The sequence below is a fragment of the Eutrigla gurnardus genome (assembly GCF_963514095.1).
Source record: "Eutrigla gurnardus genome assembly, chromosome: 20".
NCBI classification, from domain to species: Eukaryota; Metazoa; Chordata; class Actinopteri; order Perciformes; family Triglidae; genus Eutrigla; species Eutrigla gurnardus.
Genome location: NC_139931.1, coordinates 15,292,742 through 15,393,669, shown reverse-complemented (window position 1 = coordinate 15,393,669; position 100,928 = coordinate 15,292,742). Strand labels below are relative to the sequence as shown.

Genomic DNA, 100,928 nt, shown 5'->3' with positions numbered 1-100,928 from the left:
GAAATAAAGTAGTACATGTGAAGAGTGGCTGAGCTCCCATTTTTTTGCAGATAAAAGACTTCTATCACTTCTGCCTCTATCGCTGGTGTTAGCTTAAACATTCTACAAAATATGGTTTCTCTCAGATGATTAGTTTCACAGATATTAAGGCTCAAAAATGGAAGTCAAAACATCTTTGCACAACTTCAGAGCCATATTCCAAAAAACTGACAACAAGTATCAGGTCCAAACTTACTTTTTTTGAAAGATCATATTCTTGTTAAAATCATATAAAAAAATCGGGAGGGTGTTTTGCCTCATTTTGTCGCAGTGATTTTTTAAAATCCTGATATTGGTGGGGTTTTTGTGGCTGGTTTTGGTACTGCATGTCCTAAAAGCCTACCAGTAAACATCACAGCAGGGCAATTCAATTGTGTTTTTTACCATTTACCAAAGACTTACATGTGACTAAATGCTACTGATAAATTTAGCCTTACAAAAACATTAAAATGTAGCACAGTTGTAGTTACAGAGGCAATAAGTCCTTGGATGTGAGTTAAACATGGTGAAAGCAGCTTTTAATGTCTTAAACCATGAACAAACATAGCATAATATTGAAGACTGTACATTTGGTCATACTTTAAGTACATACATTACACAACCAAATCAAATAATAATCTTAATTTGAGCATAAAGATTTTACATTACAGTAGAAAAGTCTCCAAAGTTTGATATTGAATAACAGTTTGTCTCTATGCTCACTATGAGACAATATGTGAGTTGTGTGTATGATCAGAAATGGTGGATAGGAAGTATCAGAGATGTTTCAGATGAAGATGAAGATGTACTGGTTCAGTTCATGCACCCACATGGCCCTGCCAAGAGTTTCTACTGGCCAAGGAGAGAAGACATGTGCAATGTCCCACTGCAGCATAGAATTGCAAGATTTGACGTTCCCTCTACAGAAACTGGACGCATGTATGCCATCAAAAAAGATGAGCACAACAGAGCAGAGATGTACATTAGACAATTTCTAAACTGACTGACAAATTAATGAATGTGACTAAGGAATTGGATCTAAAAGATGAAAAATGTGTGATCCCTCACAGTGAGCATAGAGACAAACTGTTATTCAATATCAAACTTTGGAGACTTTTCTACTGTAATGTAAAATCTTTATGCTCAAATTAAGATTATTATTTGATTTGGTTGTGTAATTTATATACTTAAAGTATGACAAAATGTACAGTCTTCAATATTATGCTGTTTGTTCATGGTTTAAGACATTAAAAGCTGCTTTCAGCATGTTTAACTCATTCAAGGACTTATTGCCTCTGTAACTACAACTGTGCTATATTTTAATGTTTTTGTAAGGCTAAATTTATCAGTAGCATTTAGTCACATGTAAGTCTTTGGTAAATGGTAAAAAACACATTTGAATTGCCCTGCTGTGATGTTTACTGGTAGGCTGTTAGGACATGCAGTACCAAAACCGGCCACAAAAACCCCACCAATATCAGGATTTTAAAAAATCACTGCGACAAATTGAGGCAAAACACCCTCCCGATTTTTAAATATGATTTTAACAAGAATATGATCTTTCAAAAAAAGTAAGTTTGGACCTGATACTTGTCAGTTTTTTGGAATATGGCTCTGAAGTTGGGCAAAGATGTGTTGACTTCCATTTTTGAGCCTTAATATCTGTGAAACTAATCATCTGAGAGAAACCATATTTTGTAGAATATTTAAGCTAACACCAGAGATAGAGGCAGAAGTGATAGAAGTCTTTTATCTGCAAAAATGGGAGCTCAGCCACTCTTCAAATGTACTACTTTATTTCAACAAGCCTCATTTTAAGTACCTACCATACTAGGTTATCATTGAGCTACACCCCTGATATTTCATGTCTGGAGGCTATTAGTAACAGATATACACTGTAGAAATTTTGAAGGCCACAGGTGAGATAGTTTTCCAGATATTGCCGTTTAAAAATGGCTTTTCAGAGTATGATGCCAAAAACCGTCTAAACTACCCTTCATTCAATGATGTTTCATGAGAAAACTATTGACAGTAGAGACCTAATATTTTGGATTTGTCCTATTAACAAGTGTCTTTGTACTCAATTTTTTTCAGGACATTCTGAGATGGTCAGGTGGGAGGTATTTGATGAAATGACACGGAATGACCCGACTGATAGTTTTCATCTAAATGTTTTCCATTGATCCATAATGAAAGTAATCATTAATGGTTCAAAACGGGCTCTCCTGCACACTAATGAATGAGTCACAGGGGGACATTTTTGTACTTTTAATAACATTGGATTTCTGTGAATTTACTTCCTTCACTGCTCCTCAGTTGGTAGTTCCACAAGGGCCAACATCATATTAATTAGAAATACTGATATATATATATATATATATATATATATATATATATATATATATATATATATATATATATATATATATATTGTTATTTTGAAGTTTTTATTTAACAATTTAAACGGGGCTGTAAGGACAGATTAGTCGGCCTGATGACGTTTTGTAGTCTTATTTAGCCACTTTTAAAGACACGGAGGAGCTTCACGCTTCACAAGAGAGGCCTGTCCTGGTGTATTTTATGTGGTAACCAAACGTTATAATATCTTAAGTCTGTTTTAGACACAGACCGTGTTTCAGGCATCTAAACAAAAACAAACATTCAAAAGTCCCATTGCTCCGAGACGGAAGAAACCTCCAGTAATAATTAGAAACACGAGTTTATGGTCTCAGTTGTTCCTTCGGAGTCAAAGCAGCACGACGTTCATTTAGTAAATATCTGTTTCTTTCGGAGTAAAGTTTAATATAAACGTGGATGTGGTTCGTGTGTTACCTTGTGTTGCCTGACAGGTCGCTACCACGCTGTTGTCCGGTCTGGAAGCAGGTGTTTTCAACTTTAACCCTTTCACTACGGAAGGCGATTAGGGCCATATTCGCAGTCTTTTAACGTCCGAATTCAGATTTTAATCTCATAATTCTGATTTTCCCCCTCAGAATTCTGCAGAGGTGTCAAAACTACAGACGGTTAGTAGTAGTAGGCTACTGTAGCACTGATTCAACTATTTCACTCAAGTAAAAGTAAAAAGTACAGGCTCTCAAATGTATTGAAAGTATAAAGTATCTGCTTGAAGGACATTTTACTGGCTGTTTTTTATGTTTTTGCAAGGCTAACCAACTGTTGCATCATTAATAATAACAACAATAATCCATAATTCACCTCAATGCATTAAAAGTAACAAGTCTGTTTTGAAAATGTGAGTAGAAAGCACAGATATTTGTTTTAAAATGTAGGGAGTAAAAGTAAAAAGTTGTCTGAAAAATAAAGTACAGATACCTGACATTTCTACTGAGGTACAGTAACTCCTGGTAAACAGGGACATCTAGTGGTCACACCTTGTCAGAGCAGTTCTCAGAGAGCGTCATCCAGGTCAATAGGTCATAAAAGAGCACACACAGCAGAGTTTCATTGTGTAAAACAACAAGCAAGGAAAATCATCTGTCGTGGTTTGGTATCTAATGGGGGATTGGTTCCTAGTCAGCGGTGTAGGCGGCAATGATACCAGCCGTGTCCATCGGGTCCACACACTTCTCTCAGGCTGAGAGAGAGAGAGAGAGAGAGAGAGAGAGAGAGAGAGAGAGAGAGAGAGAGAGAGAGAGAGAGAGAGACTCACAGTGCATGTTAGATTAAAAAACCCAAACTTAGATGATGTGAAAGCAGAGGAGGTGTGAAATACCTCTCCAGCTGGTTCAGGGTTAACTCTTCTGCCTCTCCACAGCGGAGACCTGCTCCCTACAAACAAACCTGCACATCATGCACATTAGACATAACTGTTATTACTGGATTCATGGCATCTGGTAAATTAACGGAAATCTAATGCATGGCGAAGATTCAACGTGTAAACTGCAACTCAGCAGAAATCACGTTTTGTGTTAAACCACATGGAAAAAAATACTCTGCCACTAAATCTTACCCTCCTGAGTAGAGTTGTCAGCGGGCTGGGAGCCAGCGGAGGCATCTGTCAGACGTGAGAGGGGGAATATGAATATTAACAACATATTCTCTTGGATTTGTATTATTTGCAATTCAGGAAATGTGGCTCTTTCAAGTCGTTGTCTTTAGTGAAGCCAGTAAAAATAAATCCGTTGATCATGACCTTTATTTGTTTGCATATATGGAGGCACAAGAGAAATAAGCATCTGTTAAAAGGTTGTTTTGAACACATTGTTTAAGTCATTTTAGCTGCTTGGAAACCCGATTTCTTCTTCTATATCTTGAAATAGATTTTTTTTTTTTAGAAATATAAAAAGAAACTATAAATAAATGAGAGATATGTAATGGTGTGAAATCACATCACTGGACTGCTAAAATGTGTGGGATGCAACGCCAGCTGGCAGCCTGCAGAGGTCACAGTTTCACTGCTCAGCCACACGTTTACATGCCAGGTCATTAAGTGCACACAGCAGAGAAAAGTGTGTATCACCAAACCCAGAAGGGAAAAACCCCCGTCCCACATCATGTGTCATGACCGCGGTGATTTCCAAGAGCGAGAAAGCGACATTTAGAAACAAACCCAGCGTGTTTGAAGATTTGTGGGAGGGAAATTTGAAACGTGGAAAGATTATTCTTGCCAAAAACAAGTGCGTGGTTTGCCAATAAAATGGTGGTGGGGAAGCTACACACAGTGGAGTGGGACATGTTAATTTAATTTAATTAAACACAGCTTCGCCACTTAAAGGCTGTTTTTGTCATCTTTTTTTTCATAAAAACATGTAATTATTTATATTTTAATTAGAAAGGGAACATTACAGCTAAAGTTGATGCTTAAGAACTTCCCTAATTTACGATGAGAATATTTTTTATTTTGTTTTTCTTGTTGTTTTTTACTGACTTCTGGATTGGTCCTTGACAGTCGTCTACGAGATGTAATTTGACCGTCTGGGTCGATGTTGGTGCCTTAACAGACCTCAAGGATTCAACCCCAGGACAGCTTTAACTGTGCAATCATGAATTACACGGATTCCTCCTGAGACGACAAGAAACCAGATCACTTCAGATCCTCCTCGGCATGTGACTGTGCTGCTTGGAGCTCTTTGTCACGTCTTCGAGGTCTAGTGGTTCCACCAAACACACATTTCCTCACAAAACTTCTCAGAAAGCCTAATAATGATTAACAAGAAAGAACACAGCATTTCACAGCAGAATGTTTTTCTCCTTTCCAAACCCATTAATCATCTCACAAACCATTGGCCTCGACTAAATAATGGCATATGAAGCAGAACGTATATCTAACAAAATGTTGCTGAAGTTCTTTTTTTTTATATTTTCCTGGCTGTTCTCAAAAGTTCCACAAATAAGGAAAATATATTATATATTGGCTCATATGTTAAAATATTACATCTAACATTAAACATATGCAAACACTGCTCACACGCCCACGTGGCAAAGAAATTGCATAAACAGGATTAAGACAAAACTTTATTTATATATTTCATTTCAAAGCAATGTAAATAATCAGTGACAGCAGTGCTGGCCTGGGTAAATAGGTGGATAATGTGAGAAACGCTTAATGGATAGCGAGCAGAACACTTCACTCGTGCATATATATATATATCACATAAAGCTCATAACTGCTGTGAAGGTGTGATAATAGTGGATAACAGTTATCCTGAGATTACACAACGGCCATGGATTTCTACATGTGTAATGACGGGTTGTGAGATGCCTCTGGGTTTATAAAATGTGGGCTTTTTTATTTTCTAGGATTCATTTCACATCCAGAAGAGGCCACAAAAAAACAACCACGTTAATTATAGAAAAGTCGTGATATGTGGAACGAGGGAATCCATTCCCAGACGATGAAGATGAGGATTCTTAGTGCCGACGGGTCCCGGCTGGTCTCTGGGGTTGACTTTGGGCGCCAAAGAACTTCTGGTAGGCCTGCTGGAAGCCGTGGCTGTAGGCGTAGAAGCGGCAGCGAGAGTGGTCCTCGCAGATCTCTGCACGCCTCTCCGCTGGAGACTTTATCGACCTGGACACGAGGCAGAGCAGGGCAGATGTAATACAGAGGTGGACAAAGTTAAAGGTTGAGTCGGCCATTTGTAAAAAAACACTTTGAACGCATCGCCGAACTGATAAAGTCCCGCCCCCTTTGTTTAGACTCTGTTCAACATCGTTCAAGATCAGGAAGTAAGCATTGACAGACATTTCTCTGGCTGACTTAATGGATTCATTGCTATCAATGTGACGAGGATTTCATGGAATCCAACAGAAAGTCTGAATACAATCACCGACTCCACCTTTAAAGGGTTTAAATGCTGAAGCAGCTTCGCTTTGTTGACTTTGTTCTCACCTTCCAGCACATGTGGACGTTTAACAGCGTAATGAGGCTTAATGACTTCCTATAATGTGTGCATATGTACAATATAAAGGGCTATGTGCTGCGTGTGCACGTCTGTGGCTGCGTCTCCTACCTCATGAAGCTGTAATAGCTCGGGCCGTTGCCTCGGGGCGGGTGGAGCGCGTTCCCCCTCTGCGGCGTGATGAAGGAGTTGGCTTGGTTCGGAGGCACAAACAGATCTGGAGGCACACAGCTTTACTAGACAAACATCTCAACGGGGGCGAGGCTCGCCCGCGGTACAACTGACCTGCCTAAGAGGGTTGGGGACGTGTTAGTGAGGGGGCATCGCTGCGGAGCTTTGTTAGAATCGCATGCATGTTTTTCCAGGAACGAGAGACAACATTTAATCACCTTCAAGGGATTCTGAGCTTTCATGAGAGTCTACGGGAAAAACATGGAACAGGGTTAATCATAACTGATGATAAATGGGATGTTTTACACGTTATGAATGTGAATATATATCTAATGGCTGCTGAGTGAGTGAGGGTGTGGAGGAGCATCTGTACCGTAGCAGACGCAGAAAGAGACGGCGGCACAGAGTGCCAGAAAGTGAAGGAGGCTCCTCATCCTGGGGTTGTTTATCTGTGGAGGGGGAGGAAGGTGATTAATGCCAGCACCCAAAGAAGAGCTATTGGATAAGAAGGAGAAAATAAAGGGGGGGGCACAGATTTTGAAACTGCGGGTAAACAGGCATGAACCACAAGCAGGGAGAGGAGGCTGAGAGAGGCGGCGTTTCTAAATCTGCGCCCGTGGTTTCGTGTATATGACCTGCTGCAATGGATGGACAAAAAAAGATGATAAATATTCATGAGAGCAGATCATCACTGATCATCCAAAGCTCTCTTCGTTTTTTTCACCGCGCTTTAATCAAGGCCGGTACACAAACACCGCTCTGGAGCTGGAACCGCAGTTTGTCAGAGAAAAGCAGAACAAACTGTCGACTAAGAGCGTCCACACAGACTCAACGCAGGGAGATACGTGGTCATCATAGAGAGGTGGGGCTGCAGTACACACACACACACACTCCATTCACACATCTGCACTCGCATGCATAAGTGACCTAAGGTAAGGTGTGTGACACCTGTATAAACAGTAATGCTAAAAGCTCAACACACACACACACACACACACACACACACACACACACACACACACACACACACACACACACACACACACACACACACACACACACACACACACACACACACACACACACACATTATGTGCATGCCTGCCCTGCAGAAAAGCTTTCATCCCCATCTTCTGTTTGTGGGATTTGGACGAGATTCTGCTTCTGCAGCCCTCCTTTACCGTCAATAGCAGCTTTCATTATACACACCTGCACACACAAACACACACACACACACACACACTCGCACACTCACACACACTCACACACTCACACACTCACACACACACACACACACACACACACACACACACACACACACACACACACACACACACACACACACACACACACACACACAGCCCCTCAGGCATATCTTGGCTTACAGTCAGACTCACAGAAACAGAGCCTCGGGCCCAAAGTTCACAAAGACATCTAGTTGAGAGTGTGTGTGTGTGTGTGTGTGCGTGTGTGTGTGTGTGTGTGTGTGTGTGTGTGTCTACAGAGTTTTATGTGCGTCTGAGTCTTAGTGGGGGTCCTGGTGGGCCCAGCTCACTGGAAAAAGCCACAGGCATGATGCTGGGCACCAACCTGAGGCTACACAAGTTCTCTTTACACCGACAACTACTGTAGGCCTATTGTATTATATACTGGATGTTGAAGCAATATATACATACATAAATATATATATATTTTAAAAATACAAAAGTTCATCAGCTAATAAATAAATAAAATGAGCAGTTTTGTTTAAAAGATGCAAACTACTTCTACTTTCCGCCTGCCTTCATGATGACTTGTTTTAATGTACTTACCGTAAAGGATAACTGTGCAGTCTTGGAAATATCTCTCTGTGTGTGTATTTTCTCCCGAGGAATATTCCCTAATTCCTCACAGCGAGGCTTTTTATACTCACCTCTCTTCCCCCCACCCCTTCATTTCCACCCACTGCCTCCCCCTTATAGCCCTCGCCCTCTCTCTCCTTCCCTCCTCACACTATCAACCCTCTTTTCCAGCATTTAATCAGATTAGTATTAGCTCACTCTCTCCCACGCCTTCCCCGAAAAAAAACAAAAAAACAGGAGGTGACGGAAAGGCGAGGAGAAAAAACAAACAGGGGGTGAAGGGGGGAGACAGAGAGGTGGGTGAGGGAAGTCTGGCACGGGGACGGGGGGACATCCAACCTGCCTCATAGCAGGTACATGATAATATTCACTGCTGTTTGCCACCATGATACGAAAACACCGTACAACATGGACTGACTCTACTTTCTAAACCCCATATGTCTCACAAGGGAACACGATTGTTCAAAGGCAGATTTCAGAGGGAAATGTCCCTTTAACATTCAGGAATGAGAAGCTGTGACCTCACGTTGGTTCTGTTTGTGAGGATAAAAACACGTCACAACGTAACACAGTCACTTTACTCTCTGGCATGTTTTAACCGTTTCATGACTCAGCGATCAGCAGTGCACCGACGCTGAAGTCACTGTCAGACACAACAACATCCCCGTGGTGTATCTGAGGGTTACGTAACGCCACATCACGTTCGGCTGAGCCAGAACATCTGTGAATAGCTGTGTGAAAGCAGACCCTCGCCAACGGTAAACAAACCGGAATAAGGAGGACGGGCCATGCCAGGAATCAGCTGGAGTCAGACAGACAGATAAACATGGAGATGGAGATAACCCTCCGTCTGCAGATAAGAGAGAGAGAGAGATCCAGATGGAGCAGGGAGAGAGAGAGAGAGAGAAAGCACATGCTGGTGCAGTCTGGGATGTTTTTGGCACTGGGGCTGCAGACATATTCAGTCATATTGTTAACTCTGGAACCCCTGAGCAGATATTAAGTGTATGAATTTCCACAGGCCGATACCAGAAAGATGAAGCAGAGGGATTTTTTTTCTCCTTCAGAATTTGTTGCCAAACTTGAGAGGAGAGGTTGATGAGGAACGGTGGAGCGGGCGAGTGATTGCATGGAAATAACTAGAGATGTTTCACCCTCCCAATGTTCTCTCATGTTTGTGTTCTTTCTAAAGCTGCATGTCTGCTCTTCTCCTCGTGTACACCCCCCCCCCCCCCTCTCCTCTTTACCTCCACGCTACTTCAGTACTTTTCCCTTTCCTCACCCCCTCTTATGAAGTCCTGTTCTGACCAGCCGCCCCCTCAGCCTTTCCATGTCTACGCGGTGCAACAAAATATCCTGCTCTTGAGAAATGTCATGAATGCACGTAAGATGGTCTTGTTTTTTTTTGTAAGCACTGAAGTGTGCCGGAGGTGCAGATAAATGATAAATGAAAAACAGGAGGAAATGGAAAAACAGGATGGGAAGGGCCCGGCGGTGACTAACAAAGGGCACCTGTGCAGCACGTCTGGGCTGAGGAGAGAGGGAGGGGGGGTCACTATGGGAGCAGCAGCTGATAACAGGCCAAGGCAAGTAAGACGCTCTGTGACCTTAGAGGGGGGAAATGGCCGGATCAGACCCCGTTAAAGGCTGAGCATTGTGGTCGTCTGTGGGTGAAGGGCAGGATGGGGGGAAAGAATGAGAGTTTGGCGGGAAGCTTTACGCAGAAGTGAAGGAAAGTATGCGGATTTCATAACGAGGGCACAACCACAAATGTGTAAACCGCCCAAATAATGTCTGCGAAAACACAGATTCTAACCAGTCTGGACGGGCTGGTGTTTCCTCGGCGGTGGAGCAGGTGGACCGGCGGCTGCTGTGGCTGTCGGTTACTAAACAGACAACAACAACTCCCAAACAACGGTTATTTTATTTCTTAATGGTCATTGCTGTGAGTCACTTGATAAAAATTCAACTTGAAAACAGCAGATCAGTGACTGAGATAGAAAACATGATGTGAGGAGAGCTCTGTCTGTGTGATGAAGGACTGTCCTCCTCCTCCTCCTCCTCCTCCTCCTCTGATGGCCCTGCTGCTGTCCTGCGGCTGTGAATTTTGCCGTGTGAATGTCAACATGTCATCGTGCAGATTTATGGGTGTTGTATAACACCGGAGTCCTGCAGGACACACGGAAGTCTGTTTTTTGTTCCGCTCGGCCGATTTGATCTAAATCTGAGGGATTTGCATGCACACGGACTCATTCTATTATTATCTTCATTTTTGGGAAGTCAGTCGATTCGGAAGGCGGAGAAGGTTTTTCCTTCTTCATTTGTTTCATCAGGCCCAGCTCTCAGCTCCGTCCCCAAGAAAGATGATGAAGAAAACTCACAATGCTCTTATAATAAACATGAATTCGGCGCTGACATGTTTTCGGCAGGTTGTCCTCATGTTGAAGGGGAGAAGAACCCGAAGCATGAATCACTGTGTGAAAACACAAGGCATCAACAGACCCTTTGAACTTGGAGTTGCTGCGGGGTTGCATCGGCTTGCATAATGGTTCTTTTAACAAAGTTTCTTCAAGAAAAGAGGCAAAGACTTAAAGGAATAGTTCACCATTTTGTGAGATACATTTCCTACCCTGCTGGTAGGTGAGAGATCATGTTCCTTTGAACAGATTCATGTTAGCTGGCTCCCCCGTTTGCAGTCTTTACGCTAAGCTAAGCTAAGCTAAGCTAAGCTAACAAGCATGTTTCCCAAAATGTTGAACTGTTCCTTTAAATGTCTTTCATTCATACATCGTTGCAACTTGCAATCCATTAGCACAAAAATCAACCATATCTTCCTCCTTAAACATAACTAACCAACCAGTGCATGTTGTTTCCACTTCTATTAAGTTACTGCAACTCCTGCTCTTACGCGACTACGTAGAAATATCTTTGGATTGCTAATTCTGGCTGAATCAATGTTTAGGGGTGGATCTCAGATCCCGATCCACTAATGCCTCATGATATTTATACGCTCCCTTCATCCAGAGTGTCGTTCTCTCTAACAAATCCTCGAACTGCCTCGCTGATTGGTGGCGGGGTTGTGTGAGCGAGCTGGCTGAGCGCCGCGAACCGTCTCACCTCCTTTAAAGTCTCACCGCTGCAGCCAACCTGTCATTACAGAGAGATCACATAAGTCTGTATAATTCCAAAAAATATTGCAGTAATCTTGGGTTTAATCTCCAGTGAGGGAGAGGTTTCACAAGATGGTATACGTTCATCTGCAGCCCACGCAGGAATCACACCGATGCTGCAGGGAGGCACGCTTCTGTAGGAGAAGCAGGAGTTTTCTATTGGATTTTAGATTATTGAGGAAAATAAAGTCATCTGTTTAACCTTCACCACTTTTATGTCTTTTGTAGAATGAATACAATCGGCAGCCGTAAAAGAAAGAGCTAACGTTGGGCCATAAAGCATCTAGACCACGGTCGGGCGTGTGGGTGCGATCATGAACACAGCGAGGCTGTAAAAGCAGACTCGTTGCCGTGGTGATGTTTTGCAGACTCATTTAGCAACCGCATTTTTTAAAAAGACACTTAAAGCTTCAAAAATGCCCGAGGGGTATTTACTGACTATAAACTCTGATGCATAGCTGCTTCTAACTTATTTCATGTCGATCGAGAATTCTCGATATAAAAACCCGCAACGACCGGGATTTAGATGTTGTTGCTTTGGCATGTGAGCTGTTAAATTCTAAACGCAAACTCAATTCATTAACCAGTCAATGATCGGGGTCAATTCAGGAGATGTTGCACATGTGTGTGTGTGTGTGTGTGAGAGAGTGTGTGTGTGTTTCTGCACAGCTCCTTATAATCTGCTTCTATTTCTCATAAGAACACTATCCAACTTTTTCCTTTTTCTGCTGTTTGCTTTGGTGGCCCGCTGCTCTTCTGTGGTGCCAACTCTAACAAACTGACCTGCAGGGCATGTGACCAGCACCCACCCACTCCTGTCAGGAATCTCACACTCACACACACACACACACACAGACACACACACACACACACACACACACACACACACACACACACACACACACACACACACACACACACACACACACACAGCATCAGATAGCATCCACAAACAGACAGCACAAACAAGCGGATCACGGCCGGCGGCTCCGTTTATGAAAGCCACACGAGTGCAGGAATATGAGAAGCTCCGTCTGCCGTGAAGGAATTTCCTCGAATCGAGTTTCCTCCCAATGATTGTTATGCTCGACCACAAACACACAAACGACCCGCAGCAATCTGTTCATCTCTAAAAACGAAGCAACTCCATCTTTTCATCTATGCTCTGCCTTTTTAGCTATGTCTCTCGTTCCTTTTCAATTTTACCTTTCTTATCATCTCAGAAACGTCCCCTCCCTCCACCTCTCCGTTTAAAAGGAAACAAAACTCTGCCTCCACTATTGCTCTGCATACTTTGCTCTTGGCCATGCATCCCTGCTAAATGTTACAGCTGGGCTTCTAGCAGATTAAGTATGGGAGAATGTAAAAGTAAGAATATAACTCAACTCAACTAGAAGTTTCATGTGCCTTTTGACCAATAGGAAGCTGTCTAGACAGTGCCGACCTCTGAGGGCCCAAAAGGGAGGATGCTATCATAGCTTATTAGTTATGTTGCAATATTCACTTTTATTTAACCTTCTCTGTGGGATTGTGAAGTAATGAGCATAGGAGGAATGGTTAGTTGTTAAAAATACGCCTTTTAAATTAACTGTGTGAACATTTCGGTTGCTCGTTGCACCAATCAAGCAAATTGGTGCAACGAGCAAACGGCACAGAGGGAGAGATGGCATCAAACCAAACAGCTCATTTTGCAAAATGCAAATCCTCCTCACACATAATCAAAAATGTAATTTAGTCGTCACCATAAAATGTGTGCACATGTTGGCAACGGAAGTGCTGTTTTGGCCTCTCTGGGTGAGTTAGCGAGCTTTAAACATTACATTAAAACAGTTTATTCTACACAATCCCAAATCACACACACACACACACACACACACACACACACACACACACACACACACAGACACACACACACACAGACACACACACACACACACACACACAGACACACACACACACACACAGACACACACACACATCATTATCATCATGTTTACAAACTGTGAAAGGGTCCATATACGCCTTCACATCACACACACATGACATCACACTCACCAACATTAGCAACATGTGCATATTAATGACTGTTTACCTAATTAACATACGTTACCATGGCAGCAGCTTCCACAATAACATCAGTTGGCACGGCGGCCGTAAAAGCTAAATTATAACTGAAGACTTTTTAAGTGATGATGATGAAGTTTAAGGTTCTCTACTCTCTATTGTGCCTCTTGACCAATGGGTGGTTGAGGTAGGCTGTGAGGTCCAATGAGGTTAAGGTAAAGGTGAGAGACAGGAAGTCACCATGAAGCCACCAGACTTTCGACTTTCTGATGTGAGGGGTCCTTTAAACAGCCACACTTACAATAACTCTCCTCAACCATTTGTACTTTTCACCTTTTTTTCTGTCATATTTCCAATATTCTGTAAATTCCAGCTTGTCATCCACATTTGACGGCATTTCATCTCTTTGTCCGTTTCTTCTCTCCCTCTATGGTTCTTCTCCGTTTGCGGTTGTCAGAAGCGTTCAGTGTAATCACGTGTGTGCAGCCACTAACACGACCGGCCGAGAGATGAACCGACACGTCGCCTCCGACTGAGCGTTGACACGCAGGCAGCCGGAGTCCGGGGTGACAGGGAGCCACGGGGCCGCCGATGTACCCAACAACCCCTTCAGCTCCGTTCAGACTCACGTTCCCTCAGCTGTCATCTTATTTTAGCGTAGCGCTGTCGTGGAATCCAGTACAAGAGCTTTATCCCCGAATGACCACGACGTTCCATCATCTCGAGTCCTCGGTTCCTTAGAGAGTTCATTTTCAAGTTCATTTTCAGAACTTACAAACGCAAGTTTTTCTGATTTCAAGTCGTGACTTGAACTGTCGCTCTCCTGGGTTGAATTTAAAGCTATGGTCTACGATTTGGAATAAAAAAAATCCATTCAGTCTATCAGCCGTAGGCCTGCATAGAAATTGACCAATGGGAGCCATTGCTCCGGAAGGCTCCCATTGGCTCGTACCCTCCAACCAATCTCCTCGTCATCCCGTCTCGTCGAATCGTGGAACACTGAGGGGAGGGGTTTGGTTGGGGGGGGCGGGATGCTTTTTTCAAATCTGTCTCAGAGGCTCAACTGATTTTCAGGATGTAGACCATAGCTTTAATATGTAGCTAATGTTAATCCAACCTGATTTTTAAAGCCTGGCATTATTTTAAAAGTTGATTCAACACTTTCACAATGAATAATTCAACTTTGAGATTAAGTTTAGTTAAGTTGCATATATGGAGCATATATATATTTTTTTAACCATGCTGTTAGCGATGCTGAGATTTAGCTCAGGCACAGACACACAGAGCTCTGTGCATGTTTTAGTGTGATATTGTGAGTTGAAACATTGATAAATATTGGACTTACATGTGTCAGGAACATGACACAGCACATGAGAAGTTGATGAACTGATTGTATATAAAGGTTCTGCTGCTTTGAGTTTGTGTGTCTGCCCCCTTGTGGTCAAAGAAAGAAGCTAGACATCACAGATACACAAATCATGGACTGTATGCCAAAAACCAAATCAATTAGAGGTTTTCATGGTGGAATATAACATGTCACGGTCTGCACCGACCTGTATTGGTATATTATAACGAAAGCTATTATGCATAAGCTGAGGCCTTAGAGGAGCCTCTATCCATACCTGTAGCTAAAGCCCACATCTTATTATTACGACGATGGCGAGGATTAGAAGTCCACGCTGAGAGCTCTAACCACTAAAAGCACAAACTTTATTCAAAGGCTCTGGTATGCGTGTAGTGAGGGTGTGGGCGTGAAACCATAGTGATCCGTCCTCGTTCACCCTCTCAGCCACAGTGACAGGCTGAGGAGGCAAGAAGAGGCTTTCACCTGCAACACTGCTCTGCTGAGCAACACTCATCTGCCCTCTACAGGTGTAAAAGAGTGCCTGCAGTATCCTGCAGTCTTTACTCTACTGTTTGTGTTTGCACTAGATGGATGGATGGACAGATTTGTCTTTTCCCATTGCTTCTGGTCTAATGGCTGCTTAAGTTCCTGTATTATTGCATCCTCTCCTTCCTCAGCAAATTAAAGAAGTAAGTAAGAACCTCGTGAGCAGGGGAGGTCTCGCGTTTTGCCATATTTCGGGTCCTCCACTCATTTGAAACCAACATATGAATGGATGTATTCATGCGAGTGCTACGTACACTTCAGTTCCCACAATTAGCTACATGAAAGCGTCTCCTCATGAATCCTCTTCGGAGACCATTCCTCAGAGCGTTTCCGTTTGTCTCTGGACTTCCAAGCTATTAAGCTCTACGAGAGCCTCGCTGTTAGTCCGTCTCTCTGGAGCTTCCGTGACCTCTCCCTGACTGCCTGAGAGCAGCTAAGACTGGTAATGAGATATTAGCCCTGACAGCGGGACAGGGGCGGAGGCAGAAAGTGCACTTCCCTCATCTCTTCTCCCGGCTTCTCTCTGAACATTTACCTCCCGTCACTGTCTTCGTTTTTCCCTTTCGTTGTTCTCCCTTCCCCTCGTATAGCTCCGTGTCTCTTCGTGTCTCGTCCTGACACCGTCGGTCTTTCTTCCACCATCCTTCGCTGCTGATGCCGTGTGTCGGACTCAAGTGAAGCCTCCACCTCGGCTCCACATGCCTGCAGCTCGAGGAGGCTGTCTAACTTTACTTTGGTGTGTTAGGAGACAAAATACACCGAAGTAGAGTTGTGTCAGAGATGTGGTACATAACGGAGGGCATCATTCATTTTTTGGAGCCATATTTTTCTTGCGTTTTTGGTAATTTCACACCTCTCTGTTTTGTGTGTGTTTGTGGTTGTTTTGTGTCTCTATTTGCATAATAATACAGAAATATTATTGGCAACCCCCAAAATAGACAGGAAGGCATATTCTACTTTATACAGCAGCACACTCTGATTTACATTGATTTACTGATTTTACTGTATTTAAGTGAAATATTAGTGTTGTGCAGCTGTAATATGAAGGACAAAAATGTGCAACATATCATATATTGGGTTGGAATTAGACGGCACAAAGTCCTGATTAAAAGGATCTATATCATATCTGGCCCCGACTCCCAGTGTGCTCTGAGGTCACACGGTTCATTCTCTGCTTTAAAAACTTCTCGGCGTGTCGCATCGAGGTTATTATCTCGCAGCCTCTCACAACGTATAGGATCTATAATGTGCATTCTTCGGCTTCCTGGGCTTTAATGACTGCCTGAGAGGCCGTCATGGCATCGCATTGTTACAGATGCTGTTAAGTATTAATGAGTACATTACTACTCTGTGGACTGGAAATGGGAAGCTTAGCTAGCCACGGGCGTATCCTGCCTTGTACAAAACAAAAACACACACACAGACACACACACACACACACACACACACACACACACACACACACACACACACACACACACACACACACACTGAATAATGAAGCTGAACAGATTGGGAATTTATGGGCTGCGACTGAAGACATAAACATATAAATAAGCATTAATCCTGTTCATTAACAGTATATCAAGTAGTGCGGCAAAAACAGGCAATGCGGGACACGGAAACGTGTGTGTGTGTGTGTGTGTGTGTGTGTGTGTGTGTTAAGATTGAGAGTCTTTTTTTTTTTAAACAAACACTAATTCAAACAGATGTTCCCATTAAAAGCTCTCAGGATGTTTAGGCAGTAAAGTAAGTCATTACTGCTTTTATTGATGATGCTAAACATAAATAGCGTCGACAGATCAGCTGACTCTTATTTCTCTCTATCATTTTAAAAATGATTATCATACAGTCAATATGTGGGTGTTCAGTCTTTTTCCTATTCATGTAACGTTTCTTTTCATTCCAGTCCAGAAATGAATGCAGCATTTATTAGGTGTGCAGGCAAAGAGCAAGGACAGACGTGCACAAAGAAGCATAAAAGAAGGAGAGAGTGAAACATGGCCGCGTGACACTGCAGCATGTAAGCTCACATCCTAATTTCCCCCCAGTGTGCAGAACCAGAGAGGGATGCCTCCACTCTGAATCACCTTTCGCTCCCTCATTTCTCCTCCATTCACCCCGCTTCCTTTTTCCTTTTATCGCTCCTTTCTGCACCCAAATCCATCCTCTATCTGCCCCTCTGCCCCCTCCTCTCCTGCCGGTTGCCTCACAGCTTTCTGCAGCACTATAGTGGACTGATTTGCACGCAACGCTTGAGATTGAGGTGATACGCAGGCGGCGAGGAATCTAATTACAGCACAAGCATCCATTCCTCCGACGTGTTACGCATGCCAACACACCGGGAGAGGCACACTGATCCCAGAGCAGGTTCCTCCTGTGTGCGTCGACATCAAAGCTGCATGTGCCTGCATTTGCATGTGTGTGATTAAATGATACGCCTGTGCTGCTGTGTGCCTGCATGTCAGTGCGTACTTCGCTTCCTGGCTTGCCTCAGCGTCTATTAACTGCGATTAATGCCACTGCTTCCAAGCTTGTGCGAGCGTCATCCACCTCCTCCATGCTGCCCTGTGTCACGTCAACGTCAGACTCTCTGATTTAGTGATATCCAATTAGTCTCTCCCTCGGAGGAGAAAGCGCCCGCCGCTCCAATCTAATAAGTGTCCTCCTTTAATACCAATGGAAGCCTCTAAAACCCAGATTACAGCCACTCCGCCGCTATCAAATGTGCTGCACCTCACTTTCACTGTTCAGGCTCCTCTGAACGCGGGCACCTCAAAGTGGTTTTTAAAAATGTTTTTATCTCTGAACACATCTTTGAGTCTGATCTCCTCCTCAGCATTATGTATCTATGTGTTTGTGTTTCTCCCCACGCCCCTCAGGGAGAAATCAATAAGGAGGAGAGCAGATTAAATATCCTTCATCTGTCACGGGGTCATGGTCAGGAAAAGGTTTAGAGGAAGACAAATAATGATGCTGCTATGTGTTCGGGCTGGATAAGAACTCTCCTCCTCTCTGCTCTTCATCATCATTCCTGATGAGACTCTCTCTCCGTTGTTTTGCCGTGTCAGGAATTTGATGAGGCACAATCATGTGCAGAAAGATATGTTTCTGTCTGTTGTCGGGCTGAATTCTTCTTTTCACTTCATTTTCCAGCGTTGTGTTTTCAGTTGTAGTGGGCTACTTTAAAAAAATGATAATAGTGGTTATGTGTAGTTATAACTTGCCTCACTTCTGCCTTTAATTTAGATTTATTTCACTTCTCCTAATGTGACTGCAGCTAATGTCCACTGTGAACAAGTTGTAACAGTATTGAAAAGACTATTTAGGGAGCTAATTTAGCATCATGCATCTATTGTAACACTCATGATCAGGATCAAATTCCAAATTGTTTTTTATTCCATCCGTACTTTTCCCCTGATCAAAACTCTGGTTACTCTGCTAGCAGCGGATAATGTCGCCTCGAGCTGCTGGCCTCAAGCAGAGATCAGAGGTCCGCTAACTCATTTCTTTCTGAAAGATTGTTTTCATTTCCAAATGCGACTGTTTGAAACGCAAGATTATACGTGTCGACGGTGCATGATTGAATAGAAAACGTTCAAACATCCACTTCACATCTAGCGTCAAAACCAAGGTCACGTCTGCTCCCCTGCACGCCGTCTGCATTCAACTCCAGCCAATGATATTCTCTCTCTCTCACAGAGATCAAGACCAATCGTCCTACATGTCGGACCACAAATCAGTTCCACCTACGCATACGGCGTTTCAACGCAACATTGTACAACCAGTGAGGAGAAGAAATTCGTCCTTGCTTTCATTATTTCTGATTCATACAACATCAAAGCCAAGGTCGGTGTTCAACACACAGTATTCAGCAGCAACATGGATCTCAATGTTTATTCTGCTGTTTTATATTCTGACTTTGCTTTTTATGGCTGCAGGGTAGAGAAGTTGTCCGCTGCCTACTTCCTTTCCCTGAGCACAATGTTTTCATTCCTGCCTCGGATGAAATATGGCATATTAATAATTGCACACCCACACGCTTGCTGCTGCACATGAAGCTCACAGCTCTCGGTCTGCCAGGCGTAAAATAACAGGATTTTATGGCAGACGGGCCCTCGCTGCGACACTTCTGTGACAAGTTCTGCATTTCTGCAGCGCAATCCCAATTTTAAGAGACTCACTTCAGAGTTCCAGAAGAACATGGGGATGGCAAAGTGCCAGCCAGGGTCCAGCACTCTCACTGTTTGGACAATGAGCTCTCCTTGCCTACAAGGATCAGAAGGTAAGGTATATATAAAGATAAATAGACGTCTTCTCTACAGATTTGCTGTATTCTATGGACAGAAATGATATAAAAGGAATAAATAAAAGTGTCATTGTCATTCAGCAACTCTGCAGGAAGAAGAAGAGACTTAAACAGTCTCAAATGTTTGGAGAAAATACTCGTGACGACAAACAACGTAAGCCTATGAGACAAGATTCAGGTCAATCTGTCCTTTGCAGAATTCTTCCCAGTGTCCAATTAGTTCGGCACGCCGGCTTCTTAAAGTCTTACATAACGCCGACACACAAAGGAAAATGCCCAGCATCCCTGGAAAGAGACCAAAACCAGAAATAGATACATGCAGTAACAATAAAAAGGTCCATGTATTACTGCGGTCAAATATGTGTCTATATTGGAAGGTGAAACTGGGCAAATAAAACCACCAGTTACTGAAAGCAGCACACAGATAAGACCAGCAGCTTCATTCAAATGCAGAGAAATGTGAAGGAATTATACTGCAATAATTAAAAAAGAACAAAATCATATTAATCAAACAGAAAATGAATATATTTACTAAAGGCAAATCCGTATATATAAAAAGACATTGGCAAGTTGCTATGAAAGTAAAAGATTTAGGCTAAAACTGAAGGGATTTTGCACTTCAAAGCCTGAAGAAGCGTGGCAGATAGGAAATGGAAATGCATAATGTGTTTGCATGAATGAGTAAAATCATTAGTTGCATTTGAAGTGAATTTCTGGAAACCATGCTGGGGGATTTCAATGGAGAGGGAGAGGGGAGGCCTGTGAATATGGACCGTACTGGAATTAAAATGACTTATGTAAAATACAAAGCAGGGTTGTTGAGATTCTAATATCTAATATTAATGCGACAGAAACAGCCATGATCTCTTCGTGAATAATGCATGCAGCCCATCTGAAAGCAGCTTCAGAGCGGCCTGATTTAGAGAGGTGGCGGATGAACCAGATAGGTACAAATATAAAATAATAAAATAGAATAAAGAAGATTGTGTCATCAAGAACGTAACAAACATCACAGCTCTGTCGGGTCTCAAGATGATAGGAGTGGCTCTTTGTTTCAGAGTTGCACAACCAACCAAAGACGAAGTGTGGCCTCACTGTTTAGTCTGCAGCATCAGGAGGAGATCCAGTCTCATGTGGTTCAGGTGGCGACGGTGTCCATGGTGTGCAACAGGAGCCTCATCTGAATCCCATGCAGTGTTACATACTCTAACTGTTTATGTAGTGTGCATGCATGTGGCCACAAGTCGGATAGAAAAGTGTGCACAATGGTTCCCAAGCAGGGGGCAGCCTACTCCTTCTATTGTCAGCAGTAGAGCTCAGAGGAACGATGATTTAAGTGGCTTTGAAGAAGAACAAATACAGATTGAGAGTGTGAAAATGAGTACGCTTGAGAAAGTGAAACAGTTGCTAAAAGGTAATGGATACATGTTTGAAATGAAGCTAAAAGTAATGGATGAATGATTCAAATATTTGTTAAAAGGGATTAAACTGTTGAAAAAGTTATGAATAAACAGACTATGACATACCGGTACATGTAAATAATATTAGCTGAAGTTTAAATATTAGCTAAAAGTAATGAATAAACAGTTGAACTAGTTAGCTAAAACTAAGCTAATGGATAAACAGTTGAACTAGTTAGCTAAAACTAAGCTAATGGATAAACAGTTGAACTAGTTAGCTAAAACTAAGCTAATGGATAAACAGTTGAACTAGTTAGCTAAAGCTAAGCTAATAGATAAACAGTTGAACTAGTTAGCTAAAGCTAAGCTAATAGATAAACAGTTGAACTAGTTAGCTAAAACTAAGCTAATGAATAAACAGTTGGACTATTAACTAAACGAGATTATTATACCGGTAGCCTACTCTTAAAATAGTTAGCTAAAATGATAGCTAATAGCTGAATAAATTGTCAGGCTAATCACTAAAAGAAATGGATACATGGTTGAAATTTAAGCTAAAAGTAAACAGTTGAAATAGTTAGCCCAAATGATTAAATATATTAACGGTTGAAAGATTAGCTAAAAGAAATGGATGGCTGAAACTTCTGCCAGTAGTAGGATGAAATTGAACTGAATGCAACCTGAACCCTGACAGCTCAACTTTATGACATTTTTGAATGAAGTTAAAAGAACACATCGGGAACATGAATGGTGGTGTGAGGTGAGGGGCTACTTGAGAATCTGTGGGCGAACATCTGAAGAAAAAGACAAAAAAGGAGCCGCTGATTGGTGTACGTGCAGCGTTGAAGTCAGAGGTCAGCAATGCCGTCAAAGCCCCGTCAGCGTTGGGATTAGGAAGAGTCAAAGCAGGCTCAATGTGATCTGCTGCACATCGCTCTCTGGATGGACCGACATGTCAAAACCACAAGACCTCGTATTTACCAGCAAAGCAGACAGTCTGAGCTCATTGCCCCACATGGAGCAGACGTGTTAGGATACATGTGGTTCATGCACAAGACTATTATTACACATGTGCTGATTATAGAAACTGATATTTGAACACTCACCCCTTGAAGACGTGAAAGGTTGTAGTTCCAACGGTGACACCTTTTCATGTTAAAGATCTTGAATCCAGCAGGAGCCTATGCTGCTGTATTTTCTCCAATATGGCTAAATACTTGCAGAAATATGAGTGTGTGGAACGTACAGTCTCTCTCCACTTATAATGTCGGACAGTTAACCTTATTAAAAGCAAATTTATTCAATCCTACTGAAACCACAAGCCAGGCTCACACGATAGATGGGTCATTATTTAGCCATATAAAGCGGCAGCAATTTATTTCACCCTCAGTGGGAGAAGAGAAGACTGGCAGCTGAGTGAATGTTTGTGTTTCTGGTGTCTTTTCTCTAATCTTCAATAACCTAAATACTATCTTAAAAAAAAACCCCCAGCTGACAAACAGTTTGTGCTGCTCGTCATGTTTTCCTATTTTTGGGAAGATGGCTGGACACAAAGCATCTGAGTCTAAAGTGACAGTAGAGACTGTGGTTCAGTCCTGTCTAGACCATTTTTGATATATATATAAAACATTAAAAAAGGTGCATTCATATGCCGAGAATAGTCGCTCCTGGTCTCTTTGAGCTTTTTTTGCTGAGTGGGGAGCAAAGCAAAACCTCCATACATCACATGTAGCCTAGTGTATGGCTGCACTGTATATGGTGGAGCTCATACAGGCCAGAGGGCCGGGACGTAAAAAGAGTATGGTTTCCTCAGAACACACACACACACACACACACACACACACACACACACACACACACACACACACACACACACACACACACACACACACACACACACACACACACACACACACACACACACACAAATTCATAAGCTTCATGAAAGACCAGATTTGTCAGTTGAAATACTTTGCTGATGTTTGACAAGCTTTAAAATGCTAACGTATACACACCTAAACACACACACACACACACAGCGTCTTATTGTTGCCCCAGTGCTATTTTCCAGTAGTGAGCCCCTTCGTTAGTCTAATTAGTAAGTATTAGCCTGTTCCAGGCAGACATAAGAAGGATGGGGCCCAAAGATTGACATATTGACCACAGACAAGTCAACATCACACAGGGTCGCAGTTCAGTTCATCGTTATTACTAAGGAGCGTTTTGCTAATTATCTGACGTGTGTTGACTGTCACTGACAGCAGCATTCCTGGGGACATTTTTCAGGCAAATACAATATGTGTGATGTGATTATGTTGATTACCAAACAGGCCTGGTGTGCACTGTGGTTGCCCTACCAACAGACTGGTAATCCATAGTTTACGTTACATCTTGCAGACCATGTCCTCAAAGAGGCCGACTTCCTCCTCGCTCCAGCCCACATAGCCTTCTGTTAAATAGGCTTAGTCATCGTGTTGTCCTGCTTTAGGAGCAGGTGCCAATGTTGCCCTCAATACCTCAGGAGATTAAAGTGCAGCATATGATTGACCTCGCGTGTAGCTTTCATTCTATATTCATCTCTGAAAACTACTTGATTTTCATCATTATTCTAAAAACCCAGATACTCTCTAATTGTCATTTAGTGGCTTCCATTTCCAGTTGAGTTCATCGCCCAATCATCCACAACTCCCTGCTCACTATCTATGTAGAGGAATAGCTATATAATGAGCTCAGCAATATGAAAAAACACCAAGCACACAAAGCACACATTTAAAATGTACCAGATCAGTGGCGGCTGCAGGACCAGCCATAATAAAAACATGTATGTTTGTAATAAATTCATATTGTAAGCTAATTTGTTGTGATTTAAGTTGCCATGATAAGTGTAATTTCATAATTTCATCTAAGATGAATTGTGGGATATTGTGAGTATAATAATTCTCACTAAACACGGTGAAGTAGTGAGTGATTTCGGAGGCAGCCTTTCATGTTCCCCAGAGGATGAAACCTAATGACTTCTGTGATCTTATGAATTTTCAGTTAGCAATTGAGCATGCTAATATGCTAAAAACACACACGGTCAGCATTTTAGAAATTAAGAAAAGACACGAGGAACAGAAATCTGTAATGTCTGAAAAACGATAACAATGTCCCCTTACGTAACTTCCCATCAGCCCCCTGTGGTTGTGTTATGGCTTCTTCTCAGTACTTGTACCGCTTCCAAACCAGCTAATCTGGGCTCCTCCCTATAGATCAACATTTCCACACACACGGGCCAAGTCATCCTTTCGATCAGTGCTTCATAACAGCTTCGATGTCCTGCACTGAACAGGGAGGAACGTTTTAGTTTTACATCTGAAACCCTAAAGTCTACTGGTCTATGAAAGTCTCCAGGACCAAACCAGGTCCAGTAGAGTTGGACACTGGAGGAGGGAGAGGGGAGGGAGAGGGAGGTTGGGCGAGCAAAATGGAGGTTGGAGGAGTGAGAGGGAGGTTGAAGGAGGGAGAGGGAGTTTGGGGGAGGTTGGAGGGGGGAGAGGGAGGTTGGAGGATGGAGAGGGGAGGGAGGTTTGGGGAGCGAGAGGGAAGTTGGAGGAGGGAGAGGGAGTTTGGAGGAGGGAGAGGGAGTTTGGGGGAGGGAGAGGGAGGTTGGAGGATGGAGAGGGGAGGGAGGTTGGGGGAGAGAGAGGGAGGTTGGAGGAGGGAGAGGGAGTTTGGGGGAGGGAGAGGGAGGATGGAGAGGGGAGGGAGGTTGGGGGAGCGAGAGGGAGGTTGGGGGAGGGAGAGGGAGGATGGAGAGGGGAGGGAAGTTGGGGGAGGGAGAGGGAGGTTGGAGGAGGGAGAGGGAGGTCACCTGCAATTGTTGATACAACAATAACAACACTTTAAGGCGTCACTGGCTCAGCGACAAAACCTGATGAAGGCAATCATTTATCACTTTTCAAGCATTTAAAATGTCAAACATAGAACTTATATTAAAGATAAAAGAAGCTCGTTGATATAAGCTCCTTTTTAAAAATTGAATTCAAAGCCACAAGAAATTATGTTTTTGTATAAAATAATTGTAATGTGATAAGTTTGGCCACACGTGAAAACAGCCGCTCACATGGACCTGAAGCGTAAGCAGGCGTGCTAAGGGATAAGCCTGATCCTTCCAGACTGATCTTTGACACTGACCCAGCAGCTTGCACCGCCTCACAGGTAGGGAGGGCAGCGGGGTGAGGGTGGGAGGATGGGAACAAGGACAATTAGGAGTCAGGGGGGGAGGAGGAGGAGGAGGAGGCTGGCTTTGGTGGAGAAGTTTGACCTTTTCTGGTGCCCATGTGACTGGAAAGAGGAGGACGTGGGGATTAGAGATGAAGATATATAAAAGCAGGACACGGACGACACACACTTCACAAACTCTAGGACGAAGGTGGAGGCCTCTTGGGATATCTGTGACAACAGGTGAGGAGGACTGACGCACTACTTTGATTGAACAGCTTGTACGATGTCTCCGTGGTAACAGTAGCTATGTGTGGACTTCTCATAGATCAAATAAGTGGGGGATGTCTTTGATGGAGATATGCATTTCTGCACATTTCTGGATCTTCTACTTTGATGTTGCACTGTTAATAGCTATAAAAGGTGGATAAAAATGTAAGAAAGCGTAAGTTGAGGTTCAGAAATGCAACAGAAAGTAAGGCTCTAAAAAGGTCAAGTAGAGACTTGGTGTGTGTGTGTGTGTGTGTGTGTGTGTGTGTGTGTGTGTGTGTGTGTGTGTGTGTGTGTGTGTGTGTGTGTGTGTGTGTGTGTGTTTTCTAATGCGCCGTGCAAAGAGGATTGACTTGAGGGGCAACAGTCACAGCGACAGATGGCTGATAGCATGTCGGGCAGCGTCTCGGCGTACGACAGAGGGACATGAGTCGGCTCTGGGGAGACTTTACAACCCTCTCCACAGGAAATCTAGACCTGCTGCTGCTGCTGCTGCTGCAGGTGGCACAAAGGTTCGAGTCCCATAGCGTGCCGAAGCAGAGTGTTCTCCACTTTGTCAGATCGCCTTAACGTCATTAGCAGTGTCGGCAGGCAGAGGAAGTGGGGGTGAGAACAGCAGCTCAGACAGGATACTGAGATCAGGTTGGAGATGAGGATGAAGCAGGGATTTGTGTTTATGTAGGCGCATGCACAGAAAACCCAGAATAAATTCACTGATGATGCGAGGGCAATAGTTAATAATTCAGTCATCAGTATCTCCACATCGGCAGATGAACGTCTATGTTGAAGAGCTGATGGAAAAGTCTGTCCTGTTGTTCAAGAAGGGCAATTAGTGGGCTGGGGATCAGAGTGGGATTAGAGCTAATCCGGTTGTTTAAACTAATCTGCGTAATGTCCAGTGATTGGCATTGAGTGCAGGAGGGATTAGCGGAGGAGAAACAGACTGCGATCTCCACACTTTCTCAAAAACGTCCCCCGTTTTTCAGAGACCCTCAGCAGAAATGAACGCCAACCCCCCTGCAGGAAGCGCCCTGGCCCCTGGTGGAGCGGCGGGCCCCACCACACCCAAGAAGGGCCCGCCCAAGTTCAAGCAGAGGCAGACCCGTACATTCAAGAGCAAGGCCCCAAAGCCAGGACAGAAGGGGTAAACAAGACACAAACATTTCTACATTTTCTATCTATTTCTATCACGTGTGTTGAATCCAAACTGACCCGTTTGTTCTCTCTCCTCCAGCTTTGGCGACGACATCCCCGGCATGGAGGGCCTCGGCACAGACATCACAGTGGTGTGTCCATGGGAAGCCTTCGGCGACATGGAGCTCAGCGACTTGGCCAAATACGGCATCATCTAAACCTGCTGCCTCCTGCCTTCCTCGCCTGCCTGCACCTCCCCTCCGTCTGATCCTCTCCGCCCGAGCTCGGCACGCCACGATAAGACTGCCGGCGACCCCCCTAATGCCCTCTCGTCTATCTACCTCAGGCTTCCCTCCACTGAGTGGACGGGAAGCATAATAAGGTTGCTATTTTTATATGATTATATGATACTGTTTATAGTATATATATACTTGAAATGAGAAGACGAGAGAAAGAAGTCCACATACCTTGTCCCCATCATCCATCTATAATAGTCTTCTCCTATCTTGTCCTCCCTCCGTGTCGGGACTCCCCCCTCTCTCCCCCCTGCCACTCCTTACCCGCGGCAATGGACGCGAGCAAAACACTAGCATGGATTTGCTTCTAGCTGTCTATTAAAATGTAAATATTTTGTTCTCAGCGTTGAACCTTTTTGACCTCGTCTCCCGTCCTACCTTTTGTACTTCCTCCCGCTTTCATTATTACGCGTTGTATTTTCGACTCCTCGGGCACACACGTCACTGTGAACACCAAGGGATGCAAGGAGAGCGTGCGATATGGTGACGGCAAAAACCACAATGCACGTTCACGAGATCGTGGAGGATCAACTCCCTTCTATCCCATCTCTTTCTACTCGCTGCTTTGTGAACCCACGTCCCTGCGTAGACAACACAAAGACCTGTACTGTATGCTTTGTGTGGCCACGAACACCACAGCAGATGACCTGTCAACCGCTGCAGTAAAATGTGCATATTTTTAGTACTCATGTTGTCTCTTTTCTATTTTTTCTTCTGGAACACCTAATAAAAGATGAAAGACGCACAGCGGGCTTGAAATGAATCACGAGCAAAAAATATGTCAAACACAGGGAAACCAAAATAAGTAATAAGGACCTCCTGAGAAACAAAATCTCTCTAATGTTTCCCGGCAACCTCCTCACTCAAATCGATGACATTTCCTTCTGGCTATAACTTCAACGCTGTCTGAGTACATCTAATAATAATTACCGCTCATTTTAAGGCTTCCTGAAATCATCACACCGTGAGTAACTGAAAACAAAAAACGACTGTATATTAACATGAATATACCTACATAGCACATAGCTATTGTATATTAACACGAATATACCTACATAGCTACTGTATATTAACATGAATATACAGAGCTACTGTATATTAACAAGTGTGTACAGACATTTTATCAGCTCTCTGCGGCTGCATTTAAAAATAGACAAACATCAGCTTGCTAGCACTGAATTTTGAAGCTTTTACGGGTTTTAAAAAGGGGGCTGCTAACGTCTTCACAGCCTCGTTGTGTTTAAATACTTGCGTTCACGTGACCATGGTATAGTTTGTTTATAGCCTAATCTTTTTTACTTCTGGCAATTGCATACATGCTTCAAAAATCGGTTTATTTCCTGCAGTAATCCCAAATCTAACGGTAAAATGAATCCCATTGAAGGAGCGAGATGCTAACTTCCTGGTCTGTCAACAAAAATCCGTCTGCAGATCTCTGTTTGGTTGTGACCCAAAGAAATGGCTACCACATGTCATGGTGTTCGAGGTATTTTTCTTAAATTGTCAACTTCATGGTGCCAGAGGAAACGTCAGAGGGTCACATAAGTCAGTAGGATTCATCATGTGGGGACCATGAATGTCCATACAAGAACATTTCCCAGACACTCAGGTTGCCATGGTATTCCCCTTTGAAAAATAACGATCTGCTATCAGCAGTGACTTATAATCAGTATCGGTACGTTCCCCGTCTCCACCCGCCCTAATGACGGCTACGAGGCGTTATGTGGGAGAACTAAACCCATGATGTCATGTTTGAATTCCTCTGGCAGTAGACGACCCCTCAGGGAGACTTCAGGTCTGAAATGTTCAGTAGAGACATTAACGTCGTTACACACTCAGGCAGATGTACTGTACGTGAATACATTCTGCTGCTGCAGCAAACAAGGATAGCATGGCGTGGGTTTGTGGCTTAACAGTTGAAGATTTACTTAGAATTGGAGCCGGACACACCCTGCTAACGCCGTGCCTGTACGGGCACGAGTCGAGGCGTTACGTATGGACTTGTGTGAAAGGCAACAGTCGAAAGTCTTGACGCAACTCCCCCCGCGGCTAACTCACAGCTTCCAAATGTTGTTGCTGTGATTTACCAGTAACCAAGGCGACCGCCGGCCCTGTTCTGTATGGGATGCGTCAGTCGGACTCACCTGAACTCCCTTACACACACACACACACACACACGAGAGGAGGGATGCAAATTGTTATGGGAAACGGATCCATGAGGAGGGAGGCGTGGACGCTCCCTCCTCCTCGTCATCATCACCTCCAGGTGTGTGAGCCCCTCCTTCAGTGTGAGGGAGCGACACGGAGACACAGGAGGGGTCTGACAGGAAGGTATGTGCAGGGGTGTGGGTTTCTACCGCTCTCACCATACCTGTTGCTTGGAGGTGAAATCCATCTGGTGTCTTCAGACCTCAGCGAGCGCTCCTCCTGTTCCCCCGGGCTGGCAGAGGTATGGGAACGTCATCGGGATAGGAGGCGCGTTTATTGCAGCAGCTACATTTGAAATCAAGACTTCTTTGGGAGTGTTCTCTCGCATCCTGAAGGATTAAAAAAGGTAAGTTCCACTGTTTTTTACGAAAAGGCTTGTTCCAGGTTTGGAGATGAGGTGTGGCTTTGATGGTTTGACTCATAGTCATCAAACATCTACAGCGTTATGATCCTTAAAAAAATGGCATCAATAGGTGGATTCCTTTGTGTTAAAATGGAAGTGGTGTGCTTTCACTGTATGATCTGACCAATCATACAAACGTTGAGCGTCTGGCTCGTATTTATTGAGTGATGATCCTCATAAAGGTCATTTGAGTCACTGAAACAATGGCTCTGTTGCAGGCAGGAGGAAGTAGCACTCAGCTATCAGGGGTGAAGATCTCTCGCCTCTAATCTGTTCCGCATAGAACCCCTGTGGTTAGCGTGTATCCCTGCCTGCCGCTGGCAGCTTTATGAGCTGATCCAGCATACTTACCTTTCCTGCCTCACCTCTGTGCTGCAGTTGTTTTTCCTCCTCGATTTAACACACTCCTCGGCCTTGTTCTGGCATGTTGATGCACTCCCTCCTCCCTCCTCCCGCACTCTCGCTGTCAAACCTGCTCTCCCCTTTTTTCCTTTCCACGCCGTGACCCCTGTGTCACCCCGTCTGCCATTACATCCTGCTCGTTTTTGCACCTGAGGAAACGTCCCACTCGATGTCGCTGAAAGATTTTGTGCTTTTTGTCTCAGGAGGAAAGAGTTTCCATATCAACGAAGAGTGGGTTAGTAACGTGAACATGGCCTTGCTGTTCCCCCTCCTCCTCGTCCTCGTCGTCCCTCTCACCTGTCTATGCCAGTCAACCAACAGCAGCTCAGTCAACACCACCACCACCACGTCCTCTCCTCCTTCAAATGGTACCACCCTGAGAGGCGTGCCCGGCTGTGGCAGAGCCCTGGACCCCATCTACAGGTACCTGTGTGACCGGCGGGCAGCGTGGGGGATTGTCCTGGAGACCCTGGCCTCTTCAGGCTTCCTGTTCAGCATGGGTCTCCTCCTGGGCCTGCTGCTCTGGTCCCTGTGGATCTGCGTTAAGTCAAGGAACCAGCGCAGCAGCATCGGCGGCACGTTGGCTTGCATGTCCATGTTCTTGTTGGCCACAGCTGGGATCTTTGCCATCACCTTCTCCTTCATCATCCGCCTCACCCCTCAGAGCTGCCCCACCAGGCTCTTCCTCTTCAGCGTGCTCTTCGCCCTGGCCTTCTCCTGCCTGCTGGCCCGCTGTCTCGCTCTGCTGGGCTTCGCAGCGGCCCGGGGCTGGGGAGAGCCCGCCCTGGCCCTGGGGCTCGCCGCCGTGCAGGTCATCATCTCCACCCAGTGGCTGATCGTCGTGCTGGTCCGGGACAAGAAGCCCTGCGAGTACAGCGCCGAGGAATTTGTCATGCTGCAGATCTACGTGCTGTGCCTGCTGGCAATCAGCTTGATCCTGTCGCTGCACTTCCTGTACCGCTGCTGCTTCACATACAGCTACAGCTACACGGGGGCCGTCCGCCAGCAGAGCCAAGCACAGGCCGCGCTGCTCTTCATCACGCTGCTGCTCACCGCCTGCATCTGGGTGGTGTGGATCACCATGCTCGTCAGGGGGAACCCCGAGGTGGGCCGCCGGCCGCAATGGGACGACCCGGTGCTCTGCATCGCCTTGGTGTCAAATGGCTGGGTGTTACTGATGGGGCACGGGCTGTCCCAGATCGCCTTCTTCTGCAGGGGCGAGGCCAAGTCCAAGGATATCCCTCTGAGCTTCGCAGGCTGGACCAGCCACAACGCTGATATCCCAGGACTGGCCAGCCCGAAGGAAGGGAAAGAAAACGGGAGCTTTGAAAGCGACGTCGGTGACACCAGAAGAGGTGAGACGCTGTCCTTGTTGCTTAGCAGCCAACCGAGACGCAGGGTTTAAAGGATTACAGGCTGCAACTAACGATTATATTCTCAGTCGATGAATCAATTCATTTTAATTTAGTGTATAAAATGTAAGAACACAGGATAAAATCTGATGGACAAATAACTGATTTTTGATCATTATGATAATAAAGAGTTTGGGATTAATTTAGACTGATTTATTTTTATTATTATTATAAATAATAATAATAATAATAATAATATCACCTCATGGAATAAAGTTACTTTATCACTCATGATACAAAAAATTGGCAAAATTATGACAAACAGACACGTATCTTGATACAATTATAAACCAACTTGTAGCCATTTTTCCATTGAGTTAATGACTATAAAACAAGACAAAATGTTGCCACTATTATGGATAAACAGTAAATATACTGACTAATGTCAGTTACACAGCAATATCTAGTTTTCTGACATTATTGGTCATACCAGACCAAGAAGGGCTGCAGCAACAAAACCCTCCAGTGTATTAAATCCAGACCTCTTGCTCTGTTTTACTTATGAATGTAATTTTTCTTACGGTCTTCAACATGAACATTAATAGCTAACTGTATCACGGGTCTCCCTCCAGGCAGGAGGACCAAACAGTCGCTGCGATCCCCCTACGAGTCTGGATTCTCCGTGACCGTGAGTAATGACCATTAGGATTCACAATCGGACTCAATTAAGCACCGTGACCTTTCACTACTCGAGGCCCTCACAGCCCGATCCCACCATGAGGTTAATGAAAGCAGCTTATCACGCGTATTAACATCACTGGCATGACCAATGTGTGATTTCCGTGTGTTTCAGGAAATCGATCCTGACAAAGATTACACCATCCCTCGCCCTCAGACCACCAACTACCTGGAGCCTTATGACGAATACTGATTAACGTCTCTTTAACTGATCCACGACACCAACCAACACTGTGGGGGATCCAACCCGTGCACTCATCTTTCCTCACGTTCTTGTGTAAAAATGTAAATATTTCCACGTTAAGTGTTATAAGAGTTGTTATTGCATTTGTGCCAGAAGGATGTGAAAGCCTGGGCAGAATGACTCATCTGCTGGAGTTTCACCACGGAGGCTGGACGGGTCCAGAGAGTCCAGCTCTCCTTCTGGTGGGAAATCCACATCACAAATGCTTAGTAGTGTTGTGTCTTTATGATGCTGTATGTGTGTGTGTGTGAGATGGTATATAATAAGCCTGAGGCGATGGAGGAGGCGTGAAACGGTCTCTGTGATGATGCCAATCTGCTGAGCAGAGCCTCTGAGCGGTAGAGAGGAGGGAGGGAGGGAGATTAGACCAGACGGGAGGACAGGATACCCATCAGCACCGCGGTCCACGGCTGATCAACGTCAAGTTGCTTCTCGGTTCTGTTGGTGCTGCTGCACCCAAAACAATGGACTCCAGCAACACAAACACATGCCGGCGTTCCCAATAAAAAGGTCCATCTATAAATGAGCCGTTCTGTCATATTCTCCACCCTTTGTGTCTCCCACTCACAAGCTGCACAGATGGCACACACCAAACACTCAGCCAGCTCCACCACGCTTCAACCACCAGGGGGCACTGTCTAGACACGCCAAAACAATACCAGGAAGCAGTGACTGAAACAGTGTCTGAAAGGAAAGGCTTTTAGCATTGGCAGCAGCACTATACCACGTCATAATATCTGCCTATGATGTCATTTACACCACAAAGAATACATAGATATATTTAAATCAGACGACAGCAATAGTTCCAGTCTGTTATGCGGCCTGTATAGTGACTGCAGACCACAAAAAGGTCATTCCTCACTTCAGCAGATGCTTCACACACTCCCTCCCTCTTATCACACGGCCTTCAGTCTATTCTTCCAACTGGCACAACTTCAATTACTCAGAGCGCACACGCCATCAAATTGGCAATTGGCCTCTTGTGCATTAGAGCAATTAGCAGGGATATGAGGCTTCCCGCCACATCCAGCCCATTTACGGACATTAACTCCAGATGCAATTAAAGATTGTTCCAGATTGTCCCTCCCGGCAGCAATGAGAAAGTTGGAGGTGACGGCAGAGCTTATCACGCAGTAGATTTTGGTCAGCAACAGCCGAGCGGCTTTAATCGCTCCATCAATCATCAGACTCACGTTGGCTGCGGAGGAAAAGTTCGCACACAGTTGGAGAAGTGATTTCGTGGTTAGCCTCCAATCAAAAGGTTGCAACTTGCCTCGCGACTTGCTGCACGGTGTTTAATCCCAAACAGCTCTATCTCCTCTGGGTGCCCATTCAGAGCCGCCTCTCCAGCTGATTGGATAACCTCCTCCCAGCCAAACAACGATAAATAACACCACCTGATAATAATAAGCATTCACAGACCAGGATAAAAACCAAACAGTTTATTTATTATATACATTCAATAATAATGAAGAGAATAAACAGAAGGCAGACACAAGAATGGCAAAACAAAAACATCGTGAGAAAATACATGTCACTGAAAAAAAAATCACTTGGATAAATGAGGTTTTAAGAGCATGTGACATAAAAAAAAAATCCATGCAATTCAAACTCATTTATGAAATCCCTGTACAAAAAAAAAAAAAAACTCCCACTGGGTTGACTTGAGCACAGTGCAGGGGAGTCGGCGGCCGAGGAGAACGTATATTTCTGCAGCCTCCCGAAAAAGATTTACTCCCGTTAGACAAAACGAGCGAAGGCAACCGGTAGGAGGCGCTGCAGCTGCGGCGCTCAGTAAGGACGGCGACGCTCTGTAGCAGCTGATGCCGGATCACCAGCCTCATCTCTGCCAGCAACTTCCCATCTTAAAGCAGAATCATCACCGGGTGGAGCCCATGTACGTTTTGAATATTTATTTTACTTTCATTATAAAAGCAAAACCTGCAGGGGTTCCAGACCTCCCAAATCAAACACATCCGATATGGCTGATGATTACCACAGCAACTACAGAGACACCTCCTCCTCCCTCCTCTACCGACCTTTACTGGGATCACTCCTGTCACCCAGCATCACATAACATCCCAGTTCTTTCCTCCTGCTGCTATGTAAACACCCCCATCCTCCTCCTCCTCATCTTCCTCCTCCAGCACTATGATTTGAATTCATGCACGAATAAAAAAACTGACTGACACCCTTCCTCTCTCACAAAAGCATGCATAGCAACACTTCTGCTAATACTTGTAAGGAATAATAAGACAAAAAAAAAAAAAAAAAAAAAGGAGGTAATGCGCGTCAAAAATACTCATTGGACCTACTGCACACAGTTTCCACAATCATACAAAACAACATGACCCCCACCTGGCAGCGTCCGCTCCGCCCTGAGCGCACTGTGCCCCCTGAAAACATTAAAAAAAAGAAAAGACAGCAGGGGATGTTGTTATCCTGTCAGCTAATGATTAATGGCTCAGCGTCTCACCTTCACCATCACAGCCACAAAGTCCCTCCACTAACCGCCCACTCACTTCATTGTTCAGGGAAGGTGACCCGCTGGGCCCACATCGCGTGGCTGTTTCCCTCCCGTTACCTTGCCTGGAATTTGGCCATAACGGCAAATGTAATTCAAAATCTCCGCTCCTTTCGTTCTGCATATCCCTCATGACTCCATCTGCTCTGATGTCCCTGGTCTGCAGCAGCCACAGCGTTTCATGTGTTGACTTACAATTCAATGGCGTATGGATTGAATTCTTTTCAACCTTTTTTTTTTTATATATATATTTGTGGGACAGAATCCCCCAAATTGCTGCTCTCTGTCTTTCTGTAGATGTTGCTTCAATGGCATTTCCCAGGGTGCCGTTTCTGTACTGAAAAATACAGCTTCAACCCACAGATTCAAAAAAAAAAATATAACAAAAGAAAAAAAAAGGCACAAAAGAAAAACAAAAATCAACCACATAACTAAGAAATACATCAGGACCAAAAAAATGTGCTTTCTTCAGAAAATCTTTGGAACCAAAAAGGCAACAAAAAATAGCAATAACAACATAGTGCGAGTATATGGAGATGTGGTACATGCGGGACAGAGGCCTGGTCTGGATATCATCTGTCTGCCAGTCTCATGAGGCCTTCACACGGACCGGTACGTGGAACTTTAAAACCATTCAGACCCAACAATCCATGGAGCAGAATGAAGGATTTAAAATTACAAAATGTTGTGGACATTTTCTAAAAATGAGGAATATAAATAGAAAGGGGATAAATTCTCATTACTTCGAGACTCCATTACATGATTGGATCTCTTTCTGTTTCCAATGTGTTCTAATCTGGGCTGCTCTGTCGGGATCTGCCGGGTTTCAGCGCACAGAGCAGCTCCGCCTGAAGCCTGGAGGCAGAAGCATCTCTATTGGCCAGGAGGGGATTCCCATTTGGCTGACTGGCATATGATTAGTTTCCCCCGAGTGGGTGTTCCTACTTCCGATCTGCTGAATCTAGATCGTTTGTGTTCTGTCCGACCCGTTCGTTCGCCGCATCGCTGCTGCAGCCCGAACGTCTGGCGGTTTAGGAGACGGGGAGGTTTTTTGAGGAACCGTGAGCAGGTCGAGGATTAGATGCACTGAATTCTCAGGACATTTATAGTATAGGGTCAGTTCAAACCGAGTCCACATCCATCTTAGTGTTGCAGGTACAGTAATACATGGAATATGTGTATGTCAGCAATACGGACAAATGACTCGACAGCCTCCACGTTATAAAGAGTGACATTTCTATGCAACTTCTTACCAATGGCAGCAAAACTAAATACAGTGAAGAAAAAAACTGAGGTAACGCAGAAAAGAAGTAACTTGTTTTCCTTGTCATTTGCACGCTAGTATTTCTTTAAACGTTTTTGTATTCTTGTGTTTCCTTTTAAATTCGTAGTGAAATGCTGGAAAATAACAAAAAAACATTTTTTTTTTCCATGCCGTGTTTGTCGTTACCAGGACAACAGTGGTTTGTCGGCCAGATGCTCCCAATTCCCTCCGGCTGAGCGTTCGGTATTCCAGCTTTACAAAACAACAAGAAGAATCCCGATGTCTTGTGTGTTGAGCGGCCCGAGCTTCATCATTATACCATGATGCTCAACCAGAGGGACGTCTCTTTACCTCAATGTAGTGTTTAAAAACAGAAGTACCTTGTATAAGTAATGCTGTGGTGTCATTCTGTGCAGGATAACGTAGAGGAAACCGTATATTGGTGTTGTTTGAAAGAGTGTATGTCTGATAAGGTTAGTGGATATACTCTAAGCTCAGAGACATACAGAAAAAAAACAAAAAACAGGAACAGCAGTCTCTCTCTCCTTCCAGATCCCGTAGTGTTTTAAAAACCGTCCTAAATTGTGCCCCGTAGTCCAAAGCAGCCGGCTCCAGCTTTCTACATGGGAGACACTCCGGCAGTTTTGTCATTTTGTTTCCGTGTCAGCGACAGACAGAGGAGCACAGAAACGGAGTTTGAGTTGATGATGTGGCAAATGACCTCCCTCGCCACGAAGAGAAAGAAAAACAAAAACACATGAGTTGTCACTATAGTCCGCCTGCAGAAAAGATGGAGGGGAGCTGCTGCCAAACAAAGGGCTTGAAAAAAAGGGTTTTGGAGCGATGTGAAATTCCTCGGGTGCGATTTGTGGTTTTAGTAAGGAGCAAACCTACTGTATCCTGCCCGGTATAAACTGGCCTGCAAGAGACAGAAGGGACAACACACACACACGCGCACACACACACACACGCACAAACGCACAAAATCAATACAGTCTGATGTACTATAAATCCACAAATTAAACATTTACTTAGGCTCTACATGTATTTTATCCATTTCTTCTCGAGACACTTGACAGAGCAAACAGTTGAGCAAGAAAGTAGTCCCGCCTGGTGGATCCAGAGAAGAGAACATGTACAGAGCAGAGTTAGTGTCAGTTCACTCACCATGGCTCCCACTCCGTACGCAGCAGCAGCCGGGCTTAAAGCGTGGTAGGGGTCTGTAGTGTACACCCGGCCGTAGCTGGAGAAACAAACACAAGAGATCACATACTTGAAACAAAACACCATTTTTGTGTGTGACGATGTGTTCGCGTACGCAGACGATGCACATTTCTACAGCATTCCTCTCATCTCGGTGGCGGGAACGGCAGAGAAACTCAAGAAAGACGGCCGGCGAGTAAACATGGACGTAACCGAACACAGTTTCCTCTTCACCTCCTGCGTATCCGCCGTGTGTAACCCATAACGCTCGGGTATCAGTGGGGAGCTTTTGTGTCACATGACCTCACAAACTCGCTCCGCTGAGCTTTCTGTCACAGTCTTTACCAGACATCAGCTGTCGTCCCGAAGAAGACGGCGTTTTCAATTAATCATCGGAGTTTATGTAGTTTCATACATTCATTTAATCACACAGACGTAATGATTCATTTGGCTGCATTACATTCCATGATTAAAGTCCTGCTAGCTTTCACTCTGATCTTATCCATTCATTAGTACGTTGAACATGTCCTTATACATCCCATAATTCTTTTACCAGGATTCTCTGTTATCAAAGAACCACGACATAATGTATTAATCCCGTGGTTCTGAATTCTTTTTTAGATTATCCTCAGCCAATCAGTTCTGCTAAAGAAAAGCACTGAGGATTTCTGACACCAGAGATTATCTTTTACAGTCAGCAGTTCTGTTGCACACTCAGGTGTGTGTGTGTGTGTGTGTGTGTGTGTGTGTGTGTGTGTGTGTGTGTGTGTGTGTGTGTGTGTGTGTGCGCGTGCGTGCGTGTCCCGGGATGACCTCACCTGTCGCTGTAGGCTGCAGCTGCAGCGGTTGCTCCGGTTACAGCCGTTGGCTGGGCGTAGCGGTAAGCGGCGGCAGCAGCGGCGGCAGCAGCAGGGTAGCCTCCCTAGAGACGCACACACACAGAGAGCAGAACTAAGTCATCGGCCTCGGAGGAGGGAGACACCTGTGTTAAGGTGAGTCGATGAGAGGGGAGAGGGCGCCATATAGAGACAGAATATACTGACATCTCATTCGAAGGAATACTATATATGCAAATATCTATTATACCTGACAAAATGTGTCCTTTTTTTAATAAAGCCTGTAAGTATTTGTATTTTTACTGTATGTAATATTTAATGCACAACTCAAAGGCAAGATTAGAAAATAATGCATTAAAATCATATATTAATTTAACTGTTTATTTTCTTGTATATTTCAAAACAAATAGTAATAACATTTCCATAACATATACTGTATGTTTCCCGAAGCTGTTTATCACAAACACATATATGTGAAAATACAATATGTGTCAGTATATTGTATTTCTGTACGGGAGGAGGTGGAGGTGGAACAGGAGTGCTTTATCAGTGAGACAGAGAGGAAATTGGACTGTCCAGGATGAGTTAGATCATATTATTACCACTAGGGGAGACGGGGAGGTAAAACAGTGGAAGACAAAATGTTCACGCGGTCGAGGCCGCACAGAAAGCTCATTGTCTCGTCAGGACGGAGGATTCGAGTCATGATCATGTGAGTCTAGAGAAGTCGTACGGCTTAAGGACGCTAAAGGAGTCAGACGTTCTAGTGGAGACACATTTATGACGACATTTGTTATTATTTGTGTTCTTTCACGTGGATTCAGGAGACAGAAAAAAAGAGAGGAAGATGGTGAAAGAAAAAAAAAAAAAGGAGTCACACACAAACACACCCACACAAGCCTATGCTGACTAAAAATCATCTCCTCGCACTGAGACTGCATGCATGACCCAAATTAAAAGTTCAACCTACACACACAAAAAAACACAACACCACTGCATTTGGACCTGATCAGAGCACAGCAAAGCACAACGGAGACGCCCCGGCATTCTCCGAGACGCCTGCAGGACACCGGCGGAGGGGCGGGGCGGGGCGGAGGGGCAGAGCGGGTTATTAGGGGGGGAGCGAGGCTTTCTGGGTGAGTGGAGGGAAAGGAGGACAGTATGTCTGCATGCAGCAGCTGATCAGCACATGCCTCAGTAATCATCCTGGGCGGGGTCGGGGGGCTCATTCAGGAAGTTCTCCGTTTCAACTTGAAGAATTTCAGAGTATCTCACGTCCCAACATTGACTGGGGCCTCCAATTTTACAGGAAGGATGCAAGGAACCTTCAGTTTGGTGTAAACCATCAGAGTTGCATCCAATTTGTATTTTCCAAGAGAACAAAATAAGGAGTTTCTCCGAAACTAGCCGACCAGACAAAAGAGACCAGGTTCTCTTTTGAACAAACTGGTAGGAAACAAAAACCACCACACACTCAATACGATTTAGTAGTTTAGTAAACAAACAAAGCCTTTCCCGCCAATCGGGGGGGAAAAAGAGTGCACGTTTCAGTGAGTTAGTAGAAAAACTAAAAAAAATTCAAAGCAGTGGTAATTTTGTTTTAAACAACCAAAAGATATGTTCCAGATCGGATCAGAGGATGATTCATAAGACCAGAGGAGGTAGTACAGTAAAACAATGCACACTGTGGGTTTGGTGTTGAGTTGACCCTACCTGAGGCAATCTGGGACTAAGGACTGAGTCCTGAAACACTAGTCTATAGAGAGAACAGAAACAACCGTCGTCAACCTGGATGCACACACACACACACACACACACACACACACACTCGTGTACATACGCTCAGACACTCGTTCACTGACGCACGCTGCTGCATCCGCCCACAGAGCGGCCTTCATGGTGGTGTTCGAGACCCTCCGTCCACTCGTCAAGATTCCACAGCTACTTTTAGATCAGTGCAAACTTTGACCCGAGCGGCATTCAGATCGTATAATAAGAGACGTTTGTGTCACAGCTTTTATCATTCACCTTTATGCAGGCAGCTCTGTGCAACGCATGACTGGACGCACATGCAGAATCACCCCGAGAGGGGAAAAAAAAAACAGAGCAGGAGAAAGCCGTGAGGGGAGGCAAAGAGAGGGTGTGTCGGCGGGAGGTGAGTTTACTTACATATAAGTCTGCGGCTCCGTAAAACCCATCCTGATACACCACACTGAGAGAGGAAGGAGAACATGGGAGAGAGGGAGAAGAGGGGGGAAGTGTAGTGGAGGGGGTGCAAACGGAGTGGTGCACAGTCCCAAAACCAGAGTGGATGAGGGTCACGACACAGCAAAAAACAACAGAGGGAGGAAAGAGAGAGAGAGAGAGAGAGAGAATAGTTATTTCACACCCATGCAGCATGCAGAGGAAATACAACTTCCATTTAAGCTCCACAACTGAAACCAAAACCATTAAACGATGGACTCGTGGGGCTCATAGATTGAGTTCATTGAACTGAAATGAGACCATTAAGGGCTCTCGTTGCCCGGCTTGGGAGAAAACCAGAGCAAAGTTTGCTCCGAGTGAGCTGCGTGGTTGTCGGTGGAGCAGATATGGAGAGGGTATTTCCTGTGGCCCCCAATTTCATCTTGTTTAGCTTCATTTGATCATCATCGTAGTAAGCAGCCGCGTTGGCCATTAACCAATCAACTCTGCTTTGATCTGAAAATCGTAGCAGTCGCAACCCCCATTAGCCAATCATCACAGCAGAGCGATGGCATGCACAGTACACATACTGAGGGGACCAAAAAAAAAAAAACACACATCGCAGTAAACGTGAATAATTGCTAGCAAATGTGGGAGCGGGGTGACTGCTTCTGCATAATGACATAATGAGCGGGGTTTGCGCGTGTCTATGCAAATCTGCTGATGGTGGTATCAGAGAGTTTATTCAAATGAACCTTCAATGGTGCAATCCCATCAGTGCGTCATACTCGACTGAATAGCTCGTGAACTGACTGACAAAGTGCCAGTTGGACTGCCGAGGAGAGTGAATAATGTGCGAGCATGGCAAGTGTATAGAGCTAGTCAAATAGGATGTGGAAAACGATTCTGCAAATGGTATTCATGAGGTGTTCCTCCGTAGATTTACTCGGCACTAAAGAAAACTATTCATCCCGACTTTTTAGCATTTCTAAAATGTTCCCGGGTGGCAACTAAATTCGAGTCAAGAGCTCTGCAAGCTTACCCGGGGTAGGTGGGGATGGCGGGCTGGGGCACGGCAGCGCGCACGGCGCTGTAGACGGGCCGGCCCCGACCCCGGAGGTGGGCGCCCCGGAACGCCGCTGCTGTAGTGGCGGCCGCTGCTGCTGAAGGGTAGGGGAACCCTGGGACTGGAGGAGGAGGGAGGGTGAAGGACGAAGAGACGGCAGGTGATTTAGGGAGGAAAGACAACAATGCAGGCGGGGAAAAAAGGGGGGAGAACCAAAACAAATTAAGAGGGAAGAAAGAGCAAAGGGGAATAATCCCACTGCAGCCTCAAGGGCTTGGTATCAATAAAAGTGTGTCGAAGAAATGCCAGGCAGGCAGTGCATTAATATGAATTAAACATTGCAATGTGATTAAAATGTAAAGTAGGCTGTAGAGACATAGAAACGGGGCCTACCTGCGTAGATCTCTGGTCCGTACATGGCCCCCATCATAGGACTCAACTTCCACCCTGCTGATAGTCACACAGACGGTATTATTAAATACAGATCACACGGATCACAGGATCCTACAGACACGGTGGTTTTACATATATATATAAGAAACACATTTCACTGCAGATGTACCAAACGCTTGCTGAATGTTTTGTACCCTGCTATGATGCTAAAAAGGGGGGCTGGGGTTAAGCTAACAACACCTCCTTCAGTCCGCGGACATCATGGCTGGTAGGTGGTGGTAAAAATAACGAGGCTGATAATAAACAGCGTGAAATTGGTTCGCTGACGGCCTCCCATAATGTGTCCCTGCAGGGAGGGGGACCACTGAGGCTGGGTTGTGTGTTTTACCCCTCCTCTGCCTGTGTGTACCTATGCTGTTTGGATTGTGAGGCGGGCCACGCTTCAGTGTGAGCGTGCGCCAGTGCGGTCGTTACCATAAGGCAGCGTGCTGAGAGCCTCTCCGTTAGGGTAGGGGCTGACCATTTTCTTGTTGGTCATCACCCTGGCGGTGGCGTTATTCACCTGGGGACGGAGGAGCGGACGGTCAGAGACGGGGGACAAAAGTACACAACACAGGAAACACCAAAGTGATCTATGTGTGTGTGTTATTGTTTTTAACAGTAGTCTGCGGTTATGTGCTGGTGTTGTGCTTGCCTCCATTTTTTTGTACTTCTTGGTTCATCTCTGAGGTTGACGATGCTTTTATCCGTGTACACTTACTACTACTACTGGGTTATTAAAAGTGAATACTGGTGTCATTTTATTGTTGTCGTCATGTGTTAAATAAGAATAAAATGGAACATAATAAACCTATGCCTAACGTGTAGCGCCGTGTCCAACGTGAACATCTCCTGACATGGCCGCCAACTCGTTTGTGTCCTATGTTTGTGTGTTAAAGTGGGGGGGAGGGGGAGGGGGGGCTGTTAAGGGAGATTTTTAGTCATCATGCAATTAAAAGCGAGTTGCCCAGTAGAGATTCGGTGATTCATTGTGGAGATATAATTGGCTGCCTTGGGTGACATTGTTATGTTGCAGCTGTGCCTGCACATACAACAGCAAAAGAACCGGAGCTGTACTTTCTTTTGTTGGCATGCACCGGTGAGAGTACTGTGGATTTTTTTTTAGCTGTGTGTGCATGATCCACGCATGCTGACTGACATTTCAGTCTAATGCTTCGGCTTTCAATCCAAGATGGACGATAATCTCCTCTCTGAGCTTCAAAGGCTCACACTCCGGTCCCTTGATCTATCCTCATCTTCCTTTGATGGGTTTTAAGAGAAGGAGATCGTAGCTCTCCGTAATAACGCGTAGCGTCCCAGCGAGATGTGGAAGTGCTGCGTCTGACGGTGTGGCGAGCTAAAGATTAATGACCTTCTGGCTAAATGAGGGGAGAGTGTGTGTGTGAGAGAGAGACAAAGGGGGAGAGAATGAGTGAGATTGCTTGTGTGCGTGCACACGTTCGCACTCCCATTCAGCCGACCATTAGGGCCGACGCTGCCGTTTGCACCGCCTTTCTCTCAGTGAGTCGTGTTCTTTATCTGCAGAGCTTCATTCAAATGGAAGTTTACCTCATTTTTCCCTCATTGTAAATGACAAGGTCAGCGGCGAATGATTAAAGTGTCCGAGCTATCGGACGCAAATGTCCACGGGCGCTTGACTGGAGACGCTTTGGAACGTTAATGAATCACGTGACTTTACTCTTCGCTGTGATTTTATCCAGACTTGTAAGACGTTTTATGGTGACGAGTCAATGATGATGGAGAGCTTAGCCTGTGTTAATGGTGTGTGTGCAGTGTTTGTGTCATGTGTAATCAATGAATCGGGTTGACAGTAACATGCAAATCAACAGAATATGGAGGCAAATCTCAAAAGTGTTAAGAATTAATAAAACATTCAGTCTTTCTCATCGCATGTTTGCCCTCCCAGTCCAGCCTGAACAATAAACCGGGACAAAATGAAGTCACATTTCCATATGAAACCAAACTTGTGGGGTTTACATACCTAAAAAGAAATATTCAAAACAACCAAAAAAATACAAGGGAGAGAAAGAGGGGGTGCAAAAACATTTGTTTGACAAAATTAATAATCATATAACAAAGAAATTACACGCAGCCAAATATGGGCGCAACACATGACCAAGAGTGAGTAACAAACCAAAAAAAGTAATAAAAGAAATTCAGCCAATCAGCAAGCGTCGGATGCAGCATAGAGACCAATCAAAACGACCGCAGCACTCCCACATCGAACACGTACGAGACAAAGATGGGACGGATAAGTCAAGAGGAAGGGATGCAGGTGAGAGGAAGAGAGACAGAGCCAGTCATATACAAAAACAAAACACAGGAGAACAGAAAGATGGAGTGAAGAGAAAGAGAAAAAGGGGAGAAACATGAGCAACACACACAGAAATAAACTGATTACAATTAAACTGTTTAAAACAAAAACATGTATCCCAAGGTGCATCATTCAAATAAAGCAATTAGATTTGGTGACCATTCTCCTGAAAATCTCATATGTGGTGGGTTGAGAAACAGAGCACCAAAGGATGGAGAGAGAGAGAGAGAGAGAGAGAGAGAGAGAGAGAGAGAGAGAGAGAGAGAGAGAGAGAGAGAGAGAGAGTGAGAGAGAGACAGAGAGAGGGAGAGAGAGAGAGAGAGAGAGAGAGAGCAATCCTCATTCCCAAAAAAGGAGAGAAATCAAATAAACATGAGACACTATGCCAGGCATTAGAACTGTGTGTCACAAACTAAGACCAGGACACTACGACTACGACTACGACTACTGGTACACAGACAATCCACTAGAAGAAAACCAAACCAAAAAGAGAAAAACAAAATGGCAGCATAATAGAGACCCAAAACACAGTACGGTAAACCCCATATCGGTTTTGAAATGCATATGGTTACACAACACCAGCGACACGCATTGGGATAAGGGACCACATCTGAAACAGCTGGGTTTCTAAACTGATTTGGATTTTATTTTATTATTTACGTACATTTAGAAACAGTTCCACTTTAATGTTAATGGGACTGAAAAGACGTCTAGGTGTGTAGGTTTGGAAAGTCTTTGTCTAGGCAGTCAAGACAAGCGCCGTGGCATCCTTTAAAGGGGAACGCCACCTAAATGAACAATTCCCACATGTTATTCCCATGGCAACCACATGTGGGATGTCATCAAGTATTAAGTCTGGAGCTGCTCCAAAGACAATAACGGAGAGACTCCGAATGTTTGTCGAAAGCAATAACTGACAATTCCTGCTCCTGTGGCGCCCGGCGGGCATCAGATAGGAAACGCTACCGTTTCGACTGTTTCCTTAGTCCTGAACGTGTCCTGAAAATTATTGTCTATAGAGCAGTTCAGCTTTATACGTGATGACATCACACGTTCTACCCCTTTGGGAGAGTGGTTGGTGTTTACTTCTATTCTCAGGAATAATGTGCATGATCTTTGAAAAGGGGTAGTTCCCCTTTAACTGCAATACAGTGCTGGCAACATGCTGGACATTTCTACTTTAGCTTTAAAACCCAGATAAATTCCTTTCCAACACCTGTCTTGTCTTAATTCACATGTTTCCAAATGCACATTTAGTCCAATTGGCTCATATCTGACAGATGTACACTTAGCTAAAAGCAGGCGGGTCGATAAAATAAAGAACTTCCAAACCAGAGCGGCGTTATTAGCCCTGCAGCTCGGGGGGGGAGGGGCCTGCATTCAGTCAAAGCAATCACAGGCAGCAACGGGGAGCAAAGCGTCATATCACCGCTGGTGCTTTATTATTATTAATCACGTAAATGAATACGATATACATGGAGTCCAAATGGAGAATTAATCAGATGGATTGTGGATAGCCGTGTCATTGCATAGAGGAGGGTGATTACATTCAGTCATTCCCAGTGAGGTGTTAATGACATGGTGGGGGACGGGCATGTGGAGGAAATATTACTACTCAAAGACTAATCTGTAGAAAGATGTGTCTGTCTGTGTGCCTTTGATACTGTGTTAAAAAAAGAAATGACATAACAGGAATGGGGTTCTGGGGCGTTACGCCGCGTGGGCCTGTCGACTAGAATCAGACTAACACTGTACTCTACATCACTACTGTACCAAATGCCCATTTCAGGGGTGGGGTGGGAAGGGGATCAGTTCAGTGATAGATGTTTGTACACAACTTACCGTTGCCGTAGAAACAGCGAGTGGTTACCGTGGAGACTGACAACAACACACAGAAGTCGTCAGGGAAACAGAAAAAATATAATAAATAAAGGAACAAATAATCCTAGTAACAAAAGAAACCTAAATGCCCCCCGCCCTCCTCCTCCTCCTCCTCCTCGCACCATGTGAAATAAAAACCTGATAGCAGCAGTGTTACAGCTCAGAACAGAAGAGAAAGGAGAAAGAGGAAGAAAAGGGAGAGAGGATGCGAGCTCTCGATGCCTAGCGGAGGTCAGAGCATCGTGACAACGATCAGACCAGTGACAGGAAGTTAATCGGCGGTCGAGAGGACAAAAAGAGAATGGAAATATGGAGCAACTTTGCCATAACCCCAAAAACTCGCCTGACACCCTCCTTTCTAAGAGCAGTTAAAAGGCTGGTTTAACGCTGACTAACAATCAAAAGGACGTATGCCGGCTATGACTCATTCCTGTGTGGTGAGGTTAGGCCACAAGAAAAGAGAGCGTTTTGGAAATTGGTCCTGGCCGCAATTTCTAGTTGTCACCACAAAATAACATACCGAAGGTTGTTGATAGTGAAACAATAATAAAAACATAAGACAGGAAATTGAAATCAAAACAGAGGACAATAAGTGGCAACAGAGTAAGGCAGACAGAGATGATACAAAGAAGAAAAAAAAGTATGAGTTAGAAAAACAGCTAAAGGTTACTTTCAAACATAAAGACAAACTTGACTGGCAACGAGAGAATGAAGTGATGAGGAAGAGAGAGACAAAGAGTGGAGGCGACACAAAGAAGGTTGGAAAGGGCAAAGTGCAAACTCTCTTTCCCCTTTTCTCTCAACCTTTTTCCACATTTTCACTCACAACACACATGGATACTCAACCGTTTCATTACTCGTTTCAAACCATGCAGTAACAGAAAGCTCCCAGAACAAAACAGGACCGGTCAAATCCCAAGCTGAGGAGAGGGAGGGAGGGGGGGTCATCTATGAAACTGGGACACAAGGAGATGGTAAGCCTTCACCTCGGGCTCCACGCACAATCATACCAATTCAAACAATAGATAATAATGCTGCTGCACACGATCATCCACAAGGCTCAGGATGGTGATGGAAATGATTTAAGGCCAAGGCCGAAGAGAGCTGAAGGCCAACTGTGTCCCGCTGAGGAATGTGTGGCTGGTGATGATCACGCATGCAGAACCACAGGCACAACGTCCTCTCATCCTCTCCACCGCACACATCCATGCACTGAGGAGGACACTCTTTGCTCAACTATCCTCCACACACACACACTGACACACACACACACAGCAGCTATTCTGCTCTATTGTGTTCAAATGTCTGACTAAAACTCTGCGCTGCGGAGGAGCATTCACTTCCTGTCTCACTCAGACCACACAGATCAAACACACAACCGTAGAGCAGGAGTTTGTGAATGGGAGTCTATAGGGTTTAGCATGGTCTCTGTGTAGATACTGCTGGGCTTTTGTCCTTGCCGGGCCCTCCCACACTGTACTTTGCACTGCGGACTAATCTACAGCAACCAGACCAGGCAGTTGCTGTAAAACGAGGTAAGCCTTTATGTTCATTGCTGACTGTTTGATGCAGATACAATGAAACTATTATGCTTATAATTAATTTGAATTCTAATAGCCGGCAGGGATGTCACGAGTCGAACGAGCAAACACATGTTGCTCTTTTTCTTAGTACCTAGTCCTGCAGTACTGGGGGTCAGGACTCAAAACGACCTGTGTCCTGTCATCTCAGGGACAATGGGAAATGTCACTGACAATGCAACACTGTGAACTACAAATGTGTGTTCAAATTGGCAGGAGGAAAGCTGTTAACTTTAGCCGACGGGCAGCGAAGTCACGCGTGGCGTAACGTACCAAATGCGTCAAATTACATTATGATGCATTCAAGCTCTATTCAGTAAAAATCATCATTTGGGGAAGGTTCTCTTGATGTGCTCAAATGTTATTTTGTAAAATGTTATTTTTGCAGAGAAACTTGAGGCGTAACATCGGGGAATAATAATATACCTCAGAAAGCAGTAAGCGGACGGTTTTTTGCTGAAGTAATTGGGATTTATTGTTTTGTTTTATACCCTGGTATTAAATACTAGCAAACATTTTTGACCAATTATTGTAAAGAAAGGTTAAAAGTGTGTTACCTGTACAAAGGGATATTGCTGTGTGGCCACCAGCTGATCAGAGCTGTTGGTCACACGAAGCAGGACTCAATCATCAGCAAGAAGCACAGTTGGCCCAATCGCAGACTGCATTATTTGGCATTTCATCAAGTTGAAGCAGCACAAAGGTCTGCAGCTATGAAAATAAGACCATGCATGGACCCTAATGCACTTCCTGTACAGCCAGTCGTTGCAGCGTAAGAATCACACATGTGACTACGCATGTGACTAAATGGTTTGGAGAGATTCTCCGCCATTCGCTTTGTAGAGTGTCCTACAGTCAAAGTAACACAAGTCAATGACAGCCAAAGAGTTACCGCTCCAGGCCGAGCGAGGGAGAACTGCTCAACCATTAATGTTAGAGCATACGCACAATCACAGGGACGGCCTGAGAGGGTGGAGATGCAATGAGATGTGAATGTTTGTGAGTGCATATTAAGATACACACACATATATAGGTCTATAGGACTCCATAGTCTATATATTTAATGGATGGTGATGAAATGGGATCACAGAGAAGCAGGAAGAGAGACAAAGTGAATCGTAGTTGGGCCACTTACATGGATACATTGGAAGCACACAGGAAACTGACTTCTTCAAAGCGCAGAGTTTTATTCCAGACAAAGAGAAGTACAGTATAACTTTAGCACAACAGTTCTCTTTCCGTTTCCTACAGGCTACACACATGCACACTGTGGGGGAGCTGAGCTACGAGAAGAACTACTGACCGACTCCCGATGGCATGCACAAAGAAAGAGAAACCACAGCACTGGAGTTAAGTTCAGCACACCTGGACAAATATTCAATCAGAACGGACTCTGGAATCTAATAATTCCGCTTTATTTTTAGTAAGTGGAGCAAGACCACGAGGCACCCAGGTGCAACTGATGTCATGCCAACTGAACAAGTAAATTAACAGCCGCACTACCAAAACTAATTCAACAAATGGCCGTACAGAATAAACATGCAAGGGAGAAAACATCCAGCTGTCTGCGGTACTGCCCCGGCTACACATGTCCATGTTAAAATACCACCCATGCAGCCTACATCCACTAAACTCATGCCAGTGGAGAGCACAGTCACACACAACAATAGTTAGGTATTTAGGTGTATACGGTAGACCTATATTTCAGAGTTTCTGAATTATAATCCAAATTGCTAGTTACTTTTACACCATCTTCATCTCTAAAAGCATAATTCAACCAACTCTGAAATGATATGACCAATTAAAGCGAAAGAAACGCAGCGACATCTGCAAGAAAGGAGATCTGCCAGATGGCACTGCCTCAAACGGAAAAGTCCGGCCCTTTCTCCTCAGCTGAAAGAATGTGTAAACACAAATCTACGATTTGTCTTGCGCCAGCCTTTTGTCTCTCCAAAGCCCATGCACCATAAACAGACAGAAAGTGACGCGCTGTAACAGACTCCCGCCGCTGGCCCACCATGCAGCCGGTGCACGACTCGCTACGGCCCGACACCACTACCGGAGCACAACAGGAGTACATGCAGAGTGGCAACCGGAGACACAGACAGACTGCTGGCCCATTAATACAAGTGACTGATATATCATGCAAAAACGTGGGGAGAGAAACAGAGAATCAGGTTACAGCGATGCCAGGGACAACACGGGGGCCTGATGCAGGGTAAACTGGCTCCATCAGTATCCATTCAGCTTGCTGATTGACTGAAGGTGGAGGTGGCTGAGGGAGTATGTTGTACCGGTGGATGCAGGTGACTGCCTTTCATTCTCCACCACACTGCAGCACAACTGAGAGTACAGCACTAAAAAAATTAAAAAAGGATCCAGCCAGCCTCATCCATCATGCAGGAACTGAGTCGCACACACCCACACACACACCCCCACACACACACCACAGGAAATCACCAACAGTAAAGCCCATGCAGAAATCCTGGCTTACGGCGTCGTGGGTCAAAGATCCAATACAGACAACTGGCTGATTGACACCCCAATTAAAATAAGGAAGAAATGCTGCTTTCAAAATATCACATGCTTCAGTTAAAAAAAAGCAAAACAATAATAATGTTTAATTCAATCAAACAGAAATAACCTGAACACACAAATACTTTACATACATCAAAACTCAAGTGCACAGATCTTTGTGAGAATCCAGACGTCCATAAAGTGAACATGCGTCAGTGTTGCTGTGATTTCCCAGCATGCTGCTGTTGCACCAGGAGCCATAAGCTTGTCACAACCACTTAGCCACAGCACCGGGAGAGGGGAACACAGAAGGATTTCTACACTAGGGAAGAAAATAAGAGCATCTGACAGCAATCTGCCATGCATCATCCTTTCGCTGCGTTCCTCTCGTGCCCTCAGGTGCCAACTACACAAACATCATTCCAATGTTGCGGAAAAGGTTGTAACATCAGTGTGGCTATGAGTCGAGCATCAGTGGGGAGGGGGGGAGAAAGGTGAAGAGGCAACAACTTAATGTGAACAAAAAAAAAAAATGCTTCAGAGGAAAAGTACCCAGCATGCCATATGTAGTGTTCTTGCACCCCCAATCATTCCCACCACAAAAACAACAAATAAAAGAAGGAAACAAGTCTATTGGAATTTAAAAATGAACATACTGCAGAGGACCAGGGAGTGGGATATCAGTGGGCTGCATCAGAGCATATCACTACAGGGAGGATGGGAGCTAGCTAGCAGTCAGTGATCAAGCAGAATTATGAGTACAGAAAGAAACAGACGAGAAGACAGGAGAGAAAGAGAGGAAAATTACCTCAATCTTACGACCTTCCACCAATGTGCCGTGCAGCTTTTCCCTGGCTTTCTCTGCGTCTGCGCTGGTCTCAAAAGTCACAAAGCCAAAACCCTGTGGTACACAGCAGAGGTTAAAGAGGTTGGTGGTGAGCGAGCGAGGGGCCACATCATGAGGGAATGTCGGGAGGGAGGGAGGAGAATCTGTGAATCCGCAGACCTTGGGGTGCACTTTGACATTGCTAGAGATAATTGGCGTTTCATAACAAAAGGTGTCCCGTGTGGCGTGCTGATACCATGTCACATTGTCACAAATGTCACGTTCACAGAGAAAAGGCGTGCAAAGAGGGAATTACTGTAATCATTAGGCAAGAACTGCAGTGTCGTTTCTGTGAATCAAAGAGAAGTCGGTGCACTTACCTTTGAACCTCTCTCATTGAAAATAATCTCTACATCCAGAATCTTCCCATATTGCTGCAAATAAATTTGAGGGAAGAAATTAGTAAAAACATGTAAGCAAAGAAGGCGGTCGATGACATCTTTGAGTCTTTTCAGGATCCTTACAACTCTTTTAGAAGCTGCTGACTTCTATATGTTGTGAATAACAACTGCTTAGCACTAGGTGTCACTATTACACAAAAAACAACATTTGAATGCGTTGTACTACTTTACTTAAACTCTGCTCTGTCCTTCTTCCTCTCACTTCGTCACTCATGCTAACACACTGACACACAATCGCTCCCTCAAGCACCGAGAGAACACCCATGAGTTTATTTCTTTTGTGGTAGCGTGACTATTTCTCCAACTAAACCCCACCCATCCTAAGCCGGCCCCTCTGCGGAGGTCCCGGGGCGTCTAGACTGATTTATTGATCCCGTTAAAAATGAGGCCCACCGCATTCCCAGCTCTTACCCCAAACATCTGCCTGAGGTCCGGGTCCCGGAAACGGAAGGGGATGTTTGAGACGTGAAGGCGTTTGGGGGTCCCTTTGGCCTCTGAGGGGTCTCCTACAGAGCCTCCTCCTCCTGTGCCGACTGAACCGCACTGTACACCCGCCTCACCCTGCGACGCCTCCTCTGCCTTTGCCTGTGGGGGGAGAGAAAGGAATAGGTTGGACAGATGGAGCTAAAGGTAATCGTGGCTCGTGATATTTATTTTAAGTTCAAGCTTTGCTGTTAATCTTTTAAATGTAACCCTGATGAAAACAATGCAGAGTTTAAAAACAAAGAATGCAGTAAGCTATTTATATACAGTCTTGATAGCATCATGAAATTAACATTATGACCTTAACTGCATATACAAGGAAATATGATTATCATGCCAGCAACGTGATCAGCTCTGTGAGGCTGTATTTAGCAGCAATGGTTTGAGCTAAATGCTGTGCTAAACGGTGCTTATATGCTCATAATGACAATGCTAACATGCTTGCGTTTAGCAGGTATAATATTCATTGTGTTCCCCATCTTAGTTTAGCTTGTTAGCATGCTAACAATTACTAATAAGCAATATGATGGGAATGTTTTTTAGGATTTAATCATGAACAGTTTTGCCCAACATTTCCATCCTTCAAGTGAAGGATCAGCAAAGTGGATCCTGAGTGGATCATGTGGTACCAAATGTAATGCAAATGCAGTCAAACGTATTTGAGATATTTCACTGAAATGCTGACGTAGAATAAACGAAAGCCAAAGTCAATATAATTCACCCTCTGGGGACCCAGAACGCCTGTGCAACATCTGACGCCTATCCATCTTAGAGCAGTTCAGATGTTTCACTATGAAATAAAAATGTCAACCTGCTAGAGGCGCTACAGGTTAAGTGAGGGGGATCACCAAAATCATCCCTATTCATCCTCTGAGGACCCTGAATGCCTGTAAAAATAATGTACGGCAATCCATCTGGTCCCTTGAGATGATAGCAGTCCTATGTCAGATTTTATGACTGTTATCATTAGCGTACCTGCACTTGTGTTACATAAATAGAAGAAACTATAATGGAACTCATCCCACTAATCTGACAGATAAGTAAACTACATCTTAAGGCTTCATAAAGCTTACGATGATGTTGATGGGGGAGGTGGCAGTGCTGATGGCTCCGTTAGCACCAGCCCCTACGTCCACGGTGCCTTGGCCCCCAGCAACAAACATGGCCCCGGGGCCAAACTCTGTCCCTGCTAGCCCGTTTTGAGGAGGGGGCGGAGGGGGGAACGCTGAAAAGGGTGGGGCCACCAATCCCTCCTGTCCTCCTGTCGAATCCTGAGAGCCCTGTGGGATCAGGGGAAGGGAGGGGGAGGGGAGGGAGGAAGAGGAGGAGACAATTTAACATATGTACTCCGTAGGCAGTGCTGGTAGCGTCCTGAGGAAGGCAGATAGAGGGGGTTAAAATCCTGCCTATTAAATTTCACTCTCTCCCTCCCTCCCTCACCACTCTGTCACTCCCCCGCTCCCTCCCCGCCTCCTCTTCCCCTCCCTCTACCTCCATATCTCTGACAGGCATGAGTTTTCAGTCAGCCAACCATGAAATATTTACAGCAAACACATCAATTATTAAGAGTAAGAAGATTCGATACACGGGTGGAGATACAAAGATGCTTACGGGATGGGTGGACACACTGGGAGATAAACACCAACCGTGACATGTTAACCGTGACATGTTTACAGCCACTGCCGCATTGTGCGATTACTTGTTTCTGTATTCTTGGATTTCTTTAAGGCGCCATCCATAATTCACATTAACTGTGTATCAGCTGGGACTTCAGCCTCAGGATCTGATTCTCTGCACTGCTGCGACTCCATCAGCAGCGGGATCATCAACAGGTTCTTTATAGCTGCTGCTGTGTGTGTGTGTGTGTGTGTGTGTGTGTGTGTGTGTGTGTGTGTGTTGGACTAAGTTTCACTTAAAAAGGGAGACACAGTGGATGAGACTGAGCTGTAAAAGAAAGAAGGCCTTAAAAAAGAAAATGCGAGTGAGACTGCTCCTTCCACACCGGACAGCATGACACAAAGCATCCAACACCATTCACCACTGCTCTGGTCTCTGCTCTGGGCTGGATCTGGGCTGGATCTGGGCTGGGTGACGCCTGAGACACTTGGTCTCCTGACAGCCTTTTTAATTAGACAAAGTAACTAAGATGCCGCAAAGCAAAAACAGCTCTCTCCCTTTCCCTAATCCCATAGCCTGACTGCACACCATTCTTCTGCAGCGGCTACCGCATTGGCTGTCAACAGCCAGCTGAGGCTAAAAGGTCCATCTGCAAGACAGACAGCTTCTGGGGTCTGACCCAAAAGATAGAGGCAGCATCAGAAAGGGCTGAGCAATCCAAAAACAGGATGGAAAAATCTGGGAAACTCATCCACTGCCACTCGCACTGTGGTCAGCTGAATATATGCTCGGGGAGAACGTGTGAAAACCAAATGTGTTTCACATCTGCCACTGTATCTTATGATATCAGAGGAAAAACCTGTTCAAAAAGAGAGGATATTAAAATTCATTGGTTAGACCGTAGCCTACCCAGGCTAGGCCAAATCAAAGCCTACGTGTACATGTTAGGGCATGCGGGCTCATGAACATGCGGTAGCCTGTATTCAGCCACTAAAGGGTGTGTCCTTTAGGCATATCCTAGCCCAGGGCTCAGTCACACACTGAAAATAGCAGGCAGATGGAAAGAAGAGAGTAAAAGAATTACAGAAAAGAGGGACAACAGACAAAGAAGGTTCAAACTTGCACAAGAGTGCTCATCATATTTCAAGTGTCAGAAAGAGAGAGTCAAGCAGAGCTGGTTTCCTTGAGGCAAATTTGTGATTTTCGGGCTACAATAATAAAATGTATTTGACTTGTAAGTTCTCCCTGAACTGAGATGCCATATCATAAACACTGATACATCACATGCTTCTCAGAAGCAGCTCTCAGTCCATAAAAACAACTTTTACCATCCTAGCTGAATAAAGCACTGCCCAACATGAACCAACTGGACGAGATGTCACAACACAACGCTCCAACTAGAGATGCACCGATGAGTCGATCAGCTGCGGATGGAAACCTGCCAGTTTTCAGCTGGTCGGCCACCCGTTCTTTTGCAGGTCATGTGGCTGCACAATGACAGGTTAACGTCGGCACACAGCAGCACACAGTAACATCACAGCCACAAACAAACTACAAATAAGATGTGGAACTAAAACCTTAAAACCATTTGGAACAACCTACTTAAATCAGACAGTTATTACTTGTCATGCATGCTGCTCGTCAGTGATTGGCTCATCTGTCCCTCGCACTGTCCTCCTTATAAAGCAACTTTAACAGAGGTTGCATTGACTTGACTAAGATGTGTTCAAGCTGTAAAGTGATGTGATCTTGTAAAATGTAGTTTTTGGCAAGAAACTTGAATAAATACAGTTTCCTGCCTGATAGCTGACGCTCATAAACTGATCATTAACCGACAATATTAGTGCCGTGTGTGCAGGGTGCTGTGGATGAGGTGCCCAGCAAGCTGCCCAGCTGCAAAGATAACCAATGCACAAAGTGTGTGCACAGTTTATTTGCCAGCGAATAAATGTGACAACTCCTCAAATCTGACTAAATATGACAATAACAAAGTGAAAGGATAATATTTCAAATATTTTACAGATTACACTGACTTCAGCTGAAATGGTTTTTCCATTCTAGAATGTTGGTCAAATAAAAAGTGAGTCTGAATCCATCCTGTCCCTTGTAGTTGTTGGAAAGAAAATAGGCAGAGGCAAATGTTGGAAAAGGCAGACATGCAATAGAACATTTGAAATTGGAGATCTCCAGCTACCACATGATGAGTCATGTGAAAAAGTGTTATTTTCATTTGAAGATTTGTTTAGTTTACTTGATATAAACAATAACGAAGTGGACTAATTGATGATCTCATAAACAGGCAGACGAATGGAAGCTGTCAGTGGATTAAGAGTGGAGAACAGTACCTCCTCAAGTCTACACAGGCATTCCTGACCCGCCGACGAAGGAGCAGCACTGCCCTACATGGCAGCATCATATAGTCAAAAGGAGAAGGGGGGGTAGGAAAAAAGAAATAATGGAAAAAGAAACAGGGGGGCTTAACAGGAGGGGGAAGGGGATTATGGGAAATAATGACATGCTCTATTAAGAGTTATTTTTCTGGTTGCTAAACGTTCCAGACTGAATTTTGCTGACTCTCAAAAGATGCAGGACTGGATGAATCAGTGACACATTTAAAACAAGCTAGGCTTCGCATTCAACTGACAAGAAACGCGATCTGAGCAGAGACAAAAACAGAGATCAAGTATCGCCTGAAATGTTTCTGATATTACAAACAAAAAGCAATAGGACCCATCCGTCCATACCGTTTCACTCTCACCTCATGCATGCAGACACACACACAAACACCCAGCGGTCGTGTTACCTGAGACACCATATGTTTTTCCATAGACGGAGAGGATGAGGGGAGGGGGGTGGGGCCTTTCCACGGCAAACCTTTCAAGCGTGCATCTACTGTCTGTCTGCTGACTTCAGCCTCTAACCAACCAAGTGAAGCACACAGCAGCTACAGAAACACTGAACAGCCAAGTGATGATGCGACTTAAACTCATTAATCATGCACATTATTTACAATGTGTCTATTGGAACTATCTAGCGCCGGTAAAGTTGCCTGGAAGAAGAGAGAAATTCTCTTTACGGCTTCTTCTCCCTCTGCAATCCGTCTCTTTTCTTTTCCTCTGGTTGGAGAACCAAGTATGATTGCGTTCAGCCCCCCACAACCCCCGCCCCTGCTCTTTCCCCTTCCTTCTTCATGCTTGCCTGCCACGCTTGATGAAAGCCAGAGGGAGGTTTTTTTCTCCCCCCCTTTTAAAACCAGTACCCGCCCCTCAAGTCACTCAAAGCGCATACTGCACCGTGTTGTCCATCACAGCGCAGGCCACAGCCCATCTCCTTATATGGTTGCCTCTGTGCAGGAGCTCCCTTCTCTCCTTCCTGACTGTGGGCCAATCAGATTACAGAAAGGTTGCTCCTTAGAGATACATCATAGTTCAGTGAAAGTCAAAGATAAATGTTATGATGTAACAAAGGGGATCTGAAAAGCTTTGAGTCCCATTTAAAAGTGCTTTTTACAAGATTGGGAGCTCAGCCGGCGGCTTGCAGCTAACGGTGCTGACGGCACAAATATTGAGAGCAATGCACAGCAGTGTCTCTGAACGAACACACAACATGCACTAAAAGCAGTGGTTGCCGGCCTGGCAATGTAAACTCAGAGCTCAGATAACAACACATACAGAGGGAGTGTGACATCATCTTCTAAGGTAGACATTACTCTACTTTATCTTTACATAATAAATATACTGATAAATCAATGCTCCTAATGCCGTATATCGCACCTTGAAGAAGACTAAAAGCCACTCTGAGTCTGAGATCCGTGACATACAGCTTGTCTGTTTTTGACAGCTCGGATCATCATCACCATCAGCATCATTGTCATAATCACACTGACGGCCCTTTATCCAACACTCTGATTCACCTTGGGCAGGCCAACTGGATCTAAAAATAAAATCCCCTATGCACAACTCAGATTTTTGTTCAACTGATAAAACACAACAGACCAAAACACAAGTAAAAATTTTAACAGTAAAAACAAAACAAAGAACAGTTTGTGTTTTCAGTAGAAACACAGCATTAACAGACGAACAAAAGCACTGCTGTCTTAATTTTTCTGGCTTTACCAGACAGCTGGTAAAAAGAGTGACAGGGCAGGGATGGGTGGAGACTCTCAACCATGCCAGATGTTTTGGGGAACCATTGCAGAGCATATTAATGATTGTGTGAAATTTTGGCAGCTAACGTGAATACAGGGGAAATACTGGCTTTGGATCACATGCTGAAACGTTGCTTGCAGGTGAATGCATATCTCGTGTTCTCTGCGTCTAAGTCGATGGCACAACTCCCGTAAAGGAGCGCCATTTGCACTGTTTTCCTCGTTCCTCGTTTTTTGATGTGGAACCAACATGATTTGAGTCCCAACAATGTAATAATTGGGCAAAAACACTTTTAGATTCTATTAGATTGATAATCTGCAGATTAATCAAGAATTAAAATGATTGTTAGCTGGAGCCCTGACTGAAGAATGCTAAAATTAAAAAATAAAGCTAATTAAAAATAAAAAACATTTAAAAGTGCATCGCAATAAAAATAAAAATAACAATTATGATGGGCTAAAACAGAATATTGTTCCCTCCATTATTGGCCTTAATTCAGCAGGTGCCCTGAGCCCTCAGCCAAAACATGATGAACAAAAAAAGTAATTACAAACTCATCTCAAACACACTGACTTATCCTCCCTCTAGTTCTCAGCCTGACCTCGTGCAGAGGCACGTTTCATGTTTCACAGGCATGACCACCACTGTAACACCGACATCCTCACTATCGCTCATACCTCATCACTGATTGACATTTACACTTTTTACCCCACCTTTAATCCAGACTGATTAACAGAGAGACCAGCAGGATGGGCTTTTCCCTGTTTATGACCGAGAATCCTTATATCTAATACTAAGCACAACAAAGCGTTGTTCAGTAAAAGCCTGCATTGCTAATCCGGAGATGCAGCAAGATGGGGAAAAAAAAACTGTACACTGCTGTCACGACTCCTGCATAAGATGTTTAAATTTAAGAACCCGACGGCACTGACTTGCTGCTGCAGTGTGAGATGGGGTACAGTGTGTGCAGAGATACGTTACAGTGCTGCTTGTCATGCAGGAGTAGGCATCCTGCAGACACTGCATACAGCGAGGGCTCTACTGTACCACGGCTGTGCGTCGCAATGTGCCTTTCTGTGTGCATGCATGCGTGGCGTGTTGTGGTGCAACATACGTATTGTTTTCACACCTTGACCCGCTGCATATAGCCCCGGGCAGCAGCAGCTAGGGGTGGAGTAGTGACACACAGCGCATTGGACCACCAACTCCCTATGTGCACTTTGGTTTAGTGCTAAATCTCTGATAACAGGTGAGACTGTGTTCCTGTGAGATGGGAAATCAGTATTATTTTAATGTGACAGCTGTCACAAACACCGAGAGAAACACCCACAATCCCACAGGATAATTATAAAGACTAAAGATAAATAGGGTGTCGGTTAAACGGAGTGTAGTTTGTGTTTAACATGACACTTAACAGCAAAATACGCAGGTACCTGTCAATAAGTTATGAGAGCGCAGCTGTTCCTACGTCCATATCTCATGTGTGTGCGGCTCCACTCCCAAACGAGGGCGCGCGCACACACACACACACACACACACACACACACACACACACACACACACACACACACACACACACACACACACACACACACACACACACACACACACACACACACACACACACACACACACACACACACACACACACACAGAACCCTGAGGGTAACACACTTGGGCGTGGATAGCTTGCAAATTCCTTTAAGGTTGGTTGTCGTGTTGTCACTGGCTCACTGAGCCGTCCTGCGGAGATAATATGGGAGATGAAAAAGCCTAAAGCCACTCGCTGCCTTGCAAATGGCTCAGCGGCTTGGTTTGACACCTATCCTGCCGGGCTCAGGGCTAAGTAGGTGGTTATGATGTAACACATGTGGACATCTACAAACACACACAGACATGGGGATAAATGTTTTCAAACTAAAAAGTCACGCTGACATGATTTTGTCGTACTGCAGGGCTGTGTGCTCCATTCATAACATTGACATTCTAATTCTAAATCAATAATCGACTGGCGCACAGCTCGAGTCTATTCATCGTGTTCGAAGACAGTATTTCTGCAGTGGCAGATAAAGATCAGGCTACACTAATATTATTAGTATAATACTATTTGTAGGAGTTGATTCCAGTGCTGGCTGCGTAGGATTGTTTCCGACAAACATTTCCAACAACTCCAGAGTATTGTCAAGAGCCAAAGATAGGTCATTTCAACATTTTTTTTTATCTATCTTTTCAATCCATATTTGTTGGTATTTAGCCGTTGAAAAACAACATGCAGCCAAAAGGCTGTTTGCTGTCCCACTCGCTACACACGATGGGAATCACGTACCTCTATTAACGGGGGGTTTAGAATCAATTTAACAGCAATAATTACATTTATGCAACCGCAATACATACAAATCTTCATTCAAAAACGTTTGAATGTAAAAAGTAATTACATTTAGAGTGAAATGAAGAAAGTAATGTAAATCGGCAGGATCAATCTTTGTGTGCTGCAGTGATGGTGCAGGCTAGATCAGAATGAGCACATCAGCAGGCTGACTATGGAGTCCACCCCGAACCCAGCGAGAGGGCGTCCACTGTCTGGAACATCCCAGTCGTTATTAACCATATTTGAGTCAATGCAGCGACGTAGTTAACTATGTTTCTTTTCGACTAAAAAGAAAAACAACCTTTCGCACACATTGTAATTACTTGATTTTTGAACCAACCAGAAAATGCCCCAGTAGGGGACGGTGAGCTGTCCTGGACTGAAGTCACACTAAGGGCGTAACGGCCCCTCTTATGCACACTGTAAACTACAATACAGAGCTGTGCCGCCCAAAATAGAGGACGGGGACGTAAAAGTTTACGGAGGACAGTGTGACTGGTGGTGGGTCACCTTTAAAGTGCATTCCCACATGCAACTAACGCCCCCACCCCCTTCCAGTTACTACCACCATCCTCCATTTGGGGGTCATTCTCTTTGAAGAGGAATAACATGTTTAGCTTACAGCTGCCCCCTGCAGGGGGGTGGGGGGGTGGGTGGTGGGAAACAGGGGAGAGTAAAAAGACTGACAACCTACACCTACGCCACCATGTTGTAGTAAAAGGTGTAGGTTGTTGTAACAAATCTACAAATTAACACCAACGCCTACCCTTTGAATCTTCAGTCATAACTGAATTAGCTGTAACGTGGTGAACTGCAGGTGATAGGTCAACGCTGATGACCAGGGATTAACCAACGGGATCCTTCGAGTAGGTCAAAGATATGTAGAGTGTCTGTGTGCAAAACACGTGGTTGTTGCTGTGTGGGTTCAGTTAGAGCAACTACTGCATGTGTCTGAGTCTGTTGTGTCGTACAGAGGGGGTAGTCAAATAGTCCTGGCAACAACTGGTGATTGTGTGTGTGTGTGTGTGTGTGTGTGTGTGTGTGTGTGTGTGTGTGTGTGTGTGTGTGTGTGCGGAAACAACTGTGCCTTAACACCTGTCTCCTTCAATCTGGAGACCGATGAAGTTTAAGCTGCATGGACAGCTTGGATGACAACGTTGAACTGCTCGACAAAATCTCAGCCTCCGTCCCTCGCCCTCATGACACGACATGACACGCGCGCATGCATGCGAAATGTAACATGACGTGTGTGTAGTCAGCATGGCGAGAGCATGTCGACTGCAGGCGAGCGAGCAGCGGTCGCTACCTGATGTCTGCATGTACCTCCCTGCCACCTCGCTCAATCCCAACACCCCCGCTGAGGCCCAATAGGAACCAAAGACCAGCGAGCAGGACGTGCTAGAACAGAGCCAGAGAACAGCTCTCATCCTCAGGCTGTCTCTCAGCTAAAGTAGCACAGACACGCCCACCGTATGCTAAGAGCAGCCTAGCACACATCAACCATAAACATTATATGCTGCAGTGTTAAGCAGCCGTCTTACTATGTCGCCATTCAGCAACGTACGGCTCGGCTGATGCCTCTCTGTGTATCGTCTCCACTCCAGTGACACAAGGACCCAATGTTGCATGACTACAGAGTAAAAAGCCACTGATATGATTTCTTCCAAAAAAATATTTAAGATAATTGAGTGCAAAGGGTTAAAAAGTGAAAGAAGCAGAGCTGCAGGGACAAGCCCTGCTGTTACTGTGATGCCCTGCCAACTATCTGACAAAGGCCTCACCTGGGCCAAGACGTATCAAATCAAAAACAGGCCATACCATGAACGGCACCAATTACAGTTTCATCAAGCCAAACTACACGAATGGAAAATAAATCATTAATAACCTCCTGCTCGTCTAGATCTTGCAGTTCTCGGCATGTGGGCAAAGTTGCTTATAGAAAGTGAACTTACCGGTAGCATTGCTTGGTAGTACAGCCCCATCATTGTCTGATCTAGAGGAACAACTGCTGACCAGCTCTCCCCTTCCCTGTGTGTCTGTATCTCTCCTCCTGTTCCTCCTCTCCCCTGCCTGTGCTCCAAGACCATGAGCCGACGATGGCTTCAGTCCACGTCTGTCTCACACTTTCAAATTCTCCCTCGTTCACTCCCTCTTCCTCTTCCTTGCCTTCGCCGGTGTCCCTTCTCCCACTTCTCCAGCACGCCAGCCTCGCCTCGCCTGCCTGTCACTCTCTGCCTCTCTTCTATTCCGTCTCTGCGGCCCTGCTGCTCTGATCTCCCTCGGGCCTTTCTGTCTCTCTCCTCTCCTGACAGCCTGAGTCTCTTCTCTTCTGTTTCTCTCTTCTCGTTGCTCTGCGTCTGTCATTCACACGCTCGCGTTACACGTCCCGCTGCTCCCCCTGCTCCCTCTTGTTCCCGCCCCCCTTTTTAAAACTTTCCCTCCCTCTCGGCCTCAGTCCCTCCTATCCATCAAAGCATCCATCCTTCCATGTAGCCATCTAACCCTGCTTCTGGATGGAGTCAAAAAGCTGCTGTTGCCTTCTCCTCGAAGCCCCTGGAGAGAGAAAAGGAACAGGAAGGAAGGAGATGCTGTCTTCTATCCACGCACTGGCTGCCTGAGAGTACAGAACACGAATGCGACCCCCACTGCATTGCAGCTTTTTTTTTTTTTTTTTTTGATGATTTATTTATTGCGTGGCAGCCAGTCAGCTCCAAAAAGCAGCGGTAGGAAGGCCAGTCGGTAGACAGCTAGGTAGCTAGCTGCGTGGGTAGGCTCCTAGATCTCCAGCTCTCTGCTGCAGCTGCCTTCATCACACAGATGGAAGTCTCACAAAACTGAGGGAGCGCCAGCCCCGACTCCAGGATCTAAACCTCAACCTGCACATGAATCTGTATTTCGCTGCATTGCGCCTTTTTCTTCTGGCTCTGGCTCAGTTCCCCCACTACCCACCACTATATTGTTAGGAGGCGCTTAATTTGCAGAGATGAGAGTGCAGTTCCTTACACCGCATTTTCATATGGGAGGGACTGAACTCTGCGGGAAAAAAAAGCCATGATGCCAAGCTTTTAGATATGTGCTGAGGCTGGCTAGAACTGGGTCCAGAGGGATGCAGCGAGGGCAAGATATGTGATTGGAGGTGGTGGTAGTGGGGGAAAGGGGCTAAAGAAGGGAGCCCGGCTGGAGTGGGGGACAGGGACACAGAGGCAGTGGATGCGAGCGAGAGATAACGGGATAGAGGGATAAATGGATAAAGGGCTGGGTGAAAAAAAAGAGCCAGGGATGACAGGATTAGGGGCTGTAAGTGAGGAGGATGAGAGGATGAATAGGGGATGATCTGAGGATTAAGCACACAGACTGAACACTGCGATAAACACACGCAGCCACGCACACAAACACATGCACATTATGTACACAGAGATGTGCTGTGATCTGCTGCACTGGCTGGCATGCACACATGGCTGTATCCACCGCGCACTAATCAGCTAATTCAAACACATCATCTACAGATAATCAATAGCCCAGACTTAACGTTTCTATAAGAAAAGTGACCCGTTTGGATGTGTGTTTTCTAATAACCCTGATCATCTCTGTAACCGAAACAAGCAGGACACACACACACACTCACACTCACACACACACTAGATATACTAGACAGGCGCATTACCAAGACAAATGCACTGCAGCAATGAACACACCAATCCGGCAGCTAAGCAAGGCAGGGCTAGCGACATTTGCATGCTAACCAGCAGCTAGTGTGCAGGAGTCTACTAATATGTGTGCACTAGGGTAGAATATAGAGGCGTGAATCTTTGGCTTCACTTCGATTTGATTAACGATACAGTAGTTGGCGATTCGAGGAGGACAATTATTTAATTCTTTTTGGAAACTATTTGATTCAATTCTGTAAACCACGATTCGATTCAGTAACTTGTAACCAAAATTCTATATCCATGAATTAAACATGCATTAATGTGAGTGAGACTATCTGTATTCTTCTGAAAGGTGAAAAAATAAACAGACCACAGAATTACTTAATTAACATATTTATTCTATAAAAAAAGTAGTCCTGCATAATATTTTATGCTTAATACAAAATGTAATGCTGAGTTATTTTTAACATTTTTCAATAGACTACATGCTGGCAGGGGAGAGAGTGTCTTAAACGTATTAAAACATCAATCATAAGTAAGAATCCTAATTCCGCATTTATATCGATTATTGGTGAAGCCAAAACGATTCATTCTATTTATTTATTTAACAGATCGATTTAGTTGAATCAGTAGGACTGACAATCGATGCATCGATGCATCGAATGAATCCTTACACCTCTAGTAGAATATATTGTCGGGGAGCACCTTTAAATAATTTATTTAACAAATGCAGTCTGGCTTTGAATTCAACGGCAGACATGGGGAGTTTGGGTGTACTGCAGATCATAAGTGTTCTCTGCCCAGGTGTTCGTCTTACAAGCAGATGAACCTGGGCAGGGCCACGGCTGCAATATAAGTCTGCTCTAACCGTGCAACTGACTATTGTATAATTCTGTGCCCTGCAGGCAAGCCATCTTAAATAACTGCTTCCTTTTCTGTTTCACCTCTGCTCTACTTCTCTGCATCATCCTCTCATTCCTACATTCCCCCACCTGTAATCTGGCTCACAATCTTTATTTTTAATGTAAGATCAACACCCAAAACAAAACACAGGACACAAGGGAAGGGCAAATTTACATCTACATCAAATTAACTTTAAACCCAGAAATTTTCTCACACGCTCAGACAGCCGTATTTCAAAGAAAGTAGATACCACTGGAGAGGCAAAAAAAAAAAAAAAAAGACTACATGAGAGATGAGGCCTGTGAGAATCTCCCATGTTGTGATTTGGGGAGGGAGGCAGGGGCGAACAGGCACACAGACCAACACTCCCCTCCTGTGGCACTGCCAGAGAGCTGCACATCCCAAACACCACCTAGAGACGCACGTGCACGTGCACACCGGCACACAAACGGAGACAAAAGGTGCACGAATGCAAACTGTCAGATAAACACACTCAGATAGGCTTCAACACACACGCGTACTGAGCTGGTCTGAGCCACTCAATGTGCTCTGCTGCTTGGAGGTAGATAAGAAAATAGTCGGCTACCCTGCCACTACGCTGCACACATAAGGTACTCATTACTGAGAGCAATATGCATGGAGAGACACTTAGAATGAGAGAGAGACAGAGAGAGAGAACGTGTGAGAGATAGGAACAGTATCGGGAAACAGTGCTGCAGCAGCATACAGAGATACTTAAAAGGAGGCGATAGCCTAATTTCTCTTTCGGAGGGTCAAGCCTTCGACAGAGAAGCTCAATTGCTACCAGTTCTCCTTCATCAATTATTCTCCCAGCCGTCATTTATACGCTCCCATCGAGGGGAAATAAAAGAGCCCTGCAGAACATGAGAACTGTCTCAATAATGATGTTGGTGGTGTAACAGAGCCGCCTATAGGACTAGATAGAAAAGATGTACATTATACTGTATTAGGGCTGTACCAAACGTCATTATTTTGTTAAATCAACTTTCTTTAATGAAAATAACTCGTCAATGCGTGCTTCCCTTTGTGTGCGACGAGCAGGGAAGCAAAGGGTTTGTCGAAACGCCAGCAAATATGGATTGCAGAAGAAAAGTTTGTTAGATAAAAACAGACTTGGACTTTTGGACCCAACAACACTCTGGAGTTATTGGAAATGTTTGGCTCACGAGGCAGAAACAATCCCACTGGAATCAAATTCTACAAATAGTATAATACTAATAATATTAGTGCATTTACCTGAAACTGCGCAGGAACAAGAAAGCTTTGAGCTATTCAGGACACAACTATACTGGATACAAAAAGTGTCACTTTTGTAAAAGCGACCAGACTATGCCACGTTATGTTGAACCCCGTTTCTTTGGATATTTTTGACAGATATTTACTTTAACATTCCTTGTGATAAAAACTCAATGAGAATTTGCTTTGTGGTTGTTCAACTGGGTCTGGGTGGCTGAAATCTCAGCAGACTCAAGGATTCTGTGTAAAATCCTTTTTATATTTATTAATACAGAGGTTTTGCAAGCCATCACCAATCTCTTACCTGACTGTGAGGTGGGTATCCATGGAAACCAGGGTTTAAAGGTTCATTGTTCTGCAAGAGACAACAGGAGGGAAGAGAGTGGTGTAAGTGGCTGTGGTTTTGAAAAAGGAATGGATGCAGCGAGACCGTCCAAAATGGGCAAAATGCACACTTATTTTCAAAGTAACTGGAGAAAAAGTGAGAGGTATGCTTGTCACAACCCCTCTCTATAATCTAAAGCACAGCTCACTACCAGGACTGGGAAGCAGCACAGGCCACCCGCCAAATGATGGTGAAATATTCAAGTGGCTGCTGGATTTGTTTCACTCAGCAGCAAAAAGAAACAATGGGAATCTATTGAGTGGCTGGTGGATTTAGGAATCCAACAATAACAGTGGCAGGTGGACATAAAAGTTAATTTCCAATTACTGCTCACTACTATGCAAACCATTTTAAAAACCTTAAACAATCTCAGTGCTATTGTTTTTTAATACCCATGCTTATGAAAAGCTAAAATGTTTGGTAACAGGACAAACTTCAAACAAAGACACTGAAGGAAAAAGACTTGAATTAAGTTAACAGCAGTCTGTGTGGATGCCATGACTGGTGAACCACTACGGCAGAGGGTTCATATGCAGCCATAACCAATCAAAATGCTCGAGCAGAGCACCCCATCCCTCATCGACCCTGCCCCAGAAACCAGTGTTGTGGTTAATTGCCCTGTAATTACTTTTAATTAGATTATTTCTGTCTCTCTATCTCTTTTCTCTCCAAGTATTATTTTCCCCTCCGTGTCACTTTTGCCCCAGCGAGAGCAGCCATTGTTTGCGGCAGCGCTAGGTGAGGAGGAGGAGGAGGAGGCAAAAGAAAAGAAAAACGAGGGGGAGCAGGAACAATGGAGAAAGTTAAACAAACCATGATATTTTGACAGAGAGAGAGGGAAATGACAACGGCACAGTCTAATCTGCTGGCATGCCTCGCAGAGAAAACATGACCGCCTAGTGAGACTCATGCCTTTGCTCTCCTTGAGGCATGAGTCTGACTAGGCGAGAATGGGGGAGGGGAGGAGGAGAGGACGAGAGGAGGTCTGAGGGGGAGAGAGAAAGAGAGATGTGCATATGTGTGTTGGGGGATGGGGGGTGGAGGTCCCATATAACTGCTGATGTTTTTGTTACATTTAATCTGCAGGACTGAGGAGCAGACAAATGTCTAAATCCACGTGCTGCCCCTCGGCCTGAACCTACTTGTCCATTCAGTAAACAGCTTGAGCGTGGGCCGTGTAAAGCGACTGCAGTGAGGAGGGCACATTTGGCTCCTGAAGAGTGTCAACAGAGTTAACCTTCTGGCCCTGACCTCCAGCTGCCTCCTGCAGAAATCACTTCCTGATAGCATTCATCCAGCCAATCGAGGGCTAGCGTCTGAGACGGCCGGCCACGCTGACGGCAGAATGACACCAGTTTGTCTAGACGTACAAAAGAAACAGATCTCAAAGCTGATCGCGAAGAGCTCACCGACGCATTGCAACTCTTTCAGAGACTAGGACCTGGGAGATGTGGTGGCTAAGAGCAAAAACAGATGTGGCGATGGCGTATGGATGAATGAAGGAGTGTCTAGACGGAGAGTGGGACAGAGGGAAGCCAAGGGGGGACGAGAGCATGTGCTTAAAGAAAGGCCCAGATGTAAACAACAGGTATGAAGGAGAGAGAAAGCTTTTTCTTTTGATGCAGTAAACTCTTGACTCTGTGTGTAATTGTGCCCAGACTCGGGGGTCCGTCCTCCTTTTACCCAGTCTGAAACAGCCCTTTCTTTGTCTTCATTCTCCACTTCCTGTTTCATCTGGAACCAATTTCCCCCTCGTGCCTCATCCCCAGGGGGAACACTCTCCTTGGTGCGCCGCAATTACAGGGAATGGACAGGCTTATATTCAGCAAAATACTGACTGTGTGAATGGCTGCTGGTGCTCACCACGGCACAGATGGAAAGGCAGTATAACCAGGTCACAGAGCAGAGTGTCGAGTCTACAAAGTCTTGGGCAATGTCAATGAAACTCTTCCTATTCTATTTTTTTTTTTTTTTTTTTTTAAAGATGCATGTTGGGAGTTACTAACACTGCATTTCAGATGGGATTGAACCTGCATTCTGGTTTCAGTGCAGCAAAAACTAGCTAAACACTGTGGTGGTAATGTGATAAATCAGCTGTACTTCTACAAAATAGGTACGATTGCAGCAGGTGGTAAAATAAACAATGTTTCTATCCCATTTGCAGTCAAAGTACGGGGGAAGGCGCTGCACTAGCTATAACAACTGGGAGGAGAAGAAACACTGGAATGACAGTGAAATCTAAACCAAAATTACACCCAGCCATCAAATTACAGAGTCACTGCTGGTTCTGCCGCGGACAGAGTGGAAAGAAGAAAGAGAAAGAGGAGGAGGAGGAGGGAGAGTAGGGTAGAGTTTAGCAACATCTGGAATCAATCTGTCCACAAGAAGGAGGGAGCAGGTTGGATGGATGGGGGTTGGAGAAAAGAAAGGAGAAAAAAGAAAAGAAAGAACAGAAAGAAAATAAGGGCAGAGACAGACACACAGGAGGAATGTGGGGGAATAAGACGGCCAAAGCCAAGAAGCGGAGAGAAATATAAAGCAGTAAAACATTTGCGAAATGGAGACAATGAGTCATAAGTGAGGAATGCCATGTGATTTATATTTTCTTAAGGGGTGGGGGAGGGGAGTTGGGGGTCTGAACTTGATACCTAGTATTCAGAGACTCGTGTTTACTCGCACTAAAGCACACACACACACACACACTTCCTTTGCTCTGTGGCTTTTTAAGTATATTACATGCCTGTGAGTCTTGAAAAGTATACAACAGGCGCCCTCATTGATGCCTGCCGCGCTTTTTAAAATAAATAAATGAAAACACGGCACGCTGCGCTAAGCCTGTCCACGTTGAGAGCTGGGCTTTCCTACTGCATTTCTGCAACTTTCCATGAAGTTAATTCCATATAGTTTGCGAGCAAGGAGGAGCCTTTTGAGGGCGCCGGCTGGCTGACCGAGGGCTTCTGACGGCACTGGCAGCGATCGGCAAAAGCACAGAAAAGCAGTCACACTCACACATAAACACTCTCCCTCCCTCCCTCCCTCCCTCTCTGTCCCCCTCTGAGTGCAGGGCAAAACTAAAGGGCGTCTCTCTTATTTATTTTCACTCACTCCAACTTGCTATTTTAAGAGAAGGAAAGAAGTTGGGGAGTTGCTGGAGCAAACGGGCAAGAGCAGGGCAAGAAAAAAGGAGCGAGCAGTGGTGAAGGAAGGCAAAATGACATGAGGTCAACAGATGGAGGGAGGGAAGGGAGAGAGCGGGAGGAGGGGGGCGGGAGGAGGGGGGCGGGTTAATTAAGCAGGCTGCTGCAGGCATCCAATGCTCCCCAACAGAACAGCCTGAGGAGGTGGACTGTGGCGAGGTTTGGCTTTATTATGGTCGCAATCATAACACCTAATGTACGAAAGAAATCCCACCTGCTACCACCAACAAATCACTACCCACGAGTCCAAACTCCCGACACTTTAGACTGCAGAGGACTGCAGCTTTGAGCCGGCCTCCAACCTCAACAGAATGCGTGATGGAAATCTGAATCGGGTCAAATTACTTTTAACAGCCTCGCGAACATCACAGCATCTGAGACGCGGCAAACCGACCGCTCGTGTGATCGTCAGGAGATTCTTGGCATATCTTCGGCCCGATGACGTCAGCAACCGCTTAAACTCTATGAAGTCAACAAATCGCAAGTGAGTTGGGGCGGGAAAAAATGTAGATCAACACTGTTTGAGAGGATCAAACAGAAGCTCCATAAAACGCAGAAGCCGAAGTAGAAGGAATTAATAGAACAGGCCGAAGGGCATCAGACAGAAAGTGATGATTGTGATACGCCCCAAAAAAGGTATCAAAGTCAAATGAAGAGGTTGGGAATGACAAATGCAACGGGATAGGCGATGTGTGGAGATGTGAAGACAGAGGAAGACAACCTGGAGGGACGAAAGCCATGATGAGTAGCAGTGCTTCCATATGGACTGAGGGCTTATTTCTTAAGAATGGGAAAGCAACAGCTATCCATTTTCTATTTTAGTTGTCCCATTATGTCCATGACACCGCATGGCAACGCAGCACGGCTCACTGTCTGGAGCTGGACTTTTCTCAGACTTCCTGTTTCCATTCATTTAGCTATCCATATGATAGATAAATAAACCTCCTCATGTCACTGCAAACACTTCGCTGGCTGGAGGGAGATCGTCTGAAGGGTTTCCTACCAACTGTTGGCTAAATTGTCATGTGTCATATGTGTCATTTCAAGCAAATATCACAATCCAGCCGGAGCGTACAGTTTAATTAAGCAAAGTGACGTCATCTCATACTGTGCAATCAGTGTGACAGCTGCAGGAGTGCTGCCCCCCCCCCCACACACACACACACACACACACACACAGTTTGTTGATGGCTACATGCAGGGTCATATTGTTTCTTTTCATAAAAGGTTTCTGAAAAAACATCTTTGTAAGGGCTAATTAATTTGTCTGCTTCAGAAAATGACAGTTAGTTTGAATCACTTCTTTTGTGGAATAAACATTGTTTTACGTGCTTAAGAACACATCAATTACGTCTATGCCAGTAATTAATCACCGACTACAATTCTGGCAGTGGGGTGTATTTTTTCATTTTAAAAGTGGGAAGCTGTCTGTGCCGTGTTTTGCCCTGTAAGCGCGCGTGCTGCTTCATTGTTGTCAGATCTAATTATTTCCGTTCGTCGTGTAGTGCGCCGCGGGTGTGCATTATGTTACAGTGAAACTAGAACACACACATCTACGGGAGGTTTCCGTTTCAGGCTCGGACAGATCGTCAGAAGTATACTTATTGGAGAGTGTGTCACATCAGAGTGCTCAGCATCAGCTGATCCTCTTAATGAAGTACTCGGTGGACAGATTTGGACTCGCTATTAGACATGGCTGATGGATGGCTGACCTTAAAGAGGACAAAGCATCACACACACAACTTAGTCAGTCCAGGTATATTAACGGAGTGGCCATTATTTGTGACCCTGTGGCAGCTGTGACGACGCCGTGCCAGTGTTTCACAGACGACCCCATGTAAGGGAAACACCGAATTGACATTTCCCTCTGTGTGGGTGGAGATGGGAACACATGTGACAGTTTGGGGGCAGCCGTGGGGAGGAGGCATGGAGGGGGGGGGGAGTGGTGACATGATGACCATAAAGGGAGAGTTCACATACGAGTGTCATCTTAAGGAGCTGAAAGCAGTAAAGAGAGAGAGAGCGAGAGACCTCTGCTCTATTTTCTTATTTCCGTGAATGTTTGTTCTTCCATCTGATTATTCCTTTATGCTTCGGCTGTTGCTCAATAAAGACCCGTGAAAAGAACAGAACGCACACACGTGCACAGAAAGAGAGAGAGTGGGGATGTGAGAGAGGGAAAATAGGAGTTGAGCAACTTTGCACAGAGAATTTTTAGCTTATCGTTGCCGGTTCAAAAGTCAAGGGTGACTAGCGCTTTGGTCCGGCTCAAAGTTTAACAGCAATCATTAAACAGCAGAGCGTAATGTGAGACTGGGTAGGATCGCCTACGACCCTCTGTAACAAATATTAACCCACATAAGTACGGGCTTGGCCCCTCTGCCTCTCTGCAATACTGTTCCCCTTCTGAGGATTGTTCTTCTTTGCTGTGAATAATTCAGGCGGCTGACTTCTGAAGGGCTCGCAGACTTTTAGGCTACAGCTACACAAAAGGCTCTCTGGGCACAGGCAGGTTGCTATCTGTGCTTATTGGCAACAGCAGCATTTTATCTGCCATTTACAGCTACGCTAGGCAGCCATTTGTTTTCATTATTTTGTAACGTTGCAACATCTCGATAACAAGTCAAAAATAATGACATCAAAAAGGCCAAACTGATGTCTGATGGAGACTCATCAAACTTAATAATAATAATATGTTTATATGTTGTGTATGTTTTATATTTATAATACTAATATGTTAACTTCATGCATTATTTTAGTTATCAATCAATTGTAAATAAAAAAAAAATCACTCATCTAACTCATAAAATGTATTGTAAAAAATTAGAAAAAAAATGTACTTAATTTCTCATTGGGCTCCTGCACGGAGAAAAAAAAGTTTACACAAGCGTTCTACATGCAACACGCAACACAGGCCGTGATGATGGCGAGCATGCTGAAACCACCACTCACTACTGCTCCGGTAATAACTCATCTCAGTGATCAACCCAGCCCTTGCCTGGCCCCCTCCCTTTGCTCTGGACCGTTAAAGCGATCAGTCCGGTTTAATGCCCTCTCCTAAATGAGCTTTGATCTCGTTAGCGCGACACAAAGCCTCTTTACTGCCAACGATAGGACAAATCGGCTCTCCGAAACAGAGAGAGAGAGACGGGCCGGAGAGCGAGTTATAAACTGTACTCCCACTGCATCCGAGTGGACCACAGCACTGCCTCAAGGAGAAGCATCATACTACAGAGAGTGGGATAAAAATAAAAATAGATAGAGGAGGGAACGAGTCAAAGGAAACGAGGAGGAAAACAGACGAGACGGATGTGGTGGAGAAAAGAATAAAGAGGTAGATGTAGCATAGATTTGAGTGATGGAGTGAAAAAGAGAGATAATCAACGATGGCAGGCTCCAGCCCTTCCCCCCCTTCATCTTTGATGGGACAGTAGAGAGAGAGAGGGGGGGGGGGGGGGGGGGGGGGTCACCTCATTGGCACACTGAAAGCCTGTGAACCAGGAGTCAATTAGCAATCTGGAAATATGCTTGGGGGAGAAATCAGAGGACAGCTAGAGGGGAGCAGGGGGTGTGAGGGGGGGTCTGTAGTTGGGTTTGTAAAAGGCAGAGCGGGGGAGGAGAGCAGGACACCAAAAGGGAGAGAGGAGGCTGCACTCTCATTTATTATTACAGTCCTGATTTACAGTCAGCAATCTACCATCTCTAGAGCTCAACGGGAATACTATAGTAATTGCTGGATGCATTCAGTTATATAGGAGCATCCTCACCCTGAGCACGCACGCCGCCATAGTGCGAGTCTGCCACACAACTCACTACCATGACTGCATTAACCCTCAATGTCATTTTCTTTTTTATTTACCCGTCGTATAAAGTGCCACCGCTCAGCAATTCATCATTCAGAGCCTCTCTTCCTGCTTATCTCCCCTCCTACTGACGGTGTCATTCCTGCCATCCATCACCCTCCTCTCATCCGTTCTCATGGTCCCTGATGGGTGCAAACTAATGGCTCTGATTTCCTTTCTGCCCGCTCTCTCCTTGCTTCCATCCTTTATTTCTCCAAACACCCATCCATCAAGGACGCATCTGTCCGAGTCGCACCTCCAAATATTGTGTCGGTTCAAACCCCACTCTTTATCGCCCTTTGTCCTCCAACTCCATGGCCGCTCACTATTCCTATGCATCTACCATCCACAACCCCCCCCCCCCCCCCGAGTGCCCAGCGATCAATACAACCGATGGGGAGCGAGAATCCTCCCCATGCCACGCTGCTCATTGTCACATCATCTTTGCCGGCGGGCTATAACCGTTCCCAATCATCAGCCTGCATCCTCTTTGAAGCTCGCCGAGCATCACAGCATTACGCAGGACCTATTTGTCATCGGATTGTATTATTACCGATTCCCCTAGATTCAGTTACCTGCAGATGACCTCAAACATGTCCAACCTGCCCTTCGAATACTGTTAGTGCCATCTCCCTGGAGAAACACCAGGCGTCAGGTACAATTTTCCCTTGTGCTGCCGGATTACGGACACTTCAAAAGCGAATGTGTGGAGGTGTAAGAATGATGTGCAGTGAATGCATTCATGAGAGAGAGAGGACATGAATAGTAATGGATCAAGGGAGAGCAAGCGAGAGGTGCACCCTGTGCCTCAGCAGTCCCCCCTGGTTTACTGTAATATACACAGATTAGAGAACGGCTGCTGATGCTGCCTCAGCAGCCGAGTCATGTAAGCAGGGAAGACCGGCGTTAAGGAGGGCCCCCCTTGAGCCCCCTTGCTCCTTCAGCCGCCACCAAAAGGCTCTGTTCTTTGTCTTTCGCTGTGGTGACCCCTCCCCCAATCCCTGTCTGCCTCTCTCTTTTAACACCTAGCGACAATCAGGGGTGGAAGAAGGGGGGGGGGGCATGGAGCGATAAATGGCACATGCGGCGTGTATCAGGATTTGATGCCGTGACTCACTGTAAATTATCATCATCGCTACGAGGGATTTCATCCACCAGAATAAAATTCAGTGAGACAAAGCACTGGTTTACTTTCTGTGAGCCAGGCGTGATGAATGGGTCTGATCTTTGCTGTGCTGCTGCCTGTCATAGCAATGGAGCCTGTATCATATTACCTTTGTCTGGCTTGGTCATGCTCCCTCGCGGAGAGCACAGCCACAGTATTTCACCAAGACACATTTGAACTATCTTCAAATATTCAGAAACCTCTTATTGTGGTTTCCATTAAAATTATTATTTGCTGCAATGATGCATGATTACATTGTAGATGAGGGGAGAAGGGGAAAAGGGGGCTGTCAAAACATGATCATCATTCCTTGCTGATGCTTGGGAACAAAAGCTTTTACTGAGAAAGAAGAAGAAGAAGAAGAAGAAGAAGAAGAAGAAGAAGAAGAAGGGCATATGATACACGGTTACAACGTCGCACACATTAAACAGATAGCCTATATAACGTTGTGTTTGTATTCTCACCTGTCCAATGTCACCGACAACACTCCCGGTCCCGTCTATCCTCGGTCTTTTGCACTCCGCCCCGGTTAAGTCAGTCAGAGCAGCGGCTGTCTGAGCGTCGGGCTCCGGGTCTCCTCGCTTCATCGGCCGGACAGCTGCCGGACCCCCGGCCGCGTTCGCGAGGGGTCCAGCTGTCGTATCGATGTCCCTTTCCATTATTCCCCGACTAACGGGTAGCATTATGGACGCAACGTCGGTCGACATTAACATCGGACGGCGGACAGTCACCAGTCAAAAGTCTTGTTTTCACCTTCGCCTTCTCCGGTCGACTCGTCCACGGCTCGATGTTCACAATGGATTCGGGCTTTTTCCAACAAAAAAAAAAAAAAAACAGCGAACTGGTTTACATCAATACAGGCAGCTGGTACTGTTTATTGTCTAACTTGGCGTTAGCTATTCGAGGCAGAACATTGTGCCAGAAATCTGAACAAAGCACGTTAAATACAGTACTTTTTTCCTTCTCCCCCTTAAAAAAAAGAAGAGGTAAAACGACGCCAAACGGTGACCTATTTCACTAAAGATCACACGTCCGACTCTTGGATGGCTGACGAGCTAATTAGCTAGCTAACGTTAGCTAGCCTGCTAGCATTACATTCCGCTAGCTCCCTTAATAAATGTGGCTCGGAGAGAGCGCTCTCGCTTCCAATAATAGAAAATGTTGGAAATTAGCTTCGCGTTATACTTCTCCTCGAGCGGGGCCGCGCGGTCCTCTCTCTCCGCTAAATGCGTGTGTTTGTTTGCGTTAAACGTCTCGGTTGTTCCCTACCAGCCTTCCCCTGGATCTCGGTGCCTTCTTATCACACCGTCCGTCCCCTCGCCGCGGTCTGCTATGGATGTGTCCTGGCGTGCGGACTTGGCTGCCGACGAACACGATTTCCTCTGGTCTGAGTCCCGGTTGGTGTGTACTCGTAGCGTGGAGGGAGCCCGAGCACGCTGATCCGCGGTCAGATTTTTCCAGGGACACCAGTAGGAGAGCGAGAGGACGGTGAGGTGAGGTGGGCTGGTCTGAGGTCTGCGTTTCCTTCTGTCTCCTTCTTCTCCTTAATTCCCAGCAGCAGCACCAGAGCTCCCCCTCCTCCTTTATCCTCACGTATTTCAACCAACTTAGAATGAAGATGTTGGTATTTGTGCTGCTTTTACACCGCAGCCAAATATATAAATAATAATAATAATAATAATATATAATAAAAAAGAATAATGAAATATATATAGATTTTTTTTTTTTTTTTTTTTTTTTACCAATAATACATTTTATCATAGAACTCAAAAATATTTTCTTTCAGATGTGTGTGTGTGTGTGTGTGTGTGTGTGTGTGTGTGTGTGTGTGTTTGTGTATTTGTATATATATATATATATATATATATATATATATATATATATATATATATATATATATGCCTTCATAAGCAGACGAGTTATACATTTATATTTCACAACCAAGGTCTGCAATGCAGCACTACATGTCTCCGGTGTGTGTTCACATTCACAAAATCAGAACGGCTTTGATACATTTAATAAATAAATTAGAATCATATTTGTAATTTTTATGTGTACTACTGGAGCATGGCCAAGTTTACTTTTTTTAGTTATGTATCGTTTGGTTGGATTAAAAATAAGGACAAAAGTTTCAAGGACGGAAATTAAATTAAAAAAAAAAAAAAAAAAAAAAAGAGCAGCTCCTGACGACTCCTGCGGTCTCCAGGTTTATTATTTCTGAACGAATGAAATACAGCACAGTAATGTTTTTTAATGTTTTTGCGCCCCCTGGTGGGTATTATGTGACAGAGCGTCTGATGGGAGGGACATTTACATCTTGGAAGAAAGAAAAATAATTGCTCTCTTGTGAAGCTGTTGTCATATAATTCACACAAAAGCTACACTAATCAACTGCGGCAGCTGTTGTGTAGAAAGGTTTATAGTGGCTAAGCTGCAATAACTGAGACGGGGGTGATCCATCAAAGAGAGAACAAACATACACACACACACACACACACACACCTGTGTGAGAAAATCTGCACTGAATCCTCAATTCACCTGCTTGCCTCTCAACAAATGATTGCTGTCATTTTAGGCCAACTGCCAGTGTGTAAGTGTGTGTGTGTGTGTGTGTTGAGCAGCAGTGTGCCCCCCCCCCCTGAGTCACTCTATCAACCTCTGTCTCTCCAGCTACCTGTCCCTCCACCACCCACTGAACCTGCAATGATGGACGGCAGAGAGGTCGCATCACTCCACACAGCCAGCCGCCTGTTTCACGGACGGAGGCTGTGAGAGCCGGCAGAGGCCATTACTCTCTTTCATACAGCCACAGACCTCACGGGTGTCTGTAGACACATCTGTATTTTAGTGCATCTCTTCTACAGTTGCTGTAGTCTTCGCATTGCAAACTTCAATCGTATACTAGTAGCACTTTAGTCTCATTTTTTCATAATTAATTAGTGCATGTTTGTGCACAAGGATACCTTCACTTGTCACAGGTCAGTTTAATGCCTCCGCTTTCATACATTGTTAGTTGAGAGCTGAAACACTTAGTTGATCAACTTAAAAATGTCAAACTATTGAATATTCTATTAATTATTTCCATCATTTGTCATGCGGAAAGTCAAAACATCTGATTTCAGGTTCTCAAATGTGTGAGTAAATGTATTATCGTTGGGTATTAGACAGTTAAAAGAAGGAATGTATCGATGCTACCGTAGGAAACGTTTGAATCAAGGAAATAATCATCAGATTGTTCTAAAGAGTTGCAGCCTGAGACGAAGCCACACTATTGTTGATGACTTTGAAGACAAAGGAGTGTTTTGGAAGTATGTCATTTCACCTCCCATACGTCTTGCTTATAGATCTGTTGAAGATCGCTGTTTTACAGTTTTACAGGGTCGCAAGATGATATTCATTACTTCCACTGAGATGTTCTTATGGTAACATGGAAATTAAAGTATTGTGTCAAAATTGAGTTTGCACATGACAGCAACGACGTTCACTCATAAGTTACATGGAGTAACTTTGACTGAAATGTTCTGCTTTTATCTTATAGTAAATTGTTTCCTGCCTATTTCTTTAACCCTTTTATGTCCAGCCTTGTTGTCTTTATCCCTAGCGTTTATTTCTATTTCTATGTAAGTACATTGTGAGTGATGCAAAAAAAACAAAATAAAAAATTAATGTTGCTTTGAGCACCACAAGCAGAGGGCCACAATGTCCTATTATATCAGAGAGAAGGCAGACATATCTACTGCAGGTATCTCTAAGACATTTAGACCAATAATAGCTACAGGTAATATGGATTTTGGGGGGAACTGTCCCTTTAACTTCTCAACACAAATGTCCTTTATTTCATTGAACGTTTTAATATCTGCCTCGAAATGAGAAATACAGAGTTAGTGGGATTGCATAAGTTGGAACACAGCAGATTTATATCATGTGCATAAACATTGAATGAGCTGACACTGGTGAAAATGTACATAAACAAAGCCATGAGTGAGGCCTTGTAGGTCTGATAAACAATCAGGGTTTTTTTACACAAATGTGGTCTGCTTTGGAAGGTTGCAGTGCTTCCTGTTGAATTGCGTACTTAGTTCTTATGTGCGTGCATGGGCGAGAGAGATGGCACAGTACATTTCCTGTCCTTTTTTTTCCTTTCTTCGCTCTCAGCTGGGGTTTAACTTACATAAACATTGACTCTACTTTACAATAATAATAGTAGTACTATATATATATATATATATATATATATATATATATATATATATATATATATATAGCCTATATATATATATAGCAGAGTCAAATAGTAATACACATGTAATAATACACACATAATGCAATAAGGAATTGCAAAAGGTAATCAAAGATAAAGTTATAAGTGAACTTCTGTCGCTTTCGTTTCCTGAAGTTTCGTTCTACCTTTCATGTTTTGCTGCTCCCCCCCATCTCCCCCACACCACCGCCTGCTCATTGGTGTTAACTCGTGACGGCCACGCCTCTCAGCCAATGAAACGACGGAGCGAGGCCAAGGGGCGGGATGTGACGCACAACGAGGCGCTGTAAAAAGGAGCACGCAGCAACAACATACGGAGTTTAACGAGTAGGCGTCTGCACCTCAGTGACCACGACACCGCGGAGTACGTCCAACAAACCCTGGTAATTTCATGTGGGGTTAGCTGAGCTGCCGCCTAGTTATTATCGTGTTATTGACCATTTATATATATATATATATATATATATATATATATATATATATATTTTTTTTTTTTTTTTTTTTTTAAGGGGGGGTTAACGCATTCCTACTAATAAGTTAGAAAACCGTTAGCATGTGAATGTAACCCTGAGGGGATGTATGCTAATGTGTCTGCTATTAACATTAACACTCCACAGACTTTACTGGCGCAGCAGAACGACCGCCGGTCACCATGGCAGTTTCTGGATGTGGTCTCGTCTGCAAATTTATCCTCATCCTTTTCAACATAATCTTTGCGGTAAGTCTGTCCAATCACGACACTGCGTTGTTTCTCGTATTTAATCAAGCTTTGGTTTTTTTTTTTTCCATTCTGTAATATCTCTTTGGGGTTGGAAAAAAAAGCCATGTTTTATTTGTAGGTTGTTTTGTCTAGCCCAGTACCTGGCACGCACTAGGTTTCGTTTCTGCTGAACACACCTCAACTGCCAGTTACTTCCCTTTCTTGCTTCACGGTGTTCTAGCTGCCTCTGCTGTCTAATGCCCACCAAGATGAAAGGAAACCAAACCACACACACCACCCTATTTTAACCCGCTCCTTTCTGCTCTTTTCGTGTGACGTCACGTCAACTGTTGCATCGTGTTTAAGTTTATTTCTGTTTGCTGGTGTTTATCTAGCTGTCCCTTTCTGCACTCTGTTCACCCACAATGCCACCTGTTATTTCCCACGACGTGACTGAAACGAGTCTTCTTCACCACACTTGGACTCAGCCATCTGCACAACTTTGCAGATTTGAAGATGTGAAACCAGGAACCATGGCGAGTTTGGTGGTTTTATTGTCACGTCTTTGGTTTGGCAGGTGGTGGGCTCCGCGTTTCTGGCTATCGGCCTGTGGCTGAGGTTCAGCGAGAGCACCAGGACCATCTTCCAGATAGAGGAATTCAACTCAAGTACATTTGTTACAGGTAAGTACCTGTGTTACGTAAATTAGACACATGCATATATTATGCTTCTGATGCATATTCAACCACAGATCTCTATTTTTGTTATCAGCTGTGATCACACTGATCGCTCTCGGCTCAGTGATGATAATTGTGTCGGCGTTCGGAGACTACGGCGCCTGCAATGAGAAAAGATGCTCTCTGCATGTGGTGAGACGTCTTCACACACAAACTTCCATGTCAAGTTTTTTTTTCATGTGTATTTACAGAATAAGTTTTACATCATCAACCGACTGGTTAAAAGTCACTGAAAAGTGACATATTCTCCCAAACTTCTTGAAACCCATATATATCCACTAATTCACATTAATTCACATATTTCACGAAGGAGGACAAACAGTTTAATGCAAGAAGTTTTACAATCAAGTCAAATTTAACTTGCTGTATCTACATCATAAGTTTAATTTCAGTCAAAAAAACGTAATTTTTCATACTTCAAAATGTGTTTATGGTTGAGGTGACGTGATCTTGCTCCTTTTCCACGGGCGCAGGGAGAATCTTACTGAGCATGTGCAAAGTAAGTGTCGTCGCTAGCTTATTTCTAGGAAGTGAATTTGTTACAATTCCCCCCCGGCCCCCTCCTATATATATATATATATATATATATGTATATATGTATATATGTCTTACACAGAACGGATGCAGGTTTACTGACAACACAACACACATTTCTGGTGTCTGTGTTGTCTCCTGATTTCCTGAAAGTTATTTTCTGCAGATAAGTATCGGAACCGTTTCGGTTTCACGTTGAGAACCCCCCACCTCTTTGCCTCTTGATTTGACAACCAACAATGTGGTAAACAAGTCATTCAACTTATTTAACGTGGGGTTAATATAAAATATGTGGTAAAATCAAGTGTTTTATCTATGATTTCCCGTATAGTGGATGTTTTCCGTTTTTATCTCGTAGTCCCGTCTCAGTGTCCTTGTGGACAGAGTTCAGGCATTCCTCGACCGTTAACAGCACAGAGGCGGAGACTGAGAGGGCTCGTGTGCTGCAGAAAGGAACATGCTGCAACGCTGTAGACGACTTGCAACATAGAACTGTAACACAGCAAAGACGACGAAGTTGCAACACTTCATTTCTAATTATGATTATGAATACAACTTTATTTTATATAAAATGATTTTTAAAACTTCCTGCTTCGTTGGACATCTTTTATGAAGTGAAAACTTGGACTAATAGACAGAATTGCCAACTGGAACTCGGTGAGTTTTCAGAGTTATGTGGCTCAGTGAAATTAATTCTTTATATTAACCACCAACCTTTTCATGATGCTCTATGAAAGATGTGGAAATAGGATTTTAAAATATTGTTTATGAAGTGCGATGTTAAGCTCTCTCCCTACCTGTTACAACAAATACACGCATACATATGCACATCCTTTCCATCATTGACTCGCATAGTAGTGGGAGAAACAAGTGTCACGTTGTTGGTTTGTTCCTGTTCCTTGTTCCTGTTTGTTTCTCAAGGTAATTCGGTTTATTTACCTCTTCCTCTTCTTTCAGTTCTCCGTCCTTGTGGCCATTCTGGCGATAGTCGAAGTTGCTGTCGGAGTGATCGCTTATACCAACTGGGATACGGTAAGAGGGGAAATGGGAAAGGAAACACAGTCAAAAATAAAATCATGTTTGATCCTGATATTGTGCTTTTATGTTTGATTATGAAGGTTGGACTAAGACTTGTGGATTTCTACACTAGCATATATACGCTGTATGCGTCCAGTGGAGACCCCGTCCTCGCTATCAGTCTACGTTTCATCCACGAGACGGTAAGCACAAACTCCATCTCCTCCTTTACTGTCTGCTTAAAAAAAACAGTTCACCTCGGACTCATCTGTGTAATGTGTTTTGAATTTGATGCTTTTGCAACTTGTGTACTGAATCCTCTTTTCAAAAGTCTTTCTGTAAAGAACAGCTTCACTGTTAACCAGCTGACGCATCGTTGTACTGTTTATTTACAGCAGGAATTGTTGTTTTAGCTAACAGGTGCTAACTCGCTAAATCTGGTAGCAGTTGTTGAGCTTGTTTATTAACATAATTAGGTTGCAAAAAACATGTCATGACCTGCTAAAAAATATTACTAAAATACGTTTATTGTTTTTTTATTTCTTAAATAATTGCTTCATTTATATATTTTAGACAATGTACTCCTTTGTTTAGGAATAACTAATATTTTCAAAGTTCATAAACGTCATAATGATGCATGTCTTTATTTCATATTCAACAATTTGGGGCTCCATATTGATGATCTAAAGTGAACTAAATGATTATTAATGTGGAGTGTCCTTCGTCTTCCTCGCCTGCAGCTTCACTGCTGTGGAATCACAGGGATCACGCTGGTGGAGCTGGTTCAAGCCACCTGCCCCGACCCAGCCACTTTTTTTGAGCACATCAAGATGGACGTAAGTTGGACTTGGTTTCACATCGTTGTCATATCCGTGTTGACTTAGACACTTAGATGAATGAGGCCCTTTCTGGTTGGCTCCACTGGAACGGTAGATGCTGGGATGCTAACGGTTTCTCCCGTCTTGTTCTTCCTACAGAGCTGTCCCATGATCATGTTAACTGCCATTGAAAGTAAAGCACCACTGGTGTTGGGCACCTTTATTGGTACTGCAGTTCTTCTGGTAAGAAAATGTGTTGCATGCTGTGCTATATTTCTACATTATTTCCAAACAAAAGAATACAGTTGCATTTAATTTTTTTTACAATCACTCTACAAAATGAAATGAGAACAGAGATGTACTGTAGATGCCAGCATGGCCGTAGACTGGATTCGTTATAAGTGAAACTACGTTTTCACCAAAATGTTCACTTTGAAACCCAGAACAATGAGCCTGTAATGTACTACAGAGCACAGTACATCATATAGACCTATGCAGCGTTTAATAAGCATCAAATTAGTCAAAACTGACTGACGTGGGGACAAGGAGGAATGACTCCTGTTTCCTGCCTTTAGACAAGCTTAATTGTCTTTTGCTCTTGTTGTTCATAAAGTTGACCATGTTCTTATCACTCTGCTCCCCTCTGCCTCTCTTAATCAATACTCTTCTCCTTGTCTTGCTTTAAAAAAACTCTGCATCCTCTCCATCTTTGGTGCCCAAAGATCGTAGCTCTGATCTGCAGCTCAACCCTCAGTAAACAGATCTGCCAGTCCAACTCATCTCTCCAGTACATCGTCCTGACTCAGTCCACTTCTGCTTTGGCTAACCCTCAACCAGCTCAGCATGAATTTGTCTCCACCTCCTACCCCAACTTTGACCAGCAGCCAGTCGTCTTCACCCCTCTGCCTGTGGTTAATATCCCTGTGGCTCAGTCTTAGTAAGCTTGATGCTTTTTCACTCTCGCTTTCATGCCGTCTTGATTTTTATTCCACAACGCTTCTTATAGAGAATACACATTCATGATTTCATCCCTTCTCTCTGCATGCAGGGAGTCTTCAGCTCCCTTTCAAAGGAAAAATCCACCTAAAAGACCTCAGGCTTTGCAGAAAGATATTTCGATCTGCTTTTTGAAAGAAAAAACATTGAATCATCCTATCTGTAGTTAAAGAATACACATCCAGGGTGGGATTTTTCCTTTAAGTATCTGACTGTTCCTCATTGAACATGGCTGCATGTAAATTAAAAACATGGGCTGTTGCCTTTAGTGGCTGGTTTAATGTGTGGGATCAGGACCAGAAAACCGGTTGGTCACCACACAGCCCTCCATCCCTGCACTTTACTTCCCCTCCTCCTTCTGTGTCTGAATGACAGATCACCGCACTGGTCTGCGCCATTATCCTCCTGAAAGAGACCATGAGAGACCAGCAGGAGATGACTGCGTATTATTCGGCCGTGTACTAACAAGAGGATTCTGTGTTAAACCGTTACTTTCCTCACCAATGAAGACCATCGCTGGGATTCAGGCTCAACCAGCAAACAAATGTTTACTGATGCATCTGTATGAAACTAGAATTATATTTTGTTCTAAATTTCGCTGTGCTTATAATACGACCTTGTGCAGAAAAAACACCCAAGCTGTCAACCATTAACATTTTCAAGTTATTGTTTTTTATAATCATGCAGTAACTGTTGCAGAAATGTATTCATTTAGCTAGAAACGGTCACAGCTAGACAGCGAGAGCTTCCTGGCGTGACATCATTGTGGGCATACGATGCGTAACCAGACACGTCCGTTTAATAACACCGTTGGACACGTGGAAGTTGCCCCAGTCTCCTCCAGTTACATGTTAGCAGTAGTGTGAAGAGCAGTGTTTTGTACCTTAATGATACTGCTGCTAACTTTAGTTCTTTTGTCGGTTGGTTCATGTGTAAGAGGCAAATATCGCTGTTTTATATTCAAGCAAAAGGGATCGTTTTCTTTCAAAACTATTTAAAGGTGTTCATTTAAGGTCAGTTGACATGACGGTGTCGTTACCGTTCATTCCTTTTTAAGCTACCTATAGGTGTAATGTTACATTGGTATGCATGTCATGCATCCTTTGCCTTGCAGGAGTTTCATTCCATTTAGTTTCTTCCATTCATGGTTGTACATCCAGATGTCAGAAAATTAAAACAAGGACATGTGAGAGAAATATTCTGCAGGCGTCCTCAGTCTTCAGGTAGTGTTGGAGGCTGTTTAACTTGCTGTATAAACAAGTCAAGTGGCGGGCTGTAGAGCTGAGAAGCATTAAGTGGTGCCTTCCTGGAAACGCTGGTTTGATACAAAGACAAACTGGTTCAACTTCTTCATTCCCTCATGTTCTTTCAACGAATAAATCTGTGACCAAATAGAAATACATTTAGTTTTCACAAGCTGGCCGATTGAGTGTCTTGTTTTCTTTATCTGCACTACTTTTAGTACTACTGTAGTTCTGTCATTTTGCACTATATTGTTTGTACTTTCACAAGTTTAATAAATGTCCCATAGAGGGCTTTTCAACTCTTCTTCACAAAGACGTGTGTATCCGTTATTTCCTTTAAACAAAACAAGAGTAGAGTTGTGTAAAAGTGTTTATTTCATTGCTCACGTGTCACCGTTGGGACCTATGAGGGAAAAACACAAGTTCATGTTATGAGTCTTCAAACCTGAGTGAGCATGCTGCTAGCCGGTAGTTTGTAAAGCTTTAAGAATTATGCAAAGTGAAATGAAACTACTCAATTGGGTAATGTGAAGGAAAACAATACATTTAGTCCATTCAAAAGGAATCCACCTGCAGCTTTGATGTAGAAAATGTGAACAGATGTTTAGTTCAATGTTTCAAGTCTGGAAGCCTCAATCCTCAAATTAGAATGACTATATATGTATTTTATGTATGTGAACCTTGTATTTTTCCACCGTGTTAAACTAACCGTTGATGCAGCTTAAAGTGCAGTCGTCATCTGTAGCAGAGCACACTTCTGTCAAACACAAGAAGTAGATCTGAGGGCAGAAAAAGAAAAGGGTTTATGGTATAATTACAGGAATCCAGTCCACACGTAGCTGCTATTGTGGATGGTCCTCAGGTAGGAGGAACTTGAAACAGCCATATCATCATTAGTCACTTCAAAGAAAGACGTTTTCTTGCATGAGCACGTTAAGTTGGAGGTACCTCTGGGTCGTCCAGATGAGAGTATCCTTTAGCCCTGTAGTTGGGACTTTCTGTGGGCATAGACAGGAAACCAGTGATCACGATCCTCCGGATGTGGTGGGAGTCAGAGTGTGGGGAAGGAAGCAGCTGTGAACCCGCCAGGCTGAGACAGCTGAACAACACACAGTGGTGAGAGTGGTTACAACTAAACATCACTACAGGAGGGAAAAACAAAGAAACATGCAAAAAGCAGAATTGCTCCTTTGGACAAGATTACTTAGATCTGACAATACAATAGCACTGGAGAAAATAAAATGTCAGTTTGATTAGATTTCTCGAGAACATTACGATTTATCCTCAAGAGACCAGAAGCTTGCCTTAAAGCCTGAAATCATCCGATTGAAAAGATGGCGACAGCCCAAATGTCAAACGCGAGGCATCAAAACTGTAGTCCGAAACGAATGGCTGAAGTCACGGTGACCCAGTCCACTTCTTATATACAATCCCTGGTACCACTAACATTGGTCAGAGCAGGCCATTATCACATTGATAAGGAGAATATGTGATGTTGTTCAATGTCTTGAGCTTTCAGTCTATGGAGCTACATTCAGCAGGAATCTGCACAGAATAACCGATTTGTGACATAATCCCATGAGAAGATTTCATCATCCTGCCGAGTCTGTGCTCACCGCTCACGACCGAAGCTGCCAAGACTGATCACAATACAAATAATTAATCTCTGTGCAACATACCCATCGTAAGCAAGCATCCAGCTGGGGTATGGAGCTCGAGTGTAAGCCAGGCAGGAGTGAACCAGCAGCACCAGGTCGGGCTCTGGGGGGTCCAGCAGGCTCAGCTCCACATACACTGGTCTGCCTCGCATTAGGCTGAGAGGCAGGTGGACCCCCGGATGGAAGCTGGTGAAGGACTCGTCTACGAGGAAAACAATGTTGCTCAATCAACTTGCTGATTTTAAACACCAAATAAATCATGCAAAGACATGATGTGCCATTTAAAGAGAAGACCATCACCTGTGGCAATTCTCAGTATCGCATCGACAGCGGCCGGTGTAGACTGAACGGGAGGTGGAGGAGGTTGATCCATCACATGGAGCCTCACTTCATCTGGAGAACCCGGGAGGGACCTACAATCCATCAACCTACGGATCAGAGCGGACGCAGATCTCAACCTCCCAGGACAAATCTACAAATATGTATCTTAACTTGCATAGCTAGTTAACACCGAGATTATGAAGCCGTGATTTTGGGATAAATGTGTGGAAAGATCTGTAAATATTTGGAAACATAGCAATGCAGATTATTACTTTCTATTGTGTGTAAAGTTGAATCCCCTAATCATAAGAAATGAAAGTAAAAATAAGCATTTCTTGGAATGGAGGCGAGAGCATCGACTCCACCTCCTGGCTAAGTGCCAGTTGAAAGCTTTCAATATTCCTGTGACAAAGAAATTAGACAAAAAGCCAATATTCAGAAACATTCTTTTTGCTTATGACCGATAGAGTAATACAGCAGCAGATTAGAATGAATTATGGTTCATTCTGGGTGAGAAATGGTCTCCAATAAAGTTGTTCTAAAAGCAGAAGAAATCTTTTACAGTTTTCCTTCAACAGTAACGTCATACCTGACAGGAGAGTTCTCAAGCTCAGAACTGTGGTCTTGTTGAGGAGAGTAGACACCGTGGACTTTATGCAGATGAGCCAGTATCTCACCCTGACAGGGATATTGGAAACATTCTTACTTCAGTCAAAGCCTCATGAAAAGCATCAACTCCATTTAGCCACACTGACGCTGTGGAAGACACCACAAGGCTCTACATTACGTGACATATATAGAAGTGTTACAGACATGTTCGTGTACTCCACAGCCATCCAGGGGGATGGTGAAGATGTCAGGGTCAGAGGTCAGCTTCTGCAGCTTGCAGGATACTGCTCTGAATACAGAGGGATCAGCTGGGGCTGGCATCGCAAAGATTAAATGCTGTCCCATCGTACACTCTGTTGGCACACAAGTTATTACCAGATACGCCACACTGATTAAAATCCAGCATGAATATTCAAGTGAAGGCAAAAATCCAACAATTTTTAAAAATGATTATTATTGTGATTTGGGCGTAGGCTTCTAGCATCAGAGGACACATCAAATCATCCAAGTTTCAGATTTCCTTCACTGTCTGTCCATGTTTTTCCGCCGTGTGTTGACAGGTTCCGTCATGGGAAGAGACTCACTATTCCCAGGGCAGTCGATATCTGACACAGGTCCAACGCCACGGGGCGAGGCGGAGGCAGCAGACTGGTCGGCCTCCAGATTATCTGAGTACAGAGGGTAAACAAAGAGGGGAGAGTCAGTTATATTTGAATGGCTCCATTCAGCAGCGTGAGCGATGACGGATTCATAAATTCAGAGTTCGTTTTCCCCCCCATTCGGGTGTCCGGTTACAACCAGGACCAGATGCTGGATCTTTAGTGAATACCGTTTTGCCCCCTTGTGGTGATCTGAAGTCAAGATACTAACAATAAAAGCTGCATGTCGTAAACAAACATACATGGGCATCGTTTCTACGTCACCTTTCAGTTCATCATCCAGCCTCTCGCCCGTCTCTTCTCCACTAGGATGCCTTACAGGATCGTATGGATGTTGCTGAGATACATAAGGGTTATTGAGGCTATGAAAGGGACTACGCAGCTGTCGATGATATCCTGCCTCAGCATGACCAAACCGAGCCGTCCCGCTGTAGTCGGAGTCTGAGGGAAGCAGGGGTTCTGATTTGGAGGATGCCCTTTCTGAGGTAATGCTGCCTGCAGGTTGTAGTTCCTGGTTGTGGACAGACTCTTTAGGGTGGTAGTACAGGTGGTAATAATAGTAGTAACGATCTAGAGGGCCATTGTGAATGTCATACATTGGTTTTGTGGGCGGAGCAGTGGTTTGGGGTTTGCCATAGGATTGATGTCGTGGTGGGTCTAAAGCTTCTTCGGATGAAGTCGGTAAACTCTCAGGGTTATAATACATCTGATAGTAGTAATACAGAGGGTGGTAGTAGTATGGGTAAGGAGGAGTATAATGGTTGGCCAATGGAGGGGGGAAAGACTGTTCAAGAGGAGGAGCTGCAACAGTGTGAGGTCCAGGAGGGTGAGAGGGAAGGAGAGGGTGGACTGCTGGGGTCACGGGGGCAGAGGGTCTCTTTACGTCATCCAGCTCTGCTTCTAAGTCTTCATTTCCATCAGACAAAAGTGGGTGTTTGATCACATCTGGGCTACTGGTTTGAACGATCATTTCTTTAGAGTTTGGCTGGTCCATGTGAGGATTTAATTCTTCATCAACTTGTGACGAGCGAGGAAGTGGATGAACTACGGTGTGAGACTTTGGGTTTTGATCAGACAAAGGATTGAGAGGAGCCAATCTTTTGACCTCTCCCCTAACAATGTGTGGGAAGTAATAATAGTAGTGGTATGGAGGGGGATGTGGAGGATGAGGTGTAGCAGGTGCAGGGGTTTTGGGAGGGGTGTGAGGATGAGAGGCAGCCTCAGACCCAGGACTAAGGAACTGGTGTGACTCGACTCTGCCGAGAGTCTCAGACTGCTGCATGTTGGGGGGCAACACTGTATAGTCAGGGTTATGAGGATTCGTCAAAGACCGTTCTCTAGGAACCTCAGGACCTGGATCAGGGTCTTGAGGTGGGCCAGGAAGAGGGATTTTAGGGAGATGGTAGTAGTGATAGTATGGATTGAAGGCATGGTTGGGGGGCTGGAGAGGAGGCGGTTCAACGGGAATCAGAAAGCCTGCATCTGAGGAGGGAGAATGTGCAGCACCGTGCCCCTCCAAGACACCCAAGACTGGAGTTTCTTGCTTTTGTTGCAGATCTGGATCCACCTGACCTGAATCCTTCATTTCATCTGTAGATGACGGAGAACTGTCGACACCAAAGTGCTTATAAGCCTCCCTGAGAGAAGTCTGGTGGGGGTAGAGGTCCCGATAGTCTGTCTGGGAGTCAAGAGCAGGGAGAGGCTTTGGACCAAATGTAGGGTCTGGAGTGGAAGAGGAGGGAGTAAGAGGGTTATAAGCATCCTGTCCATCAGGACTAGGATAGTGGTGATATATAGGGTGCGGATAGTAAGGCGGGGCCAGGTAGAAAGGTGGAGCCCATAAAAAAGGGTCCAGGGATTCTGACACGTGCTCTGCTGGTCCTCTGCTTAGATGATGAGGGATGTGGACCAGTGGGAGTTCTTCAGCGGGGACGGGACAAGCCAGGGTGAACGTCTTTTCGCCTATCTGAAGAGAAAGTGTGTATTCTCCATCCTGAAATAAAGATCAGATTTTCTGAGTGAGACTGTGTGGAAGTGCACTCTAAATATATTTCTACAGCTTTATATTCTCGTTCGAGAGCCCTTACCGACAGGGAACTGAAACTTATCTGTGCCCTATTCAAAGCCACAGGACGGTTAAAAAAAAAAAGTATAGATAAGTTTCATTTTCAGTTCAGCTCGCTGTTGGAAAATATTCTTAATATAGTAGTGATGCTAGCTCAAATACCTTTACAAGCAGAAGTAGCTAAAGCTGTAATGATTTGTTTGCATTTTTTAGATGACAGTTATAACTTGACAGTGCATCTAGAAGGATATCTTTATATTCAATTGTATGCATCTTTGATTGATTTATTCTATTTCTAGTATTTCATTTGTTTATTTCAGATGATCATTTTGATTCCCTCAGATGTTCACTCCATCAACACATTTCTAAATTTCACATGGATACAAACGAGACTTTTAGGCAGTTTGTGCCATACTTGGTCATGAATAGCAACTTTCCTGAAATTCACCTTTACTGTGATGCCACACGTAATAAACGGAGCAGCGATAACAATCTCAGCATCCTGTCTGTGCAGCTTGTAGTCACACTGCTCCGCTAGCACCTGCAAAGGAGTCCATTCTCCTCTGACTGGACAGAGAAGGAACAAAAGGCATATGATCAATAGTGTGGAAAACCAAAGAAAGGGAGAAGAAGAATGAGATTCCTGTTTGTTTACCATTTACCCTCAGCTCCTCGGTAGCGTGGAGCCCCTGCACTGTGACCGTCATACCGTAGTCGGAGCAGCAGAGGGAGGAAGGGCCCGCGGCCTGAGGCTGGATCTGAGAGGCTGGGCAGAACATCTTGACCGGAGTCCCCCTCCACAGCAGCGGCAACACATAACCATCATCCTGAAAACGGGTTTTAAAAATGGCACTCATACCTTTTATTGCCGTTGGCTAAAACATCTCACATCTGTTACAGGAGATGCGTCTATAATTAAGAAGCAAGCTTTTCCTCATTAAATAAGCATTAAAAACATGAGTCAACAACCCATGAAAGTCCTGAACTGTCTTGTCAAGATGACATAAGAGTGTACTCTGTGTGGTTTCTTTACCCCGTTACTAAAAAAAGACTGGGTTTGGTGCAGGGGGCAAAAGCAGAAATGCTTACCAACACCAGAAACAAAAAAAAACAAGCTAAACTTGTTCCTTTCATCATAGTTGCCACAACTTTGACTCAGAATGTGCAGAGATGCAGAACCAGTACCAGCGAGTTGGCTCAAGTGTATCAAAACATACAGCATGGACGCCATACTTCCTGTGTGACATGGCAGGCGTCATACTGAGCCATCAGACGGAGGTCTCTCCATGTGGTCTCAACAGAGTAGCCACACTGAGGTGGCAGCTGGGACAGCGGCACGGACGACTTGTTCACTGAGATGCAAAGAAGAAAAAAAAGACCAAAACAAAACCTTAATTTCACTTTTATGATGAAATAAGGAAAATTGATCCAGTCAAGTCCAGCTGCTGCTATGGGTCACCATCCCAGACATAATGCTGGCGTGTTTGTAAAAGCCGAGGCTGTGGCCTCACCTTGGTCCAGCTGGAGTTGTACAGCTTGCCGCCTCCTGACCGTGAGGGTCATGGCGTCGTCTCCACACGTCACCACAGGCTGCAGCCTCTGCCAGCTCTCCTCTGAGCCGCCGAGCCACCGACCTCTGACCCTCTCCGGTGCTCCCTGAGCCAGGACTGATTAACAAAGACCAACATGATGTAGAACACCACACATCAAATTTCAGATGGAGAAAAAAAAACATATCGATATTAGAATCTTTAAATAACTAATCAATATATACTTTCACACAATCCCTGTAAGGGGGATGATTTGATTAGAGTGTATACTTTCTTTTTTGTAAATGGGAATTTTGAATTTCAGGTATCCTGTCACAAAAAAACCCAACATCTTGACTAGACTATTATTATACTTGCATATTATTTTTAAGCTCAATACTGTGAAACCTTTGCACATCCTGAATATATTCTTGTGCATTCCTGCCCAGCTCGCTGTTGTCGTAAACGTATTTATTGGGAGATATCACTTAAGTATTTATCGTCTATACAGATACACCAGTGCAGCAGTCAATTCCTTGAAAAACTACTTCAATGGCAACCAACTGGATTCAGCAACTACACGTGGTAGAGTCAGGGCTCCAGAGTGCGACCAATTTTTATGAGTGCGACTGATAAAAATCGTAGGTCGCACTGGTGCACCTAACGCTGCTCGGGTGAAAAAAAAAAAAAAAATCATAAGCGCAGCATCTCTTTGTGTTCTCCTGATGGTATCGTGGTCTAAACCAATAAGAGACAGAGCTCGGGCGGGTCCTTGCCTCTGATTGGCTGTGGTCCTTTTCACTGCTGTAAATTGTGTCAGTTCGAAAAATGCGAGCGAGCTGAGCAGGTACTCCTCAGCGCTTCGATTTTCTTTGGAAATGAAGAGAGGCAGAAAGCCTCGCCCCGAGACTAATTAAAAAGCCCAAAAATATGCCTTCAGACAGGACTGGTTGAAGCAATTTCCCTGGCTGATGTACGATAAAGAAAGGGACTCAATGCACTGCATTTATTGTCGGGAGTGCGGTCAGAATATGGCCGGTAATAAATAGTGCGTTTGTGGAAGAGTCAACAACATTTCGCATCGAGACGTTGAAAAAGCGCAATATGTCCAAAAAGCATACTACATGCCGTGATAAGTGTGTTAATAAAGTGGCCCCTCATCCAGCTGCATTTCAGCGTCAGGCTGTATCGATCAGGTCCGCTGAGGAATCTGAAATGATTATAAAACTCAAGGTTGCATACAATATTGCAAAGGAGGAGTTGCCGTTCACTAAATTTAAGTCCGACATTTTTCTGATGAAAAAAATGCCGACACACCAAAGAACAAGATGTTGTGCCCTTAAAAAGGGGAATAGTGAGAGAGATGTGAAGAAATGCACAAACGCTGCTCTCGCATTCACTCGTCTCTGTATTGAGTGAGGGAGAGAAGCGCGATCCCCCTACTGGATCCCCGAGGCATTACCAACAGAGCCACGAACAATTTAGTGGTGATTATAATAACGGTGACCAACAAAAACAGTGACCATTACAAATACACATCTGGAACCACATTGAGATTGCATGTGCTGAAACTATTACAATATTGACTAACCATTGATTAATATTCTTGTCCGTTACAAAGACAGCTGAGGTTGGAAACCCCAAGTACACGTCATTCATGATTGACGGCGACACAGACGTCTCTATGGAGGAGTGCGTTATTGTCTACTTCCGCATTTTGCATAAAGGGAGGCCGGTCAACATGTTAATTGGACATGTCCGGTGGAGCATGGACACGCACAGTGTTTGAAGGCCCACATTACAGCGTGAGAGATCATGAATAGGAACATGTATAGTAGCCTATTCCTAATATTAAAAATGAATAGCCTAAGTAAAAATATAGGTAGGCTAGGCTAAGATCACATTAACTGTTTCCCATTTGCGGTCTATAGACTAGTGACCTGTATGATCTTTTTATTCTTGAGGAATTTATGCTGCCACAAAGCAAGCATTTGCTGCGCTTGGGCATCAGTGTGCAGATTGGCTGGAGAAAACGGGTGCTCTGGGTGCTGATGGTGCTGCAGTTAACCTAGGCCATAAGGGGGGTGTCATTATGTAAAAGGAGAGCCATAAAAAGGTGACTTTTTGGCGTTAAAGGCGATGGGATGAAAAATGTGGGTGCACCTAAATTTTGTGCAGGTGCACCTAACATTTTTTTTTTTAAAGTTAGGCGCACCAGTGCAACCAATGCAAAAAGTTAGTGTGGAGCCCTGTAGAGGTTTACCTGACGCAGCAGAGTCCGCCTGGTAGCCCACGTTAGGGTTCGTCTCCAGGCGACCGGTCATGTAAAACTTGCCGGGGACGACGTGCTCAATGCTGCCTTTGCTACAGCCTTCGTCTGTTGGGTCGTTGCGGGCTTTGAAGCCGTCGTCAGTGGACGCCATTGTGGTTTTTCTCGTCTGTTCGGGCCCTCCGTTGGTTTCCCTGTGGTCCCCGTCGTGGAAGTACGGGAGGTCTCTCGACTCTTCCGAGGCCCCTCGGTCGGAGGGGTGACTGAGGCCTCCTGCCGTCAAAACGCTGCGCCCGTCGCTGCGAGGAGCCAAACCCGGAGGAGCTTGTGAAGGAAGAGTGATTGTGGTCGTGATGGAGTGAAGGAGGAGGACACCGAAGCAGTATCCTGTTTGTTTCAAATACATTTCAAGTAAGAGTTTCTCTCTGCGCACCAAAAACACCGGGACGGAGGGAACCGCCGCAGTGTTTTTGTAGACTTCCTTCCGGCCGACACACCTGCTCACTAATTGGCCCTAATGATCTACTGGTGCACGCGCAGCAGGTAGTGTCGCAGATTCCACCCATTTTAAATGGATATAATAAAATGTCAGCTTGAGGCCCCTTGTCTGGGTGCAAACGTATGTGAGCAGATTCATTTCAGTAGCTGCTAAAACTGTTCAAAGTTTCACCGGACAAAGCAGAGAAAAGTCCTAAGAAATGTGTCGGCCCCTCAGATTTATTTTCTGACCTTTTCGAGGGGGCTCCATCTACACCAGCCATGACATTATGCTCTGATACAGCAGTATTAACTCTTTAATGATGTCATATATAATACATTATCAGTCACAAGGGACATTTTCTGCATAATAAGTACTTTTATTTAAGAAGAATGTTCTCCACTCCCTGTTAATAAGCTGTGAATCCAATCTACTTTTCTGTCCACTAGAGGGAGGTATTACATTGCACTTATTTCTTCCTGTTAAATTAATGTAGACTTGTGTACACACACGTAGACTATAATAATAATAATAATAATAATAATAATAATAATAGTTATATAATTATAAATAATAATAATAATAAAATAATAATTATAATTATACATATTTATCCTGAAAATAAACTCTTTCCATTCTCTTTATTACTATTGACCACAATGAATTCTTGTATTCTTCTCCATAAAAAGTTTTTATTTAGAAATGCACTAACTCAAATAAATATCTGTGCTTCTGACAGATCTCGTGCCACTCCTTTGACCTTTGCCCTATTTTTTTAGAATAATATCCTTTCAGTCAAACGATAAAATCCTACAGTAGGTACGTGGGAAGATTAATTTCCTAACTCCTGCATGTCATTGACATTCATTTGCATTTCATTGTATGATTTTATGTTATGTTCTTTCCCCAACTGCCACCCGGCCTGCAAATAAACGCATCTAATAAAAGTTTAATAAACTCTAGAAGCTCCATCTATCCGTGAGGAAAACAGAGAGATTGGCTGTGTGCTGAAGGTATCACCGCTGCCAGCTCCGCCATCTGATAATTAGTGACTCTGCCAAGCTGTGATCAGTCATCACATTGTGGTTATCAACTGAGGGCAGACTGGTAATGTTCTCACAGTTTCTCACTTAGCAGGGCTTTCTTTCCACCCCTACCTCGACACTGGGTGAGAGGAATTAGATGAACCACACGGCCTCACAGTTTGAATGCTTGGAAGGACTGCACTTCATAAAGAGGCTGTGTTATTATGTGTGTGTGTGTGTGTGTGTGTGTGTGTGTGTGTGTGTGTGTGTGTGTGTGTGTGTGTGTGTGTGAGTGAGTGGGGTGGGGGGAGGGTGATCAGTTGATGATGGGCGCGGCAGCGAGATGACTCATATTTGGAGTTGCCTAGCTACAGCCTGGAGTTGTTTTCTTTCGACTTGGAGCGAGAGTACAGTGTGTATGTCTGGATTTCATTGAGAGAGAGAGAGAGAGAGAGAGAGAGAGAGAGAGGCATTGTGGGGGCCGACATAAACTCAGGGGTGGCACCGAGCAGGAAACAGGAGGAGCAGAAAAAAAGGTTTCCCAAAGAGAAGAAGGTGGGGAGAAAAACTTTGGAGTCAAAATGTAGCAATGTGAGCGAGGGAGGGGAAAGAAAAAAAGAGCAAAAAAGAGCGAAGTGAATCAAGTATGAAACACCCCTGGCCAGTAACCATGGAAACGGGCCAGCCCAACTAAATACGAGGAATTCTGTTGAATGCAAAAACGGATGGCTAACAGCTGACACACACAAAATGTTCACCCCGAATGGAAGCTGAACTGCAGCCTTCAGAAAGTCTGCGTCACGGCAGACTCTTCCTGAAGTCGCTCCTGGCTGATCTTCATTCAGACCACAGGCAGCCGGCCAACACGGCACATGCAAATGCTCGGAGAGGAATTCTCTCAGCTCCACGTTTAGCATATTCTTTCATGTCTTTGCTTTTGATTGGCCCTCTGCTCAAAGTTCTCCCCGCTCTGTCTACCTCCTCGCATGGGGTTCTTACCTGTTACCATATTATGTAACTTCTCTTCTCTGATTACACTATTTGAGACCTCAGGACAAACGGCAATTTTGAGTGTTTCACAACAATTCAAACACAATACGATAGTATATGAAGACACACGCCATAAACAGTAGCAAACAAAACAAAAAAAACATACAGGTTAGAACACTATGAATTACATTAAAGATAAGATTAAATTACATTTAAAAAAAACCTCAGGAAGACTCAATCAAAACAAGGATACAGACCAGATGAAACTAAAATTAAGTTTCACAATTTAAACGTTTGGAATCCCCAGAATCATTATCATTGGAAGGAATTTGCTCACAATGTACTTAAACGCAGAACATAAATAAATTGAGAGCTAATAACAAGGACAAAAATGCGTAAAAATATTCAAAACTATTTTGTACACACATGTAAAAGGTACATGTCTATACACTAATATACAGGGTGCAGGATTCATTTAACTATTCATCACAGCGATTGCCTTTTTGTAGCTAGTTGTTTTGGAATACAGTGCTCTGTAGCGCCTCCTTCAGTCACAAGCGATGTGTAAAGTTGTGTGACGTCGAACATTTGTATCGTTTTGTAGTATAATTTTGCTGAGTGGAAGCATTAATAATTTAAAAAAGAGTGGACCAAATATTGAACCATGTGGAACTCCACATGGAATGGGTATTTGAGACAGTCAATACTTTAAATTAAACTGTGGGTCGTTAGCCCTGGCAGTCTGTTTGTTCGTCCACAACTGAACACTCCAACCTTTAAAAAATGCAATTTAAAAAAACAAAGGCCTTTTGTGTGTCTGTGTGTCTGTGTGTTGTTTCTCAGTGCCTGTGGCAATCTGGCACTCCTTTAGAGAATGATGAGAATGCTTGTTTTATGAGCCATGCGTTTCCGTCTTTTGGAGATGGACGAGGATGAAATACATGTTTGTAAGTATGCAGTGTGGGTATGTGTGTGACTGACATGCCTGTGAAGCAACTTATCATGAAAAATAGACAAAAGAAGACAAAACGAAGCAGCCCGGCGACACGGAAAGTAAGGACAAGGGCGATGGTCGACTATTCCAATTAGCCTGCCAGCCTGAGGTGAGGGTCACAACAGAACAAGCTACAGACACTGGCCTTTGTGTTTGCTCTGCCTCATTCAAAAGAACACTCACATTCAGATGCTTTGAAATTACCTCCGCAAACCCTGTGAAAACACACTCAGGGCTGTTTTTATAATAGGAGTTTAGAAATCTCAGGGCAGGGTGCGACATTGTGTAAGACGGCGAGGGAATGAGCGGAGTGAGACAGTCAACCACAGACAGAGAGCTTTACTATTGTGTAAAGCAGCAGCAGCAGTGACTTGGCTGTGGTCAGGCTCACTCCCCTGGCATGTAGGCACTGGCTTTGTTTCACACAGCCGTGTTGAAATGCTCCTCGCAAACACATAATCAAAGGATTTCGCTATGAGTCAACCAAAAGCTGCAACCTGTCTTGACCTTGTTTGTCCGTTTACGACAATTTCTGATTCTTGGTATTGAGCCGATGCTCTTGCTCGGGGGAATTTTTATCACGTCAAAGGGATGAATGTGGAACATTGGTGACCTTACAAACAACCAGTAATTAAGAATGCAGGACATAGCGCCACATGGGATGCACTCTGATAGAGGAGTGCTTGTTGTCCACAATATGAAATGTCGAAGTGTGTTTCAGCTCTTGAACAGGTCTGCTAATGTACCGCACTGTTGAACTAATGGAACCACCCATCGCCAGCAAACCCTGAGAACGTATTTAAAGGAGTCACCATTAATACTTGTGCACACAGCACTTAGCACCTCAGACAATATCACAACGGTTTGGAGTGATCCTTCCTAACTCTGGTTTTTCCGGTACTGATCAGTCATGGCAGCGCGACAAAGGGCTGTTTGTTGAACCAGCCGCTACGCAATTGGTCTTCTTCGGCTGTGGCACATGGCATGTGATTTATCAGCTTGTGTTTGGATATTAAACAAGAGTGTTGTGGCTAGGCTCCTGCCCCACCCCCTCCTCTGAAACATACAGTTACTCCGAAAATGATATCTGACTGATGCATGACTCATGGCGTTTCCTCTCCCACTAAACCAAGAACTGAGAAAGAAATGCCTGTTTCTTGCATAAGTTTTGTTTTTCTTCTTCTTGGTGAAATAGACAGGAGGGAGCGCCGTTTCGTACTGTAACGTACAATACAAACCGTGGCTCCCCTCACCTGTGAGGTGGGGTTGGACACGCCCAGCGCAGAATCAGGTCCGACCACATTCTCACTTCTCGCTTTTTTTCTCAGTTAGTCGCTCCTGTGTTTTTGCACAATCCGTATCATCCTTATGTCTTGTCTCACAAGCAGGCGGAGGTGAAGATGAATCATTTAAAACAAATGTATTAAAAAGTTCAATTCTGCAGCAAAAAGCATGAAATCCCATGCATGATCCTGGCATGCATGAAGGGAGTAGGCTGCCAGCTTGGGTGGAGCTGTGTGAGTAGACGTAGTGTAGATTTTTGACAAGATTAGCCAACTATAACATCCCAAAGCTGAATTGCAAAATGTCAAACACTGACATTCTTTCTCATGGGGATTTGGGCGCGGCCCTTTAGGATGTTGAGGAGTATGATCAAGGTGTGGAGATTGAAATTCAAACTGTTAACATGAAGGGATGGATACGCGGCAACATGGGTGGTGTATTTACCACCCATCCCATGGCGTGCGATAGTGTTGTCATGGAAATCGGCGGCATGCATGAGTCACGGAGACCCTGAAGCGTTGCCATGGCGGAGTTTGGTTCCCCATTTCAGAGCTGGTGTGATGTGCAGCATTCCAGCTTCATGAGTTCCTCCGTCCACATAAGAAAAAGGTTATTTTCCATGACAACCGCATTAGAATACAAACTATTCGTCTCGCCTCTCACAAAAGGAGAAGACCCTTGGTTTCATTTCGAGGGAGGAAGTCAGGCCATGTGATTTTTTTGTTATGCTTTGTAGTTGCCTTGCTCTAAACTCCTTTCAAGGTCACTGCATGAGCAGGTAAATTATTTCCGAAGCCTGTTATTATCCTGCTGGCTCATACCCGAGGCAGCCTGACGTGATACTGACCAGGTACTCTGCCGAGTCTTGGACTCAGACTTCTATTGGCTCATCTGCGTGATTCTTGACTCACTAGAAGCAAACAAGTGACCTCAGTCCCCCACGCCACACCCATGGTATTTTGGGCTCTCTCTATCTATTTGTGTCCGACTTCCTTGCCTGACTTTTATTAGTGTACCCTCTTTACTATTCTCATACATATATTTTTATGATTTTAGTGAATCATTACAATTTAAAGGCACAGTTCACCCCTAAAATACACATTTTCCTGTCACCTGTAGTGCTATTTATGTATCTGGTTTGTTTTGCTGTGAGCTGCCTAGTTTTGGATGTATCGGCCAATCAGGTTTCACGTATAGGAACTATTTTCTTTGTGTCAACCATATCGACGCATAGAAGGAAGCACACATCGTGGACGAGAGTAAACAAACGGCGTTACATTAGCTAGCTCAGTGGCTAGCAGCATCGAGTGTAGGTGCTTCCCTCTGCTTCTGTTGGAGTCTGCAGTGAACTGTCTCTGTTTGAACACACACTCACACACACACACACACACACACACACACACACACACACACACACACACACACACACACACACACACACACACTCACTCACACACACACTTCTCATTAAGAAAAGCAAGTGAAACTGCATACGTCATTAAATCTCTTTCCATGCTTCCCCTTTAAGTACCATTTCAGTGCATCTTCTACTTCCACCTTAAATGTAAGTGTTTCAGCAGCGTCTACATGCGTACATTTTCTCCAGAAGAAGTAGCTTTTCTAGTTTTTCCAGTACCATCGCTGCACACTGCAGCAAACTCCCCGCCCAAAACCTTTACAACACTTATAAAAAATCAAACCCCTTCGTAAAAACCATAAAAATAAATAAATCTATAAACGCTGTTTCGGTGTGCTTTAACTGCTGTGCTGTGAATCCGTTTTTTTGTTTTTTTTAATTCTCGGTGTGTACGACGTAAACTCATTTTTGGAGCCTGACTTTCTCTGAGGACAGCAGTCAGTAACTCAGCGTGTCTGATCCTTTATGGGGAACTTTTTAGATATGGTGAGCGGTGAGGCTCATTGAAGTCACTCAATGACTAACAGGCAAATGTTGTTATGAGTTATTATGCAACATGTTGTTATTAGATTAAGTGTCAGATAGGGCTGCTAGAAGATTTTTTTCTCAGACTAAACTAAACGCATGTGATCTGCTCAAGAAGCAGATGACTCGGACTCGATGGAATCATTAGGGCCGTGAAACAATGATGCTGAATAAATGAACTAGCAATGTGAAATGTCTCCC

General features: G+C 44.4%; 6 protein-coding genes across 13 annotated transcripts; 3 read left to right on the top strand and 3 right to left on the bottom strand.

Annotated features, from left to right (window-relative positions):
- Positions 1–5,475: 5,475 nt before the first annotated feature.
- mgp (matrix Gla protein) lies at positions 5,476–8,483 on the bottom strand. Its single transcript, XM_084036886.1, has 5 exons — positions 8,360–8,483; positions 6,922–6,997; positions 6,767–6,796; positions 6,489–6,594; positions 5,476–6,046 (listed from the first exon to the last, which is right to left on the bottom strand). Exons 2-5 carry the CDS (start codon positions 6,980–6,982, stop codon positions 5,890–5,892), a joined length of 354 nt encoding a protein of 117 aa, XP_083893012.1. The 5' UTR covers positions 6,983–6,997; positions 8,360–8,483; the 3' UTR covers positions 5,476–5,889.
- Positions 8,484–25,564: 17,081 nt separating this feature from the next.
- Positions 25,565–27,811, top strand: pde6hb (phosphodiesterase 6H, cGMP-specific, cone, gamma, paralog b). Its single transcript, XM_084036905.1, has 3 exons — positions 25,565–25,669; positions 26,683–26,840; positions 26,931–27,811. Exons 2-3 carry the CDS (start codon positions 26,698–26,700, stop codon positions 27,046–27,048), a joined length of 261 nt encoding a protein of 86 aa, XP_083893031.1. The 5' UTR covers positions 25,565–25,669; positions 26,683–26,697; the 3' UTR covers positions 27,049–27,811.
- A 1,610-nt stretch (positions 27,812–29,421) lies between these two features.
- On the top strand, positions 29,422–32,824 carry LOC311031302 (G-protein coupled receptor family C group 5 member D). 2 transcript variants are annotated; one of them, XM_084037534.1, is made up of 4 exons: positions 29,422–29,680; positions 30,343–31,494; positions 32,124–32,179; positions 32,345–32,824. In XM_084037534.1, exons 2-4 carry the CDS (start codon positions 30,390–30,392, stop codon positions 32,420–32,422), a joined length of 1,239 nt encoding a protein of 412 aa, XP_083893660.1. In that variant the 5' UTR covers positions 29,422–29,680; positions 30,343–30,389; the 3' UTR covers positions 32,423–32,824. The 2 variants fall into 2 exon arrangements, with proteins under 2 accessions (XP_083893660.1, XP_083893659.1); XM_084037533.1 differs by having other exon boundaries at positions 29,422–29,684; positions 30,346–31,494.
- Positions 32,825–33,802: 978 nt separating this feature from the next.
- LOC311031298 (RNA binding protein fox-1 homolog 2-like) lies at positions 33,803–75,376 on the bottom strand. Of its 6 annotated transcripts, none has more exons than XM_084037525.1 (13): positions 75,062–75,373; positions 66,313–66,363; positions 53,139–53,345; positions 51,994–52,167; positions 51,502–51,555; positions 51,104–51,196; positions 42,418–42,505; positions 41,944–41,997; positions 41,527–41,671; positions 40,470–40,512; positions 38,283–38,386; positions 37,429–37,504; positions 33,940–37,180 (listed from the first exon to the last, which is right to left on the bottom strand). In XM_084037525.1, the coding sequence occupies exons 1-13, from the start codon at positions 75,308–75,310 to the stop codon at positions 37,136–37,138; spliced, it is 1,383 nt and encodes a 460-aa protein (XP_083893651.1). In that variant the 5' UTR covers positions 75,311–75,373; the 3' UTR covers positions 33,940–37,135. The 6 variants fall into 6 exon arrangements, with proteins under 6 accessions (XP_083893653.1, XP_083893652.1, XP_083893651.1 ...); XM_084037524.1 differs by lacking the exon at positions 40,470–40,512 and adding an exon at positions 40,014–40,056 and having other exon boundaries at positions 41,944–42,000; positions 75,062–75,372; XM_084037523.1 differs by having other exon boundaries at positions 33,941–37,180; positions 41,944–42,000; positions 75,062–75,371.
- A 3,759-nt stretch (positions 75,377–79,135) lies between these two features.
- On the top strand, positions 79,136–85,217 carry cd9r (CD9 molecule related). Of its 2 annotated transcripts, XM_084038225.1 has the most exons (10): positions 79,136–79,241; positions 79,476–79,576; positions 80,136–80,241; positions 80,330–80,427; positions 81,787–81,861; positions 81,948–82,049; positions 82,587–82,682; positions 82,824–82,907; positions 83,387–83,601; positions 84,036–85,217. In XM_084038225.1, coding segments are annotated over exons 2-10 (843 nt in total). In that variant the 5' UTR covers positions 79,136–79,241; positions 79,476–79,510; the 3' UTR covers positions 84,037–85,217. The 2 variants fall into 2 exon arrangements, with proteins under 2 accessions (XP_083894351.1, XP_083894352.1); XM_084038226.1 differs by lacking the exon at positions 83,387–83,601.
- Positions 85,218–85,265: 48 nt separating this feature from the next.
- Positions 85,266–90,950, bottom strand: LOC311030861 (uncharacterized protein). The gene is made up of 11 exons (XM_084036889.1): positions 90,872–90,950; positions 90,665–90,783; positions 88,416–90,144; positions 88,077–88,160; positions 87,697–87,845; positions 87,473–87,561; positions 86,863–86,990; positions 86,584–86,764; positions 85,853–86,003; positions 85,614–85,683; positions 85,266–85,307 (listed from the first exon to the last, which is right to left on the bottom strand). The coding sequence occupies exons 1-11, from the start codon at positions 90,921–90,923 to the stop codon at positions 85,288–85,290; spliced, it is 2,772 nt and encodes a 923-aa protein (XP_083893015.1). The 5' UTR covers positions 90,924–90,950; the 3' UTR covers positions 85,266–85,287.
- Between the last annotated feature and the right edge of the window lie 9,978 nt (positions 90,951–100,928).

Coding starts and splice junctions, on each gene's coding strand:
- LOC311030861 (XM_084036889.1), bottom strand. CDS start 90,923: ATGACGGTCACAGTGCAGGGGCTCCACGCTACCGAGGAGCTGAGGGTA. Junction 90,145..90,664: donor CGTGTGGCATCACAGTAAAG/GTGAATTTCAGG, acceptor TCTTTATTTCAG/GATGGAGAATACACACTTTC. Junction 86,765..86,862: donor GATACTGAGAATTGCCACAG/GTGATGGTCTTC, acceptor TTTTCCTCGTAG/ACGAGTCCTTCACCAGCTTC.
- mgp (XM_084036886.1), bottom strand. CDS start 6,982: ATGAGGAGCCTCCTTCACTTTCTGGCACTCTGTGCCGCCGTCTCTTTC. Junction 6,595..6,766: donor AAGCTCAGAATCCCTTGAAG/GTGATTAAATGT, acceptor GTGTGCCTCCAG/ATCTGTTTGTGCCTCCGAAC. Junction 6,047..6,488: donor AGCTATTACAGCTTCATGAG/GTAGGAGACGCA, acceptor CCTCGTGTCCAG/GTCGATAAAGTCTCCAGCGG.
- cd9r (XM_084038225.1), top strand. CDS start 79,511: ATGGCAGTTTCTGGATGTGGTCTCGTCTGCAAATTTATCCTCATCCTT. Junction 80,428..81,786: donor AAAGATGCTCTCTGCATGTG/GTGAGACGTCTT, acceptor CTCTTCTTTCAG/TTCTCCGTCCTTGTGGCCAT. Junction 82,683..82,823: donor TTGAGCACATCAAGATGGAC/GTAAGTTGGACT, acceptor TTCTTCCTACAG/AGCTGTCCCATGATCATGTT.
- LOC311031302 (XM_084037534.1), top strand. CDS start 30,390: ATGGCCTTGCTGTTCCCCCTCCTCCTCGTCCTCGTCGTCCCTCTCACC. Junction 31,495..32,123: donor CGTCGGTGACACCAGAAGAG/GTGAGACGCTGT, acceptor GTCTCCCTCCAG/GCAGGAGGACCAAACAGTCG. Junction 32,180..32,344: donor AGTCTGGATTCTCCGTGACC/GTGAGTAATGAC, acceptor CGTGTGTTTCAG/GAAATCGATCCTGACAAAGA.
- pde6hb (XM_084036905.1), top strand. CDS start 26,698: ATGAACGCCAACCCCCCTGCAGGAAGCGCCCTGGCCCCTGGTGGAGCG. Junction 26,841..26,930: donor CCAAAGCCAGGACAGAAGGG/GTAAACAAGACA, acceptor TCTCTCCTCCAG/CTTTGGCGACGACATCCCCG.
- LOC311031298 (XM_084037524.1), bottom strand. CDS start 75,310: ATGTTAATGTCGACCGACGTTGCGTCCATAATGCTACCCGTTAGTCGG. Junction 52,168..53,138: donor CCTCCCCCATCAACATCATC/GTAAGCTTTATG, acceptor CTCCCCCCACAG/GCAAAGGCAGAGGAGGCGTC. Junction 37,181..37,428: donor CGTACGGAGTGGGAGCCATG/GTGAGTGAACTG, acceptor TGTCTCTTGCAG/GCCAGTTTATACCGGGCAGG.